Source organism: Sciurus carolinensis, chromosome 10, assembly GCF_902686445.1.
Source record: "Sciurus carolinensis chromosome 10, mSciCar1.2, whole genome shotgun sequence".
NCBI classification, from domain to species: Eukaryota; Metazoa; Chordata; class Mammalia; order Rodentia; family Sciuridae; genus Sciurus; species Sciurus carolinensis.
In genome coordinates this window covers 111,510,371-111,632,266 of record NC_062222.1, presented here as the reverse complement: position 1 = coordinate 111,632,266, position 121,896 = coordinate 111,510,371, and the positions used below count along the sequence as shown (strand labels likewise).

At 36.7% G+C, this 121,896-nt stretch overlaps 1 protein-coding gene across 1 annotated transcript; it reads left to right on the top strand.

Annotated features, from left to right (window-relative positions):
- Positions 1-11,789: 11,789 nt before the first annotated feature.
- Positions 11,790-74,111, top strand: Dthd1 (death domain containing 1). The gene is made up of 10 exons (XM_047567102.1): positions 11,790-12,060; positions 13,936-14,548; positions 18,393-18,720; positions 21,181-21,360; positions 22,386-22,630; positions 40,742-40,906; positions 43,801-44,090; positions 50,382-50,626; positions 69,148-69,205; positions 73,610-74,111. The coding sequence occupies exons 1-10, from the start codon at positions 11,790-11,792 to the stop codon at positions 73,930-73,932; spliced, it is 2,718 nt and encodes a 905-aa protein (XP_047423058.1). The 3' UTR covers positions 73,933-74,111.
- Positions 74,112-121,896: the final 47,785 nt, after the last annotated feature.

Below are 121,896 nucleotides of genomic sequence, written 5' to 3'. Positions count from 1 at the left end.
TGACACACATTGCCACATGGAATTCATTTGCCTGATTATATTCTGCTTCTTTATTTTTGGATCATACAAAAGGGCATTGCCATAGCTGCTGGATTAAGTAATGACTCAGTATCTGTATTCAAGGTCATGTAAACTTGCTATCTCTTGGGACAAGGGTAAGAATTTCAACTCCAATAAAAATCCTCAAAACAACCCTATTTATTTGTGAATTGCCCTCCCATGAATCACCTCTTCCTCTCAAGAAACATACTGCAGATTCTGTGTGTGTGTGTGTGTGTGTGTGTGTGTGTGTTTTAAATTTCTGGCATTTCCCTTGCTATCTTTCCTTGAAGTGCTCCACTTTCAGAATCCCTAAGAATGTTGAGATTGGTTTCCAGGTGTCAGCTTTAGAGCTTGTTCCTGAAATGAGAGCAAGAACCTTAAAATAATTGGGAGTCTGTTTGTTTTATTTTGTTTTGTTTTTAATCTAGATTTTCCTAATGAGAATGTGTTGGAAATGCATATCTTAAAATCTTATAGCTCTCTCTCAGTTATTGAATTCATAATTGTCCATTATTTTTTACTATGTTAAGCTTTATCACTAACATTTTGAAGACTTGATGAATGAAATTGTTGCTTTTAAAGTACTCAAGGAGAGGAGTCAGTTCTTGCCATGGATGAATATTATTCATCCTGTTCATTTGAAAACAGAGAAGTCCTCTAGTAGTGAACATTCTGGTAATAAACACCAGCACCATCAGTCCCTCTTAGGACATAAATGAGATGTAGAGGAATTAACTCCTTCAAGACACAAGGAAGCAGCTCCCCATACAGAGGTACTCACTTACTGTACCATCTTGTATAGGCCAATGAATTCATTTGACATTATTGCAGAAATACAATTAAATTATTAATCCCTAAGCACTTTGTTTTCCAGGTGTTATTCTAGACTTTAAAAAAGTACAAATTTAAGAGAAAGAAGGGATTAAACACATGTGTATGGTGGCACACACCTGTAATCCCAGGTACTCAGGAGCATGAGGTGGGAAGATCACAAGTTCAAGGCCTGTCTGGGCGATTTAGCAAGACCCTGCATTCCCAAAAGAAAAGAAAAACAACTGGGATGTAGTTCAGTGGCAGAGAGCTTACCTAGTATCATGCACAAGGCCATGGGTTTCATTGCCAGCACTGGAAAAAAAAAAATTAGAATTTCTTACTCCCATCCCCATCTGGACAGACTAGTTCTCATAACACTCATTGTCCATTAGAATGTTTACTTTTAAAGCAAAATTAACATTTGCTAGAAATGACAATTTTAAAGTAATGAATGGTTTCTCCATCCAAAATATTCATCTGATTTTAAGAGCTGAATTTCAAATTTCTTTCTTTTGTAAGTAGCAGATAAGAATTAAAAACAACCCTCATCTTCTGTTGTTAGATAATACCACAGAGAGTATTTCCAACCTCAGCTTCGGCTCCTGTCTGCTGGCTAGACCTATTTAAATTACCTAACCTGTTTAATGAGCTCCAAAAATAAATATATTTTATAGAGAAAACTAAAACACACCCACTATTTACAGAGAAATGATACAGAGAGGGCAGTTCTTCAGTATATGACCCAAATAACCCAGATCAGATTTAATTCAGTATGGGAACCTGGGATTACACTGGAGTTGTTATCTGGGTCTAACATAACTGCAAAAGCATCTTTAAAAGGTATTGCAATCTTGAATCATCTGTGTCCTCACAAAGATTGAGATCTTCCTGAGAAGAAAATTAATGCATTCTTGTTCTCACTTACATCATGACAAGTTAAAAAGAAATTATTTAAATTAAATGCAGTTTCCTTGGAATTTCATAGCTAATTCTGAAATGAGAATATGAGCCAGTAAGTAATCCTGTTATTTCTGACAGTGCTCAAAATAACAGGGGAAAAAATTTCTCCCACTTCACTGTGCAGACCTAGCACACAGACTGAGAGATACCTAGAGAGGCATTTCACAGAGGCAGCAGGTTTCACCATTGAGGAGTCATTCTTAAAACATTTCTATGATGATGGTGAGGAAATTGAGACCTGCCAAGACTCTAGTGCAAATGGGTTTATCCAGGTGATTTTTGGCAGGTGATGCAAGGCAGCAAAGGAAAAAGAACAACATGGAAAGTGCTGAAAGGGAGCAGTGGGTGGGAAACGGCAAGAAAGGAGATGCCAATAATTTCATACTCTAGAGCTTGCCTGGGGCCATCCGTGGCTGTTCCTCCCACCCATCGCCACTCACTGAGATCCTGAAATGGCTCTGAACCTGGCCATAAGACCTATGGGTGGGGTAGGGGTGGAGAAGCAAATAATAATAAACAACAACATGTTTTTTGATATTGTATATTATCTATAGTGAATATAAGTAATATAAGATAGTAGATAGATCAAATGTGTCAACACTCCAAGGGAGGAGAAAATTGTAGTTCTAATTAATTTATAATGAATTTAATTTCTGAGAAAGACAATTGAAATTTCAATATGTGCAGTGTTATCCTCTTCATTATCAAGATTATCACAGGGTTCTGAAGTCTCAGCTCATCCAAATTTAGTAGAAAGAGGTCAAATATTTCGGAAAAGCAGAAAATTTGGTATCCTTTCCCCGTTTCAAGAAAGCATTTTCATGATATCAAGGGTGCAATTCATGCTGAAGAACTTCTTTGTCGCAAACTTATTTTTGCAGTGTGAGGAATAAGATTTCTGGTGACACTTCATCTTTCCAAGGACTAGGTCTTTGCAAGATATGTCTAGGGATAACATCTCTAAGAGATGTAATAGAGGAGACAGAAGAAACCTTTTGTGAAGGGGAGATTTAGAATAGATTCAGAGGAAAAGAAGGGAACGTGGAGGTGAACTTGGGGGAATATTTTAATGTGGAAACATGATGATTAGCCCTTTCTTCATCTCCTTTTTCAAAAGTTCATTCCTTCCCTTCTGTATTTCTTTCTCTGTCAGATCTAATCTCCAGCAGTCAAGCAGTGGGGAAGGCAGAGTGACACTTTCTGAGTTCTAGCGCCACAAAGTACTAGCAAGGAATTTGGCATGCCCTCTTGAAAATTTGTCACACAATATTTGGCAGAGAAGAAAACTGTCTAGTTTTCATTTCATATGAAAATTTATTTCATTGGTTTCATGTCACAGTCCCACAACTGTATAGTCATAATCTTCTCAAACACAGCAATGGCTCAATAGCAATATGCTGCAAAGCTGTAATCCAAAGCACTGGTAATTAACTTGTGAGGCCATTACTACTGATAAAAGGAGATTTTGCTAACTGAACAATCAAATACCCGTCATTACCTGTCAATTTCAGTACCGCTGCCGTCACCCTGAATAAACTATTTTCTTTATGTTGTGAATGCCAAACTTGCCAATAAGAACTTTCAATACTAAAGTTTCCATGTAGAACAAAACATCTCAGAATCAGTAACAGGTGTAGCTGGAAGGTAATGTCTCAGAAATTTGCTTAAATGCAGAGAAATAAAAACATCTTTGTCAGTAGGTCAAACCTGGTGACTTAGTTTGAGTCAATTCATTTATTTCTATACCTCATAAACATGAAAAATGAAAAACAAAGTTCAAATCTCATTCATTAAACTACTCCATTACAATTTTTATTGGTCTATAACAGTTTATAAAAAATGAGTTTTTAGCACTTCTAATTTGCATGAAAATTTTATTATTATTATTGGTGCCAGATGTTGAACCTAGGGGAGCTTAACCAATGAGCCACATCCCCAGCCCATGTTGTTTTTTTTTTTCTTCCTTCCTTCCTTCCTTTCTTTCTTTCTTTCTTTTTTTTGGGGGGCGGGGGGAGTCTTGTTAACTTGTATAGGGCCTCAATAAGTTGCTGAGGCTGGCTTTGAACTTGTAATCCTCTTGCCTCAGACTCCTGAGTCATTGGGATTACAGTTGCATGCCATCATGCTCTGCCTTGTTTTTATTATTATTATCATGATGCTAGAGATAGAACCTTGGCCTTGGATACATTAGCCAAGTACCCTACCACTGAGCTATAGCCCTAGCCCTTGTATGAAAATTATTAAGAAGGTGTTAATTGTTAGTTGCCTTTGGAGAACATATTTGGAGTCTGATTTTAATAATTGTGCCAAAAAATTGGGACTTTCATGAAACAATTGAAAATTTGAACCATGATCATGTATTTGACAATGTCAAGGAATTTTAATTTTTTTAGGGTGGGAGAATGAATTTATTTTGTTGTTGTTAAAATACGTGGATTGTTTATTTTGCTTTGCCATTGACTTCATCCCTGAAGAGTTGTTGACCTTCTGTATCTAGAACTCTGTGCTTCAGATGAGGTATTTGACACTGGGCTATTACCAGGTGGTAATTACTCTGCCTCTGTTTGAAGGTCTTGCCCAGACTACTTAGCTATTTTAAGTCTTAGTTCACTCTTGAGCACTTGCCACTGAATTCCAAGCATTTCAAAATGATAAATTATTCTTTATGAAGTCAAAGAAGTCTGTGTTAGCTGTTCTGAAGTAGCTCACTGAATGTGATATGTTATATTAACTTGAATATTGTTGCCAAAGGATCTGTAGTGAATACAACACTTGGCTCTTTCTTAATATGTGAATTCAGTTTGTACAAAAGTAGTATGTCGACATATTTTTTTAAAAAATCATCTAGTGTGTGACAACAACTTTGAAGAAAAGCAATAGATTTTTGTACCTTGACCTCCTCTCACCCCAAATACCCAAGCCTGGGTCAATGTCTTCCAAACAAAGTCCACAAGGTCCCACCCCTAATTGAGCAAATGGGAGTGACTCATTGATCTTCTCAGTTAGGGAAAACTCAGGTGGTGGGGAGCCACAGGGTTTCTGATTCAAGGGGATCTAGACTTCCTTTGGGCAATTTCGTTTCAGGGTTAATTTCCTGTTTGGAATTGGATGCTGTGTAAAAGTGAGGACAATCCTATGATTCAGTTATCTAAAGAAATCTCTATTTTCCAGTAGTGCAGAGGATTGAACCCAAGGCCTTATGCATGCTAGGCAAGTACTCTACCAGTGAACTTCTTACCCAGCCCCTCAATAAATTTTATTCATAGCAAGAGAAGACTAGAGAGAAACTCAGGATGACCTTGTTAGTCAGCAATCCTTTCAGCAGCTGGGAGAAGGGTCTGTGTGGTATTCTGGGGGCTTGGTCAATGTTCATTTGTTATCCTCATTTAGGCATGATTACAGTAGTCTTTACATTACATTGATCCATCAGGATGTTCTGTGACATCTTTATGTTCAGAAGAAGAATGTCAACACTCAAATGAAAGTGCCAGTTGGTTCCATAAGAACACCTAGGCCCAGCTGGTGTTCCTGGGGTAGTTCCTATAGATCAGGGGAGACTTTTCTCTTTTCCAGAGGTAGTTATATATTCAATTCTTTCAGTACTTACCTCCACATTCCTAAATATTAGTTTCTCTTTGTTTTTCAAATATTTGATTTGATTTTTAAAACACATGACTTCCTTCTATAAAGCAACCCTTTTAACTCTCTTATATCTACCCTACTATATATATCTCCCACATACACACCTCCTGGACCCATCCTGGTAATATATTTACATTGTAATTTTTTAAATTTTTATATATACTTTAAGTTGTTAATGGGTCTTTATTTTATTCATTTATTTATTTGCAGTGCTGAGAATCAAACACAGTGGCTCACACATGCTAGGCAAGTGCTTTACCACTAAGCTACAACCCCAACCCTTTCATTGTAATTTTTATTTTAACTAACTACAGAAACATTTTCTTTATTATGGTTATGTAAATATTATTCATAACAGAACCATACAGTATACTACAAATATATCCTTTCCTTGCAATTTAGTTTCAGCCTAGTTTGAATAAATTCTTTCATTTCAATGACTCAGTTATCAATAATCTTTCCCCCAAATTCTCTAAGGAAACAGCAAAGCTTCTCTTCAAATATTTAAGACCAATTGTTATTCCTTTCTGTATATATCTTTCTGGGCCCTACCAGTCTGGAATATCATAACCTTTAATTCTGAGAAATATGTTATTTGTTTGACAAGTTCCTTCTGTTTTCTCTTTCTATAACTCATATTAGTCAGATCATCTGACTTTGACTTTTAATTTCCTTTTTTCCCTCTGTTGTTCTGTCTCTTAATCTTTTTGTTTGACCTTTTGACAGATTTTTTAACTGCTTCTTTCTGCCCATTTACTAGTTTAAATTTTCCTGTGATAGACTGGGTGTGGTGGTGCACACCTGTAATCCCAGTATCTTGGGAGGCAGAGGAAGGAGGATCAAAAGTTCAAGGCCAGCCTCAGCAATTTAGTGCGGTTCTAAGCAACTTAGTGAGACCCTGTCTCAAAAAAGAAAATAAGTAAAGGACAGGGGACTTAGCTGAGTGGCAAAGCACCCCTGAAATCAATCCTCAGTGTAAAAAAATCTTTTTTTATGTGAATATATTTGAATTTCTGAGAGTTATTTCTCTTTGGTTGAATATTCCCTTTTTAAGAAAAGTTCTTGTTTTATGGGTACATTTCCTGGTCTTATCCTAGATTCTGAAAGAAGTAATTATAAATGTGTTTGGTGTTTTCTTCTCTTCCTTGTGTGGGCTTTTTTAAAAAAATATATTATTATTGTTGTTTTTTGTTTTGTTTTGTTTTGTTTTGGTTTGGTTTGGTTTTGGTTTTTCCCAAGTATTTTATTTGGGTTTGTTAGCTTTGGTCTTTAGCTTTTTGCTGGAGGCATTTTCAAACGTCTGGCCTCTTGGGCTGTTACTCCATACTTAAAGGTGAGACATGATGAACATTGTTTAGAAACTTTGTGCATACATGGGGGTTCATGAGTAGGAGTTTCATTGTGGAGCAGTTGGCAGGGGCAGGGCAGGCTGTGAGGGACCGGGAATCAGAGGAGGGACACTAAATGACTCACTACCAGTTAGTTACAGTGTTTGGTTTCTCCAGAGAGGAAGTCACCAATTTTATGCCGAGGATGTTATGCTTGTCAGCCTGTGTTCTTAGAGCTAAGCTGAAGAGCAGAGGGAAATCTCATTGGACTTAGGAGGCTACAACAAGAGGACCACCAAGTTCAAGGCCAACCTGGGCAACTTAGCAAGACCTTGTGCGAAATTAAAAAAAAAAAGAAAAGAAAGAAAGGACTAAAGATATGGCTCATTGGTTAAGTACCCCTGGGTTCAAGTTCTAGTACCAGTAAAACAAATAAATATATAGATAAATAAATAAATAGTGAAAAATAAAATTGTAGATACAATGCTTAGAGTTAACATGGTCCTTCTGTTCCTTTCTCCATTCAGCTTAAGTCATGGACCTTTCTGCTTCGATTTCCTCATAGAGAAAAATCTCAAAGCTTCAGTGCATGGGAGAGAGAATTGCCTAGCTATTTGGGGCAAAGGACAGGGACATAGAAATCTACTGCTCCTCATGGTTTAGATGTGAAGTGTCCCCAAAAGGTCACATGTGAGACAATGGAGGAAGGTTCAGAGGAAAAATGATTGGGTTGTAAGAGTCTTAACCTAATCAGTGAATTAATCCCTTATGGGATTCACTGAAGTGGTAAGGTGTGGCTGGAGGAGGTGGGAATGGGGTATGGCTTTGGAGTATATAATTTGTATCTGAAGAGCAGAGTCTCTGCTTCCTGATGATGTGAGCCCTTCCCTCTATCACATTCTTCAGGCATGATGTTCTGCTTCACCTCAAGCCAAGGAATGGAACCAGCCTTCCATGGACCAAGACCTCAGAAACCATGAGCCCTCAAATAAACTTTCCTCCTTTTAAATTGTTCTGGTCAGATCTTTTAGTTGCAGCAACGAAACAGCTGACTAAAACAGCTCCCAAAACAGTCACAAGGAAAACTTCCTTTTATAGCTTCACGTTCACTCTCGCACTCAGAGTTGGTGGGTATTTCCAAGTGCTGGAATCGTCTGAGGTTCTGATAAGAACTGTCTCTCCGCCCCCCCATCATTTATATGCTTAGCCATCAACTGTCCTTGTCGATCAACTCATTTACCATTTGTCCATGTAATTTTGATCTTCTAGGAGTCTGTTGACATCTTTGGTCTGTCATCACCCATTCTCTTTGTCATTTGGAGTTTACATATTGTTTTATAGATTGTTTACATATTTTTCACTGGTGTCTTAGGAGGAAGCAGATAAAATACATATAGAGCCTACATTTGAACCAGAAATGTTAGCTTTGATTTTTACCATTGGCTCCTTTAAAACACTTAATAACTGGTAAGCACTTTGAAAATTCTTATATTTCATTTGCATTTTTCTGGTGCACTAAGTTATTGGGGGGAAAACGAAAGCAAGACAAAAAAAAAAATTCCTTTTCCTTCTTCTTCTACCCTTCTTCCAGTTGTATGAGACTGTATTCAGACAACAGATAGACATTCACTAAGAATTTTAAAATGAGGCAAAATTATTCTGGGCTTCCTACAGAAAATCTTTGATGTAACCAACTACAGAAGAAAATGGCAAACATCAGATAAGAGAATAAATACCGTAGACTCATAGTCACAGTACCTCAAGCATGCATAACTCTCTTGATTATGTTGGATCTATCCACCAGTATCTGCCACAAAATCCATGAAAACAGCACACTTTAGTAGGCCCAAAACTTTATTATCTTCATCACCTGTCTAGCATCAATAGGTGGTCCAGTCTACTGCACAGTTGCATTTCCTCAGACAGTAAAGTAGTGACTACCCTGCCTACCTAAATTTTATCTTCAGCACATTTTGATGCTTTTGATGTAAAGAAATACTATTGTCTTTTCAACAACATAATATTTGGTATGAGTTCAAGACTGTTTTCTAACATCTTTAACGTCAGTGGAAACACAGAATTTTCAGTAAGAAAGTAAAAGGAATCATGACTGGCAGCCACAGTGAAGATGCTAATCAAATATTAAAACCATCCAGATGAACTTGTGCAGTTAACTCGCAAGTGTCAGTTCTTCCTGTGGTTAGTGACATCAATTAATTGAAAATGAGATGCAGGAACATGCGGATGCTTGTTTTAACAAGTCAAAGCAGTGTGACTTGTGGTAGGTCTCACTTTGCAAATATTACATGTTCTTAAGCTAGACAGAACAAGTTGAGGCTTGTGCACAGCAAACATTATTGAGGCTGAGAAGAAAGGTCATGGGTTTTTGTTCACTCTTTTTTTTTTTTCCTCTCTGGGAAAGGATTTTCCCCCATGTCTATGAGGAAATGAATGTAGATTTGTCCAGTGATCTGGCATTTCTTTATCAGTTTCATTCAACACTTAAAAATAGACATGGCATAAATTCTTTGATCTTCTCTACTTCCAGGAATTCATTCACCACCTATTTACTGAAGATATTCAAATATGGCAATATTCTGACTTTTCATCTAAAAGCACATTGTAAAGGATTGTTCTGGACTATCTGAATCTCGACAAATCCAAAGTTAATCATATTATCTGCCCATTAATCCCAATGTTCCTCCTAAATCCCTGAATGGATTTACCATCTACAGAGTTCCCTAAACTAAAAATTTTAGTTATATGCCACCACCAAGCAAATTCTTTTACCAGTGATCAAGAAATATTTCTAAAATAAGTGAATGAATGGGTTCTCAATGCTTTCTATTCCTCTCCTTCTACCTGACAGTTGGAAATTCTGTCCACTCCACTTCAACTCACTGGTAAGGCATCTCCTTGCCTGTCTAGAGGTCCTCCCCATTCTTCTGCCTCTGATATCTAAGCCATGGGCTTCCCTGCATCACAGATTTAGTCATAGTGTAGCCTTGTTTGAAACTATTTCCTCTCTTCCATCTGCAAAATAAAATCCTAACTTCTCTCCCTGACTCTCTGTCCTTCTTCTTGCTACTTCACCTGACTCACAAACCAAACCTTCCTCTGAAGCCACTCTTTGCCTTCTGTGATCCCGCTGTGCAATTTTCTGCACCGGAGCCTTGATCACATTGTCTCCTGTACTGCAGTGTCCCCTCCCTGTGTTCTCTCGCCTGCTCAAATCCTTCAAACATCTAAGTCTCTAATCAAAATTAATATTTTACTCCTAAAATTTTTTTATACTTTTTGTTCATACTTCTGCTCTAGCTCTCAACAATCTAAGCTGTATTGTAATAATCTGTTCATAAAGCTATTTCTCTCTGAAGTTCCCCTACCCCAGCACTTAAATAGTGCTTGGCCCAGTGTAAATGCAATGGAAGGTTTTCAGAATTGGCACTGAATTAAAGCCATATGTATATTATTTTGGGAATTACACATATGTTTCAGGAGTTAGAGAAAATAAACTAAAATGGAACCAGAAAGTCTTTAATATTGAGAAGAGCCTGAAAATATTTTAAAAATGTGATCCATGATGTGATATGGATTCATATTTCAAAAAAGCTTCCTTTCTCCGTGAACAGAAGGTCATATTTCCAAAAAGGTTCCTTTCTCAGTGAAGAGAAGGTCACTGCAAAGCAAGATGGTCAGAAGAGACTCTTTTCTGAAGCCACAAGTCCCCGTCCTGCTCCTCGACTCCCCCGTTAGATTCTTGGGCCCAGGTCTGTGGCTTTTATTCTTGTCTTTTTCCCTCAGCTTGTTTTTCCCATCTCGTCTTGCAGGTGTCATGGGTGTGACTTTAAGAGCCCCAGTGCTTAAGATGAGATAATGTGCTGCCCCCGGGAGGGAAACATTCCAGGTCCCCTTTGGAAAGTTTTCATTTCACCCCAGTACAACAGTGGGAACAGAAGCCTCGCTGGAATGTACCACTCTGTCCCTTTGGTGTATGTTCTCCCTTCTTCAGGGAGAGGGCTGGAGAGCCAGAAGCAGGTTGTTCTGGTGCACACTCTCTGGGGGTCCCTTCATTGGAGTCCTGTACCGCAGTGGCCCCGCGTGCAATATGCCCATTGATCGGGCAGCAGTGATGAGAGCTTGCAGAAGCTGTATTTTAATTATATATGGCAAAGACTCCTTGCTCATTCAGAGAAAGCCACTCTTCAGGTTCGCCTTCTTTTAGTGAGGAGGTATTTCCCAATTAAAGGAAAATTATCAAGGAGTAAAAAGGCTAAGTTCCTATCTCAATCTCGCTACCAACTTACCATATAAGAGAAAACTAATTATACTTACCTAAACAATGGCAGTAGAATCTGCTTCAGCAGAATTTTTTTTTCTTTGAACTCTTTACTATAAAATACTATACAAATATACTAATTGTAAACTGTAAGGACCCATATGTAACCATATCCAGTTTTGACAACCATCAATTTTTATAACTGATCTTATTTTATCTATATTCCATTTCTATACTTTGTTTTGAAGCAAACCAAACATCATATTTCTTTCATTCACAAGTATTTTTAAGGATGTATACATGAATTTTGTTAGCAATATTATTGCTAATAAAATTGTTTACCTTTGTTTGACAAATTTCTCCTTTTATCTGGAATCCATATTTTGTTGTCTCGAGATCTGATAAGAATTGGGACTTCAATAGTATGTTGAATTTGCAAAACTGAGCTGGAGAGTTGGATTGTGTGAACTAGTTCTATCCCTGTGATTAATCTATTCTGTACATAATAGCACCAGGGTTCAGGAACGCCTCTCCTGTGGTCACCTAGTAACTTCTCACTGGTCAACAACAAGCTGAATAAACTATTATGTTGCAGGAAAGTGCTTGGCTAGCTGACTTGGATCCTCTCCTAGATTTTAGGAGAAATAACCATCACCAAGTTTGAATTAGCTAAACCTTTAGGCTTTGCTGGCAGGAAAGAGGCAATATTATTTTTGGAGCACAAAATGGATACAGAAGACTTGGGCTCAGGTAAACTAGGCCAAATATTGAAGCAGATTTGGAGACAAAACCAAATGCTAAAGCAGGCGCTCTTGGGTGATAACTTTTGCGAAGGGGCTGGGGCGGCCACCTGGATGGCCACAGTGGTCTTTCTGGGTCAGGAGCTCAGTGGTGCTCTTCATCAACTATTGGAGCACACTGCAGGGACCCTGCATTCCACCTCCCAGCAGCTGTATGTGCTGCTTGACAAGGAGAACCCATGTATCTGGAGGCAAGGTAAGTATCTTTTTGGTGTATTCCTTTCTCCAAGAAATATTGTCAGGGCAATATCTAAAAGATGCTACAGGCAGACTAACAAGCCTATGGTGGAGTCTCTGTTTATAAGAAACTGGTAATATAATAGGGGCAATATGGTAAGACAAATGTACAATAATGCAAGGGACTGGGAAGCTGGTCCCACTAGGGAAAGAGGACTGACGTCTTATATCTTCAGAATCAGACAGGATCCTATTTTTAGAGTGGGGATTTAAAATTTAGAATTTTGCCAGAAAATTCTATTTGAATTGATACTTAAGTAATGGATTTAGGCAGTTAGAAATTTGAGAGTCTTGAGGTATTATTAGCAGGACATTAGAGGTAGGGAACTATAGGCCTAGTTTGTGGCAGAGAAAGCATTTTTTCTATATTGGAATATGACATTCTATTTCTAGAGTCATTTGAGCCAGGATCACTAACTATAAATGCACTTGGAGGATTGGGGTAACCTAGAATAGGAAACAGGATCCTCCACACCTATGGGGCAAGTTCTTGGGAAAAGGCCCAATTATAGATGCTGAAACATGCAGTGAGGCATGAATAATGTGGCATGTGATGAATAAGGTCTTAGACAACGACAGTTTCTCTACCTAAGAATATAGGTGGCATCCTGAAGTCCAGCTCTAAATAATAGTGCAAAGGTAAGGGCTCAAGCTCGATCCACCAGGAATGCAGGGTAAATATTACTAAACTCAACCTAGAGGATAAATAGTGGGCATCAAAGAAATCTGCCAAAGGCAGCAGGACCCAGGAGCTGTCAGTTGAAGCTCATGACAAGGTCTCCACTGTCTCTGGAGAACATCAAACGTGGTCTTGGGCAATGTCAAGACAAGTCCTCAGCTACCAGAAAACAGGGAGTCCAAAATAAAGACAGGGTCTCAGGCAAAAGACAAAGAATAAGTTGTCATAACTGGAACCCAAAGTTAAGCCTAGACTAGTGAAGGGATGATTTGGTGATGATCCTGAAAACACTGAACTGTGGGCCCTTAAATCACAAATCCCTTAGCTCAAAATTGAATTCTAAAGACCAGTGAGATGCTAAGTATGCTAGCAATCATCAGGTGACCCTTGTCTGTTGCAAGAAGAGGGATACACAGATAGGAGAATGGTATGAAAGGGGAGTGGAGTGACAGATAGCATCCGATCAGGTCCTAACAAGGGTTTACACTGAAGTGAAGAGGCCGGACTTAATTGAGCAGCCCTTGATCAGACACCATAGGTTCCTATCAGAGAACTGGTATGAATAGAGGTGTTCTTTGAAAGACCAGTTTGAAAATTTCTAATGATCACAGATCCAGAAGGAGGAATAGTATAAACGTAATCCAATTCTCATAGGAGAAAACAGCCTCCCCCCCCCCCCACTCTATCAGCAGAGATAACATAGCTTTAGCATTTCTGCTCTCCAGGCTTCATCCAAAACTAGCTTCAACTAGTTTTAGGCTCAGCATTTTATATGAATAATTGATTAACTGTAGTACCTTTAGAGGCAAAGGAACAAATCTCAAAATCATACCAAAACAGGAATGATTGAGGGAAATGACGACTTCAATTCTTATCTGGGAGAAGGAGATCACGATAATTGTTTTCAAAATTCAAAGCATTTTATTGAGCAAGAGGGATTAGATGTACTCTTTTGTACTATGTTCAAAAGTAGTTCATTTCTAGTTCCTATAAGTGTTTAAAGTGTCACTTGTGTAAATCATCCTTTCTTCAGGAGGTTGGCTTAAGTACCCAGTGAGGGTCTTGGTAGGTTTCTAAGATTTTCTCACCATATCTCATTGGAGAAGCATAATTTGGTTTAGTTTTGTATTTATTCTTGTGTGTGTGTCTGTGCAGAAATTATTACTTTCATAGAATGCCTCATGAAAATGAAGGAACATTTGGGGAACACTGCTATGCTTCTAAAGAAAGAAGAAAAGGAGATGTGTAATTTATGCAGGATGCATGATGAACATACTCCACAGCGGACAATGACCACCATTCACAACACCAAAGCAACAGACATTGCTGCAGGAGGGGAACTAAATGTCATAGAAACAGCTACTGTTTCCCCTACAAATGGGGAGGAAAGCCATTACACAAATCAGGTCCAGTTAAAAGAAAATAAAACACATGTAAATTCTGAATTAGTGGAAAGAGAAAACAATGTGTCATTGAATGGAAATGTAACAGGGCAAGAAGAGTCACAGAACACCATGTTCCCAGATAATGTAGAAAATGAAGATGATAAACAAATAGAACACGTGACTGCTGAGAACATAAATGGAAACAAGGAGGAGATTCATGACATAATCCAGATAACAAAAAGAGAAATTCAAGGGACCTCAGAAAGCCAAAGAGAAGAGATTACCACATCCTCAACAACATGGGATATCTCCAATAAAGTTGTGAATAATCTTCCCAGTGATTCAGAGAGTCTAAAGCAAAAGAGTAGCATAATGGAAAAGGAGTAAGTAAATACAATGAGAGATGTGCCCATATATGTCTACTAGTTTGTGTGTTTCTGTAGTTAGGGAATGTCTTCGTCCATTTGGGTTGCTATAACAAAATGCCATGAAGTGGTACCTTTTAAACAACATAAATTGATTTCACACAGTTCTGAAGGCTGAGAGGAGAGAGAAGGTTGGCAGATTCAGTGTCTAGTGAGGGCTTTCTGGTTCATAGTTGGTGCCTTCTTGCTGTGTCTGCACATGGTGGAAGGGGTGGAAATGCTTTCTTGGGCCTGTTTTATTAAGGCACAAATTCCATTCATCAGGACTCTACTTTCAGGACCTAAGCATTTTTCAAAAGGCCCACCATCTGACACCATCGCCTTGGTTGTTAGGATTTAAACATATGAATTTTGGGAGAACACAAGCATTGGGACCATACCAACATGTGATATTTATGGATGAGTATTTTATATTTCCATGTCATTTCTCTGACAGATATCGTAAGTCAGTAATTCAGGTTAAATTACCCGCTTAGAAATCTGTGTGGCTGCCATTACTTACATTATTTGTTTCTTATAGTTTTAGAAAACAAATGTATTAACTGTTTCTTTAAAGTAAAAACGGATGAACTAGATGAGAAAGTAGTAAAAAACAATTGTTCAAATCACTACTTCTTGAATTATAAGAAAAAAAGTAGAAGATTGCAGAATGTTAAAAAAAAAAAAAGAGGACATTTTCTATCTTCAAAATCACCATGAGTTTCTAACCTGTGTCTTCTGAGATCTGGAGACTCATGGATAAGCCTTGGGAGGTTCTTAAGTTTGATTGTGTATGTTCATGCCAATTTCATCCCCTTGGAAATTTTTAAAGAGTTCTCATCATACTCTCTAAATGTCCATGACTTAAGAAAAAGGGAGAAAGAGTTATGAATCCAATGGACTTCATGAATTATAGCCCCTGCATATGATTATAATAATCCTGTATTTGTCTAGATAGAATAAAATATCCACAAACCATATTTTCCCAGATACACATAACCCCTAGAAGCAATGGGGGGACCACTTGTTTTGGGAATTGGATAGACTTAATTTTTATTTATTTATTTATTTTTATGCACTATTTCTGTGACCCTGAGCGATTTGCTTCATTCTTGGTCTCATTTTTCTTGTTTGTAGAAATAATATACACTTCCTGGGTATATTTGGTAAGGTCAGAGGAGAAAATCATGGAAAGGGCCCAGCACTGTACCACTCTACAGGTGTTTGTGCCCAGCTACCTCACTTTCCCTACCTCCTCTTCCTCACCACCACTCCTCACCTACCCCTCCACATCACTGCCATGATATGTTGATGCTTTTTCAGATAAATTTACAGTGCCATTTCCAGGACAACATCACTAACAGAGTTGGGAATCTTTGCAAGTCCATTTGCTCATGTTGTGACCTTAGTTATCTATGAAACGAAGAAGTTGGGCTAGTTTTGCTGTGATGTCTCCACAGTAAGTCTCTAATGAATTGTATGGATGACTCTTTCAATGCATGAAGGCCCTCCACAGTGTGTAAGAATGACTGCCCCTGCAAACCAACTGCTAAATTTTCAGTATGTGGTTACCCATCTCTGTTGAGAAAAACATCGACACTTCATATCCTCACATTCAGAAATGATTCAAAACATCGGTTAGTGAGTCATAGGCCTGAACCACTCCCTCTCCTTTAGGTGTTTCTGGGTTAGCGATTTCCTCTTTGTGGCATCCAAATCATTTGTGCTTGACTTGCATGTTTAAGAAGATGACTATTCATCCCAGTTCCCCAGGCTAGGAAGCCATCATGCCACATAAAAGACAAATGTCATAAACAAAACCTTGCTCAGAATCTGCTGTGGTTTCCCTATGGTTAGCTTTCCAGAAGAACCCTGTTTCCTTCAGTGTAGCTGTCCTGGTGTGTACCCAAAAGAGAAATAAGACTGGAATAAACCAACATGATTATTTTAGTGAGTAGACTAGATAATATTTTATTTGGGTTGAGGAGAATAGAAGCATTTATAAGTCTCCTCATCCTCCTCCATCTGTCAATTGGAAACTATAGCTCCTGGAAGAACAGTGCATTGAGATAGTTTCCAGACACAGAGGCGGGTCAATCCTGAAGTTACAGGAAGCTGGGGTCACTGTATCCTCAGTTGGATGACGTTCATTTTCTGAATTACCATCATCACTATTACTAGAGAATACTCTAGCAGACCAATGTTCTGTGTGATTTTCTTTGTTCCTTCTCACTTTGAGTTCAGAATATAAATAAATGACCCTCTCTGCAATATCAGCATCAGATTTCTGTGTTAAAGTGCCCTTTAAAATTCTATATACCAGGGGCTGGGGAGATAGCTCAGTTGGTAGAGAGCTTGCCTTGTAAGCACAAGGCCCTAAGTTCGATCCCCAGTACCCAAAAAAAAAAAAAAAAAATTCTATATACCAAAAATTGAAAAACAGGTAAAACCAGATTATTTTGTAACTGGAAAATAATGCTGTGCTATATATAGATCCTATTATTTCTCTCTACTGTTATTGTGTTTCAATAATTTCCTTCGTATGAAATGAGAAATAGAAGAAGAAGAGAAACTCAAGTTGGTAGTTTTAATAGAGACCTAACAGTTACTGAGCATCCAGCTTATGCTAACTCATTACTATAAGAAGTTTAGATGTTTTATCTTAGTCAGTCTTCATAACACATGATTATGGATGAAGTAATCAGTACTTTGGAATCTGAGTTTGAGTTTTTGTGTTAAAGATGGATGGAGTCAATTACTGGTTCTAAAATTTACAACTTGTGAGATTTGTAGCAAGGTAAATTTTCTTTCTTTTCTTCCTTTCTTCTCCCTCTCCCCTTTCTTCCTTTCTTTTTTTTCTTCCCACTTCCATCTCTCTCTGGCGGTGGTGGGGATGAAACCCAGGGTCTCAGGTACAGGAGGCAAGCACTCTACACTGAACTATATCCCCAGTCCTGTGGTAGGTGTAATAAGCCTGTTTTCTTGTCTGTAAAATGGTGATGATAGTAGTGCCTGCCTGACCCAATAGTTGTGAAGATTGAATGAAATTATGTAGACCTAAAACCTGGTCCACAGAAAACATTAAACTTTAGCTATTTTAATTATAATTACTGATGTCTATGGTCCAACTAATAGAAAGTGACAGATTTCAAATTTGAGTTAGAATCTACAAGGTCTTAAAAATCTTTGGTAATGATAATAGTTAAAATTAAGAAAAAAGTGTCAAATTAAGTTTTTGGAATTTATTTGGGAATTATAAATAATCTGTTCCTAATTACTGTGATTAATTGTGAATTCCATCTTCTGTACCTAAGTCTTTCTTAAAAATACAGTACACATCACTATTTGATCTAGTGTGTTTACACAATTTTAATACCTTGTGTTCAAGTACTCCCTCACCTCATAATGTAGAAAACCATTTAGTAATTAGTTCTTGGTCCATCAAGAAGCATCAGCAATCTTCACATTCTTATTATGGAGTGAACAATACTGAGGAATAAATCAATCAAATAATAATAGTAGTCACATTAATAAATAATAATTATGGCTAACATATAGTATAATGCCTACTTTCAAATTACTTAATATTTAATAGGTCACTTAATCCACAGCTTTCCTATGAGGTAAAAATCATTTAATACTACTTTGTAGTTAAGGAAACTGGAATAGGCAGGTTGAATACCTCTCCCAAGGTTACAGAGTTTATAAGGAGAACTGAGGTTCATGCCAAGGCAATGTATTCTAGAGTTTGTGCCCTTCTGCAGAAAGCTACAAAGTACATAAATAAAATTACTGGAAAAATGACGTTTTGTTGTTTCTGCAGGTACCTTTTGCTGAATGAGGAGTCTGACCCCCAAGTGTCTTGTTACATTACAGCACCATCACCTGTCCTACAGCAGCTAGAGTGCCGGATAGTTAACAGCATGAGTTGCTTAATAGTGAGTGATAATGAAGAGCTGGTCAGCAATGTCATCTCTATTGAATGCTCGGATAAGGAAGAGAGAATTCCATTTCCAATATGCATTGCAATTCCATTTACTGCACGTTACAGGGGAAATTACAGAGACATCATGGTGAAAGTGTCTGACATAAACCTTCAATCAAGTTACCTAACCCCAAATTCACTAGAAGGAATGAGAGGAAGTTACAAGGTCAGTAAATCCTTGGCTACCTTTGCATTTGCTGTGTGGCAGACTAACAGATCTTGTAGTGTAGATATAGTTGCTCCATTGGTAACAAAGTGTGAATAGGTTTGTGCCAGTACATTTATTTATTTATTTTTTTGCAATCTATAAGGATCAGAGAGCAGAAATGACTTGCCAGTGTCAGGAATTGAGAACTTGGGTATAGGACTCAGCAAATATTATTTTTTCACCTGGGAAACAAAAGCAACATCATGGCTTAATTAGCTTCATACTTTAGTCTAGCTTTAGAACAGCATATCTTATGTGTTAGACTCATCTAAATTTAAGAGTGTTAAAATCCTCATGTGATAGTGGCTTTATTTTTATCATTCATAGCTTGGAAAATATGTAAAAAATGAAAAATTGGGTGTGTGTGCTTGTGTGTGTGCATACCTTGACCTAGTAATTAAGTCTATAAATGGAATTTAGCCTGTACATGGAAGATAGTATACGTGGTAATCAGAATTTGTACAGAGAGGGAAGATTGGTGGGGTTTGAAATCTGGTTCCAACACTTTCTGGCAACTTAAACTTGTGTAGATTGAAAAACCTTCCTGTGACTTAGTTTCTTAATCTGAAAAATGAACACAATAATAGTGTTCACCTGACAAGGTTGTAAGTATTAAGTAGATAACACACTTAAAGGATAAGGGGAAACCTATAAACACATGCTACTTGTTAATTATCATTTTTCATTATTGAATTCACTGTAATAACTCTGAAACTCTCTATGGTCCCAAATTCATATGTTGCAAGGAAAGAATATACATAATTATTAAATTTAGTTCCATAGAATTGATAGGGACTAATATTTGAGGTTCTTCTATGGACCATATACTTTTTTTAACCTATTACAATATTTACCTTTTCCACTTTTATGTTAAGTTTTCTTATGGGATGATAGGACAGGGAATACATGTCAAGAATCTTTATAATACTTATCTACCTTTTCTGATTTTGGTCTTTCCAAATGACAAACAAGATTATGCAATTGAATAAGCAAACAAAGTCTATTCTAATCAGTCTTTCCAATTCATTTCAACTAACACACTTTATATTTAGTCTAGCAAGTGATTAAGTATAAAAGTCTGATCCACATTGCCCTTTATTAGACTTTTTAATTTAGCCAGTCTGTGTGACTGTCACAGTAAAGTAAAACCTGTTCCCAGCACGTGTGCTTTCCACAAAATGGGTTTGAAAGGTGTTCAGTATATGAATGATCAAAGCAAAAGAAAAAGAGAATCATTGTCTATCATGAAAAATAAAACCATATACTTTTCTTTTTATAGTATTCTTATGGTAGCTTTCCCTAATTTTAGCCTAAGAAAACTTAAATCCTGGATTCTTTCCAGATTTTTCTGTGGGTCCTATGACATTTAAAGATTCTCATTCCTAAAACCCCTTTTTGTTGCCCAGTATCTGCCAAATGTATTCTCCATGCATGGTGGCCTCCTTTGGTTTCCAGGAGACTTTTCTTTCCTATTTCTCACTATTTTCCCTCTGGCCAGTTGAGAACATTCATGCCTTGAATTTTCCCAACAACAAATTCATGCAGTGATATTGTGAAATCTCTTCCTCAGTCAGCTTTCAAATGATAGATTATTTTCCATTGTGATTGTCCTTGAAATGTTTGTGTGTGTGTGTGTGCATGATTATCCACTCACGCTAGGGCGGAGTCCGGCTGGTGTTTGGGCAAGCATGAATAGACCGAATTACTTCTAAGTCTGCCTCCTCATTTTAAGCTTTGGAGATTATATGAGTAGGTCATTTCGTGTTCATTTATGTACTCAGTTCTTTTTTGTGTGATATAAAAAGCTTGAATATGTGCCTGCATACATGATTACACATTTGAATGTCACTACATAAAAAAGAAAGGCAAATTGTATCTTTCTACAGTCATCTCTTCCCATGCACAGGGAGAAATAGAGAAAATGACTTAATTTTGGCACCCTAAAAGATTGTGAGCTGTCAGAAGGAAGAATTTGATAACAATACAGGTGCTCCAGCATTTGAATAAACTACCCAAATAATGAAATTCTACCCCTCGACAGTGTTGAATGTTCTGGATAATAAAGACCTGTATTTAAAATCCATTCTGGTAAAGGAGACTAGAATTCCAGAAGCAATTAATATTTGTGAGAACACTGAATATGATCACCTCTCATACATCTACATGTGGGAGGATTTAATTTTAAAAATACACGTACCTTCTTTTTTTGTGTGTCGTGCAAACCTGAATCAGAGAAACTTTTAGTTAGTTTTTTGAACTTGATCTCATGAAGGACCCATTTCCAGTTAATGGGGTCATTCCAAATCCTGGTAATCATATTGACAGCGTATGGGTTTTTTGGAGAGTTCACAGCGTATGGACAGCATGTACTTCCCCAGACAGAGCTATAGTTTGTTTTAATGCCTATAATCCACACAGGGAACCTGCGCGGCTGTGAAAGTTTACAAGTTGGGTATCTTTTCAGTTGTGTCTTGTTTAAAGAGAGAGTCCTTTACAGTAACAAAGAAAGGCCTCACTGTGAAGTCAAGCGTGGATTCCCGAATATCCTTCAGTTACCCGCCAGGAGTTTTCAGCTCATCAGTGCTGGTACAATTAAAGGTAAATATTAGAAATTGATTAGCTCCTTCTCCTAGCTCTCCTGGCCCTAAAGAATGAACAAGATGCAAATATTTCATGTAACAATAAATGGATTTTTCTTTTATACTTTTTACGAACTAGCATGAAGTGATGTCAGTGAATTGATGATTTTAAGCATGTCGAATTTCACTCCCAAACAAAACCATGCCATGTTTGAAAGACCTTCCCAGCTGATCTTTTGCTCGGTTTTGTCTTTTATATCAACAAACACAGTGTTGAGTATCTATTAAACAATTGATGACAGATTTGGGGACACTTACATAACTCAAGATTTGATCTGAGAGGTTGGCAAAAAAACAGCTAATCAATCCAAATATTTATTATGACTTTGACTTTATTTAATTATGAAGCATTAGCCTTTTGCAATCAGGATGTAACATACACGAACACTATCTTCAAAAGTGTATAATGATGTATCAGCATAACTTTTAAAAGATTTATTTCTTCAATATTTCCTTTCTAGCCTCAACTCTTCCCCGTTTTTTCTCCCAATTATTATCCTAAGTACTAAGTGAGGCAGAAAGATTGGAGGAAAACATAATATGAATATTTTATTCATATTTTCCACAAATTTTGAAATTATGTTAGCTATTTTTATGATTAACCATTCTTATGTGAGGAAACACTTAAGTAAATATAGTCTTGTTTATCCAGTTTCTAAAGATCACTTGACTTAACAATAGTTATAATTAGAAATTATATAAAATGTCTCTTTTGTTTTCTAGGTCATTTTGTTGCCTACAATTTAGAGTGCTTCTCAGTTATTTATAACACAGTACAGGGAACCCAGATTTCAGAAGGACTTTATAAACAAGGATACAGAGGCAGTTCTCTAATATAAACAGTGTTGTTTCCAGTCCACAATGTACACAGTGAAGCACAAACCTATGTCCTGTCAAATTTTAAGAAAATGGCTTAGGAATTATATTTTGCAATATTTGCTAATATTTTATATCTTTTGCTAATGGTGATTTTCCTTTGTTTAGATCCAACCAGTGGACCCATCTCTGGTGGCATACTTAAAAGCACAGGAAGAGGCTTCCTGCTCAGTTCTGTCCACAAGTCCTCTGCTTCATGTTCAGCACCCATCAACACATCCTTTCCAGAAGCCAATTACTGTACTCCTACCTTGTTCTCTACACCCAGATAAGAAGAATCTTGTGTCTGAGAAAGATTATAAAAGAGCAGTTACTGCCACAACAAACAGGATCCCACCTCTGTATTTCTACCGGTGAGTAAGATTCCACTGCTGCTCACTGATACAGTGGTGAGCAAAGAAACTTAAATGATTAAAAACTGTAATAAAATGTCTTCTAATTAGACATCAGTATTGAAATACTATGAAATATCTTTAATTTAGAGAGAAAATATTATTGATCTACAAAAGGAAATGATTTTAGTTCTAATGAACTCCAAAGTGGGCTATGCAATGATTGATGTTATTGCATAATAATAATACAGTTATATTTATAATAAAATTAGTAAATTGCATAATAAAGGAGGTAGACTGATTCTTCTTTTCAAGAACTTATGATGGATTACAAAGATGTGGCGTAGTGGTTTTAATTAACATATTTAAAAATCTTCTGATAATTTAAGAAAAAAAATGACCTGACTTTTTAAAAGAAGTTAAATTTGAATTAATATTTACCCTATAGATAAATCTACCTATAGGTAGATTCCTTCTCCCAGTTTTTAATGCTTAAACACAATCTTCACCAATAAGTCAAATATACATGTTATTAACCAGAAAGAAAATACTAACAACAATTATAACATAATAGTACTCTTTATTTCCCATCTCTTCATTGAATATTTACCCTTTTTTCCTAATAAAAAAGACAGAAAGGAACTTTTTATTCATTAGTTCTGAAGGGATTTTTTTTTCTTGAAAAACTTGAAGATGCAGAAACTTAATTGAAACAAAAACTACTTTTAATTGAGAGGCTACTATGTGCCAAATTAATTATGTACCTTATGTCATCCAATCTTATTTTATTGGTGAGAAGATTTAAACTCAATGACTTTAAGAACTCATTTAAGTGCCCAAAGCTAACAAGTGGGTAATCTTGACCTGGATTCGCATATCTCTGTTTCCAGACATACCTTTAATGTAGCCATCATCTCTTTGGTTGGGGCTACCAAGGCTAGAAATTGAGAAAGTAGATTGTTCTTTGCTACTATGTGTGCAGCTTAGGAAGCAGGCAGGAGTAAAATGTTGGGATTTGGCTGGAGGAAGCAATCAAGAATACTCTGGTGTAAGATAAGTGAGAGAGAACACAAAAATATAGACATGATCTAGGTATATATCTTTCGTTACCAAAATTATATATATTGTGTCTATACCAAGTGGAAATTTAGTTAGTCCATGCTCCTGTATATTGTGCTAAAGTGACTTTTAATCAGAAGAATTCTGGAGATTCCAGTTTAAAATATAGCAGTCTTAAAGACTGAAATTTATTCTCTCCCAACATAAATATCTAGACCTATATTTTTTAAAAAGATGAGAATTTAAACAACCCTCAAAATGCATTCTAGTTAACTGGTTACTCATTGCCAGAAACTAGTAAGTGTTTCTAGTATGTATAGACTATATAGTAAGAATTAATAAACGTAATTTGTGACTAGCAGGTAGTTTACATTATAAAACAAAGCAACTCCATTGGCCTGAAAGATAATAGGAAAAACCATGCCTATCCATATTTTCTGATCCCATGATTAATATATATTAAGGAGAATACAAATTTACCTCTATAATCCATAGATACCATCATTTTATTCATTAATTATTCTTTTCAAAGCATTCTAGTTATACATAGAACTTAGTTGTGTTTATTTTGCAAAATTATACTTGCTTGGAATTTGATTTAATTCCCTATTCCCCCACCTTTCCAAACCTTCTTCCCTCCTCCTTTCTCCTTCTTCCACACTACTGATCTTCCTTGTGCACATTTATTTATTTATTTTCATTGGTACTTTCTACCTGTAGATAGAGGTGAAATTCCCTGCGATATATTTATAGTTGTATATAACATGATTTTATTAAGTAATTCCATAGTTCCTCCCCTTTCTTGTCCCTCCTCCTCCTACACTCTCAATCTCCTTCTATTCCAATGATTTTCCCTATATCTTGTGGTATCCGATCCCTGTCCCACACTTCCTTTACTTTGTTCTGCTCTAGCTTCCACTTACGAGAGGAAACATTCAACGCTTGATTTTCTGAGTCTGGCTTATTTCTCTTAGCATGTTCTCCAGTTCTATCCATTTACCAGCAAACTCCATAATTTCTTTCTTCATATGGCTGTATATATGCAACGGAGATATATATATTGTTTATATGTGCTATAAAGGTTGATATGACTGTATTGCTATGGTAGGCTGATTTTAGTTCTTTTGGATAAATACCAAGGAGTGGGATAGCGGGGTCCTATGGTGGTTCCATTTTTAGTTTTTTGAAGAGTCGCCATACTACTTTCCATAGTTGTTGTACTAATTTGCAGTCCCACCAACAATGGATGAGTGTACCCTTTTTTCCCACATCATCCCCAACATTTAATATTATTTGTATTCTTGATAATTGTCATTCTGACGGAAGTAAAATGAAATCTTAGTGTTGTTTTGATTTTCATTTGCCTGATTGCTAGATATGTTGAACCTTATTTCATGTATTTGTTGGCCATTTGTGTTTCTTCTTTTGACAAATGTTAGTTCTTTTGCCAAAATATTAATTTTTTAGATGTTCCTTATAGACTGATATTGCTTGTCAAAGATATTTTCCCATTCTGTATGTTCTCTCTTCATCCCCTTAATCGTTTTCTTTGCTGTGATGAAGCTTTTTAATTTGATGGCATCCCATTTATTGATTCTTGGTTTTATTTCTTGAGTTTTAGGGGTCTTATTGAGAAAGTCAGTGCCTGCACCTATATGATGGAGTGTTGATCTTTTGTTTTCTTCTAGCAGTTGCAAGGTTTCTGGTTTAATTCCTAAGTCTTTGATCCATTTTGATTTGACTTATTTGCGGGGTGAGAAATAGTTTCATTCTTCTACATATGAATATCCAGTTTTTTCCAGGACCATTTGTTAAAGAGGCTATCTTTTCTCCAAAATGTACTTTTGACACCTTTGTCATGTATCAAATGACTGTAAGTATGTGAGTTTGTTTTTGTATCTTCCATTCTGTTTCATTGGTCTTCATTTTGATGTCAATACTATGTTGTTTTTTTTACTACAGTATAATTCTGCAGTATAATTTGAGATTGGGTATTGTGATGCCTCCTGCATCACTTTTCTTGCTCAGAATTGTTTTGGCTATTCTGTGTCATTTATTCTTCCAAATGAAAATGAATTTAGGGACTTTCTTTTTTTTTTTTTTTTTTTTTTTTTTTAGTTCTGTGAAGAATGTCATTGATATTTTGATGGGAATTGCATTCAATCTAGAGATTGCTTCTAGTATTATGGCCATTTTGACACTATTAATTTTACCTATCTAAGAACATGAGAGATCTTTCCAATCTTCTTCAATTTCTTTCTTCAGTGTTTTCTAATTTGTGTTGTGGAAATCTTTTACCTCCTTGGTTAGATTAATTCTCCAATTTTTTGGATATTATTGTGAAATGGATGGTTTTTATGATTTCTTCCTCAGCAAAATCACTGTTGAAGAATAGGAAAGCTGCTGATTTATCAGTATTGATTTTGTGTCCTGTTTACTTTGTTGGATTCATTTATCAGCTCTGGAAGCATTCTGGTGGAATTTTTTGGTTCTTCTAGATATAGGATTATGTCATCAGCAAACAGAGATAATTTGACTTCTTTTCCTGTTTATATCCCTTTAATTTTCTTGCCCGATTGCTCTGGCTAGAATTTCAAGAACTATATTGAATAGAAATGGTGAGGTTGGACATTCTCCTCTTGTTCGTGATTTTAAAGGAATTTCTTTCCATTTTTTTTTCTTGGCTTTGATTTTGTCATATATAGCCTTTGTAATGTTGAGATAAGTTTCTTCTATCCCAATTTTCTCCAGATTTTTTTTTATTGAGCTCTACAGTTATACAAAGAAGTTGGGTTCATTCCAGCTTTTTCTATATGAATGAGGGCTGGATTTTATCAAAGGCCTTTTTACATCTATTGAGACAGTCATATGATTCTTGTTCTTAATTCATTTTAAGTGGTGAATTAAATTTATCCACAAATACAACTTTTGAAGTTATTAGATCAGTGCTCATTTGCCCCTCCTTTTCTATAGTTCCATATCCCTCACAAACAACAGGGCAGAATGTGGAGAGAAATTGGAGGCAATATATTGAATCATCCGGAATGAAACTCCCACAAATGTACAGATAGAGGCGGACGCAATAACAGCCTGGTAGAAACGTGTCCTAGAGGTGACACATTTTCATGCACTCATTCTATTGACAGCCTCAGAAACCTAGTCAGCACATGTAGGAGAAGGTCACCATTTAGTCCAGAGGAATCATACTAAGGAAAAATAGCCACACACTAAAAATTGCATGTGAAATTTCCCTCCAAATCTGAGAAAAAGAGTCAAGTGACTACCACTGAAAATAGTGAGTGAACATTTAACCAAGAATAAGAAAAAAAATTCTACATGGAATTTTAGGAAAATAAAAATCAAGATTTCAAGAAGAGCAAAGACAACATAAAAAAACTCAAAAGTATTGAGAGACTGTCATTTTGATATTTTGTAGTCATTGGAAAAAAAATTATAGAGTATTGGAGATTATTATAGAACTCTATTTCGTGAGTTTAATAGTGTCCAGTAAGCATAATGTAAAAAGAAAGAAATAAAGAAAAATCCAGGGGCAGAAAGTTATCAGAATAAACCTGGAAAAGACAAAGGAACATCAGGATGAGGTGGTATAAGATAACAAGCTCAGATGAAAAAGGATCAAGGTATGATAAAGAATCATTACAATGTGGCGTAAGCTAATTATTCATTTGAAGGAGACCAATCATAAAAAAGCAATAATCAAAGGTATAATTGAATTTAATTTTCTGATGTTGATTAAAGCCTTGATTTAGAAAGTGCTGACTGATGACTAGAAAAAAATCATGTCAAGCAATTTACTTCTAGACTCGATGTGGTGGTATGGTTTGGATCCAAAATGTCTCTCCCAAAGCTCAAGTGTTGAAAGCATGGTCCCCCATGCAGCAAGACTTGGAGAAGGGACCGTGAGGCAATGATTGATCATGAGGGCTCTGACCTCATCAGTGGATTGACCCACTGGTGTGTGGACTGCTGGGAGGCAGGACCTCGTCCAAGGTGGGTCACTGGGGATAGGGGGACACTGCTTCCCAGCTGCCACACTGAGCAACTTTCCTCTGCCACACTCTTCTTCCATGGTGTTCTGCCTCACCCCAGGCCCAGGGCTTGGCTGACCATGGACTCAGACCTCTGAAACTGTGAGCCAAAATAAGCCTTTCCTCCTCGAAGTTGTTCATGTCAGGTATTTTGTTTTCATCAATACAAAGTGGACTAACATGCATGGCAAACTCAAATGTAGGTTTAAATAAAACATAATTCCATAAGCCTCCATCAGCAAAAAATAGATTAAGCTAAAAGGAATACAATCAATGCGAGCTCAGTCATATTCTTGGCAGCACTAATATCAGCAGTCAGGGAGGGAGGGGAACAGGGCGGCAGGGAACAGACCCAAACCTCAGAGAACTAAAGGGAAACGTGTGGAAACAGAATTGTCACCCAACCTAAGTAAAGTGTTTTGCTTTTTTTTAAATACAAGGTCTCAAAAAATGTAGTACTTATATGTTCTTAAATAGATAAGTAGATAAAAGCTAAAAGTGATTTAAATAAAATAAAATTCAAGATATGAAGAATGGAAAACTCTTATTTTTTTTTAAATCCAGCATTGAACATAAATAATATGAAAGTTTACAGAAAAGAAAAGAAAAATTAAAAAATGGTTGTTATTTTTCATGTTCATGGCCAGTGCTGCCTTTCCAAGATTCCAGCCTTATGACTGAGTTAGTTCCAGCTCCCTCTTTGAGGCTGTTGATTTAAACTCTGGCTTTCAGTTCCTGGTGCGTGTTTGGGGTCAGAGAGAAGAGGCCAGCAGCAAAAGGGATGTCCATGGACTCAGTTGCTCAAGTTCCCTAGGGAGGGAAGAGAATTCTTGATTTTTGTGATCCTCTATTCTAAATCCAAGGGATTTTTCTCTTCAGCTCTGGAGTTGATATAGTGCCTGTGTGTGTGTTTGTGTGTGTCTGTGTGTGTGTGTATGAGTGTGTAATGGGAAAACAGCTTCTTGTCATCGTTTCATTTGCAAATTTGCTGGCAGTCTCCATTTCTTTGCCTTTGCACATGGTCTCTCTGCTAGGAAATCTTTTTTCTACCACACCTAATTGAAGAACTCTTGCTCACTATGTCAACTTCAGTTCAGCTCTTTCCTTCTTGGTGAAGACACCTGGAGATCTCTAGGAGAGATTCAATGCTCTTCTCTTTGGGCCAGCCCATTCTTTGTTCACAACCTGTATTTTACTGTAATAATAATATGTATTCTCTTTTCCATTTATTATTCCTTAGTACAATTGCAACATGGTGCTTTAAAAACATTAGGTAAATTAAATAAATATGAGTAAATGTGTGTAAATTGCATGACTAATTTGACTATACTTTTTGACAATGTCAAATTATTACTATTAAGAATATTATAATATTCTTTGTTACTATTAGTGCCAGACATACATAAATACATTTTTCTACATCTAGTGGAACACAAAGCAAGCGAGAACCCATTTCAACTTTTTATTTATATTTTTTTCCCAAAGAGTGAAATCTAGTTGAGTATTTTCTGTAGAAACAGAAGCACCATAAAGTAATCCATGCCTCATAAAATAAAAAGGATAAAAATTATTTGAGGCCAAAGCATAGTCTTAATATTAAGAATAAAAGGTCTGTGTTTCATTACATTTTTTCATGTCTGAATAACTTCTGGAAAGAAGATGTGAAATTTCATTATGAGCCAGGGGACTAGGGATGTAGGTCAGTGGTAGAATGCTGTCTAGTATGTGTAAGACCCGGGGTTTCATCTCCAGAATCACCAAAAAATCAAATATGAAAAATAAAATTATGATCTAGGAAAGATTTCACCATGGTAAATGAAAAGGAAAAAAAATCAATTGATTAAATAAAAACATATTCCACATTATGAAAGATGCATTTTAGAGAGGTAGTAAGGAGAATACCTTTTTGCCCATGAAAAATGGCATATTTTATATATTGCTATTGTTTTTAGTATTTTCTTGTTTGAATGCCATATGTAAGTCATACCAAGAGTATTTGTAAAATATACATAAATCGTATCACATAATAAAATGGACAACTGATTAAGCTCCCACATGACTTAAGAAGCTAACCATCATTAATGAAATTGCCCCTCTTTACTCGACCCTTCCTATTTTCCCCAGTGCAGTTGCTCCTCATCCCCACCAAAGTCAAACACTGCTCTGAGATTGTGCCTCAATGTTTGCTTTCATTTTTTGTTTGACCACACGTACTTGCTTTCATCCCAGTATGAGGTCTCATTCCCTCTCTGCAGCACTCTGCAGGCCACAGTTGAGTCACAGAGCTAGCTCTCAGTGTACGGGAGGGTACCAGAGGGACGAGGCATGGATTCTGAGAAAACAGGCCACCAGGCGTCCACTTCGGTGACCACCTCCCATGTGGGCATCAGATTCTAGGGTGACAGGGCTGTGACTGCACTCTCCATGGATTCTGGTATTGATGTTAGGAAGACCACAGTGGGTATGGTAGATATGCTTTTCCATTTTATTCAATCTGCCCAAGTCATATGTATTTTAAGCAGCCTTTTTCTAAATTTTGTATTTCCTTTCTTCTCTTACATTTTCTAGCTCACTGTCTCCTTGCTATAAGCTGAGGGCTTTCTTCACATTCCGGTTCAAAAAGACAATACCAAAAATATTTTACACTTTAAAAATCTACTTTTATATATCATTTGAATTATTGTTTTTGACAACTATTACTCTTATTTCTTAAAATTCTCTTTGGCTCTGGTTCAAATTTCCCCAAACATTTCTGGTAGTCCCTTGATGCCTGCTTTTCTTTGTTACCCTGTCCTTTATTTTATTAGACTGTTCACATATTGTTCTCATTCCATAACTACCAATTCCAGTATCTTCAGTCTTTGGAGTGCTTTGATTGCCTATTCCTTCTGTTGACTGTGCATGGTATCCACCTCCTTATTTGTTTGGGAACTTTTATTTGTGAGTGTGTATTGATGAACTTCTGCTGGCATACAGTGGAGCTACCTTCCTCCAGATAGTATTTGCTCTTTTCTCTGCTGAGAACCACTTTCTACTTCCCTGGAACTACTTCCGCCTCCTTATGAAGGTCTAAGGCTCACCTCTCTGTATGGCCTTGATACCAAGGATTGACAGCTTCATGTTCTGCTCACTTGATTATTGCTTCTAGTTGTTTGCTCTTGTCACTAAATTGCTGGAAAGGAATTTGTCCTTACAGTGATCCCATTGCTTCTTTCTGGTTGCCAATCAATGCAATCCTGATTTTACACATTTTTTGGAGAAGTTTGGGGAATTCTTTTAAGATGCCCCCTCCCTCAAAGCCAAAAAAGTTTATATGTAAAAAGATCAAGTGTGTCAGCATCTAGATGTTCTGCATTATGGAGGGAGGATCCTCAGATTATTCATTCTCAATTTGTCTTTTATAATCCTGTTTTATATGTGAAACTTACAATATTTTAGAGAAGCAACTAAAGAAAGAAACAATAATTTTAAAGATAGTAAAAAAATCAGTTTATAATTCCATGTGGACTCATAAAAAAACATTTAAAGACACCATGTGGAATATAGTGGTCAGCCTCAAGACCACAGAGCTGCTTATGAAATGGAACCACCATTTGACCCAGCTATCCCACTCCTTGGTTTATACCCAAAGGACTTAAAATCAGCATTCTACTGTGACACAGCCACATCAATGTTTATAGCAGCTCAATTCGCAATAGTTAAACTATGGAACCAACCTAGACGTCCTTCAACAGATGAATGGATAAAGAAATGTGGTATATATATACAATGGAATATTACTCAGCCTTAAAGAAGAATGAATTCGATGAAATTTGCAAATAAATGGATGAAACTGGAGGCTATCATGCTAAGTGAAATAATCAAATCCCAAAAAAACCAAAGGCCCAATGTTTTCTCTGATATGTGGATGCTAATTCACAAAAGGTATGGGGGGCCAGGGAAGAATAGAGGTTCTTTGGATTATGCAGAGGGGAGCGAAAGGAGGAGAGAGGCTATGTGGGTAGGAAGGATAGTAGAATGAACTGGACATTATTACCCTATGTACATATGTAACTACAGGACTGGTGTAATTCTATATTATGTACAACCAGAAGAATGAGAAGTTATACTCCATTTATGTATGATGTGTCAAAATGCATTCTACTGTCATGTATAACTAAACAGAACAAATTAAAATGTGCTGTATTTTACCTTGTGCTTACGTACTATGTGGTTAACACAGGCAAATCTCATTTACTAGGATAAAGTAGTTTCAGAAAAACATTGAAACAAATGCTTTCTGAAAAAATAAGATGTTTATTATTTATTAAACTTGAAAATAGAGTCTTTAAAATATTTTTACTTTATTATATACCATTGTACTTAAGAATATAAAGTTGTCTGTGAAGTGAAATGCCAAATGAAGGAAATTTTAATTTTTCTTCAAATTGAAGGGAAACAACCTGTGAAATGTTCTCAGTAATATCTATTTTCACTCATAGAGATAAAATATTGAGATGATTTTGGAGCAAAAAAAATTTTTATCATGGGAAAGATCTTCTGAATGTCCTTTCTAAATTTTTTAATTTTTTAATTTTTTTATTTTTACAGACTGCATTTTGATTCATTGTACACAAATGGGGTACATCATTTCATTTCTATGGTTGTACATGATGTAGATTCACACCATTGGTGTAATTATACATGTACATAGGGTAATGTACATTACCTCATTCTACCATGTTTCATATCCCAGCCCCCTCCTTGCTCTTTATCCTTTGTGTGGCATTAAGGCATTTGTGGAAGGATAGGAAAGGAAAGGTGTAACAGGGAACTCTTGGACTTGAGAAAATGCACTTGGGTTGTATATATATTATTTTGTATACACAACACTTTATTTTTGGAGAATTGTACTATAATTTCTAGAAAATGTCCTTTCTATCCATGTGGGTCCAGTAGTGACTTCCATGTTTATCCATATCTACTTACAACTAAACACTTGACCCCAAATGGGCTGATCACAATTCCCTAATGTTTAGAAGATTGGACATAGGAAGGGTCTTGGACCCAGAAATAACAAGGCCAATTTCTTGGGTAGTCAAATTGCAGGATATAAAACTCTGAAATTTCTACTGTATGAAAAAATTTTCACTAGTAACAGAGGGAAAAAAAAAGGCAAGATGCAGAGGTGAGAAATAAGTAGATAAGGGTGATGTTTGGCCAATGAATGGATAAGAAAATGTGCAATGTATGTAGATATAGACATCTATATAGAATCTATATAGATATGTCTATCTAGGACTCTCTCTCTCTCTCCCTGTGTGTGTGTGTGTGTGTGTGTGTGTGTGTATTTATATATATATATATGTATTTATATATACTTCTATATATTATATATATATATATATATATATATATATACATATATATATTTGGAGACCAAATTTTAAATGAAATAAGTCAGATTCAAGTATCATGTTTGGAAGCTAGGAAAAGGAAACAAAATAAACAAAAAAAGGGAGATTAGTAGGGTAGAAAGGACTTAGGGAGAGGGACAGAAAAGGGTGGAGGTGTTTGAGAAGTGAAATGAATCAAATTATATATTTAATGTATGAATAAATATGCCACAATGAAGTCCACCATTGTGTATAATTAATATGCACCAATAAAAATAATTTAACATACTCATGTAAAAATAAAACAAACCCATTTCAATAAAAAGAAAAAATGATTTTGAAATCCAGATACAACTTTTCTCTAAAGTTTTCCATATTTGTCTATTTGCTCCATTAGCAAACAGTTATTACTTTTATCAATTCATTTTTAAAATTGAGTACAAAGGATTTGGGTTTCTATTACTTCTACCTAAAAGAATCTTAATGACTACACTGACCTTATCCATATATTCCTTGGTGCATGGAACTTATTGTCCCTGGGGATGATGGGTAAATGTGCAGGGTGGAAACAGTTTCCTGATTTAGAAGGGACAGAAGTCATTGCTTCCTTTTTGTCTGTGAGGGGCAGCATTACTGAAACATTTCTGTTGGACTGAGGTGGATATTGAGCTAGCAAGAAAAGATAGCTTAAAGGAGAAGGAAATTTAAGTGTCACCTATGTGTGTCAATAAGGCAGGTTAAACAAAACATGAGGCAGTTCTAGCACTGCGGACACTCCTTTAGAATAAGGTTTGTGTGTATGCAGGTTGGAGACCAGAGTCACTGGGCCAATACTCCTCAAATTATTCCAGGAAATAAAAAAGGAGGGTACCCTTCCAAACTTATTCTATAAGCCTAGTATCGCTCTGATACCAAAACCAGGCAAAGACACATCAAAGAAAGAAAATTACAAGTTGATATCCCTAAGGAACAGAACATAGACACAAAAATTCTCAATAAAATTCTGTCAAATCACATACAAAAACATATTAAAAAGATAGTGCACCACGATCAAGTGTGGTTCATCCCAGGGATGCAAGGTTGGTTCAACATACAGAAATCAATAAACATAATTAATTGTATCAATAGACTTAAAGACAAGAATCATAGGAACTTCTCAATAGATGCAGAAAAAGCATTTGACAAAATACAGCATCTCTTCATGGTCAAAATACTAGAAAAACTGGGGATAGTAGGAACATACCTCAACATTTTAAAAAACTATCTATTCTAAGCCCAAGGCCAACCTCATTCTAAAAGGAGAAAAATTGAAAGCATTCTCTCTAAAAACTGGAACAAGATAGGAGTGCCCTCTTTTACCTCTTCTATTCAGTATAGTCCTTGAAACTCTAGCCAGAACAATCAGACAGACAAAATAAATTAAAGGAATACAAATAAGGAATGAAGAACTCAAACTATTACTATTTGCTGACAACATGATTCTATATTTAGAAGATCCAAAAAATTCCACCAGAAAACTTTTAGAACTAATAAATGAATTCAGCATTCAGGATACAAAATCAATACCCATAAATCAAATGCATTTCTATATATCAGTGAAGAATCCACTGCAAGAGAAATTAGGAAAACTACCACATTCACAATAGCCTTAAAAAATGAAATGCTTGGGAATCAGTCTAACAAAAGGGGTGAAAGACATTTACAATGAAAATAACAGAACACTAAAGAAAGAAACTGAAGGAGACCTTAGAAGATGGAAAGATCTCCCATGTTCTTGGATGGGCAGAATTAATATTGTTAAAATGGCCATACTACCAAAAGTGCTATACAGATTTAATGTAATTCCTATTGAAATCCCAATGACATTCTTCATAGAACTAGAAAAAGCAATCATGAAATTCATATGGAAAACTAAATGACCCAGAATAGCCAAAGCAATCCTTAGCAAGAAGAGTGAAGCAGGAGGTATCACAATACCAGAACTTTAACTAACTGCAGAGCAATAGTAACAAAAATGGCATGGTTTTGGCACCAAAACAGACATGTAGGCCAATGATACAGAATAGAAGACACAGAGGCAAACACACATAAATACAGTTATCTCATATTAGACAAAGTCACTAAAAACATACATTGGAGAAAAGATGGCCTCTTCAATAAATGGTGCTGGGAAAACTGTAAATCCATATGTAGTAAAATGAAATTAAGCCTCTATCTCTCACCCTGCATAAAATTCAACTCAAAGTGGATCAAAGACTGAGGCACTACAGCAGAGAACTTGTAACTAACAGAAGAAAAAGTAGGCCCAAATTTTCATCATGTGGGCTTAGAAAATGATTTCCTTAATAAGACTCCTAAAGCACAAGAAGTAAAATTAAGAATCAATAAATGGGATGGGTTCAAACTAAAAAGTTTCTTCTCAGCAAAGGAAACAATCAATAACGTGAAGAGAGAGCCTACAGATGGAGAAAATATTTACCTAAAATAGAGCACTAATCTCTAGGTTATATAAAGACCTCAAATAACTTAACACTTAAAAAAACCGAATAACCCAATCAAACCTGTCATTAAATGGGCTAAGGAACTGAATAGACACTTCACAGAAGAAGAAATACAATCCATCAACAAACATATGAAAAAATGTTCATCATCTCTAGAAATTAGAGAAATGCAAATCAAAACTACTCTGATTTCATCTCACTCCAGTCAGAATGTCAATTATCAAGAATATAAGCAATAATAAGTGTAGGCAAGGAAAAGGTGCACTCATACATTGCTGGTGGGACTGTAAATTGGTGAAACTGCTCTGGAAAACAGTATGAAGTTTCCTCAGAAAACTTGGAATGGAACCACCATTTGACCCAGCTATCTCACTCCTTGACCTATACCCAAAGGACTTAAAATCAGCGTAATATAGTGACATGGTCACATCAATTTTTATAGCAGTTCAATTCACAGTAACTAAACTATGGAACCAACCTAGATGCCCTTCAACAGAAAATGTGGTACATATACACAATGGAATATTATTCAACCTTAAAGAAGAATGAAATTATGGCATTTGCAGGTAAATGGATGGAGCTGGAGAATATCATGCTTAGTGAAATAAGCCAAACCCAAAAAACCAAAGGTCAAATGTTTTCTCTGACAAGCGGATACTGATTCATAATGGGGCGGGGGAGAATGAAGGAACTTTGGATTGTGCAGAGGGGAGTGAGGGGAGGGGAGTGGTGTCAGGATGGAAGGATGGTGGAATGAGATGGACATTATTACCCTATGTACATGTAGAATTACATGACCAGTGTGATTCTGCACCATGTACAGCCAGAGGAATGAGAAGTTATGCTCCTTTTGTGTACAATGTGTCCAAATGCATTCTGTCTTTTTATATTTTCCCTGATAAGTGGATGATGATATATAATGGAGGTTGGGGGGTGAGAGGGTGAGACAAGAATGGAGGAATTTTAGATTACGTAGGGGGAAATGAGAGGGAGGAGGGGGAGGGGTTAGAAAAATGGTAGAATGAGACGGACATTACCCTATGCACATGTATGATTATGTGAATGGTATGCATCTATGTCATGCACAACCATAGAACTGAAAAGTTGTACCCCATTTGTGTACAATGAATCAAAATGCAGTCTGTAAAAATGAAAAAAAAATTTAAAAAAGCATTCTACTGTCACATATAACTAATTAGAACAATTAAAAAATACAAAAGGTATAGTGGAGGCTTAAGCTCAGGGTATGATAACTGAATTAAACATAAGCATAATCATGAGAAGAGAGTTTTCTTTTATTTCCTTTTTACACCTTGAAAAACTACTGTTAGAGTAGTGGCATAGGCTGGTAAATGCAAGACTGGAGCAGTGCACACCAGATCACAAGAATCCTCTGCTTTCACCAGCTGTGGGCAGCAGCTCAGCAAAGCATAAGAGATGGGGGACCATGCAGAAGATAGCAGCCTGACTAGACAGTGCTGCATGTGTTCTCTGGTGATGACCGTAACCAGGACTAATGGCACCTTGGACCAAAACCCTGAAGGTTCATGTGCCTTAGCCATAAATGATAGTTAAATCGAGAAAGGCCTTTTCTCTCAATGGTGTGATGGGGACTTGTCACTTGAATTGATAACCAAAGGTCATTTTATCAGTTACAAATGTTAAATTTGAGGTGCATGATTTGACACAGAATAGTTTCCATTTTACAAACTAAATTTAAAAAAATGTAGAAAAAGATGATAGATATCCATTAATATATTGTAGTGTTTGACTCTAGGCAATGTAACTATATGTACTTTCTTTTTCCATTTACTTCTCTATTTTAAAATAGTTGTACAATCAACATACATAACCTATAATGGGAAAAAAAATTAATTTTTTGAGTGTAGCATGCCATTTAAAATCAGTACTTTAATGACTAAATTATAGTTTTCTGAGAAAAGTTAATGACATTCACATTTAAATGACTATGCATTATGCATACCACAAAGGAAATATTCTGAAAGTAAAATATGATATGAGAATTTTGATGATATGATTGCTTGCCAAATTATGCATCATATTATTTTTTTCTCGGATGAAGAAGCATGTGCATTTTAATCAGTATCCTCCGTGATCATGGTACTGTCAGCGTACCATTTGGCCAGGGTAAAATTTGGCCATTATTGAATTAACAAATTGTTTTAAGAAAGGCTTGCTATAGTTTATGGAACTCAGATGACATCATAGTTGTCTTTTGTGGATCCTGACAAGTCCCATTCATTGCCAGACAATAATAGCTGTCAAACTTTGCAAATAGTACATATAAAGGGAATAGTTTAAATGGAGAACTGTTAATATGGAAGACATAGGTACACCATGCGATTATTTAATTTGAATATGAGTTGTCTATTATTGTACTAAATTCTAACTCTGTTCTTTTTTAAAAAATATTTTTGGATTGAGTATATAGCTCAGTTGGTAGAGCGCTTACCTCACAAGCCCAAGGCTCTGGGTTCAATCCCCAGCACCGCAGAAAAGAAAAATAATTTAGTTGTAGATGGACACAATACCTTTAATTAATTAATTTATTTATTTTTATGTGGTGCTGAGGATCGAACTCAGTGCCTCACACAAGCTAGGCAAGTGCTCTACCACTGACCTACCGTCCCAGTCCCCTAAGTTTGTTCCTTAATTAATTAAAAACAATTTTTAGTGACAGAAAAGCAAACCAAAAGTGTTAAAGCAAAAAAGGAATTTATTTGTTCTATGTTAATAAAAAGTCTAAGACTACTTTCATCCTTATAATTTTTCTTGAATCAAGAAGATCATATTCTCTTCTTCTTTCTCTTTCTTTTCTCCTCCTCCTCTCCTTCTTTTTCTTCTCCTCCTCCTTCTTCTTTCTTGACTGTGCCAACTTCATTCTCTGACTTGCCTGTCCCTCGTGCTGGCAATGTGACTCTACTACATACTTAGAGCTATAGTTCATGGAAAAGAACAAAGTTCTTTTGCCCATGTATGTGCAGAAAAGCCCATGGCTTAATTCTCATTCCAAATCTGATATCAATCCATCTCTGAATATTTCACTGAAACAAGAAAGAAGATAAGAGTGCAGATTAGCCTAGCTTATGTTATGATAGCAAAACTCTCAAACCCCAAGGGTTCATAACAACAGTCTTTATGTCTCACATACCCTGTGTGGCCGTCAGAGGTAGGCTGCCTCTCAGATGTTCTCACTCTAGGACTTTAGGCAGATGGAGCAACTACTGGTTGATTGCTGTCATGGTTGTAGAAGAAAGATCTTTGGGTGAATCCATTAGCAATAAAATGCATGGAATCAAAGTGACACATCTTTCTTTCACTTACAGTTACTTATCCAGAACTAGAAGTATGACTCCACTAAACCACAGGGTCCAGGACATGTAACCCCATCATATACTATGAACAAGGAGAAATTGGATATTTTGGTGAACAGCACTGATGAATGCCAAATATACTATTTGGCTTAAGTTATAGTCACTCCCGGATCTGGGACTAGGGCCATCTCATCACACTTGGGAACCTATAGTTTCCCACAGAAAATTTAGACTATTGGCAGAAAAAAATAAAAGTGAATAGTTGCTACCAGAAAAAATAAGTCAATATTATATTTAATTAACTCAATTTATGATAAATGACCAAGATTCTGGATTGAGTCTATCTTCCTGTTTGAATAAATTATTAACTTCCAAGGGTTAAAAATTTTACCATCTCTGGGGTTATAATCCAACAACCAAAAATTAAATGTTTTTTCCTTTACTCTTAATTTTAATTTGGCTTATCTCCTGAAATAAGCAATATGGACTAAGGATTTTTAAATGTAGATATTTTAAATTTTCTTCAAATAGTCTCTAGGTCATAGGACAGCTAAATCTGTGAAACTAAGGTGGTTTTAAGTCCATAACTCCAGTTCTCTTCATAAAAGTAGATGTTGAATTCACACTTGTATCTTCATTCTTGTATTTAGCTAGAATGTTTCTGTCCCCTTCTGAGTTGTAGCACATTTTCCCCCTAAAACACTCAGGATCAAGGACTTTCCTTCTCTGGGCTTTGAGGAACAGATAACTGCTTAAATGAATTCAAGTCAAAAGTTTTTAAATGCCACAATCATTAAGTTCTGATTTTTTCATCTTGAGGATTTTCCCATCTTGAGAATCTTCTACTTTCTCCCATATCATCTATTTTTACTTCCTTAAATCTGTTAATTTCCATCTCCAGGGCACTACAGCTGAAGGAGGGTGACAAGTTACATTCTCTGAGCTTCTTACTTAGTTAAATTCCAAAGAAAGAGAATCAAACTCCCTGATGGTTAGAAATAGTTCTACTGTTAATCCAGGTCTGGTTGGTGAGAAGTTATCAGGAGGCACACACAACTGCTCCTTTCAGGATCTTGGATTGGCAGGTTATATGAGATGTAAAATTAAGCAAGAAAGCTAACTGACTGTGCTTGACACAGGAGTTAGGTTGAGGGTATTAATTCTACTTACACTGCAGTTACAAGTGCTTTACAAGAATAAAGTATCACTTAAAGCTAAGATGTAGGCAATACTCTTATTCTCATGTAATAGACAAGAAAACTGGGATATAGGAAAACCAAATAAATTTCCAGGCTCATATATCAATAAAAGGTAAAGCCACTGAGGAGTTGAAACTGGGCAGTTCTGCATCGGAATCTTGCGGTCCTGTGCGTTACACTGTGTGACTTCTCTTGGCTATTCTAAAACATTTGGTTTACATCAGGGAGTTCATTAATTATTTCAAGAGTTCCTTTTACCTCTTCTGCCAGTGGTAAAATGTTTTTTCATTCTCCAAATCTCATTTTTAGTATCATCATTTTCACTTTGCAAGCTTCCCTGAGCATTTACTTCTGCTCCTAAACCACCCTGTACCTTCCTTTAATTACCACAAAGATCACCTTGGAATCAGCTAATCCTATGATGCCATGTGCTTAGGTAGGCAAGGGCTGTATCTTCTTATCTTTGTATTCCTGGTGCCTGGCATAATTACTGGCACATAACATATACTTAGTGAATTATTATTGAATTATCTACTTGATGAAAGAATGAAGGCGTTATGTATGATTTATGCTAAGTAAAATTTACCAATTTCTCTTCTGCTGCCTTTACACAGAACCAAAAGTGCTTCCATAAGAAAACTTGGGAACAATGCCTGTGAATCTCTGAAATTACTGGGATTCAGAAGCCAAGACACCGGTTGGTTTGTGCTTGACGATGTTGTGGTGAGAAGTATCCAGAGTGGCTTGATATCATTTGAATTGCATGAGCATTTAGAAAGGTAATATAGTACTAAACAATTGGAATTGATATTCTCTCCAAATGGTTCATCTTTGATGTTTATGGAAATCCAATCATAGGATTGGATTTTTATCTCTCAAATAAGAATATAAACTCTCTTTTAGGATATGCTTAAAATATAAACTAGAATTGACACAAATATGCTGTTTGTAATTTCTTTCATGATAGTTTAAACAAGTGTTTTTGGAAACCACTCATAACTTAGATTTAGTTTTACAGGTTTCTTCTAACTCCAGAATAGTTTTAAAATAGCATCTTCATTTCTGAAATTCCATGGGGATAGTAATTAACTGTTCATATTATGCTCGTCTCATAACTATGTATATATGAACTGAATTTGTTACTTCAGTGCCCTCATTTTGCTCTCTCATTTCCATGTTTTCTAGACGGTCTCTTATGAGGAGCATTTTAGTCAGTTTTAAGGTTCATGAGGAGTAGACACTCATGAAGAGAGGACAATCACATTGCTAAAGATAGCCTTTATTTCATAATGAGACATTACATCTACAATTAACTTGGATCAAAATTCTGTAGGAAAAAATTCTGAGATGAGGGTGCAAGTGATTTATTGAGGGGGTCTCTTAGGCCAATCATGTAAGGGGTTGAAAGAAGGAGGTAGCGCTAAGGAGGAAGACAGGAAAACTTCGGTTCCAGCAGAAGTCTTTTCCCAGATGATACCTCAGGGGAGCTCTGGAGTACCAGGGAGGTTGGCTCTGTGCCCTCACATCAGTCAGTCCTTGTCTGTGGGAGAAGACTTCTCTGAATGAGGGGTTCCTATAGGGTCACTTCTGGAAACCAACTGAGGAATGACAGTCTAACCCAGGGACATGGGTCTGTATTAGTTTTCCAGTGCTGCTGTAACAAAATACCACATTTGGATGACTTGAAACCCAGAAATTTATTGTTTCACAGTTCTAGAAACTAGGAATCCAAAACCAAAGTGTTGGCAGGGTTTGTTCCTTTGGAGGACTGTGAGAAGAGGGTTGGCTCCAGGGCTTTTATTGGCTTATAGATGGCCATGTTCTTGTTCACATGGTGTTCTTTCTGTATGCTTCCTGTGTTGAAATATCCCCTTTATGTGACACCAGTTATATCAGATTAGGGTCCACCCTAACAATCTCCCCTTAACTTGATTACCTCTGTAAAGACCCTTCCTCCAATTAAGTTCATATTCTAAGCTAACTCTGGGTTTGTATTGCAGCTCACAGATTTGGAGGTGGGGCACGATTCCACCCATAACAGAATCCATCCTAAAAATACTTAACACACAGAGATAGAGATGAATATTTCAACCCCCACTTTGTTATGGTATATATTTTGCATCCTATTAGGAGTAAACAGACTATCTTAAAAGTCTCTCTCTTCTATATTTCAAAGTAATACTTTGATACTTCTAGTTGAAATATAATCATGCTTTTTGTAAAAACAGGCTATGTTCTGAGAGTTGCTTAAGTAGGCAGTTGTATTGTTGTGTGAACATCAGAGTGTACTTAAACAACCTGGGTGGTATGACCTACGTCACACCTAAGGCTGTGTGCTGTAGTCTATTACTCCTAGCCTACAAGCCTGTAAAACATGCTAATGTCCTAAATACTATAGGCATTCTTGACACAAGAATGTTTGTGTATCTAAACATATCTAAACAGAAACCATACAGTAAAAAACAGTATAAAGATAAAAAATGGTAGCCCTGTACAGGGCACTTACCATGCCTAGAGCTTGCAGGACTGGAAGTGGCTGAGTCAGAGAGGGAGTGGTGAGTGAGTGAGAAAGCTGGGGACATTACTGTACATGCTGTTGGATTTATATACACTTTACACTTAGGCTGCACTGAATTTACAAAAACAACTTCACTAACACATTGATTTGCTTACTATAACTTTTTACTTTATAAACTTTTACATTTTTTCTACTTTTGACTCCTTTGTAATAACACTGAAAGCACAAACACAGTGTACAACTTACAAAAATATTTTATTTTATCATATCTTTATTTTTTAAGCTTTTTCCATTTGAAAAAAATTGAATTAAAACTGTTTTTTAACCTTTTAAACTTTTGTTAACAACTAAAATGCAAATACACATATTGTCCTTAATATACACAGGGTCAGGATCATCAGTATCTGACTTCCAACTCGGCATTGTGTCCCACTGGAAGCTCTTTGGGGGCATTAACTCATATGGAGCTGTAATCTCCTATAAGACGATGCCTTCTTGAATACCCCCTAAGGGACCTGACTGAAGCTGGCTTATTGTTAACTTCTTTTATATAAATAGAATAAAATCACTCCCATGTGCCAATAGAAAGTGCATTATAATAAATATATAAACCAGTGACATGCTCATTTATCATCATTGTCAAGTATTATGTACAATTCACATATCATATGCGCTATACTTTCATATGACTGACAGCGTGGTAAGTTTGTCTATACCAGCATCACCACAAACACATAAATTACTGTGTTGCACTATAATGTTAAGATGTCTGTGATATCACTAGGTGATAAAATTTTTTAGGTCCATTATCTTTTGGGACCACAGTCATGTATATGGTTACCATCAATTGAAACATTATGTAACACATCACTCTATAACTTAAGGTATGATGTCATTTTTAGAGCTGAGCTGAGACTGTATGATTTCTTTGTTTAAGATCATGTTTTAGAATTTAGTTAGATCTGAGCTGATGTCTTGACTGCCAAGGGTTTCACTAAAGTCACTCATGACTAACGGAATTATCATCAGAACACCTGCTTTTAAGGAAAGTTTGGATGATAAAGGATATATTTTTAGGTATTGATCTATTTCTAGGTATTGGTGATGTTTGTGAGGCTGCGTTTCCCTCTGTGGTCTTGTCTCTCTTCTGTGCAGGTTCATTGTGCTTCACCTCTCTTCCACTGTGGACAAAAACCATTTGGTTTCTTTTGTGAAGTCTTTGGAGGAAGCCTTGCTCAGCACCTCTGCTTGCGTAGTTCTGTCACAGAAGAAGGACAATCCACACAGAGTGGTTATTTTACTGGTACCTTCTAAAGATTTAAACCAGACACTTAAGAACTTACTCTTAGAAGGGTTCAGAGGACTTCCAGAGTCACATCGCCATTTCCAAGTAAGAGAAGGAGAACAACTGCTTTTAAGGTTTACTGGAAACATATTTGGTTCAAGTAAGTACACAGAATTCTCCTTGTGTCTTCTATCAGCTTCAAGCCACAAACTTCAGAAAGAGTTCCCTAAACTAGAATCACCAAGGAAACCTTCAGAAAACTGAGGGAACTTGTAGGAAGAGAAAAAGACATACTTCTTCCTTTCCAGTCTCCTCTCTCCTCAGAGGATGTCTCTTATTTAGAGCTAAATTCTGACTGACATTCTTTTAGAAAGGGTCTTCTCCACCATGAGTCTCCCAGTCCCAAGGTAGGGTCTTCTCTTTCCTGCAATAATGCAGTAGCCGCCTACATATCCCCTTCTTAACTCTTGCCACATGTCATTTGTTTCCATACAGTAACTGTGATCTGTTAACAAACAAATCTTTTGACAGATGGTCCCTGACTTATGATAGTCTGACTCAAAATTTTAGCCTTTCAGGTGGTACAAAAGCCATAAGCATTCAGTTGAAACTGAACTCTGAGTTTTGAGTGTTGATCTTCTCCTGGGATAGTGATATGTCCTGTGACACTCTCTCCTGGTGCTGGGCAGTGAGCTGCAACTACCCACTGGTCACTGGATCATTGTACTCTGTGATGCACTGTCCCTAAGCCATGGTGTTTGGTAGGTTAAGTGTATTCAATGCATTTTTGACTTAAGATATTTAAACTGATGATGTCTTTATAGGGAAGTAGCCCCATCATAAGTCCAGTAGCATCTGTATATTATTCCTCTGATTAAAACATTATTATTATTATTATTATTAGTAGTAGTAGTAGTAGTAGTAGTAGTGGTAGTAGTGGTTAGCAGGTACTGAACCCAGTGACACTCAACCACTGAACCACATCCCCAAGCCCTTTTTATTTTTTATTTTAAAACAGAGTCTCACTAAGTTGCTTAGGGTCTTGCTAAGTTGTTGAGGCTGGCTTTGAACTTGACAGTCCTCCTGCCTCAGCCCCAAGAGCCTCTGCCATGCCCCATCATCCCTAGCTAAAACCTTATCATTACTCTGTACTGTAACTACGATAAGCTTTGTAACATGTCCTACAAAGAATTAAGTTTGGAGTGGGTGAACTATCAAGAAATGTGCAGATAGAACTACATTCCCGTGTAATTACCTTATTGGTTGTTCCATATATTTTATTTTACTTATTTAAAAGATGACTCTCAGAAGGAATCTATAGGTTTCATTACACTCCAAAAGGATCTGCGCACAAAATAGTTTAAAAACCTCAAATTCAGATAATACAACCTGCTAACCTCCCATCTCCATACTTATATAGTGTTATTTTTAAAAATTTTCTTAGTTGTAAATGGACACAATGCCTTTATTTAATTAATTAATTAATTTATTTTTATGTGGTACTAAGGATCGAACCCAGTGCCTCACACATGCTAGGCAAGCGCTCTACCACTGAGCTACAACCCCAGCCCCTATAGTGTTATTTTTTGTTCCCATTATCAATCTTATCATAATTTGAAATTTCTTATTTACAGGTTTAGTTTTTGTTTATATACCAATGTTGTGTTCTTTGCTGGAACAGAATATCATGAGGCAATGACCATTTCTATCTCACCTTACATCTTCTGAATCTGGTACATGGTGCCTGGTATATCAACAGCTTTCAATAATTGTATAGAGAATGAATTCTCTCTAATTCAGGAAATGACTTTAGTCCCCAATGAGTCTTTGTTGCTTTAAAAAAAAATGAGCTGGGGATGTAGCTCAATGGTAGGACACTTGCCTGTATGCCTGGGACTTATCTCTGAGGCTTTGATAAGACTTAGTGCATGAATGACAAGGATGTCAAAGAAGGGGAAAAGAAAGAAGAGGAGGTGGAGAAAGGAAGTGTGGAAAAGAACCCTTCCTACTCAGATTTCAGAGCAGAAGCCACAGTATCCACCCAGGGAGAACTCTCTCATGAAAGATGGTCAAAAAACAGAAGTGCCCCACCCAAGTAATGATGCAAATGATTTTCCTGTAATACTTGGGACAGCAGCTGTGTTTACATGCTGTTCTAAACAGGAGGGGTTACTGTTGTTCTCACAGGCAGGGGAACTGAGTGTCCTATTGTCTATGGTGGAGACTGGGACACGTGCTAAGTTAAGAGTGTGTGAAGTCAGCAGGCCCATGTACAATTCTTGCACATAAGTGAAGGCAAGGAGCTTATCTTCACTCAAAGTGAGTCAGGCAGGATGCCAAGATCTTTTCTACTTTGCTTTTCTTAGAAATCATGTTTAGACTTGAAACCTTACTGAATTTTTCTCTGCCTAAAAGGAATAAGACCCTCAGTAAAGAATTCATATCTATCCTTCCATCAGAGCCTGGGATAGTCTGGGAATCTCAAAGTGATGAAGCCAGAGGTTCTTCTTCACCAGGACGGTTCACCTCCCAGCCCACTCCCACTTCCTTCACCCCCAATTCTTTGTCACCTCAATGGTCATGTTAAAGATGTCTCCCCATTCTTCCTGATTATATCAGTCCTTATTGCTTTCAGAGTCTTATTTTACTTCTGCAAACCTTCACTTTTTCTTTTATGTCCCTTGTCACAGATGCAATTTTCTATTTACTCTTTTAATTGTTGGGCCAATGTCATTTCCTCCTATTGCAGTCCTATGAGCAGAGGGATTGTTCTGCTGGTGCACACCATTAAGTCCCCAGCACCTAGGATAGTGCCTGGCAGCCAGAAAAGGCCTCAGTGAGTATGTGTTGGAAGAAATAAAAACAAAAGTTTGTGGACAGATTTGATGTTACAAGTGCTAAGAATGGTTTAAAGTATTCAAAACTTTAGTTAACAAATTTAGGTGACTACTCTTTGAGAAATGCCTATATTTCTCTATTCTCTTATATATATAATGCAGATAAATGTTTTGAGTAAGGTTCATTTCTATTCTTCAAGGATAGAAGATAGATGCTTCCCTTGGCCTTGGTATTGGTCTTTGTCATTCCAGAGACACAGCCTACTTTCATTCCCGGGTTGGAGCAGTTGGTTCAACACTTAGACTTTTTGTTGCATTGTACTCAAACTCCAAATGCAAAGAAAACCCAGAAAGTTCCGGGAAGTGCTTTTGCAAGATTTTATGTAACCTTAGCACCTTAGCACCACCCCTAATATCTGGGAATGCCTATGGAGGTCTGTGTGTCTTAAAGTTGCCCTAAATACCTTTTAGGCTAGGAAAATGGTTTTCCTAGATGTGTAGGATGCTTAGATAATCATCTTTTTACTTATTTACCAAGTATTCTCTGCCTGTTTATTTATTCTAGTCTAATGGGGAGAGATAGAGAATAAGTAAGTAAATGAATAAGTACTGCTTAGCATGGGCTGGAAGTGTGTTCCAGAAGAATAAAGTAGGCAAAGAATAAAGGGAGTTCTGGAGAAGTGGCAGTGTTGCAAGTTCAGAGTTATCAGGGAAGACCTTTTGAGGAAGTGACATTTACCCAAGAGTTTGTCCCAGGCACAAGGATGTTAACTGCAGGTGAACTGAAGCAGAAATGTGCCTCGTGTGTTTGAAGCCCATCAGGGCTTGGCATGGCTGGATCAGAGGGAGTGAGGAGAGATTGCAGGAAGTAAGGTGAGGACTGACAGTGCTCTGAAGGCCCTGGAAAGGACTTCGCCTTTTATACTAAGTGAAGTGGGGATCTATCTATCCTTTACAACAAAGGAGCTGCATGATTTGAGTGAGATGGTGACTGTGTAAGGTAAGGATAGTTGCAAAGAGGTCAGTTACTGAACCACTGCAGTAAACTCAGCAAGGGATGGTGGAAGCTGAGAGGTGGAGGTGATAGAGAATGGGTTACAATTATGGAAATAGCCTGAGCTAGGGCTTGTGGCGGGATTTTTTTTTTTTATTTTTTAATTTTTTTTGGTTCTCCATATTGCTAGCCTTTTTGTTGCTGCATCTGACTTTTCTAAGTGAAAGCATATATTTCTATGTTTGCAACTTTCTATGACATTAGTGAAAGGCATTCAATTTCCTTTATTAAGAAGAAAATATATTGCCACAAGAAACATCTAAGTCATGCAAAATAGAAGTGAATTTTGGTTTGCTTAAAATGACAAGTACTTATTGACTGACTGGTACTTCAAGGCCCTACTAAGTACTAAGTACCTTATATGTTGAAAAGGAGAAAAAGATTCTCAAAAAATCACCTAGTAATTGATTTCACACTTTGGTTATGCAACACATACATCTCACTTTTTCTTTAAATATGTTGGTTAAGGAAGAAAAAAATGGAATAGTGAAATTTCCTCATACTATTTGTCCTTTTTTTGCACTGTTATGTCTTAGCAACCATGAAATTTAAACTTTAAAAAATTTCCATGATACCTACTAATACTATTCTATTTATTGCTAGTAAATACTAATAATTTCATCCCTATTACATATGTAAATGTGACTTTTAGAGATGCATTACTGATCTTATTTTTTAAAACTGAAGATTAAAGGTATATAAGTTTTAGATCTGAATTGAAACATTGTATCTATGACCCATCTTCAGTTCTTATATTCTGTATATAAATAACTCTTTATAAATAATTGTGCACCTGGCAAGGAAGATAATGTCTTTTAAAGGAAGGAAGGAAAAACCAACCGAGCAAGATTTTATTAGGATCGAAGTAGTAATATTTTTCTTGATAGTACGTGAGTGGTAGGAAACAGAAGTCAACCAGCTGTTACTCTAGTGATCGGCAAACTTTCATTTGCCTAATTTACAATTTAGATCATATTTTAATCACCAAGATAATTCATCTTCTTTAAAAAAAGCAAAGTGAAACTCCTTAAAGAAACAACTCTAGTTGGTCATTCCTTTTTTAGAAATCTGTTTTGTTTACATAGTCAGTTTGCTTCTCAAATACAGACTTGGGCAAAGCTATCTGCTCCTTTGCTGTCCCTAACCTACAGTTATTCTGGTTCTAGATTTAGTTGTGCTTTAGAAATTCACCAAAATGACATCCAGCAGTTACAGCAGGGAGCAGAGTTGTCTTCTACCTCTCTCACTGAATTCTTCTTTCATTGAGCAAAATGAAAGAAAGGTCTTCTGTGAGAGCTCATGCAATCAACTCTATGATGGCCAACAACAGAAGTTCCAACCTAGATATTAAAGCTTCATCTTGACGTTTCTTTAAAAAAAAAATGTAAGGGTTGATTTTTTTAGCATTCATATGAAGATAAGAGAAAAATCCTGCTTCTTACCATTTGCTATCATTGCTACCGTTTATTCAGCTCTTAGCCCTTTGACAATCCTACGTTTGTATTTTTTTTCTCATTTCACTTCCAGAATTATCCTACAAGGTAAGTTTACTTGTCCTATTTTAAAGAAAAGACAATTAAGACACCAAAAAACTTAGAGGCATAAAAGAACTTGACAAACACTGCAGTGTAGACTAATGGTGGTGGCTGGAATTGACTCTAGATCTTTATGTTCCAAACATGCTCTCTTTTCTGCCACATTATAGCTTCCGATAACATTTTTCGAAAGGTAGTGCAGTTTCCTTGGGAAATAACAATGTCCTTTTGCTGTTGCCATACCAGTGTGAAATATCCAAATGGTCATGGTAAAACTCCCACAAGTGAAGTGTTATGTTCATAAAAATGTCAGTGTTTTTATGGAGGAGTTGAGAAATCTTATATAGGTTAGTGCTTTAGGAGCATCCACCACATTTTTTTTAACAAATTTCTCACAAATTTTTCAATACAAGTCCAAAAATTGTTCCACTTAGAAGTTCTAGAATAGCACTGTCCATTTCTGCAAGTGTAGACATTTTATATCTGTGCTGTTCAGTGGGGTACTCATTTAGACTTGTGTGGCTACTGAGCATTTAAAATGTGGTTAGAGTGACAGAGGAGTTGAATTTTAAATTTTCTTTAACTTTAATATTCCTTTTAACTTGAATAGTCACATGTTATAGGAGAGTGCAGTATTAGAAAGTCTATTATGAGGCGATGATAATGTACAACATGGCATGAATAGGATAAAGGACAAAGGTAATTCTTGAGGTTGAAGTTAATTTTCTAAATATTGAAAGAACTGAATATTTTCAATAGTTTCTTGCTATAACAAAATGGAAAAAAAGAAAAGATTATTAAATCTAGAAACAGCCAGAGAATACCTGGACCACTAACAAATGAAACATTCTTCTAGTAGTATATTCTTAACCTGTCACTGCTTTTCAAAGTTATGTTTTGACAAGGTGCAATAATACACTCACAAACATTAATTATACATAAAAATTGGATGATTATTTGGGTTTTAAAAATTAAGACAAAGTGATATATCTTAATGGTAACAAATGCATTTTACTTCCATTTAGGCAATGGGAAAGATTATGGAAAAGAATACAAACTTATTTTTCACTTGCAAAGAAAACCCAGGCTGGAACTCCAAATCAAAGAGGTGGATGAATTTGGAAACTATAGCTGCCCCCATTATAAGGGTACCATTGTCGTTTATAAAGTACCTAAGGAAAAGATAGTTCCCAACCTGGACCAATCATTCTCACTTAATGAAAATCATTACGAGTTGCCAATTTGCAAATTACCATTGAAATTGCCAAAGGTGAGTTATTGTACTTTCTTAGATGCCATATTTTGTTAATTCTTTTTAATTCCCTACCATGGTCAGTTCTGCAGGCAAATGAATATACAAGTTTGAAAGAAAAGTAGGAATAAATCTCAAACGGAAGGTAGGCCTAATTTTAGAGCGGTAGAATACATACTAGAATTTCTACTGTTTTTCATATCAGTTTTACTAACAAGAGCAATTCAAATTGATCTGTTTCTCACAATATGTTGTTAATGACTATGGAAACAATGTCATTCATTTTCTGTACATCTACATCTGACTAGCTGGGCGATTTATGAAAACATTGAATACATTTGGGGTGTTACCACTTTAAGGAAAAATTACACTGATTGGGAAAACAGAATGAAAATATTTTCACTGAGCCTTACTAAATCCTGTATGTTTATTTTGTGAATTAATTACTCCTATGTAATATTGTTACTCTTATCGAAAGTGGGATTAAATTATTTGTCCAAACACATCAAACACAATTAAATATATTAATTTATTCAAATATCCAACATACAGATAAATGCATTTTATTTATTGCTATACAATGTATTTATGACTTAGTACATCTACACTATATACTTAATGGGAAATATAACTGAAAAATTCATTTTACTACTCCCTACGAAGAATAAAATTTTTTATTCTTTAAAGAAAACTGTTCTTCCAGTTTTTACTTTTTGCATTATAAATAGCTGAAGTATGTTTTCCATAGATTGGATTGATTTACTACTACTTGTAAATGAACCAGTAAAACAAGTAATTAATTAATTAATATTAATTGAGCTTCCAAAATAAGAAACATACTAGAGTAGGCATTGTGATAAATACAGAGCTATGGGAGGTAATATATGGCCTAAAGCTGGTTGTCTCAAAGGTAGCCACTAGCTACATGTGGCTATCATCAAACACTTGAAATATGGTTAGTCTGAAGTGTGATGTGCTCTAGGAGTAAGAAAAACACCAAATTTCAGACTATGGGCACCAGGGAAAAAAACCCTCATTTAAAAATTAGTTTCTATTGATTACATGATAAAATTTATATTATTTTGTTATATCGTTATATGTGTTATTAAAATTGATTTGACTTATTTATCTTTTTATGTGACTCAAATTCTATTTCTTTTCGATGTTAATTTGTAATCCAGCTGAGCATGCAAAATATGTATATGGACTTACCTAATAGTTCCTCATTAGACTATTGGCGTAAGCAATGCACTAGCTGTTGCTCAGAGGTAGAAATGACTGCTCTGGGAGCTGAAAGCTTTGTGGTGATTATGGCATTTTATCTGAACTTTGCAAATTGGTAGAAACAATGGGAAAAAAAAGTAAGTCAGGGTGAAGGGTTGGAATGCAATCGATTGGGGTGGTAGGTGGAGCTTAGCAGAAATTCATAGTTCATGTGAAAACCATTATAATTTCAAATATGCCAAAGGTCTCCCCAAGTGCTTTGCATGCATTGTATCATTATATCCTTAAAAAAAATCCTGTGAGGCATTATCATTGTTCTCATTTCATAGGAAACTGAGGTAGAGAAATTTTAGGCAACTTGTCCAGGACCCTGTAGCTAAGTTAGTGGCAGAGCTACCATCCAAACCCAGGAAATCTGCTTCACCTCGGTTTAGCAACATTACATTGTTGCCTCCTTAGCAGATAAAACTAGTATCCCAGTCAAGATTACAGGACAGAGTTTAGGGATTCTAGATTCATCCTTGAAGTTATATGACAATACAGTATACCACGCTTTGGTTTGGAGATGATGTTAGAAATATTTAGCAAATGATATGACATGGACACTGATCAACCAATTTGAAACCAATTGAAGAAGCAGGCTTCTAGAAACATTAACTCCTTACTTGCTGATTTGAGAGAGATCATGGTGTTCCTGGGAGGACTATGTTTAGGATGGCAGAGTTGATTGGACCATGGGTGCTGAAAATCATATTTTCACAATAGGATAGCCATGAAAGCGTATATACCCATTATAAGTTTTGTTGCCATGAGTTTTCATTTACATGTAGGGCACTATTTACTCTGATAGTCACAATGCTAATCCATTCTCTTTCTTAGATTTTTTATAGATGATGTGTTTATTTATTTTGTTTTTATTTTTAGTTGGCACATAGTAATTGTACATATTGGGTTGGGTATGTAGTTTAGTAGTTGAGAATATTCATAGCGTGTGTAAAACTTTGGCTTCAATTCTCAGCATAAAAGCATATGTATTTTGTGGGTTGTAGGTTAATTAGCATATCCATCATCTCAAATATTTATCATTTCAAAATGGCTCGAAAAGAGGATTTTGAATTCTCTTCTGTAGCTGGTTCTTTATCATTCTGATTTTAGCTCACATGTTGTTATCTTTATTCTGTCTCCTTATCTAAAGTCACTCTTTAACCTGTCAACCTCTTTAGATTTATTTCCTAAAACTGATTCTTAATTGGATTGATTAGATTAATAATTTGTTCATGTATTTTCTATCTGCTTTTGCTCCTTGAGAAAACAAAGTCCATGAGTGAAGGACCTGGTTTATCTTTCTCCACGGTCTCTCTCTCCATCAGTGATGGGAACTGTGGTGGGCACAGTAGGCACTCTGAAAGATCGTGGCTGGGTGAATTAAGGTGGGAGGCAGGTCGATAGCTTCCATTATATTCTAAAAATTTAAGAAATAGTCATTGAAAGGATTATTCCAATTATTTCTGTCAGTGATTTGGAACATAATTGTGTAAACCGTTAAGCTGGCAGCCTAAGGAGTTCACTGGAATAACATAAAGATTTGGAGTGAAGTATCTCAGGGCTGCTCTGTAGGCAGCTCCACTGGGTTCATTTCTTCCAGAAAGGCCTGTGTTCTACTTCCATGGGATGTGTAGAGAGAGATAAGACTGGGGTGGTGGACTGGGATTCTCTGGCAGACAGTGTTCAGGGACTTACTGTGATGATGGCAGACAGTGGCAAGAAAGGCCCCAATGCAAAAGAGGACTGACTCAAAGACCAAAACTGTGACACAAATTCAGCTTTCAGTTATCTGTGTTTTCTCTGTGGCTTATCTGACTTCATGAATTAGCCAAGCTAAAACAAATCAGCTGAATTAGCCAAGCTAGACAATTTAGGGATTTATATAGATTTTCTTCAATGGAAGTCTTTGTGAGTGACGTGTTAGGGAATTTTCACTAGTCTTTGCTCTGCTTTGAGTCTAGCACACCACTCTCCACCGCTTGCCTTGGTAATTCCTACTGGCCCTCCCTTACATCTCTTCTTAAGTGTGACCTTTCCTGGGATTTCCCCTCTTGTACCAGGTTAGGTATTGCTGGTACATACAGCCACAACATTCTCTAATTTCTCTGTCATTTCAATTACCATGTTTCATGATAATTGCATGTTTATTTCCTTCCTAATGGGCTAGAGTTTCTCAACCTTTTATGATTGCCCTCCTTGGGAGTCTTCTTAGACTTTGTATTCCCTAATCACCTCTCCCCATGAAATTTTAATACCAAAGACATACTATGTATACTATTTTATACTTGATGTGTATCAATGCTTAAACATTAAAATATATGGCTTCAGAGAACAATTTGCCTTCATATCTTGTTCTCACCCAGAGCAAAGCGTCTTTCTTTCAAGGTGTCACCTCCCCCATTGAGCAGGCGTGCATGGACAGTGAAGATACACACCCCATCTTGCTCCACTTTGCATAGCGCGTACCTGATGAATATTTGTGAATGATTAGATGAATTAGCTAATTTCTGCAAATCTTCAAATCATCCAACCTTGAAGTTGATAGTCTTGAAACTACATTGGCACATTTAAAAATAGCAGGTTTTCAACATCTGCTACTTCTCATAGATGAATTCACTGCTGATATGCCATCTGTACTTTTCTTTTCTCCCAGATGGGTTTGCACAGGGCTTTCCAGATTCACTCCTTCAGCCCTTTTGTGCCCAGAGTGTTCACAAAAAATTTGTCAGGGTTGAGAAAGAATCTGTGACTGTGGAAACTTTTTTCCCCCATTTTATAACTAGCATACCCAAACAGGAATTGAAACCATGACCTTTATTTTTGTGAGGACAGACTTCTACAAAGTTCTGGATTGAAAATCCCCACCTTGGCTAAGCAGTATTAGAACGCACTATTTTTTAGGAAATAGAGCCAGCCTTATTACAGCACCTCACAAAAAATGAACTCAGCATTATCCATACATTTGTACATGTAGCATAAACTAGGTGAAAGTGTTTGTCAAAACTAAAAGTTCTTCATAACAGAAGAAAACTAGTAAATATTTCTGAAGTATAAATGCTGTTGTTTAACTTTTCCATAAATAGAAAAGGATATCATCAAAGTGGTAAACATTAATTAAAGCAAATTCAATTCAAACACTTTTGTTTTCCTAAATGTTCCAACTTGAAAAAAATCTTGTATATAAACTTTCACCCCCAAACAAAGCAATCTCTCTAACTCTGTAAAGGCCTGGAGAGCTGATGAGATTGTTTACAAAGTTAATATAGGCTTGAGTTATGTCGTATATTTAAGTTTAAAACTTCAAGGAAGCATGAGAAGCAAGCATCTTAAAATATTATTGTAGGTCATTTGGTAATATATTTTTTTCCCGGGATTTTAAGCTTTAATTTATTATCCTATGGCATCCATAAAGGAAGTAAATATGTATATGCACACATATATATACATATACATTTGCACACACATAATTACAAGGTGTGATGTTAATGTACTATGTTTGATTCCCAAAGTAAAGTCACGTTCGTTTTTTACTTCATGCTTATGAGGATCTCTGTGTCTTTTATCATTCAGTTTCCATATTTCATTTATTCAAGTGTTAATTCATTCAATAAACACTATATCCCAGGATCCCAATACTCAGTGCTGTTGCTGTATGTATGACCTTATCCTTCCCTGGCCCCTCTTCTGTAGTCTGACTTCCAGAGGGCAGAGTTACTCTTGAAGCCATGGGTCCAATCATCATCTGCTCTGCTCCAAACCTACAATGACTCCCAGTTTCACTTGGAGTACAGTCCCAGGTAACCATGGGGGATGTGCTCCAAGATCCCCAGTCTTAGAACATATCCTGGGGTGTCTGGCATATTTTAGATGCTCAATAAATTTTTTTTGAATGAATGAATGAGTTTATAAGTAGAACTTGCATTTTAAGTAGCAAAAGTGTGGGGATAAAAGTGAGAAGTGCCAAGGAAGAAAATAAGCTAGCATCAGGGGATGGGCAGAATTAGAGATGTGTGCCTTGCGGTGGCTTGGCCAGGGAAGACCCACCAGTGATGACGACCAGCGACCAGCAGTCCTTCTGCCTATGTGGTTGGGAGAGTTTCTTGCAGAGGGAGGGAAACTGGAGGTACCTAGGCTCTGCAATGGATTGGAGCCCAAAGGACAGACTGCAGGGGCCACCATGGTGCGCGTGCACGTGTGGTGCTGTGAGGAGATGTGAAGGATGGAGAGGGCCTTGGTGAAACTTCATATTCTAGATGCTCTTCTGGAAATGCTCACATCAGCATTATATGTGAAAATATATGGCTTCAGAGAACCATTTGCCTTCATATCTTTTCTAAGTTGTTCCTCAGTCTCTCCTTACAGAAGTGTTCAAGAAAATGCAGTTTATAGTGTGTATATTTATAATTTGACAGAAACAAGGCAAGTTAAAAAAAAAAAAAAAAAAAAAAAAAAGACAAAAACCCCTTCAAAACTTTCTTAGGTGGAAGGAAGTGGGAAGAGTGTTTTGTGTGTGTGCTTCTGAGCAGGCCAGACAGGCAACTGTGACATTTGTGTCAGCTCAGGTTGTGGCGGCCTTTTACTCTTCCCACTTGCTTGACAGTTTTGCTTTGAAGGAAGGAAGGGGTTCAGAACTGACAGCTGTCGCCTTTCTGAGACTGGAGTTTCCCAGGAACCCCTAAACTACAGATTTACATAAGTCATTTCTTGATCCAGGTTTTGCTTAGCTGAACTTCCTTTTTTTTTTTTAAATAACTGAACTCATGACTTGTCATTTCTAGTAAATCCTGATACTGCTCCAACATTCACATTTTTCACTGCATCAGATAACATGCTGTGTCAAAGAGAGGAAGTGTGCAGATGCTAGTGCAAGATTCAGTTTGTCAGAATCACCACTTTCTCATGATTTTTTTTTACCATCTTCCTCCCTGGCTAGGAATGATTTCTTTCTTTATTTTTTCTAACAGTGTGTAATACTAAAGTCCTCTTGACTAAATGAGATGATGCTAAGGTATGAAAAATGTTTACAAAGCAGGCTCTTCAGCTGTACTTAGGCTTTTAAGTTGCAATAATTTTACAAAATTATATTAGAATTCAAGAATAAAATAGACTTATTTTCTTACTGGTTGCTATTAAGTAAACAGGTCAGAAAAAGCATGTGCATTTTTTAAACCCCAGGAAAGAAATCAGGGGTGTTTCATTTTGTGGTTCCTTTTGTTTTTGTGGGAATCGTGAACTTATGGCAATTTTAAAAAGTTTTCTGTAACTTAGTTTCAAGCTTTCTACATTACAGGAAATTCCTCTAATGACTCTGGTGCTTCATGTCCCACTCTCTCTCAAGTATAACAGAAAGTCACTAGAGTCTTAGTAAGCAGAGGAATTAAGTTAATTTTTTTTGTGGGGGGACTATAAAAGTTTTTCAAAACTTCTCTTTTTCTAATGTCTCGATTCTGACTTTTCTTGCCTCTTCCTTGACATGACTCACCCTTCCAGTCTTACGTGCCTGTAAGCCATCAGAATAAGCTTCAGAGAAAGACCATGTCACTAAGAAACATGGGAGAAAGATGAATGAAGCTAGTTTATTCAGAAACAGGATCCTGCGTGCTTTTCTGGAAAGTGCTTTGCCCACCAATTTAATCAGAATATTCTTTCTCTTCTTCTTCCCCTATTCCTTCCTCTTCCCCTGTCCCTCCCTTCTTCCCTTCCTCCTCCTCTCCCCTCTAAGCCCTCTTCCTCTTTCTTTCTCTTGTAACCATTGTCCATTAAAGGGAAGTTTTTCTCTCCTTTGAGTACAGAATAGCTAAATTAGGAATTGAATACTTTGTTGTCATGTAGCTTTCAATAATTCTTTTTTTTCTTTTCTTTTTGTACCAGTGATTGAACCCAGGGGCACTTAACCACCGAGACACATCCCCAACCCTTTTTTAAAATTTTATTTAGAGACAGGGTCTCGCTAAGTTGCTTAGGATCTTGGTAAATTGCTAAGACTGGCTTTGAACTTGCTATCCTCCTGCCTTAACCTCCCGAGCCACTGGGATTACAAGTGTATACCACTGTGACTGGCTTCAATAATTCTTTTACAAAGGAAATTCTTGCCTATCTGAAAAAATGTAATAATTAAAGAGATAAACAGTGTTTTTATATTTATACTCTTTAAATTTAACTTTTAAAAGTAAAAAGTGACATTTACTAATTCAAGCAATTTTCTACCTTATGAACTCTATATATTTTTCCTGCCGATACATCAGTCAGCATGTTAATTAGCAAATACTAATTAGGGCCTAATAGATATATTTAGTAGGGCTTAAAAATATATTGGTAATAAAGGTCAAAGTCCTAGCTTTTAGGGAAATTACAGTTCAGTTCAGGAAATAAAACATAAATACTTTAAAAGTTCTAAAACAATGCAAGAGATAAATAATAACCAAATGCAACAATAGAGCAATATCAAAAGACAGGAACTGATGATTGTCAAAGAACAGCCATGATGGCAAGTGAGAAGGGAGCAATTCCAGTGGACTGAGGTGACCTGGGGATGCAAGATGGATTTAGAGATGCATAAGACCCAGAGAGGAAGAGAGAGACTGTGTGTTTTACGAAACAGGAGAGGCAACATGAGCAGAAACTGAAGAATAAAATTGCAAGGTGTATGTTCAAGAAAGGATAATGAATTTATCTGTGTTGAATGTGATTGATTTTATGACCTAGAAAACATGTGTGAGACAGACATTCTGACCAGAGACCTTTATCATATGAGTAAACAGTTAAATCACTTGTCTCTTGGTATTCTTGGAATGGCTACCATTGAGGATGATGATGTGGATATCTAGTTTATCTTTCATTCTATAGGTAATCAGAAGTCATTGGAAAATTTTAACACGAAGAGTGATCAAGTTTGCTTTTAGTATCACTATCTCAGCCAAAAGAATAAATTAGAAAAAGATGAGTTTAGCAATGGTAAATGAGAGAGCTTGTAGAGTCCATGGAAGAGACGGTGAGGACCTGAGTCAGATGGTGGCAGTAAAGGTGGCAAGAAGAGATCAGAGTGGGAGAGATTTGGGATTTGGGATCCACAGGAGTTGGTGGCAGAGTGAATGGTATGTGGGGCTGGGAGGTGCAAGGACAATGGGATAGAGGGAATTGTGAAGAGGGGCTCCCTGGGACACTGGGCTATTGTTTTATGATATAATGTAGTGTTTCTTGAACTTTGCTTTTTAGATATTGTTTGTACTTGGATTTCATCTCCACTCGTCTCAACATTGCCCTACTAGTTTATCATGATTTTCTTTGCTTAGAAGCCTATTGCCACTCCCTTTTCTGTTTTGGTCAACTTCCTCACAACCATCAGTGTGGTTTTTCTCAAAAATCAGTGATTTTATCACTATTCTGCTAAAGCTCCTCAAATGGCACTTGAAGTCCATTATCAAAGAATAAGCCAATTACCTTGGCCCTTCACAAATGCCCACATCTTAGCCCCATGAGCTTTTCATACTATGTTACCCCAATTAATCTCTTATCCTGTTCCTCCTAAGATCTCACTTCCCTTACCTATTACAATTTTGACCACCTCAGGTTCTTCCCATAGCTGCCTTTGTGACAGCATCAACTCCACACTTAGTGCTGTTATCACTTCTTGAGAAGAAGCTCTTAACGTTCCCGAGGAGAATTAGGGAAATTTGGTTGTAGATATCACATTGTATCAGTAACTGTCACATGTACTAACATAAAGTCTATTACAACTTTTATTTATGTAATTAGCAATAATAATAAATGTTATTTATTATTATTACCTGCCAGAAATCTGCTATGTGATTTACTGACAAGGTGAGTAGTTGAAGAACCTGAGTCACAGAGAGGTTTTCTCCAAAGAGAAATTGCTGGAGATTGGCAAATTCACACTTTGAAACCCAGTTGGGCTGATTCCTGGGGTAGCGCTCCCCACATAGCACTCTGCTGTCTCTTCCTGGGTCTGATCTTCAGGGCTGGAAGCATAGTCTCTGTAACCTCTTCTCCTAGGATGAATTCAGTAATGCCTCATTGAATTATTTAAGGAATAAATGAATGTATGCTAGGGAAATTGATGAAGCAATTAAAGGTACAGTCTTCACAGCTGACAAAAGCTTTTCCCATTTTTTTTTTTTTTTTTTTTTTCTGGCTAACAGCTATATCTAGTAGAACTCTGTCATGTCTTGAAAGGAATGGCTTTTGTGGCATTTCTTATGCTGTGGCAAGACCTGGGAGGAAGATGTTTATAGCTGTCCAGGCCTTTCCAGTAACGTTCATCTCCCATTTTTTTTTTTTTGTCAAAAGATTAAAAGACTATGTCTATCAATATGCTATAAACAAAAATAAATAAATAAATAAAAATTTAAAAAAATCAGAAAACAAAAATTCTGTTAGAATATTCTAGAAAGAATTATGCTAAAAGTCCACTAGGCAACTGAATCTTGACAGGTCTTTCATATGGACAAAACCTTTATTAAGCATATCTAGGATGTAACAAGGAAGAAAAGAGGCTGAAGGTAATGTAAATTCTAACAGTGTTGTGTATCTCTCTTGATTTGTTGAACTGCTTTAAAAATTAATTGTACCATCCACACAACTACCCTTATGGGTCAAAGGCATCTGCTTTTGTCAGAACTAGAATTCCAAGCAGCATTTTAAATGATATCAACAGTAGTTAACATTTACGGAATGCTCGTGTGTTTGAAGGGCTTTATATAAGTTGTCATCTGTTCTTCATTGCAACTCATGAGGGGTATCCACTGCTTTACTCATTTGACAGATAAAAAATGAAACCACAGACATCAGCTTAGAAATCTGATTTCTTTCCTGGCCTTCATATATGTTCAACATGTATCTTCTGAATCATCCAGATTCTTGCTCACTTTGTGTGTGTTACCATTGCTGGATGTACCTTCTTCTGTCTGTCCCAGTTCCTGAGATTCTTTGGGTTTTCCTGAATTTATCCATCTGGTGACCAGGGCCCTAAAGCTGTCTCCTTTTGTGACTGAACTCATCAAGGACTGAGAGGTATTAATGAATTTCTTCCTCTTGGCAAAACCATAATCAGCCTGAAGCCTTAAAAGGAGTGATTTTCTAAGAACCAAGCAAATGAAAAAATAACATAAAACATAAAATTGGCTGTATGGGTGCATATTTAAAAAAAAGAAATATCTGAGTTAAACAGAGATATGGATCTACATTTACTTCCCAAGTGTAGTCATTAGGTCTATTTCCAAGGAGACCACCCCAGGTTGGAACTTCTTGCTCTGAACTTTGTTCTTACTTTGTTCCTCAGTAATCCTTTCTCTGTGCAGAAGCACTTCCTTTCATTGTGAGGGTCAAGCATCTCTGACTGGCCTCCAGGAAGTTCTACACTGACCGTGTGATTGTAAGAATGTCCATAATGAAAACAACAGGATACTGGCTAATGCTGATGTCTTTTAATTTATTCATTTAAAAGTGTGTGTGTGTGTGTGTGTGTGTGTGTGTGTGTGTGTGTGTAAATACTTCAATATACACAAAAATAGAGTAAATACGCAATGAACCCACACGGACCCATCTCCCATCATTTTCTGCCTTGTTTCTTTATGTTGTAGTATTTTAAAGCAAATCACAGATATATCTGTTTATTTGTAAATACTTCAGAATACATTTCTAAGGGGTAAGAACAATGAAAAAATGACCACGATCTCATTGATATACTCAAAAAAAATTCAGTGATCACTTTTTAACATCATCTACTATGTGGCCCATTTTCTGTATTCAACCACTGACTCAATTTCTTTCTTTTTTTTGGTTGACTTATTCCAAAGCCAAGTCCCTATAAAATCTGGACATTACATTGGGTTTGCATGTCTCTGCCACCCTTTGTTGAATTCTTGATGTGGGCCATGTCCTTTGCAGACATTATTTCCGTCTATCTCCATGCACACTGCACAAGTAGAAGCCATCTTTTCTGCTTCCCAGTTAGAGTTCCAGAAGAGTCTAGATGGCTTGCCTCAGCTTGCATACCTCACAGGAGCGGAGGCGGACTGTGAAGCCATTCCTTTTATGCTTACCGTCTCCTTCTGTGCTTTGCGCAAGCCAGATCCTTGCTTACTTGAGGCCTGACACATTTACCACTATGTCATGTTGCCTCTCGCATCCTTTGCCCCTTGAGGGTGTTTGGAAAATTGAAATCTTTCAAAGAACCGGTTGGGAAGGGTGGTTGTACCTTTTATTGAAACAAAGGTTTGGAATGGAGCCTTGGATGGTGGTTTCTCTGTTTACCTGGAATTTTTCAGCTCTTGAGTCAGAAGCAGGCTTCTTCAGTCAGTTTGGTTTGAAGGTTTAGCTGTTTAGGAACAGCCTGATACATTTTCCTGTCCTGTTCATCTGGGGACATCAGCTCTTACTTTATTGCCAGAGCAGAGGCCACAGTCATCCCTGGAGCAGGGAAGGGCCTACTTTCTCTGGCTTAGGTTATGAGTTTGGGTCCATTGCTGTTGATGACTTACCACTCAGATGCCCTTAAAATTCTGTCGCTAGAGTTTTGAAGGGCAAAGATGTTTTCTATTTGTGTTTGCATGGAAAAGTATTATTCTCAGAAAATAGGAGATGCTCAGTTAGAGTGCTCTTCCCTAAATTTTGAAGTTGCGTGTGCTTTACTTATTTGTTTTTTTGAGGACAATACATATATTATCTTTAAATAAAAATGAATTCACATGATGAGACACTTGTTCTCTTTTTAATACTTTCTCTGATCTTCTGAGCAGATCTCAGGTTGGTGTTAATGTATTTTTGTATCTAACACTTGCAAAACTCCTTTTTTAACAGAATCCTTCTGAAGTTTCAAAAATCTTGGCTGACAGAAGAACTTATTAACTTTTTTTTTTTTTTGCTTTAAATGTACTTATGTTTAGTATTTTCTTAAATTTATATAAGTGAAAATTTTCCCATTTGTGGTAAAAATATGAGGTTTTCTTTTAAAACTATTAATGTAGGCAAGAACTAGTAATTTTAAAGGAAACATATGGAGCAATAATTGGTAATACCTTGAGCACTTATTTCATATGATGGTCTGCTTGAAGTTACATGATATAACTCAATACCTCATCTTAGTGACTATGAAGCAGGTACTATTATCCTCATTTTTTTAAAATAAGAAAACTGAGGAACAAAGAGCATACTTTGCTCAAGGTCACAGTTTAGTGAGTAGTCTGAGTAGAAGTTAAGCCCTTTATTTTCATCTAATCCTTCCTCCAAAACCAGAGAAGGAAAACTGACACATGAAAATGGTGAGCATACTGTGGAGGAGGAGGTGGAATGGCTGAATGGAAGGTTCCATGTTATACCATCTCAGATATGAGTTTTAACTTAAGTTCAGATAAGGATTCTGGACAAGTACAGACAGTACTTTAAATGTAATATGCATCACTTTGAATGCATATTTTTGGTTGAATTATTTTCTCTCTCTAAATTTCTTCCCTCGTTTGTAAACTAGGCATAACTACTATGGACACACACACACAAACACACACAGACACACATGACTACCAAGTATTGTTTATTAAGTTCAGGCCTTAGACAGACCTGGGTTTTGCTATAAATGAGCCATGTCACCTTGGAGAAGTTACATCAGCACAACAGGGATGATACTACATCAAACCCTTGACTTTAAATGAAATAATGTAATCACACACATGTGTCCTCACTCAGTACTGAGATAAACATTCATTTGATTGGTGGTTGTTATGTTGAAACCCTAACTGTAGCACAATTCATGCTACCGTTAACTTTTGTACCACATTATTTCTTTGATCAATATTCTATCTAGCTTGTTTATAATTCAGAGCCATTAAGAATTCTATGTGAGCCACATATTATAAAACTGAGAATATAGTTTATGATTATGATGTAAAAAATGCACCCGAGTTAAGCACATGGTGACTATTACTTAGTTAAACAGGCCTCTATGCAATATAAATACAGACTAGAGTAAGCCAGGACTTACTGATCACACCTTAAATGCTCCTTCTAAAAGTCCACATTCAAGATACACAGAAAGATAATGATTATGTGTAATTTCTCCACCTACTGTTGATCCTATCACTTTTACTTGTATGTCTTCTAATTACAAATAAAGAACCTGTTTACCAGAAAAATTTATGATACATGTGTGGGATGGGAGGGGTGTGGGTAGCTTTGATGATATAATAATGACCTGTGAAAAGATCAGGTGTATGTGTCCCAAGGTAAATGATAAAAATAACAATAGCGGCCTGGTAGTTTTTGTTGTTGCTGGTTGTATAAAGCTATTATTTAGTTGTAATACCATGTGGCATCCATGCTACATGGTGTTAAAAATATCAGAAAGTCCTTACTATATCCCTGAACACAAAGACTTTTCTGCAGTAGAGACCTCAAGAACAGGAAGGCAGTAGAAAGTAGAGGACAAACTTTACCATTATATTATTTTTACCATTATATTATTTTTACCATTATATTATATTTACCATTATATTATTTCTTCCAAGTGTCAAGAGTGCTGTTGGGTATGACCTTGAAATTAGTGACCAATCCATGGTACAATTTTCGTCTGGAATCAAAGATAGCATTTCACCTCATTCTTTCTACTTACCACCTCACAATGTGTGTGAAATAGTGGGAAGGATTTATAATTTCCTTGACCTTCCCCCTCTCCAGCTTTAGACATTGATAGATTTCATTGGTCGTGGTGGTGGTGATCCTTGGAGATCTGCCAGCACATCATCTTCGTTGCGCCCCCTACTCTGACCCACAATGCCTCATTCAGGTTGGGAGGGTGCTGTGGTGATATGAGATCACCGAGCAAATCAGCCCTGAAGCCAGACCTGTAACGGCACTTGCTTCCACTGCATTGTTTCTCACTCTTGTTTTCACCGGCGTGTTTCTGTGGTGATGTTAGCTTGGATCATGCCAGCACCACCCTAAGCTCCTGAAAGCACATTACAATGAGGGTGAGTCCCAGTCACAACTGAAACACTGAGCTTTTTCCAGGCCAAACCAGGGACGAGACGGTCAGCAAAGGCTGAGCCCAGGACTGCTGTGAGACCTCAGTGACGGAACTGTCTCCAGTGCTGTGATGTCGTGGGGACACTTTGGTTCTGCCTTGCTCTACATGAGGCTGTACTTACAAGAGTACCTTTAGTTACAGATGGATCTTTGGCCCATCTACATACTGGAATTTTAGGGTTAGAGAAAGCCTCTCTGCCTGTAAATATGACACTGTAGTTCCAGCAAAACTTGTGTGATTAACAATTAGATGACTTTTATTAAATATACATGTGCCAAGAACTGAATTAAGTTGTTTCCTTGAAAGTGTATTACAATTTCTCTTGCTCCCACCCCTTCCGATAATGGGTGCTAAAATAATTAGATAAAAAGAATTGGTTCTAGTGTTCTATAAAATAGTAGGGTAACTCTAGTCTGCAGCAATTTATTATGTTTCACAATAACTAGAAGAGTAGAAGGTTCCCAACACATAGAAATGATAAGTGTTAAAGGAGATGTTACACTCATTTGATCATTACACATTACATGTGTCAAATTATCATACTGTACCCCATAAATATGTACAAATATCATGAATCAATTAAAATTTTAAAAGTACTATATCATATAGTAAATAAACAAACTAGTAATGTAGTCATTTACTACCACTGCCAAATATTATGTTCTCTACAGAACTGTAAAGGCCGCACCTTTACCTGACTGGAACCACAGTAGGTTTGTTCACGCCAGCATTACCACAAACACTGAGCAACATGTGCCCATCAATGGGGAAAACAGATCATGAATTACATATTTTCTTTCATCTAATGCTCACAAACCTAGGGAATATGTAATATGATGATAATTGTTTTAAAATTCAGGAGACTGAGTCATGGGTTCAATCAGAAAACAGCAACTGACAAAGTGTGGTTTGAACTTGGTCTGACCTGAGCGCTCACGTGGTCAAGCAGAGTGGCACTGGGGAATGATCAGCTTTGCTCCATCACACCTGGGCTCCCAGCAGCTTCTTTCTACATTTCCTTGGGGTCTCAAAGGAGACCTAGCACTCTTGAGCTGTAACAGTTTCAGCCATCACAGAGGAAAACAGGAAGTGCACTCTTCCATACTCTGTGTATATGAAAGGCAAATGAGATAACCAAGAAGAAAGAAATTTTTTAAAACCTCTGAAGCAGGATCAATTTTGGGAGTATCATATATGCTTGATAAGCATTTAAAGAAATACCCAGTCTAGAAGGTTTTTGTATGGATGCTGAGGTGCAAGCTGGATTATGAAATTAAGCTGAGTCTCAGAAATATCCAGGCATGGGGCTGGGGAGATAGCTCAGTTGGTAGAGTGCTTGCCTTGCGTGCGCAAGGTCCTGGGTTCGATCCCCAGCACCACACAAAAAAAGAAATATCCAGGCATATGACATATGACTTGACAGACAATTTTCAGCAGGGTCATTGGGACCTTACCTAGAAAAATGCTAGATATGCCCAGGGCAGTTCGTAGAAAAAATTGTCACACTAGTGAGTCCAACTATAAAGTTATCTATGTAGTTTTAAGAATCCAGTAGGAGGATTATATTTGGGCAGCATGTAAAGAATAGTGAGTAATTGAAGGAATCCTCACAGCAGCAGCTGTAAAGCTCTTGGCACTCATAACACCCGCTTCCAGTGTGAGTGGTTGCTTTGGTTTCAGTACTTCCAAGTAGACAAGGGAAGCAACACGACACATCTACAAACATCTGGATTACTTACAGTTTTATTATTTATAGATTTCCTTGAGAGTTTATAGTGAGGGAGAAATTATCCCCAGTATCCCCCTTTATAAGGGAGATGGATTGAGGACGCAGTTTACAGAGAGCTTGAAAGCCACATTTTGATTTGCCCAACGATCCATCTCCTTGTGCGATAACATGTTAAAAGCGGCATTGAAGAAATCGTATTGTGCAAGTTAAAATGTACAATATTAACATAAAAACATGTTGCGTGAGAAGAATAATGAAGTTTTCTTTAGCAAATAGTAGAGGTAACAGAATGGGCCTTCTAATTAGAAGAAGGGGAGAGGGGAAGTGGGGAAACATTAGACTGGTCCTGCTGAGGAAGGCACTCAGAAAGCCATGTGAGGACACTGGGCACATGGGGGAGGGCAGACTCTGGAAGGACAAGCAGAAGCTTCCTGTTTGACTTGGTTGACCCTGGGCAACAGTGAGCTTCCAGGAGCAATGTGCAAAGCAAAATTAGTACACAAACAAAAATTGTGCACAGAGAAAATCATGCAAAGAAAGGACTGGAAGGGAAGAAAGTAGAAGGGAAGATATAAGGGAAGGTGACCTTGAAAACCCCCAATGCCTGGACATTTAAAAGAAGCTCTGCTGCCACAATTCATTCCCTCTGTGACTGTATGTGAGATGAAGTGCTTGACCTTCATTTTCACGGGTGAGAAGAATAAGTCATGTAGTAAACACTAGAACCACTCTCAATGCATTAAGATGCTCTGAGACATCTGTGAACAAAGAAGGACTCAGGGAAGAAACAATTGATATAAAGAAAAGATAAAAACCTGACTGTATCTCTTGCCCAAGGCTCAGTCCAGGTGATATGCCTTTTGAAGGAATGAAGAATCTGCTGTACTGTTCAAATTGATACTCATCTTTCAATTTTGAGGCACATCATTGATGCCTCAAAAATGTATTTATTTTGTAATGCTGCTATAGAATATTTGAACTTCCACTTCTTCTTAATTCCATCCCATTAAAACTTCTTAATGGAAGTTTTATATGCTTCCATGATCATGTAATGCCTACAAAAGATGAAATTCAGATTCAACGCACTTGTACTGAGTTCCCAATAGGAAGCAGTGTGATACATACTAACATACAGTACTTACATCATTCTTGTATCACAGCTTTGAAGTAGGCTTTTAAAAAATATTCTGGGACTGGTTGTGCAGCTCAGTGGTAGAACACATGCTTCGCATGCATGAGTCCCTGGGTCTGATCCCCAGCACTGAAAAAATTGAAATAATTATAGGTTCATAGGAAGTTGCAAAAGACAGTATTTTTTGCCCAGTTTTCCTCAGTAGTTACATCTTACATAACAATACTATAACATCAAAACCAGGAGGTTGACAGTGATACACTGTGATACAAAGTGTGTATCTTTACAATTTTACCACATGTATAGATTCATGTACCCACCACCACATTCAAAACACAGGACTGGCCCATCACCACAATGATGGTGTTACCTCTTTCTCATCATGTTTCTAGATCAGTAAGTGCCAGCAATCTCTAATGAGCTGTTCTACATCTTTAAAATTCCATAATTTCAAGAATATAATAAGTGAAATCAGAATGTGCAAACTTCTGAGACTTGAATTTTGTACTTGTCATAATACCTAGTGGCTCTTGAAAACTGTAGTTAGAAGCTATTGCATGTATCCATGATTTGTCCTTTCAATAACTGAGTAGTATCCCCGAGTTTGGATGTATTATTAAACAACATTTTTAGCTGTTTCTAGATTTGGCTATTACAAATAGAGCTGCTATGAACATTTGCATGCAATTTTTTATAATGAACATTTCAGAGAGATTAAGAGATAAGTAAATGTTCCATAGTAACACTGCTCTCAGTCACTAAACTGGTATCCAGACCCAGATGTTTTTACCTTATCTCTTGTGCTATTTCCACCATCCCTCATTAAATGAGAACAAACTGTTCTGAAGGTAGTGGAGAAAAGAAACAATTATATATGTGATTATTTTTTTTAAAAAGTTTGTTTTAGAATAATATAAGTTCAACGCCTTGATTGTTTTTAGCATCTTGTATATGCATCATTCACCTGTTGATCCACACAAACTATTGTTTAAGTATCTATTAGGTGCCTGTGCTGTGTGTTGAAGCATAGTACCAGCCCCTCAAGGATTTTACAAAAACAGTGTTTATGGTATAGAGATAGTTTGCTCTGCATTAGTTGACTTTAATATTTTTGAGTTTTAGTTGGGAAATGTTTGTTCTGAGTTCGTGTGTTATAATAATATTTAAATGTATAATATTCTTAAATTTAAATTGGGTTGCTTTACTTTGCCTTATCTTAGGAAAATAATTGCTGAACATGCATACACAAATACCAGATCTAATTTTGCAAGGCATACAATTCAGTGCTTCTTCTAAATAGGGGTGAGGTTCATATAGGGTTTTATTTGTAGCTTATTTACCAATAAATAATTTCTTCTGCTTATTCCCAATAGCATGAAAAATTAATCAACCGTCCGCAGAGCACCAAGAGAATTTCTAAAGATCCTCTAGGTAAGTAACATTTGCTCTGTACTCATACTGTTCTTTCTCCTCTCATATTTTATGTATGTGTGAATCCTTCTATAAAAAAGAATGGAGAAAGTGACTTTTCATTTAATCATTAAGTTTATCAAGTCTAATAAATGGATTTTTCTAGCAAAGTCATGCACATATAAACCAAAATATCATTCTCAAATATGCATATAATGAAATTTGTTCTGAAATCTATAAAAGATTTATATTTTATAAATTTTAATATCTTTATTTTTTAATATCTTTATATTAATAAATCTTAATAAGTAGTGTTTTACTCAGATAACTAACAAACAAGTTCTTAGTTTGGTAAATAGACAGCTACGGTTTATTGGGAAATGTTGACTATTAAGTTTTAAATGTTTAAGTGTGGTCAGTTCAAACCAACATTTGTGGTAAATAGATTTAAATAGAAGTATATATTGGTATAAATTCTCAACAAACATAGTTTATATTTCTATTTTATATTATGCATAATTGACAGGGTTATGCACAGATAAGCATGATGGTGTATTATGATGATGCAGACTTCAGGGTAGAATTTGACACCTTTACTCTATTTTAGCCTTTAAAACAATTCATTTTGTGATGTTAATAGCTACAAATGCAATCACTTACTTTTCTTCAAAAGACATCAGTGGATGGGTTTTGACTACTGTATTAGGTCCTCATGGATGGCCCAGAATCCCAACCAGAGGTTACCCTTAGGGATAACAGAACATGCATAGACTTCACTGAACTAAAGCTGCTTTAAAAGAGAAAGCAAATGAAATAGAAAAACAACAACAACAACAACATTAATAAATGAAAACTTGGCAAGTTTATCAATGTTCACTTTTAAAGAATTCGATGTTCAAATAAAAGCACAATTTCTGCTCCTGTCAATAATCTCTGGGTAGTATAAGAGTGTAATGATTCTTCTGATGTGTGCTAGGAAGTCCTGGGTTGCTACCAATTAAATAGATTAGGTAGATAATGTTATATATTTTTAGTAGGATAAAACTATTAAAAGTACAAATGCCAAGTTTAGAAGGTTAGACTCTAGGAGGACCTTTCAAGAGATCAATAGGGGACTAGCAAGATCAGATTAGATGCAAAACGGTTGTCAGAAGTTGTGCAGAGGACAAGGTGAGTCACACTGATAGCAAGGATGAGAATTAGAATGCTTGTACCTGTGATACTCCATCCAGCCAAGATAGGTAGGGCATTGTGGTTGTCAGATTCCATCTCTGTGACAAAATACTTGAGTTAATCAACTTAAAAGAGGGAAAGGCTTATTTTGGCTCAAAATTACAGAGGTTGTGGTCCCATGGCGACTTGGTCCCATTGCTTTAGGTTTGTGGTGGCAGAGTACATCATGGCAGGAGACATGGTGGGAGATGCCTGTTCACCTCATGGTAGCTGGGAAGCAAGAAGAGAAACAAGAAGATGCCAGGATCCCAGTATCCACTTCAAGAGTTTGCCCCAGTGACCTAACGTTCTCCCATAGGCCCCACCTTCCAAAGGTTCCACCATTTCCCACTTAGTGTCACGGACTGATGACCAACCTTCAAAACAAGTCATCGGGGGACAATGAAGATAACAGGCATGGTTAAGATTGATTCAGTAAGGCTAGAGAGTAGAAGAAAGGGTGTACATGTTCAAAGTTGGAACCACTGGCAATTATGTACAAGGGATAAGAAGTAGAATTCAATAAATTTGAGTAATGTCACATATTATACCTAAGCTGAATGGTCACACTAATACAGTGAATAAAGTGAATAAAGATCAGATAGCGAGAAGGAAAGGCCAAAGCTCATGATTTTGATTTTAGAAATATAACATTTGTAGTGACTATGGTATACCCTGATGGAGATTTTGAGAAAATGAATATTGTAAATAGTATCCTAGGATATAGGAAAACAAAGTCAAAGATGAAGAGATAGCAAATCTGGGGTATTTCACCTAGAGGTTGTGGTTAAATAAGAAAGAATTGACGGATTCATTGAGTGGAAAGGACAGAAATAGAAGAGGCCTGTGGTAGGAAGCAGTAATTTAGCAGCACCAGGAGGACGAGTCACAAAAGGGCAAGAAAAGGAAGGGGAGAATTCTGGGAGAACATGAAATCCAAGGAAAGAAGTTAAATGCTTTGTGGAAATCTAAGAAGATGCAGGCCAAGGTCACTGACTGCAAGTAGTAATTAAGAATTCTCCAGGAAGGTTTGAAAAAAGGTTTAAATAGTAGTTTTTACAAAGGTCACAGAATCCCTAAAGCAAGCAAGTAAGTGGTTAGTAGATGGTGAGGAACTCGAGGCCTCATGGCACATTAGACATCAAAAGATTATTATGGTCAAAAAATAAAAAGGGAAGAGATAGCACAGTAGCTTGATTTTGTAGCATAAGGAAAAAGATGACCCAAGCATGTTTATAAGAAGCATGAAAGGACCCAGGGTGAGGAGGAGATTAAGGGACAGAAGTGAAGGGAAAATATTGGATGAAAAACAGTGTGGGATGGAATCCAGCAAACACAAAGAAGGGAGATTTTCTAAGAAAGGATTTCGGGAATGAAAACAAGGTTATAAGAACTCAGGCAGAATGGCTTTGTGTAAAGTGGGAAAAAAACAGATTTTCACTGGGTGAAATGGGAGAGTGAGACAGGAATTTAAAGACAGGAGAAAAGATTTTGGTCTTTGCTATGGAAAATTTTAAATTGTGATTAGAAAAAATTTAAATGAATTTGTAAATGCTAAGGGCTCAAATAGAATAAAATAGCATAGAGTTTATTAGGCACAATCAATGTATTTTTATAACTGGGTAGCTGGAGTAGTTCGATACAGAGTCAACCTACATGATTAGGGTTGACAAATTGACAATAATGACAACAAAGCTAAGGAGGACAACATGTTTTAAATTGGATGCAAGACCATATTTAGTGTATATAACTGATTGTTAGGAGCCGTACTGGTATGTAAGACTTGCAGGGGTGATTGACAGGAGGGATGGCTCTATTAGTGATGGGGACAAAGAACATTATTCAGGAGCAGAGGAATAGAATCTGTGGGAGTTTAGGAGCTAGTAGTCATATCCAGAAGCTGAGGCCATGGAGGAGGGATAATTCTGGCTGATGATGAAACATGAGGATTAGCTCTGAAAGTCAGTTTCTAATTTGGAGTCACAGGATAGGTCACTGTAGTTAACAAGATTAAGGAACCATGTGGTCAGTAGCATGAGTGATTATCAATGTCATGGCCAATGACAGGAGATAGATGGGGATGGTGTGGGTGGGGGGAGAAAGGCCCATCCAGGTAGCACAAACCTCTAAATGAATGCACTGCACGCTGGTAGCAGAATAATTATTTGAAAAGAAACAAGGATGTGTTAACTTCTTTCCTTTAAGTAATCTTCACAAATAAGTGGCTTTATAGTGTAAAATCAGAGCACCATTTATGTGAGTAGGTAGGTGGAAGGAGTAATTGAGTAATAGGGGGAAGGCATGGAATTCTTTGCTCATACAAGGTCAGGAAAACCAGTGCAGGGGTAAGCCTGAGAGTGGAAGAAAGTATGTAGGATAGATAGGTCTGGTATGTGAAAGGGGGAAGATAAAGGGCTTGTATGTGGAAGGGGAGAGTGAGTGGGGTACAAGGGATTTACTTAGAGTGATGGCTTTGAATTATGCAACGAAAACCATAGCAACAGCAGATGGAATCATGAGATTAGGAAGCCGACAGGAGTCTCAGGCTTAGGGGAAAGATATGCTTAGAATACAGGACATGGTCAGAGGAGATGTTTGCAAGTCTAAATAGTCCAGAGGTCCAGAGGAAATGTTGATGTAATAAACTTTTCACAGAATGCTTTTTGGGTAGTGAAACTTGTGTGTACACTTATATGTGTGTGTGTGTGCACGAATGGATATGTGTGAGGACCAGCTAACTTCTGGTATTATTTATTCATCACATTAATACTAATAAAGATAAATATCTTTTTGAACCAATGACATATCCTTTGACACGGTAGTACGAGGCTAGGGATGGCTAGGAACCCCAGCATCAGCATTCTCTAGAAGCCTCTTGAAGCTGCCATGTTTTGCTCCACTCTAGTCCTACCCAATTACCTGTGTGGGCTGGAAACCTAAAACTGTTTTAACAAGCCCTCCTGGTTCTCCGGTACATTAAAATTTGAAGAGCATTTCTAACCCTTTGCAGTAGTTGGCAGGCTCAGAAGATGAGCTCAGCAATGACAGGGATTCAAAAGCTCTCAACTGTCCACCTGGGTGGTCCCACATCTCTCTGCTGCTCAGAAGCCAAACTAGAGGCCTGGTAGATTCCTGTGAGCAGGTGTGGAAGGTTGGATTAGCACATCCCTCCAGCAAGCTTCCTAACACTGGGTGTTCCTTATGTGCCCCCAGAGGCCCTTTGGGATAACTTGCTCCACTGGCTGGCAGAGGAACTCTCAGAAGAAAATGCTGAGGTCCTTACCTCGTCCCTCCCTCTGCGCTGCAGCACCGTTCAGCTCATCAAACTCAAGCATCCTGATGACCTCACTGAGCAGATCCATGAACTTCTTTGCTTCTGGAAAAAGTCTCTCCCGACTTCCACTGACAAAGTTCGCCTCCTGGCTCGTCACCTTCGCAAGATGGGCAGGAGTGATCTTGCAGAAGAGTTCAAGTTCAAGTGGGAAAATAAAGTGTTCACCGAACCCCAACAGTGGTTTGATATGGTGGCTGAGTAAAAGCTGGTGACTCTTCTTTTTGCCCTAGGAAAAGGCTCATGGGTTTTAAAACTGGGGTTTCTGTCAATGTTTACTGAACATTGTCCAAGTAACAGTGTTTGAGGTGAGTTTGTTTGATAGATGTGTTACTAAGAAATCAGTTGAAACAATGGAGAAATATTAATAGACAATAAAAGATATACCTGGGTCTGAGGACTCCTTCACTGTTGAGTGACATATTTTCTGCAACTCTGAAAGTCTTGGGTTTGGCCATACTTAATAGCATTTGCGATAGTTTGGTCCCATTTACATTTTAATAGCCAAGGCTGCTTGCTATGTAAGCAGGAAAGATATGACTGCAGAATCACTTTTTTTAAAACTGTTATCTATGTAAAATTAAATGTGTTACCCATGACTCCAAGCAACCAAATCAAGTTACAGAGGTACCAGGGGACTCACAGGTAACAATACAAAATAAATTGAAATGATTTTAGTGATAGCAAGTCATTTTTAAGAAAACAGAGAAACTTGAAATAAATTAAAAACAGAAAAATGCTTTAACCATTGACTGCCACAAGCTTTTCTGTTTTTAAAAAAATGTAGTTTGGAATAGGAAAATTTTCATTTTATTATTAGCAAAATGAGGCAGTGCAGAGAAAATGAAGTATAATTGAAAGAATTCAAGACTTCTTTCACCGACTTTAAAAAAAAGTCTCAGTTAACAGAAACCTAACAGCATAGGCCAACATGGTGTTGGTTTGCAAACCAAGTAGCAATTAATTTCGATTATGGACACCTGGAAATTAATGAAATTACATAAAAAAATAAATATTGATGGCTCTCAAACTTAAGGACAAATTTTCTTCTAAGCAGGGACTTGGATAACTCTGTGGTTATATGTTGAAAAAGAAGATCCCAATTTCCAAACACATTCCTAAGAAGAAACATTTTATTAATCAAGATTTGTTTTTCTTTTTTTCCACATTACCAAAAAGGTCCTAAAGGTATTTTCATGTTTTCTGGAATGAAGACTAAACAGACCAAAGTGTTCATTGTCTTTTAAACAAAGGAAGAAATACATAAGTAAATAATGAATTTGCATCTTATTTTGCTATTAGAGATGACTAGTATGAATATTTTGCTGTATTTTCTTTTTTCTTAGAAGGAGAGGTTTTCATTTCCATGGCTATAGAGCTATACGAGCACATTCCCACATGAGCTCATGTACACGTGCACATACTAGCATGTACACATGTCCTGATACACGTGATCTCCTGGTTCACCTCCTTCTCACACGCATCTCAATTTCCTCATGTGCACACTCATGTGCACACAAATACACACATCTCCACACACTTGCCTCAAACACACATGCTTATTTACCTTATAACCTCATGTCCACCTGTGCATCCCATGTGCAGACACGGTACTAACACGTCTCCCATACACACTCTCATGTGTCACACAAATACATTTATGTACATAATCACACACACCCTGAACACAGATACTGTCTCAGATCCACCTGTGTAACCTCACACACGCTTTCACACACTCCCTCACATGTAGTTCTCTCTCATATCTCACACATAATATATTCATAACCTTGCCTCCCCCAAATAGATACACACAGATACCCTGTATCACTTCACACCCAGACCTTCGCCTGCACACATTCTCACAAGCATCACATCTCACATGCTCTGCCCCCACCCATCTTTCTGTCTCACACACATTCACACAGATAACTCTCACGTTTACCCTCACAGGCATATACACACACCCACACATCTTCACACACATGGACACAGTTACTTTCCAGAATTAAAAATGTGCACATATTATTGTGACACTAAGACAATATAAAGGTATCAAAAGAAAATAAAGATCTTCTCTTTAGTACCATATGTCTTTAGGTAATCCTGGATTCAGGCTGCTGTGGCCATATATGTGTTTTTCCTTCGTTGGGAGATACTCCTGAATACCCTCACAGACCCACCCCATCTCTCCCCACCCTTGGGCACCTGATCTGTCTGGTGGGCTGACCTGCATGGATCACATCAGCGAAGACGCTCTGCGCTTCTCGTTGGGTTTGGCCCATGCGGAGCTGCAGCAGGAGAAATGATGGCCAGGCTGTGTCCCTCATACCATGGTCACTGCGCCTCTGGAAGTGGGCCCTCCAGGCCACTCTCTCCTGGTCTTCCTCTTGTCTCTTCAGGTGCAGAGTTAGCCCAGTTTTCTTGTTCAGAACAACTGGGCGATCCCTGTGGTTCCTGTGTGCCTCCATCCCGCTGTAAGATAACTCTTCCTTTTACTTTCTAGTGTAAGTGTATGGTATGTTTCTTCCCTAGAGCCTGACAGATACACCTCTGCACTCATTCCTTATACAGAGATAAGCAACTTATACATGCCTGTTTTCTCAGAATGGGAGTCATTTATTATATGCAGAATTTTAAATCTTATTGTCTTTATCTTTTTAACTTATGAGAATTTTAATGTCTTAAGGTGTTTTAATAGCTGCATAATAGTTCATTTCATAGTCATATTATTAATTTTTAGTATTACCCATTTTTGAAAATGTTTAAAATGAAATGATGCAGTAGATTCTCTTTTATGCCTGATGTGTTAATCAAATTTATGTTGTTGAAATTCTCATGTGTGGCCATAATTTCCTCATTCTCATTATTGCATAATACTCCAGCATTTGCATGTACTAAATATTGCATATCTATTACACGGCAGATGGACATTTGAATAGATTTGAATTTGGGGTTATCATAAACAGTGATGTTAGTTAACATTTTATTTTAAAAATATTTTTATTTGTTCTAATATTTTTTTGTTTAGTTATTCATGAAAGTAGTGTGCATTTATGCTTTTTGATAAATCATACATAAATGGAGCATAATTTCTCATTTTTCTGATTGTACGTGTTATAGGATCACATCGGTCATGCAGTCATATATGTACATAAGGTAATAACGTCTTTTTCATTCTACCATCCTTCCTATTCCCACCCCCTTCCCTCCCTTCACTGCCCTCTACATAATCTAAAGAAATTCTGTTTTTCCCTAGTGCCGCCCACACCTTTTGTGAATTAGCATCTGCATATCAGAGAAAACATTTGACCTTTGGTTTTCTGGGATTGGCTTATTTCACTTAGCATTATATTCTCCAACTCCATCCATTTACCAGCATATATCATAATTTCATTCTTCTTTAAAGCTGAGTAATATTCCATTGTGTATGTGTACCACATTATCTATTCATTTGTTGAAAGGTACCAAAGCTGGTTCCATAGTTTAGCTATTGTGAATTGAACTGCTATAAACATTGATGTGGCTGCATCACTGTAATATGCAGATTTTGAGTCCTTTGGGTATAAACCAAGGAGTGGGATAGCTGGGTCAGACCAATATCCCTGATGAGCATAGATGCAAAAATTCTCAATAAAATTCTGTCAAATTGCATATAAAAACATATTTAAAGAGTGCATCATGATCAAGTGGGGTTCATCCCAAGGATGCAGGGTTGGTTCAACATATGAAAATCAATAAATGTAATTCATCATATTGATAGACTTAAAAACAAGAATCACATCATCTCAATAGATGCAGAAAAAGCATTTTACAAAATATAGCACCCCTTCATGTTCAAAACACTAGAAAAACTAGGGATAGTAAGAACATACCTGAACATTGTAAAAGCCATATATGCTAAACCCAAGACCAACATAATTCTAAATGGAGAAAAATTGCAAGCATTCCTTCTAAAAACTGGAACAAGATAAGGACACCCTTTCACCATTTTTATTCAACATTGTCCTTGAAACTCTAGCCAGAGAATTAGACAGAAGAAAGAAATTAAAGGGATCCAAATAGGCAAAGAAATAATCAAACTATCACTATTTGCAGATGACATGATTCTATATATAGTTAGCAACATACTTCATATACTTTTAACAAACATAAATATTCATTTCCTTCGGGTACATGCCAAGAATGGAATGATAGATTACCATAATGAATTTAACCTTGTCATTCATTTAGAACCACTTAGCAATTAATCCTTGGACATTATTATTGAGGTTCCTATTTTATACCAGAGGGGTAAGAACAATATACCACTCGCAGCCAATCTATGCATCTTGAATCATACCAATTTCACTGACAAAAACCCATCATTCTGCCAATTAGTAAGTACCCAATTTTACAAATAATATAGTTCTAAATTTACTATCTGAATTAACAAAATCTAGTGTTGATCACAGTTATATTTATTAAATCCTATGTTTGGAGTATAAATTCTTGGTTAGAGCAATTGACTGTTCCTAAAATGTAGCTTAAATAAAAACATATATAACATCAGATTATGTCTTCCGATGCATTTTAAAGTAGAAACATCTCAACGATTAAGATAGGTAAGCTTTGAGAACATAATAATCCATTTTCAAAATAGATAAATTTCATGGGCAAAATTCTGTTTTTCTAACCCAGTATTTCTGAGTGAGGTTATTGGCATTTTTTAATGCAAACTTTTTTTTAAATTAATCTGAACTGGTTCATGAATCACAGGCCATTCAGTATCCCTGACATCTGCCCACCAACTGCTCAAAATATTCCCTCACTTTAGCAAGTACAACAAGCAAAATTCATTACACACAGTTCTGCTTGTGGGGGGAGCACCAAAGAACCAGTATTTTAATCAACTTTTGACTTGAAGTGGGGCATGAAAGCAAATGGGCAGAGGAAGCTGAGGGAATCTAGAACATTACATGTCCAGGAGGACCCTAACTTAAACTCTGCAACAGCTACCCTGTTTACTAGGAATGTTAACTGCTAGCTGCTGAGTTGCTCATAAGGTCTTCAGAGAGGATCTGGAGCTGAGCTATAGAATGAGCAGCTTAATTTACAAAGGCAGGCTTCCTTAAGAAGGGCATTGTGCAAGGGAAAAGGGAAATACTACAAACTCATGGCTGATGCTTGCTGGAGGATTCACCTGTGGCTTAGCCAAGCATTGCCTGTGTGATCTAACCTCATCAGAGGGCATCTTTTCTGTACAGACATTTTGGCAGATGTCACATCATTTAATCCTCAATTCACCACCTCACCCAGTCTGCTCACTAGCAAGCACCCATTTATTACCTAATATATTAAATAATTTGCTAACATTATGATTATTATTATTTATTTTCTACAAATAAACACCCACTTCAGTGCACATATGCAAGGTCAGGGTGCTTGTCTTTTTTGTTCATTGATATATTTCCTATTACTTAGAACTCTATCAGGGACAAAATAAGTGTTTTTTTTAAGTAAGAAAACTCCAACTTGGAGTTACTGTGATAGTCAGTAGTACAACCTGGATTAGAACTCAGATAATTTTATCCTCAAAGTTTTCCAATGTTCTAAAATTTTTATTTTTTAAAAATTTGTTCTTTTTAGCTACACATGAGAGTAGAATGTATTTTGATATATCAGACATACATGGAGTATAACTTCCAATTTTTGTGGTTGTACATTATGTGGAGTTATACTGGTCGTGTGTTCATACACGAACAGTCCAAATCATCCACTGTCTTTACCATTCAAATCCCCCTTCCTTCCCCTCAGTCTCTCCTGTCTAATCAGTGAACCTTCCCCCACCCACCCTGCCTATTGTGAGCTATTGTGAGTCAGCATCTGCTTATCATAGAGAACATTGGTCTTTGATTTTTTTGGGACTGGCTTATTTCACATAGAAGGATAGCTTCCAGTTCTACACATTTTGGGCAAATGTCATAATTTCATTCTTCTTTATGGTTCAGTAATATTCCATTGTGTATATGTACCATCTTTTCTTTATTCATTCATCTGTTGAAGCCCACCTGGGCTGGTTCCATAGCTTAGCAATTGTGAATTGAACTGTACAAACATTGATGTGGCAGCATCACTAGTATGCTGATTTTAAGTCCTTTCGGTATATGCCGAGGAGTGGGATAGCTGGGTCAAATGGTGGTTCCACTCCAAGTTTTCTGAGGAATCTCCATACTGCTTTCCAAAGTGGTTGTACCAACTTGCAGTTCCAAGAACAATGTATGAGTGTACCTTTTTCCTACATTCAAAATTTATTGTTACTTGTATTCCTTTTTATTTTTTTTTACAAATTTTACAAATTTTTGCAATTTTTACAAATTGCATTATGATTCACTGTACACAAATGGGGTACAACTTTTTATTTCTATGATTGTATATGATGTAGATTTATTCACACCATTCATGTAATCATACATGTAATGATGTCTGTCTCATTCCACCATATTGGGTAAGAGAAAAATGGAGTTACTTGTATTCTTAATAATTGCCATTCTGATTGGAGTGAGATGAAATCTCTGTGTAGTATTAATTTGCATTTCTCTAATTGCTAGTGATGTTGAACATTTTTTCACATAGGTATTGATCGATCTTATTTCTTCTTCTGTGAAGTGTCTCTTCAGTTTCTTTGCCCATTTATTGACTGGGTTATTTGATTTTTGATGTTACGTTTTTTCAGTTCTCTCTGTATCTTAGAGATTAGTGCTCTATTTGAGGTGCAGGTGGCAAAGAATTTTTTTCCATTTTGTAGGCTTTCTCTTCACATTCTTGATTGTTTCCTTTGCTGTGAAGAAGCTTTTTAGTTTGATCTCATTTATTGATTCTTCATTTTACTTCTTAAGCTTTTCAGGTCTTGTTGGTTCCTAAACTGGCATGATGGAGATTTGGGCCTACTTTTTCTTCTATTAGGCACAGGGTCTCTGGTCTAATGCCTAGGTCCTTGATCCACTTATAGTTAACTTTTGTGCAGGGTGAGAGATAAGGGTCTAATTTTATTTTATTACCTATGAATTTTCAGCACCATTTGTTGAAGAGACTATCTTTTCTCCAATGTCTGTTTTTGGCACCTTTGTCTAGAATGAGATAACCGTATTTATGTGGGTTTGTACTCTGTGTCTTCTATTCTGTACCATTGGTCTACATGTCTATTTTGGGGCTAATACCATGTCATTTTTGTTACTACTGCTCTGCAGCATAATTTAAGGTCTGGTATTGTGATGTCTCTTGCTTTACTTTTCTTACTAAGGGTTGCTTTGGCTATTCTGGGCCTTTTATTTTCCAAATGAATTTCATGACTGCTTTTTCTAGTTCTATGAAGAATGTCATTGGAGTTTTAATACAAATTGCATTAAATCCATATAGCGCTTTTGGTAGTATGGTCATTTTGACAGTATTAGTTCTGCCTATCCAAGAGCATGGGAGATGCTTCCATTTTCTAAGATCTTCTTCAGTTTCTTTTAGTGTTCTGTAGTTTTGATTGTGGAGGTCTCTCACATCTTTTGTTAATTAATTCCCAAATATTTTATTTTCTTTGAGGCTACTGTGAATGGGGTAGTTTTCCTAATTTCTCTTTCAGTCAATTCATCACTGATGTATAGGAACATAATTGGTTTCTGGGTGTTAATTTTATATTCTGTCATTTTGCTGAATCCATTTATGAACTCTAAAAATTTTCTGGTGGAGTTTTTTGGGTCTTCTAAATATAGAATCATGTTGTCAGCATATAGGGTTAGTTTGAATTCTTCTTTTCCTATTCGTATCTATTTAATTTCCTTCTTCTGTCTAATTGCTCTGCCTAGAGTTTTCAAGTCTATGTTGAATAGAAGTGGTGAAAGAGGGCATCTCTGTCTTGTAAATGAGTGAAACTGGAGTCTCTCAGCTACAGGGAATGCTTACAATTTTTCTCCATTTAGAATAATACTAACCTTGGGTCTGTTCTTTTTATCCCTAGTTTTTCTATTGTTTTCAAAATGAGTGGATGGCTATATTTTGTCAAATGCTTTACCTGCATCTATTGAGATAATCACGTTATTCTCATCTTTAAGTCTATTAATGGGATGAATTATGTTTATTGATTTCCTTAAGTTGCACCAACCTTGTGTCCCTGGAATAAACCCCACTTGATTGTGGTGCACTATCTTTTTAATATGTGTTTGTATGCAATTTTCAAGAACTTTATTGAGAATTTTTGCATCTATGTTCATCAGGGGTATTAGTCTGAAGTTTTCTTTCCTTGATGTGTCTTCGTCTGGTTCTGGTATCAGGGTGATACTAGCTTCATAGAATGAGTTTGGGTGTTCCCTTCTTTCTTATTTCATGGATTAATTTGAAGAGTATTGGTATAAGTTCTTCTTAAAGATCTGGTAGAACGCAGCTGAGAATCCATATGGTCCGGGGTTTTTCTTTGTTGGTAGGTTTTTGATGGTGTTTTCAATTTCACTGCTTGTAATTGATCTGTTTAAATTTTATGTCTTCCTGTTTCAGTGTGGGTTGGCCAAATGTCTCTAGAAATTTGTCGATGTCATCATGATTATCTATTTTATTAAAGAATAGATTTTCAAAATTATTTTTGATCATCATCTGTATTTCAATAGTATCTGTGGTGATATTTCCTTTTTCATCAAGAATTTTAGTAATTTTGTGTTTTCTCTCTTTTTCTTTGTTAGCTTGACTAAGGGTTCATCAATTTTATTGATATTTTCAAAGAACCAACTTACTGCTCTGTTAATTTTTTGGATTGTTTCTTTTGTTTCCTTTTCCATTTATTTCAGCTCCAATTTTAATTATTGCCTGTCTTCTACTGCTTTTGGTGTTGACTTGTTCTTCTTTGTGTGTGACTTTGAGATGTGATGTTAGGTAATATATCTGTTGACTTTCTATTATTTTAATGAATGAGTTCAATGCAATTAACTTTCCTCTTAGCACTGCTTTCGTGGTGTCCCAGAGATTTTGATATGTTGTATCACTAATCCCATTCACATCTAGGTATGTTTAAATTTCATTTCTGATTTCTTCTGCTATCCATTCATCATTCAAGAGCATATTATTTAGTCTCCAGGTGTTAGAGTTGTTTCTATTTTTTATTTTATTATTAATTTCTTTTTAAAATTTTTATTTATTTATTATTTTTTAAAGGCTAAATTTTGATTCATTGTACACAAATGAGGAACATTATTTAGTTGCTATGGTTGTACATGATGTAGATTCATACCATTAGTGTAATCATGTGTGTACGTAGGGTAATGATGTCTGCTCATTCCACTGTTTTTCAAACCTCTTCCCTCTCATTTCCCTCTATGTAATCAAAAGGTCCTCCATTCTTCTCTTACTCCCCACCCCCAGGACCCCCATTATATATATCGTCATCCGTTTACCGGGGAAAACATTTGTTCTTTGTTTTTTTGTGATTGGCTTATTTCATTTAGTATGATATTCTCTAATTCCTTCCATTTATCTGCAAATGCCATAATATTATTCTTCTTTATAGCTGAATAATATTCCATTGTGTATATATACCATGGTTTCTTTATCCATTCATCTGTTGATTTCTTATTTCATTTCATTATCTGATAAGATGCAAGGTATTATCTCCACTTTTTTTTATTTGCTAAACATTGCCTTATGGTCTAAGTTAATGTCTATTTTAAAGAAGGATACATGTGTTGCTGAGAAGAATGTGTATTCAGTCATTGATGGATGAAATATTCTTTGTTATTAAAACGTCTAAATTATTAATTGTATTTTTTAGTTCTAAACTTTATTTACTTTTTAAAAATTTATTTATTTTTCTTTTTTTTATTGTAAACAAATGGGATACATGTTGTTTCTCTGTTTGTACATGGCGTAAAGGCATACCATTTGTGTAATCATAAATTTACATAGGGTAATGTTGTTTGATTCATTGTTATTTTTTTCCCTTCCACCCCAACCCTCCCTCCCCTCTTTTCCCTCTATACAGTCCTTCCTTCCTCCATTCTTGCCCCACTCCCTAACCCTAACTCTAACCCTAACACTAACCCCTCCCACCCCCCATTATGTGTCATCATCCACTTATTAGCAGTATCATTCGTCCTTTGGTTTTTTGAGATTGGCTTATCTCACTTAGCATGATATTCTCCAATTTAATCCATTTGCCTGCAAATGCCATAATTTTATCATTCTTTATGGCTGAGTAATATTCCATTGTATATATATATACCACAGTTTCTTTATCCATTCATCAATTGAAGGCATCTAGGTTGGTTCCACAATCTGGGTGTTGTGAACTGAGCAGCTATGAACATTGATGTGGCTGTATCTATGTAATATGCTGATTTTAAGTCCTTTGAGTATAGGCCAAGGAGTGGGATAGCTGGGTCAAATGGTGGTTCCATTCCGAGTTTTCTAAGGAGTCTCCACGCTGCTTTCCAGAGTGGCTGCACTAATTTGAACCCTCCCAGCAATGTATGAGTGTTCCTTTCTCCCCACATCCTCGCCAACATCTGTTGTTGCTTGTATTCTTGATAATCGCCATTCTAATTGGGGTGAGATGGAATCTTAGGGTGGTTTTGATTTGCATTTCTCTTATTACTAGAGATGTTGAACATTTTTCCATATGTTTGTTGATAGCTTGTAGATCTTCTTCTGTGAAGTGTCTATTCATTTCCTTAGCCCATTTGTCGATTGGATTATTTGCATTCTTGGTGTAAAGTTTTTTGAGTTCTTTATAGATTCTGGAGATTAGTGCTCTATCTGAAGTATGATTGGCAAAGATTTTCTCCCTCTCTGTAGGCTCTTTCTTCGCATTGCTGATAGTTTCCTTTGCTGAGAGAAAGCTTTTTAGTTTGAATCTATCCCAGTTGTTGATTCTTGCTTTTATTTCTTGTGCTATGGGAGTCCTGTTGAAGAAGTCTGGTCCTAAGCCGACATGTTGAAGCTCTGGACTTACTTTTTCTTCTATAAGATGCAAGGTCTCTGGTCTGATTTCGAGGTCCTTAATCCATTTTGAGTTTAGTTTGGTGCATGGTGAGAGATAGGGGTTTAGTTTCATTCTGTTGCATATGGATTTCCAATTCTCCCAGCACCATTTGTTCAAGAGGCTATCTTTTCTCCATTGCATATTTTTGGCCCCTTTGTCTAGTATGAGAAAATTGTATTTATTTGGGTTTGTGTCCATGTCCTCTATTCGGTACCATTGATCTACCTGTCTATTTTGGTTCCAATACCATGCCGTTTTTGTTACTATTGCTTTGTAGTAGAGTTGAAGATCTGGTATTGCGATCCCCCCTGCTTCACTCTTTCTACCAAGGATTGCTTTAGCTATTCTGGGTTTTTTATTCTTCCAGATGAATTTCATAATTGCTTGCTCTATTTCTGTAAGGTACATCATTGGGATTTTAATTGGAATTGCATTGAATCTGTATAGCACTTTTGGTAGTATGGCCATTTTGACAATATTAATTCTTCCTATCCAAGAACATGGGAGATCTTTCCATCTTCTGAGGTTTTCTTGAATTTCTTTCTTTAGTGTTCTGTAGTTCTCATTGTAGAGGTCTTTCACCTCTTTTGTGAGATTGATTCCCAAGTATTTTATTTTTTTCGATGCTATTGTGAATGGGGTAGTTTTCCTAAATTCTATTTCTGAAGATTCATTGCTTATGTATAAAAATGCATTAGATTTATGTGCATTGATCTTATATCCTGCTACTTTACTGAATTCACTTATGAGATCTAAAAGTTTTCTGGTGGAATTTCCTGGTTCCTCTAAGTATATAATCATATCATCAGCAAACAGGGATAGTTTGAGTTCTTCTTTTCCAATTCGTATCCCTTTAATTTCTTTGGTCTGTCTAATTGCTCTGGCTAGACTTTCAAGGACGATATTGAAAAGAAGTGGTGAAAGAGGGCATCCCTGCCTTGTTCCAGTTTTAGGGGGGAATGCTTTCAGTTTTTCACCATTTAGAATGATATTAGCCATGGGCTTAGCATAGATGGCCTTTACAATGTTAAGGAATGTTCCCCCATCCCTATTTTTTCTAGTGTTTTGAGCATGAAGGGGTGCTGTATTTTATCAAATGCTTTTTCTGCATCTATTGAAATAATCATGTGATTCTTGACTTTAAGTCTATTGATATGGTGAATTACATTTATTGATTTCCTGATGTTGACCCAAACTTGCATCCCTGGGATGAAACCCACTTGATCATGGTGCACTATGTTTTTAATATGTTTTTGTATGCGATTTGCTAAAATTTTGTTGAGAATTTTTGCGTCGATGTTCATTAAGGATATTGGTCTGAAATTTTCTTTCCTCGATGTGTCTCTGTCTGGTTTAGGTATCAGGGTGATATTGGCTTCATAGAATGAGTTTGGAAGGGTTCCCTCCTCTTATGTTTTATGGAATACTTTGAGAAGTATTGGAATGAGCTCTTCTTTAAAGGTTTTGTAGACCTCGACTGAGAACCCATCTGGTCCTGGACTTTTCTTTGTTGGTAGGCTTTTGATGACTTCTTCTATTTCATTACTTGAAATTGGTCTATTTAAATTATGGATGTCCTCCTCATTCAGTTTAGGCAATTCATATGTCTCTAGAAACCTGTTGATGTCTTTGAAATTTTCTATTTTGTTAGAGTATAGATTTTCAAAATAGCTTCTAATTATGTTTTGTATTTCAGTCGTGTCTGTTGTGATATTTCCTTGTTCATTCCGAATTTTAGTGATTTGGGTTTTCTCTCTTCTTCTCTTTGTTAGTGTGGCTAAAGGTTTATCAATTTTGTTTATTTTTTCGAAGAACCAACTATTTATTTTGTCAATTTTTTGTATTGTTTCTTTTGTTTCAATTTCGTTGATTTCAGCTCTGAGTTTAACTATTTCCTGTCTTCTACTACTTTTTGTGTTGGTCTGTTCTTCTTTTTGTAGGACTTTGAGCTGTAGTGTTAGGTCATTTATTTTTTGAGTTTTACTTCTTTTATTAAATGTGCTCCATGAAATAAATTTTCCTCTAAGTACTGCTTTCATAGTGTCCCAGAGATTTTGATATGATGTTTCTTTGTTCTCATTTACCTCTATGAATTTTTTAATTTCCTTCCTAATGTCTTCTGTTTTCCATTCATCATATAATAGCATATTGTTTAATCTCCAGGTGTTGGAGTAGTTTCTGTTTTTTACTCTTTCATTTATTTCTAACTTCAATCCATTATGATCTGATAGAATACAAGGTAGTGTCTTTATCTTCTTGTATTTGCTAACATTAGCTTTGTGGCATAATATATGGTCTATTTTAGAGAAGGATCCATGTGCTGCTGAGAAGAAAGTGTATTCGCTCTTGGTTGGATGGTATATTCTATAAATGTCTGTTAAGTCTAAATTATTGATTGTGCTATTGAGATCTATGGTTTCTTTGTTTAATTTTTGTTTGGAAGATCTGTCCAGTGGTGAGAGAGGCGTGTTAAAATCACCTAGTATTATTGTGTTATGGTCTATTTGGTTTCTAAAATTGAGAAGGATTTGTTTGACATACATGGATGAGCCACTGTTTGGGGCATAGATGTTTATGATTGTTATATCTTGCTGATTTATGCTTCCCTTAAGCAGTATGAAATGTCCTTCTTTATCCCTTCTGACTAACTTTGACTTGAAGTCCACATTATCTGAAATGAGGATGGATACTCCAGCTTTTTTGCTGAGTGCATGTGCATGGTATGTTTTTCCCCATCCTTTCACCTTTAGTCTATGGGTATCTCTTTCTATGAGGTGAGTCTCTTGCAGGCAACATATTGTTGGATCTTTCTTTTTAATCCAATCTGCCAGTCTATGTCTTTTGATTGATGAATTCAGGCCATTAACATTCAGGGTTATTATTGAGATATGATTTGTATTCCCGGTCATTTGGTTCATTTTTAAAATTTTATTTATTTATTTATTTATTTTTTGACACAACTTGGTTCCTCCTGTATTTGACAGTTCCTTTAGGATAATTCCTCCCTTTGCTGATTTGCTTCTTTGTTTTTTCTCTCTTCCTCATGGAATATTTTACTGAGTATGTTCTGTAATGCTGGCTTTCTTTTTGTAAATTCTTTTAGCTTTTGTTTATCATGGAATGATTTTATTTCATCGTCAAATTTGAAGGTAAGTTTTGCTGGGTATAAGATTCTTGGTTGGCGTCCATTTTCTTTCAGAGCTTGGAAAATGTTGTTCCAGGCCCTTCTAGCTTTTAGCGTCTGGATTGAAAAATCTGCTGATATCCCTATTGGTTTCCCCCTGAATGTAATTTGGTTCTTTTCTCTCACAGCCTTTAAAATTCTGTCTTTATTTTGTATGTCAGGTATTTTCATTATAATGTGCCTTGGTGTGGGTCTGTTGTAATTTTGTGTATTTGGAGTCCTATAAGCCTCTTGAACTTGATTTTCCATTTCTGATTAACTTTTCCTTGAAGTTCACTGTATCTTATATGAGGAAGGAAACCCCTGCTTATATACGAGATCCATGTGAGTGATATGTTTTTTCCCCATCCTTTTACCTACAGTCTGTGGATGTCTCATATTTCTTGGGTGTCATTTTTTAATCCAATATGCCAGTTGATGTATTTTGATTAATGAGTTTAGGCCACTTACATTCAATGTTATTATTGAGATATGATTTTTATTCCCTGTCATTTTGTTTTATTTGTTTTTTAATTTGAATTTGTTTTTCCTCTGATTAACACTTCTTTTAGTATAGTTTCTCCCTTTCCTAGTTTTCACTTTTACTTTTCATTTCTTCTTCATAAAAGATCTTATGATATGAGTATATTTTGCAGTGTAGGCTTTCTGGTTGTGAATTCTTTCAACTTTTCTCATAGAAGGTTTTTATTTTATCATCAATTCTGAAGCTTAATTTTGCTGGGTATAATATTCTTTACTGGCATCCATCTTCTTTTGTAGCCTGATATGTATTTCAAGTCTCTTTGAGGGCTTGGGTTGAGAGATGAGCTGCGATCCAGACCAGTTTCCTTCTAAATGCTACCTGTCATTTTTCTCTGAATATCTTTAAAATTTTATTCTTATTCCCTATGTTAGTCATTTTTCATTACAATGTGTCTTGGTGTGGATCTGTTGTAATTTTGTGTGTATTTGGGGTCCTGTAAGTCTCCTGTATTTGATTTTCAATTTCATTCTTTAGGTCTGTGAAATTTTCTGATATTATTTCATTGAAAATATTGTGCATTCCTTTTGTTTATTTCTCTGAGCCTTCATCTATCTCAATCTTAAATTTGGTCTTTTTAGACCCAAATTTCTTGGACATTCTGTTCTTGGTCTCTTAACATCTTTTCTCCATGGTCAACTTTCTTTTCAAGATTGTATATTTTGTCTTCATTGTCTGAAATTTTGTCTTCCAAGTGATCTAGTCTGTCAGCGATGTTTTTAATTGATTTTTAAAATTAGTTTATCGATTCCTTCATTTTGAGGATTTCTGTTTGTTGTTTTTTTTTTTCAGAATCTCTATCTCTTTATTGAAATGATCTTTCACTTCCTGTATTTTCTCTCTGATTTCACTCCTTATACCATCCTTTACTTCACAGATCACTTTATGTACATTCTAAACTCCTTTTGTGACATTTCTTCCACTGTGGTCTCAATGCACTCCGAATCTTGGTTGGTTTGGGGTGATTTCTTCTCTTGGCTTTTCATGTTGTGTGTCTACCTAACTAACAGTAGGATCTGAGGCAGTAGTTTCTACCCTGTGGACTTATAGTGTCCCTGAAGATTTCCAGTACCTCACTGCTTAGGGGAAGACAATAATAAAAACAATCAATGCAAAAAATATACAGCATTAAACCAAATATTTCCTCCTTTGATGTGTACAATGTTAATTATCACAATAAATGGAAATATGATCAGTTATTACCTACCATAAAGACAGCAAGTTTTCAAAAGTGTTTACAATTTCAAATAGTAGACAGGGAGAGAACAGAAGTGATATAGGATGTGATGTTTATGAGGGAGAAGTAGAGAAAATAGAAATAAAAATTGAAGGAAAAGTGAAAGAGAATAATAAGGATTGGCTGTTAGCAGAAGAAAAGAGAAAAAGAGAATCTAGGGTAATGGATAGGTAGGAGGAAAAATACTTATGTAAAGTAAAGTAAAATTTTATCAAAAATAAAAGAATAGAAAACAAAACTAAAATATACTAATGAAACATCCTAGTCCTCAAAAAATGATTCATGAAAAATAGCTGACTTGAAAAAATCTAGAAATGAGAAAAAAATTATGAGCATGTATAAATGTCCATGTAGCATTAAGTTCACAATTAAAGAAAGAAATAAAAAAAAAAGAAAGTAAAAGAAAGGAAGAGAGAGAGAAAACATATCTCAATGAAAAGTCAAAGAATTCTTTCCATTGGAGTTTAAAGGGTTCTCAGCTTCTCTTCTCAGCACTTTTAGGTGGGGGTGTCTGGAGTGTGCCCCACCCTCTGGATTGCTGGAGTGGGAGAGGTAATCCTGTAGTTGAAATTCCTGGAGGCGGTGTTTAAGTTTATGTAGGTTCTTCCTTGAATGTCAATCGGTCTGGAGATTTTAAATCAGTGCACGTCCAGGGTCCAGTAATTGCCAGTCCATGTTGGAAGTTCTCCCCTGGTTTTCACGCGTGTGGTGGGGGAACCAATTCTTAGTCCTCTAGATCACCTGCAGACTCCATGTTTCCTGGTCTCTCCAAACAATCACTCCCACCCCTGCCCTTCCAAATTCCCGACCATATGCAAGTCTTCCAGTTGGTTTTGCAAGCAGCCACATTGGAGGAGGATGGGTAGAACTGGGTAGGTTTCCATGACCAGTTTTCCCCTGTGTAAACCTCTCTCCAAGTTTAATTTTCTCCTGGTCACTTACTTAAGCACACTCTATGCCGTGCATGTGTGCTTACTGGGCTTGTATTTTGGGCCAAATTCAGGGTTGCCAGGAATCAGTCCCTCAGTTGCTGGCCCCTGCAGCGGTGGCCCCAGAATAATTCCTGCCTTTGTCCTCCATATACCGTCTGGAGAGATGGCGGCTTCTTTACCACACAAGGATATTGTGCAATACACCTTTCAGTTTAATCAGGGAATGCTTAAAGTGATCCACAAACACTTCATATTCAGACATGCTTCAGTCCCCCTAGAAATGTGGGTTCCTTTAATACCCTTATCCCTACACTTTGCTTGTGGAGGGACCACTCTGGCTGGTGCTTCTGACCTAGCCATAGCAGCAACCATGCCATTGGAGATTTCTTCCTTATTTTATTACATCCAAACTTCTGAGTTACTGCTCTGCTTTGAATGTTCAATTTTAGATTTCAGTAAAGTCCCCCTCCCCCATTTTTATTTTTGTTCACCCACCTTGCTGAGAAGCTGCCTGTCTGCTTTCTTGGTTTCATACCATGGACCAGCAAGGAAAGTGACCTCTTCTACTCCACCATCTTGAAAACCCCCAAAGTCATTTTTCTTCTATTGACATCTTTCTACCCCTTGGTCACCCCTAGTCCACACCTCTCACCAGTCTTCTGCCTCCCATAACCTGGGATTTTTTTTTTTTTTCAGGTTTCTGATTTCTCAGGACTCTGGGATTTTTTTTTTTTTTCAGGTTTCTGATTTCTCAGGACTGAATTTATTGTCCATGACACCTTATTTTTTTTTTTAGTTCAGTTATAACACTTATTTAAACTGTTCTAATTGTCAACTTACCTATTTTCCTCCAACTAGTTTGTACATTTCTTGAGGGCAATGCCTTGAGTTTTGACCATTAGTGAATTTCCAACACCTTGCACAGGGCCCAGCACATAGCAGAGAATATTTCTTTGTTGAATTAATGAGGGAGTAACATCTGCACACTGTTCCTCTTTTCCTGTTTTATTGTTCTTCTGAAAGCAATCCTGTGAAGGCAGATGTCATTGAAAAGGAAAAAAGTTAGCTCAGATTGTAAAAACTGCCCTGCCATTCATCAAGCTAGAATAACATACATAGATAACATCAGCAGCAAAGTTAATAGAAGTAAATATTTCCTCCAAGAACACACTGCAGTTGTAAAGCGTGCCCTTCTTTGAGTAACTGATTTCATACATACTGAAAAACTCTACCATCAAAATGACTTTCAGAAATGTTGCTGTTTGAAATTGTATCACTAAGAAATATCCCTTTCTTGCCTTTGGAATCACTTTGACACAGAAAAACATTCTTGATTTACAAACCAGGTGCAGAGCTTCAGATAAAGGGTTTCTGGATACCAACATTGCACATCTATCTCAACATTAATATTTCCAAAGAAATGGGACTCTGGATCCCTTTGCACTGCTGACCTGACATTGACCCCTTTATACCATCTCTGCTTTGCTTTGAGCCTGTGGAAACACTAACATCCACCCTAGTTAGTATTATGTTCTGAAATAACTCTTTGCCTTTGTTTAAGGACACACCCACTATTCTCCCTGTATACAGTCTTGCTCACTGCAATCAATCAAGAAACTCAAATTTGTTGAATTTCAGGTGTGTCCCTACTGGTCCTTCCTTTTTTGAGACACCTATGTTATCCTCTAGTGGGTGTTTAGCTCAGTGGTTCTCAAATTTGGAGCATATTAGGATTGTCAGGAGATGCCTTTACATCCTGAGAAAAATTCTGATTGAATCAGTCTTGGTTGGGACCTGGGAATTAGAATTACAAAGCTGTCTAATTGCAGCCAGGGTTAAGAATGATTTTCTGTAGTCATATGGACCCAGAGCCATGTGGAGTAGGTGCTAACATTCAGTTTTTCAGGATCCAAATTCTGCCCTCCACATCAGAAGCTTTGGCTGTGGACCTGAGGAGTCTGCATGGTCAGTGACTATCTCAGGTGGTGTTTACACCCTGGGAAGCTAAAGGACATTGCTTACTGTATTTTAATTCCTTTCCAGAGAACTCTCTCATGTCTTTTTTTTTTTTTTTTATGGTTAGCACCAGACCAAAAGTAGTAGGAGAGAAGAAAGTGGAACATAGCAAGCTGTGTGTTGCATTGAATACAAAGGCTTTTCTTCACAAGAATAAACAGGGTGGAGTCGGGAACTGAGGCAGGAAATTGGAGCCACTGGGAAGGCTTAGGAACACTTTATCCAGTCCTCCAACTGACAGAAGAACTCAAACTTAGTTTTAGTGAATAAGAAAAGTCTACCATATCACAAAGATGAACCAGTTTCTCAGGAAGCTACTTATTGTACACTTGTCAATATATTGTGAATTAATATTTTGATCACTTCTGACATTTAAAAAATAAAATTTTACTCCAATTTCTGTGTCCTAAAAACTTAACATGCACAATAATATTCTATTCTTTTTTAAAATTTATTTTAAGTTATGTTGAGAACATTAAAAATTTGAAATGGGACAAGCCTTGCTCCACCAGAAAGGTTGTGTGTGTGAACCTGAAACCTTTCTTTAGAAATAGTGCAAATGCCCAGATGCAACCACAAGGGGGCCTCTGTGTCTCAGATAAGAATTAAGGATGCTTTCAAGAAGCAGAGAAATTTCTTTATGTAGTGAAAAATCTGTTCGCATAATTCTTTAAGTGAAATATGAAGTTATTTTACAGGGAATCATTTTATCTATGGTCAATGCACTATTAATTTATATATATTATTTTATGGCTAACTTCTCAAATATCTGAAATAGTTCCCATTTGATATGAAGAAAAAAACTATATAGAAACTGCTGCAATTATAGAGGACTTTATATTGCACTGTAAACTACTTTCTTAGTGCAATATATTATTGATAATTGGCATTACGTGTAACTGTTTTGAAATCACCTGGAAATATGACTGAAATTTCAAACTATTGATCATACTCTGAAATCAATATACTTTTGACTCCACCTTCTAACAAATGCTATTGACTGACCTGATTTCTGAAGACTTATCATTTGTGAAATGTTTTGCACAGGGATATTGCCTTAATTAGTCATTAAATAAAAGTGACTCACATGCACTAAAAATGGATTGCTGATGAAGGATTGTGATTTTTGAAATGATCAGGTGATATTTTCCAGACTGTTATTTTCAGTTGTGATTTTATAATGATACATTTAATGAGATAAATTCAAAACAAAGTCACCTATGTCCTTCCACAACACATCTCAAAAGCACATAAACCAGCATGGTTGGGATGGCAAGAAAACATCCTCTGAACACAAAGCAAAACTGAGCAGTACAACCAAATAGAAATATGTAAGGATATCCACTGAAATGAGATTTTGATTACAATATTTTCTTATTCTCTTTGTGGAAAGATCATACATTGTTGCCTCACTGTTGCATGCTTGACCATATTATTGAAAGTGCCTTGTGAAATAGCAGTGCCATTTTTGTAGTAAAACTTCAAGAACCACTGAGCGGTTCCACCATGTTTCTTTTCTCTGCCTTGAGAACAGCAAAATGTACCAATGAGGAGTGTTTCATCCACCTGGGTCCTGGAGCATAGAAGAGATCCACAACCTACTTGTGATACACAGCATGGAAATAGGATAAACATATATGCTTGTGGTTGTAATCCCATTGTCCCAAATGATAATATTAATGGACCAAGCATAAGAAAGTACTACATTGACAATAAAAACTATCAGATTAATATTGAGAAAAGGAGCAGAGCTATAGAGTGGGCTCTACAACAAGGCAAAAGAAGAAACTTGCAAACTTAGAACTATTTTTGGTACTGACAGGAGACCATCCCAGCAAATGAGGGACATTTGAACATGTATTGGAGCAGTGACCCATGTATTATCTTACTATTAAAAATTAATAATAGGTATCAATTTTCTAAGTGTCAACTATATGCAAAGGGCTTTTCAACGTTTTTAATTTCATTCTCATAGGCACCCTTTGATTCATTTCCATGTTATTATTTTTCTTTCTTCATAAAACTAGTTTTCAGATATTAAATTCATTTCTTTGCACATTCTCTTGTTCCTTTGTTCACTTGCTCATTCATAATTAAATCAATTAATATGTATTAAATGCCTATTATACATCAGGAGGTAAAATTATGCTGTTAAGCCTTCCCTTTCTAAAGTCAAGCCTATTTTATCTTCATTCCATAAAACTTTCTTGTGGGAACAATTCTAAATAACCACCAAGATTTCCCACCCTCTTGTCATAAACATTGATACCTTTAATTCAGTTTTTAGAGACTGATCATGAGCAAAGGAGTAGCTAAAACATGCCAGGCTCCTGACCTCTGGAAACTGTACACATAAAAATAAGTTCTACTTCAAGTCACTAAGTGTGTGATAATTGAGCACACATGTTCAGGGCTAGCCTGGGCAAAATTAAGAGATCTCATTTCAAAACAAGCAAGCCAGCAAGCAATAAAAAAACTAATGAGAACGTTGAGTCACTCATACAAGTACAGTTTATATTCAGAATTATTTGCTTGGAAGGTAGTAGAGTGTGTTGGAACAGTTAGAGATACATTCAGTCAATAAAGAACAAATCTAAAAGAAAAAAGAAGCCATGAGGAAAGATTATGCTACTGGATTGCTAAATTTCCTCCAAAGTTCCAGAGCTTGTAATTGTACTTTCTGGTTCCTTCTTTTCAAGGTAATTCTATATATGACAGGGTGGCCAGCACCTCAACAGAGCAGGTTCTTGCTCAGGAGGTATGAGCTGCTTGGGAAAATTAAACATCTGAAATGATCACTAAAAAATAAGTCAAAGCCAGAAATTAGATTTAAAAAGTGGTGTGCCTGATGGGTCTTCTAGTCCTGATAGGAACTGCAACTGAACAACTGAAAAAGGCCCCAATTCTTTATTTAAGGGGGAGTACCTCAAAGGCAGGGGTAAGGTTTCAGTGGAAGGAGTTTTGTTTTGGGTGCTTGTTTCTCTGTGTGGCAGAGGTCTTGCAATGAGCAGGTTGATTGGCGTTTGGCAGGCTACACCCATCTCTGGGAGGCTGTGCTTGAACTTGAGTGGTGAGCTAGGACAGGGTGCAACATGAATCAGGCATTCTCAAACCAGTGGATTCTGACTGGTAGTTCCCAAGACCAGGCTTCCCTGCCCAGTGGCTAGAACATCGTTCAGTTCCCATACATGGTTCATGGATGGCCCTCAGCATCTACAGATTTTATTAATTTCATCATGCACACAAGTTATGCATTGACTCTGACTGAGGCCTTGGCAGTTTTAGTTTTCACCACTGTAGTGACTCTGAGCACTAGAAATATCCTTCAGCCATGAGTCCTTTTTAGGCATTTCCAGTCTTGAAAGTTTCCCATGACTACACAATTCTCTGTGGTCATTAGACTTCTTGATTCTTTTATGTGAAACTCAGAAGTCTAGTCAGAAGTTTTTCCCATCAGGAGAATAGTAAGAACAAATAAAAGTGCAGTTCATTATTATAGTCTGCTATTTCTTTTCTTTTTTTTTTATGAAATAGAACATACTTTAATAAAAGGTTTTAAGATGGAGAAAAATTTGTGAGCAAATTCAAAGATTGGGCTCTCAATTCTTGAAGCACAAAACCAGACTTTAGAAATAATCCTGAAACAATATACCCTGGCATATACTCATATGTACACACTCATAAACTACATATGAACAGTATATATGTACAAAAATTATACCTCTAAACTCTATTTCCATGCACATATTTCCTATAAAATAACCTTGACCTCTCCTCACCTGTGTATTTTCTCTATTCTTGTCTATATAATATTGGTAAATATTCTTTGACGATTTGAATTTATTTTTGCAAATCCCATGAATTTTGCACAAGGTCATTTTTTGTTGTTGTTGTTTAACTTTAGTATTCTTCTGAAGCAAATGTTTGATATATGGTTTTAATTTTTTCTATACATAAACGTATCTATAATAAAATTTCACTTCATTAAAATACACAGAAAGCAAGTGACCATTTTAAAAAAAATTCCTTTCCCATTTCTAGATTTAGACTGTTACTTGGTCTTATTAGACAGACTTGGGCAATAGGCTATAAATACAAAGTAAGGCATGGGGGCTGTCAATTGCCCCCAACCTGTAACCTAGGGCAATGATTTTGCCATTTGGTGAGTGCAAAGTCAATAGGCACAGCAGGAAATAAAAGAATGAAAAAAAAATTATTATTTGCAGCAATAATTTGGGAATAATTCCCAAAGTTGTGCCTTTCCCTGAACAATAAATGCAAGGGGCTTTTATTGGGGCAACTCGTTCATATAGAAGAGACTTGTCAGCTCCTGTGGTGGTAAGCTCATTCCTGAACATGCTTGGTTCAAGATTATCTGACTTCACACATTACAACTTCAAAAGTGGGCACAGGAATGCCCCCTGGGCAGAGAATTTAATATAATAATGGGCAAAATTTACTTCGGTTCACCTAGAAAGATGGCTCAGGTTCTGGCTAGTTTAGATCAGTTCCTGTGGTTTTTCTGGAGGGCCTTGTCTTAAATAAACTAGAAAGAAGATTAACTTTTTTTTTTTTTTTTAGAGGGAGCTTGTTGAAAGTATCTGCCTAGTAGCTAGCAAACCTACAGCTCTACGAAATTAAATCTTGCAACGAGAATTTATTCCTAAGCTTACTAAGCAACGGATCTTCTCTTGTGTCTTTCTTGAAGTAGGGTTCCATTATTAGTATTTACTGTCAGAGGTCTTTTTTTTTTTTTTTTTTTTTTTTTTTTACCAGTTTCAAATTTCTTTTATTTTAGCTTGATACCTTGTCTCCATTCATGAAAACAATCCTTCTATCTCTTGGTTTTTTAAAAGTATTTTGGAATAGAATTACTTTTTGGATTCAATAACACTGTTTCAATTAACATCTCAAGTAGTCTTTCTTGGAGAGACTTGTTCTTGCCCCTCTATTTGGGGTTTGCAAAGTTTCGAACAGCATGTAAATAACTTGAATTGCCACTAGTAGACATTTGTATACTAACACTAAAGGAGTTATTTATCTAGTTTATACTATCACAGAGAGAAACAATCTATCTGTAGAAGACTCTGGGGTCACAGCACATAAAATTTCATAGTGTGGGTTGTGAAGTTCCTGCCCTGGGACATACATGAAAGCATTAGCATTAGATTACTGGTCAGAAGTCCCAAGTGCCTAATTCAGGCTTGGAGACTAATCTGTTATTGGCTTTAGGAAAGTTCCTTAATATCCATCTCAAATTCTTTTATCTTAAAGATGAAAGAATTGACTAAATTTAGTATAGAAAATACATTGCTTAAGTGTTGTTATTCTTCATTCATATAGATACCTGGTCTTGACACCAATCATTCATTCATTATTCAAATTCAACCCAGACCTTCATTCATAAACCCAACAATTTTCAACATACTTATGAACAACAACGAGCTATAATGTAACATAGGACAAAACACCAGTCTGGGAATAGATGAACTCCAGGTCCTCCCTTCCTAGTAGTTTGTGATTCTTACATGTGTCTTCCAGACAGGGATTTGGCATGAACTCCAACAGTGCTCCACTGTGCTCCAGTTCTTGACTATGTCTCTCTGCGTGCCCTTCCTTAATGCAGGATATAGTTTGCTCCTGGGCAGAATGAACTTCTAGGATGTTGGTTTCCAAATGTTAGTGTGCATCAGCATCTGTTGACCATGCAGATTACAGGAGCCCAACCCCAGTTACTGATTCACCGGGTACAAGAAGAATTTTCAAGGACTCCATTCTAACAAGTTTCCAGGTGGTTGTGATGCTGTTCTGAGTATTGCACAGAACCCTAAAACATTCCTTCACTTGGCGTTCACAGGTCTCCAAGGCATCTGCAGATATTTTTCAGGGTGTTTATGTTAAAAAAAAAAAAAAAAGAGAGAGAGAGAGAGAGAAGGTAAGTAATTCCATCTGCATTTTTAACGTGAATATAGGTGACAAAGCCATAAATATTAGTGATGCCTGATTTTGTCACAATAGAAATAGAAGATATTTTCATATTCATTCACAATTGTTTCAGACATCTTGAAATGTGGTTTAGGCGCATCATTGCTTTGACGTATCAGTGTTTTGTCATTAGATTTGGTGAATTTATAGATTATTAAAAATACTAATCATTATATCTTAATGACAAATGTAATGACACTATATTTCACTGTAATTTTTCCTTTGTGATTTTATGAATTCTGTTTTTCACATTGAAAATGTTATTCCGCATAGAATTTATAGGTTTTCTCCATTTGCCTGAATGGCTTGTGGTAAGGAAATGCAAAATTCCAGCCTAGAGCATGGGAGCAATAAAAACCTGAAGTCCAGTCTTCTTTCACCCCCGGGACCTTCCTAGTTATGTACATAATCCTAGAAGATTTGATAGCAGAGGAACTGCAGGTGCAGGATGAAGTGCCTTCCCCTGTCATCTCCGCACCTGAGCATGTAAACAAGCTACATGAAAGGAAAAAATGAAACTGCACACTTCATTATTACTTTCCCCAGGATGAAACTCTATGTACCACCCCTTGTGTTTCTAGATGACACAATAGTAAGATGCGACTGATAGTTCTTTAAGTGTGATTAGAACTTAGGGCAGCAGTTCTTAAATAAAGTGGTGTGTTTGTGTGTGTGTGTGTGTGTGTGTGTGTGTGTATGTGTGTGTGTGTGTGTGTTCAGGAAATCCTTTAAGCCCTTTCAAGGAATTCTTGAAGAATACATAAAAATCTATAACACTACTAAGATGTTATCTAACTTTTCCATTTACATTCTCATTTCTGTATAGTGGCGTTTCCTAGAATTTACATGATGTACAATGGTTGAATGCAATAGTAGATATGAGATTCCAGCTGTTTGTGTATGTATGCACACGCAGCCAGATACTGAGATTTGAAAAAAAAATGCTACTTTTTTTCATTATTATTGTTATTTTAAAAGGACTAATTAATAAGAATGACAAACTCTTTTGCCTAACTAGGAAAAATCAACACAAACAAAGGCAATAGGCAATTCAAGGTCTTCAGTTTTTAAAAGTGTAAAGGAGTTTTGAACCACAGGGTTGTCTTTGTTTCATTTTTAGAGACTTAATAGCCTAAGCAACATAATTAGGAAGATATCAAAAAGTCCATGAATATGAAGTTCTGTACTTTTGCCATGTCATTAATCACGTACATAGCATTCTTTCCCTTTGTAATTTACTGAAGTCATCTACGTTGACAGGAACTAATATCAAAAACAAATAGAACAGAAAAAGAGGAATATAGGTGATTTAAGAAGGTGTTTGTTGTTGGTGTTGTTTAAGAGATCTAATAGCTTTGAGGAAACAGGATAAAAGGAAGTAGTGCTATAACTGTAGTTTGCAGTAAAAACTTTCCTCCTTCCAAGTCTCCTTTATGGGATCAACAATTTTTTTCCAAGAAGAAATAAGACAAAGTACAAATATTTCAGACTGGAAATACATGGAGTTAAATTCTCAGTAAGTAGTAACTGTTACAGGGATCATGACCTTGGGGTAGGAGAAAGTTAAATGCCTAGAGAGCAGGCAAAGAATGTAAAAGCACAAATCCCCTGTGGAATTAGGGACTGGCTTGGACTTCATTCAAATGCTGACCAAGCTAAAATTACATTGTACAGCACAAAATAAAAGCCTCAAAGTCACGCCCGCTGTGCCTACATTTACCACCCAGTTAATCCAAATCAGCTCTCATAACCCAATCATTTCACCTCTGAACGTTCTCACGTTGACTCACATGAGCCTCTGCAGAGGACCATACATCCAAACCATAACAACAATGATCAGGGAGCTTCATCTCATAGGATTTGAACAGCTGTGGCTATATCTTCGTGACCAAGAGAGTTGCCAGGTGCTATCCATTGTAGGCCTGGTTTATTTGGCACACTTGGTGACAAGGGACAACACGGTCAGCCCATGCTTCTGTGCTGATGCTGAGCCTTGTTTATTCTCCCTTTTACCATCAAGTCTCCAACCTTGGGTGAGAGGTTTGCCTTCCTTTCATACCTCAGCACTAATGAAGACTTTTCCTTTCATATGATTATGTTATAAAAAAAATAGGTTAAAGAAAATGTTCCTCACTTTTTAAAACTCTAAAGCAGTGGCTGCCAAATCTGGCTGATCTAAATGGTTGTTGAGTTTTCTAAAAATAGGAATTTCTACAACTGGAGATTTCAGTTCGATAGACTCCTTGGATAATCCCGACAAGCAGTTGGGGTTCAGAATTATTGCCATAATGCACCACAAGAAAGGTTAGGGCTGGGGTTAGGGTTAGGGTTTAGGATAATCCCTGAAATTCCAGAGGTTGCTGATGATTATCAGGTTTAACATTCAGCCTTGTAATGTTGTATATTTACTTGCTTTGTTTTACCTAAAATTGCAAGCATATTAAAAGCAAAAAATTGCATTACTTACATTTATGTGCCTCATATCATCATGCATGATATCTTGTGCATTATTTTCACTCAAAACTTTGATTAGTGAGTTGATTTAAAGGACTAGAAAATGAATTATGCACAGAATTCCTTGTGTTTGACCCTAGACCACAGAGCAGAAAGGAAGGGTGTAGGTGCAGCACATCAGAAAGCTCACGTGGGGTCCAAGATTTCTTTTGGAAGGCAGGGGATCTGTGCCTCATGACACCTAGACCCTCATGCAAATCAGACAGGATCGCTGCTTTTTCCCAGCAACCAGGGAATGCTCAGTACAGTAGGTCCATGGCATAGAGCTTGCATTTTATCAACAAAAATGAAATATGTCTAATATTGATAGTTGACATTTGCACAACTTCTATGTCAACATTTATCAAATAAAGTTAGAGAACAAGAAGAGACAAGTAGATTAAAAAATCAATATTTCTTCTAGAGGTAGTGAGATGACAAGTCAAAAAAAAATCCTAGCATATATTTTTCACTATGAAAAATGATATTGTTTTTCTACTATAAAAATTCACCAAGCAATGCTTATTTGTGCTTTAAATCAAGACTTAAGTTGAAGTCTTGAAAAGAAAAGCATTAACTCAAGCAAATGCAGGATCAGTTTGGGTGTTCCTTTTAGTGTAAAAATGCATAATAAAGTGAACACATAAATATACTTTATGAAATAAACAGATTCAATATAATTTGATCTTTCAAGTGAAATATAAATTCCGCTTCCTCTTAGAAATATGGAGGACAATTCTGTGACTATTATTACTATTAAAGAAAAACTCATCTTTTCCAATTTGTAGAGTCACAACATCTGGATCTACACTTTGCCAATAATTTGATAAATCATTGGAATTCATGCACTCCTCAGTCAGTAAAGTGCAGGTGACTGTCCTCACTACTTAAAGTAACACATCATTTAGTGCAATTGATCAAGAACTGACTTGCTACCAGAAGTAGTTTGCTTATAATGAAAATTTGTCTTTTTGGGTTTTAATTTCAACCCTTCATTAAGTAAACAGTGGACACACAATTAAAAGCCTCTGAAAATATATGTTTTGCTACTAAAAAATGAAATGTAACAGAAGAAAGAACTGGAAAAGATCTTAGGGATCAATGTGAGATGACATCTTTATTTTGCACAAAGGAAGAATAAAGTCCAGAGTGTTCAAATAACTTTTCAGAGGTCACACACCCTGGACCAAAGCAGGGTACAATCCAGATCTCTTAATATTCAGCCCATTTTTCTTCTAGTATAGTTTAATATTTAGAATATTGGTAGTAAACTCAATTATTCTAGGTGGATATGAATGAACATTAAATAGTCATTATACATTCATCGAAAAATGTACCAGAGAATTTTAGTTTCTGATAATATTTTGGGAGAAACTGAGAAACAAAAACTGGGAAAAGTATTGTCTATACCCTAACTGACTTTTTTCCTTTATAAGTAAAATGATCTATAAAATCATAAAATTTATTGAATCCAACGGAGAGTTGAAGCCACAGTTCTATAAACTGAAGTTGAAAAAAGGATAGGTACTTTTTTTTTAAGTTAATTTTTTATTTGTTCTTTTTAGTTATTTATGACAGTAAAATATATTTTGATATACAATCAGGGAGTACAACCTTCCATTCTTCTGGTTGTACATGATGTAGAATTACATTGGTTGTGTATTCATACATGAACATAGGAAAGTAATGTCTGATTCATTCTACTATCTTTCCTTGTTCCTATTTCCCCTCCCTTCCCTTCATTCCCCTTTGTCTTATCCAAAGTACTTCTACTCTTCCCTACCCCCAAAACCCTATTGTGAATTAGCATCTGCATATCAGAGAGAACATTCAGCCTTTAGTTTTTTTTTTGGAATTGGTTTGTTTCACTTAGCATGATAGTATCCAATTCCATGCATTTACCAGCAAATGCTGTAATTTCATTTATCTTCACTACTGAGTAATATTCTACTGTGTGTACATGCCACATTTTCTTTATCCATTTATCTGTTGAAAATCATCTGCTCTGGTTCCATACTTAGCTACTGTGAATTGAGTTGCTATAAATATCGAAGTGGCAGTGTCACTATAGTATGCTGATTTTTAAGTCTTTGGGTATTTAACTGAGGAGAGGGATAACTGGGTCAAATGGTTCCATTCCAAGTTTTCTGAGGAATCTCCATACTACTTTCCAGGATGGTTGCACCACCAGCAATGTATGAGTGTGCCTTTTTCCCCATATCCTCACCAACATTGTTTCTTGTATTCTTGATCATTGCATTCTGACTGGAGTGAGTTGAAATCTCAGTGTAGTTTTAATTTGCATTCCTCTAATTGCTAGTGATGTTGAAAATTTTTTTTATATATCTGTTGACCAATGAATGGTATTTCTTCTGTGAAGTGTCTGTTCATTTCTTTTGCCCATCTGTTGATTGGATTATTTGTTTTTGTGGTGTTGATTTTTTTTTTTTTTGAGTTTTTTATATGTCCTGGAGATTAATGTTCTATCTGAAGTGCAGGTGACAAAGATTTTTTTTCCATTCTGTAGACTCTCTCTTCATGTTGTTGATTGTTTCCTTTGCTATGAAGAAGCTTTTTAGTTTGAATCCATCCCATTTGTCAATTCTTGATTTTACTTCTTGTGCTTTAGAATTCTTGTTAAGAAAGTCAATTCCTAAGTTGACATGATATAGATTTGGGCATACTTTTTCTTCTATTAGTCACAGGGTCTCTGGTCGGATTCCAAGGTCCTTGATATACTTTGAGTTTAGTTTTGCACAGGGTGAGAGATTGGGGCTTAATTTCATTTTGCTACATATGAATTTCCAATTTTCCCATTACCATTTATTGAAGAGGCTATTTTTTCTCCAGTGTATGTTTTTTGGCACCTTTGTCTAGTATGAGATAACTGTATTTATGTGGGTTTGTTGTCTTTGTCTTCAATTCTGTACCATTGGTCTACATGTCTGTTTTGGTGCCAATACCATGCCATTTTTGTAACTATTGCTCGGTAGTATAATTTAAGGACTTATATTGTGATGCTTCCTGCTACACTTTTCTTGCTAAGGGTTGCTTTGACTATTCTGGGCCTCTTATTTTTCCAAATGAATTTCATGACTGCTTTCTCTATTTCTATGAAGAATGTCATCAGAACCTTAATAGCCATTGCACTAAATCTGTATAGTGCTTTTGGTAGTATGACCATTTTGAAATATTAGTTCTGCCTATCTAAGAACATGGGGAGTTTTCCATCTTATAAGGTCTTCTTCTATTTCTTTCAAAATGTTCTGTAGTTTTCATTGTAGAGGTCTTTCACTGCTTTTGTTAGATTGATTCTGAAATATATATATTTTTTGAGGTTATTGTGAATGGGGTGGTTTTCCTAATTTCTCTTTCAGCCGATTCATCACTGATGTATGAGAATGCAATTGATTTATTGGTATTAATTTTATATGCTGTTATTTTGCTGATTTCATTATGAGGTCTAGAAGTTTTCTGGTGGAGTTTTGGGTTCTTCTAAATATGTAATCATGTCATCAGCAAATAGGGATAGTGTGAGTTCTTCTTTTCCTATTCATATCCCTTTAATTTCTTTCTTCTCTCTCATTGTTCAGGAATAGGTACTTTTAAGGAAGCGCATATAAGCCAGAAATAACAACTTACCCAAAAGGTCACAACTGGGATATGGAATGTTTTAATCAGCTTTTCATGGTTTTGATCAAAAGACCTGACAAGAATAACTTAGAAGAGGAAAAGTTTATTTTGACTCACAGTTTCAGCTCTGGGCCTGAGGTGAGGCAGCAATCACAGAACAGGGGTATGGCAGAGGAAAGTATCTTAGGACATCACAGCCAGGAAGCACAGAGAGAGAGAAACCCGATCACCAGAGACAAAACATAAACCCCACGGACTCAGCTCCAGTGACCTATTTCTTCCAGCCACACCTACAGTTACCACCCAGCTAATCCATTCAAGTATATAATTCACTGATTATTTTATCCCTCTCATAATCTAGTCATTTCATCTCTGAACATTCTTGCATTGTCTCAGACATAGCTTTTGGAGGACAATTTCTATTCAAATTATAGGATTCCACCCATGCCCATCTTACAATGCAAAATACATTTATCCCATTTCCAAGAATTCCCAGTGTTAGTGCTTCCAGCCTTTCCCCAAAATCCAAATCCAAAATCTTATCTGAGACTCAAGATTAACTCTTGGATATTTTCCCTGTAGAGATTGAAAGAAAGTTCCATAAAGCCCATATGTAGTGACGTAAACATTTCCATTCCCCAAAGGAAATATAGAGACAGAAAGAAGGGATCGAATTGAAACAAAGATCAAAATTCAGTTGGGCAAACAAGCTCTGTAGTTCCATGTCCAAAATTTGTGGCATATGTCCTTGTTGTGTTCTCAGCAAAGGGCTTGTGTAGCTCTGCCCCTGTGGTCTTTCTGGTTGCAAGCCACATGGTCTCTCCCTTGTCTTGCCTCTGTTCGATTCCTTCAGCTTTCCTCAGCAGACACTCCATGCTACGGCATCTCTTACTAGGGGATCTCCACTGCAGCTTTGACTTCCTTCTCAATCTTCATACTTCACCCTCTCAGGGGCACCCTGCAGGGATTCCAGTCCTGCTAAATTTTGCCTGGACTCCAAGATCTTTCTTTGAAATCTTGGTAGAAGCTTCAATGACTCCCTTACTCCATTAGATGCTCACAAGAAAGACTAGGGGCAGATGAGAAAAGACAAAATGCTTCCCTCATGATTCAGTCCTGGAGAAGGAGAGAGGTTACTTCCTGGGAAAGTCAGAAAGTCTCCATGGGATGCTTCTCCCCATGGAAAAGAGAAGAGGTCACTGGGGGAATGGCAGAAAATTCTATCTATGATATAATGGGTCAAGAACCATTGGGATTGAGAACAGGGAGAACTATAAATCTTGGTAGGCCCAGGAAACTTTTGAGTCAGATCACAAGAGATCTGCTACCACCGGAGAAGGATCCTAGAGAAAGCCCTAAGCAGTGGATGTGGGACTGCATCAGGGTAACAGAAAAACACACCATCAGGCCAGTAAGCACAAAATAGGATAACAAGCACCACAGTGTCTTGCTGGGGTAGGAGAAAAATTGCAGAAAGAGCCTCTCCGAAGTGCAGGAGCACAGGGAAGATCTGAAGCTTCCCTGTAGAATGTAGAGCAAGAACCCAGCTATAAACCCTCCTGCAAATCAATCCTGCCCCTACCTATAAGGTAACACCAGAGGAAGTTGAAGGCTGCAAGTCACTGTAGGTACAGCAAAACAGAACTCAAATCTAAATCAAATTTGACTGTAATGACTTAACTTTTGCCTTCAAGCTCTCAAGCTGAAAGCATAGCTGAAGAAGGGCACCCATTTCTAGAAAGAAGTACTACTTATCTGCATCTCACTGTCCTGCACGCAGTATTAAACTTTCACCAAAATCCCAAGAAATAAGCAAATAACAACATACTGTCAATGAGCCAAGCAGTGCACCAAACTATACTCAGTTATGACCCAGATGTTGGAACTATCAGAACACTTTTACATGACCATGATTAATATGCTAAAGTTTTATAGGAGGAGATTGACATTATGAAGGAACATGAAGAATGTAAATGGAGAGATGGAAACCAGAGAAGAAATTAAATGGAAATGCTGGAAACCAAAGGGCAATAACTGAGATGAAGAGTGCTGATGGATGCATCAGCTGACTTCATGCAGCAGAGGAAAGAATGAGTGAACTTAAAGACAGTTTGACAGAAAATTGTCCACCCTGAAACACAATGGGAAAAGAGAGTGAAAACATATTTGAAAATGCAGTCATACCATCAAAACTGGGATCTGAACTCTGCTACTTACAGGACGTTGAAGTGAAACATAAACAAGTTGTATCAGTAGAGATAAGCCACTTGATAGTGTGTAATCCTGATATCATGGGATAAGAAGGCCCTTTACCTCTGCAGTCTTCCTTGCAAAATCCATAAACCCAGTCAAGGGAAAAACATCAGACGAATTCCAACTAAGAGACTCTACAAAATTATCTGACCCATACTCTCCCAAACTAACAGGGTCATCAAAAACAAAGAAAAATCTGTGAAGTTGTCACAGATAAGAAGATCTTAGGGATGTTATACATATTTTGGATGGAATTTTGGAATTTTCTATTTCATAATTGTAACTTTCATAGGTACAATAAGTAAAAATTAATGAATCATAAATAAACCATAGCCTTTATTTATTTTTTTTTTATTGTAAACAAATGGGATACATGTTGTTTCTCTGTTTGTACATGGAGTCAAGGCATACCATTTGTGTAATCATAAATTTACATAGGGTAATGTTGTTTGAGTCATTCTGTTATTTTTTCCCTTCCCCTCACCCCTCCCACCCCTCTTTTCCCTCTATACAGTCCTTCCTTCCTCCATTCTTACCACCCTCCATAACCCTAACCCTAAACCTAACCCTAACCCTAACGCTAACCCCTCCCACCCCCCATTATATGTCCTCATCCGCTTATCAGCAAGATCATTTGTCCTTTAGTTTTTTGAGATTGGCTTATCTCACTTAACGTGATATTCTCCAATTTCATCCATTTGCCTGCAAATGCCATAATTTTATCATTCTTTATGGTGGAGTAATATTCCATTGTATATATATGCCACAGTTTCTTTATCCATTCATCAATTGAAGGACATCTAGGTTGGTTCCACAATCTGGCTAAACCATAGCCTTTAAATAATAATAATTTATCAGTCTTGGCTTACTAATGGTAACAAATGCATGATGTTAAATGTTAATAATAGGGGAATCAAGTATGGGCACTAAGGGACCTGTGAACATTCTTTACGACTTTTCTGTCAAAAACTACTCTAAATAACAAGATTACTTAAAAGCAAGCAAGGTAATTTAAAACTCACTTAAATATTTATGCAGGTAGTGTGTAGAAATAGTAAAAATTGTGAAGAATAACTGAAGTTTGGGAAACATTGCATTAAAACAGTTAAGTGACTTTAATATGCCATGCCATTTGCCAATTTATTTTTTAAAAACTCGATTACTCTTTCTGGTTCTATATTTTTGCTCTACTCCTTTTTTCCCTTTGATTTATTTATTTTGATTCATTGTAAACAAATGGGATAAAACTTATTTCTCTGGTTGTACATGAAGTGGAGTCATACCATTTGTGTAATCATACATGTACATAAGGTAATGATGTTTGTTTCAATCTGTTATTTTTCCCTTCCCCCACCCCTCCCACCCCACTTTCCTCTATATAATCAGTCCTTCCTCCATTCTTGCCTCCCTCCCACCCCCCCATTATGTATCATCATCTGCTTATCAGAGAGATCATTTGGCATTTGGTTTTTTGATATTGGCTTATCTCACTTAGCATGATATTCTCCAATTGCATCAATTTGCCTGCAAATGCCATAATTTTATTATTCGTTATGGCTGAGTAATATTCCATTGTGTTTATAGACCACAGTTTCTTTATCCATCCATCAATTGAAGGGAATCTAGGTTGGTTCCACAATCTGGCTATTGTGAATTGAGCAGCTATAAACATTGATGTGGCTGTATCTCTGTAGTATGCTGATTTTTAGTCCTTTGGGTATAGGCCAAGGAGTGGGATAGGAATCAAATGGTGGTTCCATTCCAAGTTTTCTAAGGAATCTCCACACTGCTTTTCAGAGTGGCTGCACTAATTTGCATCCCCACCAGCAATGTATTAGTGTACGTTTTTCCCCACATCCTCGCCAACACCTATTGTTTTGTATTCCTGATATTCGCCATTCTAATTGGGGTGAAATGGAATCTTAGGGTAGTTTTGATTTGCATTTCTCTTATTACTAGAGATGTTGAACATTTTTTCATATATCTGTTCATTGTTTGCAGATCTTCTTCTGTGAAGTGTCTGTTCATTTCCTTAGCCCATTTGTTGATTGGGTTATTTGTATTCTTGGTGTAAAGTGTTTTGAGTTCTTTATAGATTCTGGAGATTATTGCTGTATCTGAAGTATGCATGGTAAAGATTTTCTCCCACTCTGTAGGCTCTTTCTTCGCATTGCTGATAGTTTCCTTTGCTGAGAGAAAGTTTTTTAGTTTGAATCTATCCCAACTATTGATTCCTGCTTTTATTTCTTGTGCTATGGGAGTCCTGTTAAGGAAGTCTGATCCTAAGCCGACATGTTGAAGATTTGGACCTACTTTTTCTTCTATAAGATGCAGGGTCTTTGGTCTGATTCCGAGGTCCTTGATCCATTTTGAGTTGAGTTTTGCGCAGGGTGAGAGATAGGGGTTTAGTTGCATGGATTTCCAGTTTTCCCATCACCATTTGTTGAACAGGCTGTTTTTTCTCCATTGTATGTTTTTGGCACCTTTGTCTAGTATGAGAAAACTATATTTATGTGAGTTTGTCTCTGTGTCTTCTATTCTGTACCATTGATCTGCCTGTGTATTTTGGTGCCAATACCATGCCATTTTTGTTACTATTGCTTTTTACTATTGCTCTCTAGTATAGTTGGAGTTCTGGTATTGTGATACCCCCTGCTTCATTCTTCCTGCTAAGGATTGCTTTAGCTATTCTGGGTCTCTTATATCTTTCTAAATGAATTTCATGATTGCTTGCACTATTTCTATCAGGTATGTCATTGGGCTTTTAATTGGAATTGCATTGAATTTGTATAGCACTTTTGGCAGTATGGTCATTTTGACAATATTAATTCTGCCTATCCAAGAACATGGGAGATCTTTCCATTTTCTAAGGTTTTTAAAAATTTCTTTCTTTAGTGTTCAGTAGTTCTCATTGTAGAGGACTTCCTCCTCTTTTGTTAGATTAATTCCCAAGTATTTTATTTTTTTCAAGGTTATTGTGAATGGGGTAGTTTTCCTAAATTGTCTTTCAAAGGATTCATCACTTATGAATAAAAATGCATTAGATTTATGAGCATTGATTTTATATTCTGCTACTTTACTTAATTCATTTATGAGTTCTAGAAGATTTCTGGTGGAATTTTCAGCTCCTCTAAATATAGAATCATGTCATTGGCAAATAGGGATAGTTTGAGCTCTTCTTTTCCTATTCGTATCCCTTTAATTTCTTTGGTCTGTCTAATTTGCTCTAGCAAGAATTTCAAGGGCGATGTTCAATAGAAGTGGTGAAAGAGGGCATCCCTGCCTTGTTCCAGACTTTAGGGGGAATGGTTTCAGTTTTCCTCCATTTAGAATGATATTGGCCATGGGCTTAGCGTAGATGGCCTTTACAATGTTAACAAATGTTCCCACTATCCCTATTTTTTCTAGTGTTTTGAGGCATGAAGGAGTGCTGTATTTTATCAAATGCTTTTTCTGCATCTGTTGAAATGATCATGTTATTCTTAACTTTAAGTCTGTTGATATGGTGAATTACATTTATTGATTTCCAGTTGTTGAACCAATCTTGCATCCCTAGGATAAAATCCACTTGATCGTGGTACACTATCTTTTAATATGTTTTTGTATGCAATTTGCTAAAATTTTGTTAAGAATTTTTGCATCTATATTCATTAGGGATATTGGTCTGAAATTTTCTTTCCTTGATGTATCTGTCTGGTTTTGGTATCAGGGTGATATTACCTTCATAGAATGAGTTTGGAAGGGTTCCCTCCTATTTCATGGAATACTTTGAGGAATATTGGAATGAGCTCTTCTTTAAAGATCTTGTAGAACTCAGTTGAGAACCCATCTGGGCCCAGACTTTTCTTTGTTGGTAGGCTTTTGATGACTTCCTCTATTTCATTGCTTGAAATTGATCTATTTAAGTTGTGTATGTCCTCCTGGTTCAGTTTGGGTGGATCATAAGTATCTAGAAACTTGTTGATGTCTTTGAGATTTTCTATTTTGTTGGAGTATAGATTTTCAAAATAGCTTCTAATTTTGTTATGTATTTCAGTCATGTCTGTCATGATACATCCTTTTTTATCCCAAATTTTAGTAATTTGAGTTTTCTCTCTCTCCTTCTCTTTGTTAGTGTGGCTAAGGGTTTATCAATTTTCTTTATTTCTTCAAAGAACCAACTTTCTATTTTGCCTATTTTTTTGATTGTTTCTTTTATTTCAATTTCATTGATTTCAGCTCTGATTTTAACTGTTTCCTGTCTTCTACTACTTTTGGTGTTGATCTGTTCTTCTTTTTCTAGGGCTTTGAGCTGTAGTGTTAGGTTCTTTATTTGTTGACTTTTTCTTCTTTTATCGAATGCACTCCATGAAATGAATTTTCCTCTTAGTACTGCTTTCGTAGTGTCCCAATTTTTGATATGTTGATTCTTTGTTCTCATTTACCTCTAAGGATGTTTTTATTTCCCCCAATGTCTTCTGTTTTCCATGTATTATTCAGTAGGGTATTATTTAATCTCCAGGTGTTGAAGTTTGTCGGGGTTTCCAGGACCCCCATCCTTGGGCACGGTCAAGATGGCGCCTGGCGCTGAGCCAAAAGCGGCCAGCTATACAGTAAACAACCAGCGAATTCCAATGATTGGCTAGTTAACGATGTGATTAGAGCATGCCCCCCTCGTGTACCTATTCTATGCCTGCAGCTGTCCGCGCGTTTACCTCGTGTGCTCTCCCCTGATTGGTTGAAGTGTATATAAGCTTGATGGGTGGGGGAGTAGAGGAGAAGCCGAGAGGGAGAAGAAGCTGAGAGTAGGAGTAGAAGCGAGGAAGAAGAGTGCGAGCGAGGGCGAGAGCCAAGTGGGAGAAGCGGAGTGGCCGAAGCAGGTGTGAGCCGAGCGGGAGAAGCGGAGCGACCGGAGCAGGCGAGAGTTAAGCAGAGGGAAAGAGAGCAAGAGAAAGAAAAGAGAGAAAGGGATAGAAAAGGGGGAAAGAAAGGAAGACTGTGCACAATAAACTTCCAAAGCTTCAGACGTTTGTCGTGTCTCTCTCTGCGGGCAGAGGGAACGCGATAACTGGTGCCGAAACCCAGGAACATGAAGAGTTTATAAAGAAGACAAGGTAAGATATCTTAAAAATTTTTCAATAAGTTAAACCGGTTATAAAAAAGTTAAAGGGTATCAGGATACACCATCAGCGGTCCTGGGGACACGCAGGATGCGGTCCGATTAAAATAAAAATAAGGACACACGGAAGGTGGTCTGGTATCGGGATACGCCAGCAGCGGTCCTGACGCGTGGAACACGGTCCAATTAAAAGTGAAAGTAGAAACACGCTTGAAGCGGTCCAATTAGGGTATAGGTAGCACGTGAAAAGCCGCTATAAAAATTTTAATGCACACTTGATAGATAGTTTTCCTTTCAGTAATCTCGTTGCTCCTGGCAGCTTGGCCACTGTTTGTTACTGTAACTGCCATAACTGAAGCTATTCAAATTAGTAACAATGGGGTCTGAAACGTCTAAATTCAGAATGCAGCAACCCCTCAGGGAGCTATTAAAAAACCATGGGACGCCATTAAAGGAAAAAACAGCTAAAGTATTTCTCGATACTGTGGAAAGGGTTTCCCCTTGGTTTTTGGATGAGGGCCTTTTGAATACCCTACAGTGGGAACAGCTGGGGGAGGACCTTCGTATAGCGGATAGGCAAAACCCTTTGCCAGTAGGCACTATGGCTATTTGGTCTCTTATTAAATCCTGTCTGCAAGATAAAAACAAAAAACCTTCACTCACCGAGCCTTTAGCTGAGGGAAGACAGGTCTTGGAAGAAATAAAAGAGGAACGCTCATATCGTTCTCAAAATTCAGAAAGAGGAACTAACTCAGATGAGAAATTAAATTTTTTAACCTTGGATAGGGACGGCCACTCTGCAGCTGATCGACATTATAATCCCCATGATACTTCTCAAGTATGGGCAAAATGGAAAGATATCCTGACAGGTTGTTGGAAAGGACCGGATCCAGTTCTTCGTTGGGTCCGAGGGTCTGTTTGTATTTTCCCACAGGATCAACAGACTCCAGTCTGGATTCCAGAAACGCTAATCAGAGTTTTACAGCATGCAAGTGATGCTGCTCCTCCTCGCAATGGCGAGCCTGAGCCTTCCTCCAATAACAAAAACTCAGACGGAAAGGCAAACCCGGAACCTATGGGCCATTGTTAGCCTGGCCATATTTTTTACTTCTAACTAACACATTTTTTATCCTTCCTTTTCTTGTTTTTCACCAATTCCTCTACAAGTCTGTCAATTCTACTGATGATTTTTCAGGTCGTGCTGTTTTTGGTGACAAGGATATCTCTAATCTTTCTTTGCTTTAACAGGAGGAATTTTTGCACTTTGCCGTTGGAATCATACTACAAATCAGACCCAGAGTAGAGCAACTCGTTCTGCTGACCCTAGCTGTAATATTGCTTTTCCTCCCACGTCAGTTTGTGTATTTCCTCCCTTTTATGTTTCTACCAACTAACATTTCTAATAACACCTCTTAACTGTTCACTAACTGTGTGCTATCTTTCACAATGCTGGAATGGTTCTTTTGCCACCCGTGCAATTTTGATGCACATTCCTATCTTCCTACCAGTCCTAGTTTCTGTTGCAGATATAGAATTGTCAGTGCTATTATCAAGAAACAGAAGAGGCTTTGACATTGCAACAGCCGTGATCATTGCCATCACAGTCCTTGCAGTAGCAGCATTGACACAACCATAACAATGATCATTCGGCCGAAAATACAGCTGCAGCCTTACAGACCATAGAGACTCTATCAGCGAGTGGACTTACTACAAGAACAAGTGGATACCTTACAAGAACTTTTGGGACTGGGATGCGTTTATTCCCTGAGAGCTGTTTGTGTTGCCCGTATTGTAACTCTACTGGGATGTATATTGTTTCTGTATTTAATATGGCTACATGGTTTTTCTTCTGTTTATAGATTTATCAAACAGCGGGCAGGCTTAGGAGCTATGGTGGTACTCCTCTGCCTTGGCCTCCTTCTCTTCATTCATTTTGGCATGCATCTACGAGCTAGCCAATAGAGAGATCAAATTATCTTTCATCAGGCCATGACCGCCCTAAAGGCCGACAGCCCCCCATTAGTATGGCTCTTGATGCTGGACCGGTAGTCAAAGACGGGTAATGAAGGAGGTGGCTGTGTACCAACCTAAGACAGGAGCTGCAGCATGCTCTGCAGGCTCTGATGACGGGTAAGGACATATGCTGACCACTCAGCCTAAGACAGACATGGTCCCGAGCCTTAGTTTAATAATAAAGAAGGGGGATATGTCGGGGTTTCCGGGACCCCCAGCCTTGGGCACGGTCAAGATGGCGCCTGGCGCTGAGCCAAAAGCGGCCAGCTATACAGTAAACAACCAGCGAATTCCAATGATTGGCTAGTTAACGATGTGATTAGAGCATGCCCCCCTCGTGTACCTATTCTATGCCTGCAGCTGTCCGCGCGTTTACCTCGTGTGCTCTCCCCTGATTGGTTGAAGTGTATATAAGCTTGATGGGTGGGGGAGTAGAAGAGAAGCTGAGAGTAGGAGTAGAAGCGAGGAAGAAGAGTGCGAGCGAAGGCGTGAGCTGAGCGGGAGAAGCGGAGCGACCGGAGCAGGCGAGAGTTAAGCAGAGGGAAAGAGAGCGAGAGAAAGAAAAGAGAGAAAGGGATAGAAAAGAGGGAAAGAAAGGAAGACTGTGCACAATAAACTTCCAAAGCTTCAGACGTTTGTCGTGTCTCTCTCTGCGGGCAGAGGGAACGCGATAGAAGTTGTTTCTGTTTTTTATTTTGTCATTGATTTCTAATTTCATTCCATTATGATCTGATAGAATACAAGGTAGTATCATTTTATATTTGCTAAGAGTAGCTTTGTGACATAACATATGGTCTATTTTAGAGAAGGATCCATGTGCTGCTGAGAGGAAAGTGTATTCGCTCATTGATGGAAGGAATATTCTATATATGTCTGTTAAGTCTAAATTATCGATTGTGCTATTGAGATCTATGGTTTCTTTGTTCAATTTTTGTTTGGAAGATCTGTCCAGTGGTGAGAGAGGTGTGTTAAAGTCACCTAGTATTATTGTGTTGTGGTGTATTTGATTCCTGGAATTGAGAAGGATTCATTTGATGTACATGGATGAGCCATTATTTGGAGCATAAATATTTGTAATTGTTATGTCTTGCTGATTTATGCTTCCCTTAAGCAATATGAAATGTCCTTCTTTATCCCTTCTGACTAACTTTGGCTTGAAGTCCACTTTATCTGATATGAGGATATATACCCCTGCTTTTTTTGCTGAGTCCATGTGCGTGGTTTGTTTTCTCCCATCCTTTCACCTTTAGTCTGTGGGTATCTTTTTCTATGAGATGAGTCTCTTGAAGGCAGCATATTGTTGGGTCTTTCTTTTAATCCAATCTTCCAGTCTGTGTCTTTTGATTGATGAGTTCAGGTCATTAATATTCAGGGTTATTATTGAGATGTGATTTGTATTCCTGGTCATTTTGGCTTAATTTTGGTTTTTAGCTTGACTCGGTCTCTCCTTTATTTGGCTATTCCTTTAGGGTAGTTTGCGGGGGCGTCTGGAATTCCATCCAGTGCTTGACAAAGATCCTCTGGAGGATGATTGCAAAGGCTCATCCTAAAAGGAATTGCCGGATGTTTTGTTCCGAAGCATGGTGTTTTTTCTGCTGTGTTTTTCTGATAATATATTACTCATTTCAGTCTGAACGGATTGCTTAAGGGGACGAGGGGAATACAACAAAAATTCCAGAAAATATTACCTACAATCTGAAAAACAATGGATCTTTACCACTAACAAAATTAAAAATAATTTTGCAACCGTGCAATGAGTCCCTGAAAGACTCTGGAGAAAATAGTTATAGATCTGCCTTTGTCTCCAATAGGCTGGTTAAATTCTAATGATAGTTTTGTTTATGTGTGGTAGTAAGGTAAAAAAATAAGGTTTCACAACATTCCTTCCTTCCTACAAAGAATATGTCACCCCTATAATAAACATTGGTACACAATCCATTGGGAACGCTGCCCTCCTGTAGCCCTTAACTCAGCAATTTAGATATTAACCAGATGGACCTAGTAGAGATAGTCACATGAGATTACTTGTCTATCGCTTTAACTGCAAGAGTAATAAGAATAGTCTTAGGTCACATAGAGTTTAGATATTAAGGAAATAAATATTGTATTAGCTTATTGACGTAGTTAGATATTCTTAAAACAATTGTGATTAGGTAAGGATAATCTCTAAGGTTACTGTTTTCTCATAATCTTTCTGTTCCTTGTTAAAAACAATTTCTGCCTATGCTTTGGAAACTTCTTTAATATTAACCACAAGATTGTCATTATAGCCTGAAGAAAAATGTATATAAACCCAGCCTTCCCCAGAATAAAGTGGGATTGATTGCACCAGAACTAGAGTCTGTGTCTTTCATTCTCCATCCATCGCCGACGCTGTCTCCCCGCACCCCGTTTACCTGTGTGGAACCCATGTACTCCTGCTAGGGCTGGACCCCGGCAGTAGTTCCTCCCTTTGCTGACTTACATCATTGTTTTTCATTTCTTCCTCATGGAATATTTTGCTGAGAATGTCTGTAGTGCCAGTTTTCTATTAGTAAATTCTTTTAGCTTTTGTTTATCATGGAAGGATTTTATTTCGTCATCAAATCTGAATGTAAATTTTGCTGGGTATACGATTCTTGGTTGGCATCCATTATTTTTCAGAGTTTGAAGAATGCTGTTCCAGGCCCTTCTAGCTTTTAGGGTCTGGGTTGAAAAATCTGCTGATATCCATATTGGTTTCCCCCTGAATGTAATTTGATTTTTTTCTCTCGCAGCCTTTAAAATTCTATCTTTAATAGGTATGTTAGGTATTTTCATTATAATGTGCCTTGGTGTGGGTCTGTAGTAATTTTGTACATTGGTGTCCTATAAGCCTCTTGTATTTGATTTTCCATTTCATTCTTCAGATTTGGGAAATTTTCTGATATTATTTCATTGAATAGATCATTCATTCCTTTGGTTTGTTTCTCTGTGCCTTCCTCAATCCCAATAATTCTTAAATTTGATCTTTTCATGATAGCGCATAATTCTTGTAGATTCTGTTCATAATTTCTTACCATCTTCTCTGTTTGGTCAACTTTGTTTTCAAGATTAAATATTTTATCTTCAGTGTCTGAGGTTCTATCTTCCAGGTGTCTTATCCTATTGGTTATGCTTTCTATGGAGTTTTTAATATGGTTTATTATTTCCTTCATTTCAAGAATTTTTTTTCAGAATCTCTCTTTATTGAATGATCCTTTGCTTCCTGCATTTGCTCTTTTAACTGTTAATTGGAGTGATCATTCAATGCCTGCATTTGCTCTCTTATCTGATCATTTGCTTCTCTGATCATTTTAACTATGTACTTTCTGAACTTCCTTTCAGGCATTTCTTCTGCCATGCTGTCATTGGATTTTATTGATGTAGCATCTAGGTTGTTTGGGACAGTTTCTTCCCTTGTTTTTCTCATATTACTCATGTATCTTCCTCTCTCCTAGTCTTCAGTAGCCTGAAGTCTTGGAGGAACTTGATAATGCAGTGACCCAAAAAGTATGCTGCCCCTCTAGGGATGGTGGACTCCAGGTGGGGTATATTCCCTGCTAGTTGGCAGAGGCACCTCCATGTGTTGACAGATAGTCAGCACAGGGGCACTAGACTCTGGGCTGGAGCCCAGCTGCTCTGGTCCCAGCTCTCTGGGCCTACTTCCCCAGCAGGGAAGTCTTGCCCAGGGGCTCTGCACTGTGTATCCTACCTCCCTGGCAGGAAATTCCTCTATTCCTTAACATTGCTTGATGCCTCCTTAGTCAACAACAGAGCTCTCTCTCTCTCTCTGGTTGGAAGCTTGCCAGGGTAGAGAATGTCTTCTTCAATTCTTATAGCATGACAATTCTTCCTGCATGATATTCAAAATGAATACAGAATAATTATTCACAGAGTTGATTGATAAGATGATGAAGGTTTTATTGTACATTTCTTTAATTCTCTGACACTGATTTATCTCAAGGGTTGATAAAATTATTTTTTCCTTTAAAGTCACTCAAGTCACAGTTTGGTTACTGATAATCAAACTTGTCACAGGTTTTTTTTTTTTTTTTTTCTGTGATCACTTGCTTTGCTTTATATGGAGATAAAATCTGTGAATCTCTTCATCTCTACTAGCTCTCAGTAAATCTGCTTAGAGCTGAGAACGTAAACAGAAATCACTGCAGACCAATTCAAATCCCTTGGTGATGGTTGCCTGGAAATCTGACTTGAGGATACCGAGGCCCTGAGTACTGTGGTTATTCTATAGGAGAAGGAAGAAAAATGGTGACAATATTATAGCTCATGTGTCACATATTTGGAAAACTCAATTTGAAGAATATTTGATACCAATGTATGAACACTCTTATAAGAGGTCTCTGAAAGCTTGAAAATTTTAATATTAAAATATATCAACTTGGGACTGTGGGCATGTCTCAGTTATAGTGGGCACTCAGCATTCGTGCAGTCCTGAGTTTAAGATTCAGCACAAGAAAGATAAAAAATGTGAAAATATATAGACTTTTATGTGCAAATCCAGATTGGTTGGCAGGTGGAGTAAGGAAGAAGCTCACCTCTTACTAGAAAGGAGTTATTAAATTTGCCTATGTGAGAGGCTTCTTTTGGTGGCAAGTTTTCATAACTTTTTACTAAAATCCCTTGTGAAACTCAATGAGAATTTTGAGTGAGTTACTAATTTCACCTGATGGAAAAAGATAACATATTCATATGAACATAAAGAGGTAAAAAGTTTCATTTTATCTTAATTTTTGTTTACTTAATTTGTATTTTTTAACAGAGACATAAAAACACTGACATATTCATGGGGTGTTATGTGCTGTTTCAATACACATATACATTGTATATACAAATGGACCAGGACAGATGGAAGAAACCTGTCCATCCATAATGGATCAGGTTGAACATATTTGTATCCTCAAACATTTATCAGTTCTTTATGATGAAAAATCTTCAAAATTCTTTCTTACAGCTTTTAAAATTCTTAGTACATTAATGGTATCTATGGTTACAAAAGGCTTCATTTTCTAGTTTAGAATTTATTTTTTTCAATAGAAGAAAGGTCAAATGGCAATCTCTCAAACTTAAACAATGTTTCCCAGTTCATCTGGCAATGATCCCAGGTCTGATTTCTGGGAAAGCTCTGAATCCCCTTTGACTTACCATCTATGCCAATTTAAGTAACTCTGACTGAGTTCATCCCAACTGATACAAGCAGGAGAAAAGGCAATCAATTTCCTCCCCATCTTACCTCATCTATCACCTGCTTATTGCTAGTTGAGACATTTGTTGCTGATCTTACCAATCAGATCCAGCTGCTCAAAAATTTTCCACCTTTTTTATTAATTGCAAGTATTTCTTGAAAACCAAGTAGGCAAACTCTTCATTGTATCATTTAATAGCTCTATTGTAAACTCTGAAGAATTAAAGATTCTTTATTTACCTTTGCATCTTTGGGGCCTGGGGCAAGTTAATGAGTCTACTCTTCCACTGTTCATAGCTGAGGATCCTTAACTCTAGTATATTCAGATTCCTCTCATCTGTTCATCTATGTCTCCATCCATACGTCCATCACACTATTCAACAAACATTTTAGTTAGTATATACTATTATTAGACAGAAAGAGATGAATAAATCTGAATAAATCAATTTTTGTCTCAACAATATCATATTATAGCATAAAATGTTATAATATAGTGCTTTAAATGTTAAAAGTTAGAAGAGAGTTACAAGGTGTACCATGGATGGAAATGGGAGGAATTATACTTTTCATATAGAGTAGATCATGAACATGGAATGAGCCCAATTCAAGCACAGTGAACCTACCAGGCCATAAAGTGGGAAAGGGTTCCTCTTTAGACTGATCATCATCTGCAAGGACATAAAGGAAGGCATTGGGCAAATTGACATTATATAATAATGTTACAATATTCTAAATTTCTTAAAAGTATTTAAGAAGAGAAAAACTTTTCTACTTTAACTTTCTGTAACTAGATTAGAAGTGCAATTAGTATCTTCCCAGGTTCGGAGAAAAAAAGTCTGTGCACACATACACACACAAAAAATCCCTAAATATGAATACTTTCATAAGAAATGTAAGAAATGAAAAAAAAAAAAAAGAAATGTAAAAAATGTTATTTCTGGGTAGGATTTTACCTAAATTGGGAGTTACAGTTCCAAGGAACTTACTGCTAATTACAAAGGGCACTATAGTTCAATAATGAATTCTATCCAATGGGAAACTCCTGAATCCATACTGAGGCCATGGAAGAAAGAACAGGAGTGAACTTCTCCCTGAGCTCTTGCAGAAACAGGAGACCAATGAATTATGGTCCTTGTTTCAGAGAAGGACACCAATTCTATCACATTTTTTAAAATTACTCTGACAATTGAACACTAGAGACATGCCTGAAAACATATACACATCTCCCTGGACTCTGCCAGATACTTTCCTTGGCAGCTGAAAAGTCAGTAGATCAACTGCAGTAATATCTGCATCAAGAACAACAGAGACAGATGCAGGTCCAAACCTTCCAGGTCCCACTACAAGCATCAATGAGGAAGTGCAACCCTATTCATTAGTTTGAAGCCTGGGGTTTCTGCTCACCAGTCAAACAGGATGACCATTCTTTTGGAAATATTAGGATGATAGGGTCAGTGGATAGATTAAATTTTTAAATATATATTTGGTAACAGAAAGCATCAGAGGTGATGCTTTATCTATAGGGGAAATGTTTCTATGGATGGCCTGAAAATCCTATGCTTTTTCTTATGTATACATACCTGTAATTAATTTTAATTTATAAATCAAGCAAAATAAAAGATGAACAATATTAACTAATAATAAAATAGAACAATTATAACAATACTTGATAATAAATGTTAGATAAAAGTCATTGCTTATTTCTGGATTTCTTTTAATTTAATGTTTACATTAAATTAAATTTTACAGCTGAGCTTCTGTAACTAAAACCACAGAAAGTAAAATTGTGGTTACGGGACAACTGCAGATTCTATCCATGTTGGACTGTTGTGTATTTTTTTCCCCAGTGGAGATGAGTTCATTCATACATTCATTCATTCAGTAATTCATAACTGTTTTTTCCATTAAGCTAATTACTGAATTCCATCCACCTTAATGTCAGAAATGATACTAAGTGTTATGACATCAATGACTTGAAGAATTTCCTTTCTTTAGGAACATCCATCTATCCACCCATCCATTCATTTAGTGCCTGTTTTGTGGTGTCTACTATGTGCTAAATGCTCCACCAGGTTCTGAGGACATGGTAGCTAACAAATCAGACACTGCCAGATCTCCGCCCTCATTCTTTTGGAATTTTTGTTTTACTAATAAATTCTATTGAGTTCTCTGTTGCTCATTGTTGCAGGAGCAAGCTATATGCTTCCCTTAGGGTGCCCCATTATTTTCTAACAACAGAATCAGGAGGAGAAAGGGAGTCACAGTTGACCTTACTCTTGGAAGTGAGGTTTATTAATTAAGCAAAATAATCTGATACAAATGTATCATGTCAGTATATTATGCTGAAATACATATTAGGGTCAAAACAAAACAAATCTTGGCAAGTACAATTATAAGTATAAAACTGAGGAAAAATCAGTAGAGAAACCATAATAATATATCTCCTTGATTATATTCAGTATCCTTTTTATCAGTATATTATTTTCAGGATCCTTTGTTTTTCACATTGAAATGACAGAAAATAGCATGAGAGCCTGAAAAACAAAACAAAACAAAACAAAACAAAACAGAACAAAACAAAACACTCCTGGGGTTTTTGGTGTGGAAAC

Excerpts from the sequence above, each read along its gene's own strand:
- Dthd1 (XM_047567102.1), top strand. The coding sequence starts at position 11,790 with ATGGATACAGAAGACTTGGGCTCAGGTAAACTAGGCCAAATATTGAAG. Across the intron at positions 12,061-13,935 it reads CCCATGTATCTGGAGGCAAG|AAATTATTACTTTCATAGAA; the intron begins GTAAGTATCTTT and ends GTGTCTGTGCAG. Across the intron at positions 44,091-50,381 it reads TGGAAACATATTTGGTTCAA|GCAATGGGAAAGATTATGGA; the intron begins GTAAGTACACAG and ends ACTTCCATTTAG.